Source organism: Argiope bruennichi, chromosome 8 (genome assembly GCF_947563725.1).
Source record: "Argiope bruennichi chromosome 8, qqArgBrue1.1, whole genome shotgun sequence".
Taxonomy (NCBI): Eukaryota; Metazoa; Arthropoda; class Arachnida; order Araneae; family Araneidae; genus Argiope; species Argiope bruennichi.
Genome location: NC_079158.1, coordinates 3,011,572 through 3,155,750, shown reverse-complemented (window position 1 = coordinate 3,155,750; position 144,179 = coordinate 3,011,572). Strand labels below are relative to the sequence as shown.

General features: G+C 29.4%; 2 protein-coding genes and 1 long non-coding RNA gene across 3 annotated transcripts; all 3 read right to left on the bottom strand.

Moving 5' to 3' along the window:
- Nucleotides 1-3,398: 3,398 nt before the first annotated feature.
- Nucleotides 3,399-10,523, bottom strand: LOC129981770 (sterol O-acyltransferase 1-like). Its single transcript, XM_056092768.1, has 4 exons — nucleotides 10,186-10,523; nucleotides 9,496-9,625; nucleotides 6,242-6,384; nucleotides 3,399-3,987 (listed from the first exon to the last, which is right to left on the bottom strand). Exons 1-4 carry the CDS (start codon nucleotides 10,192-10,194, stop codon nucleotides 3,922-3,924), a joined length of 348 nt encoding a protein of 115 aa, XP_055948743.1. The 5' UTR covers nucleotides 10,195-10,523; the 3' UTR covers nucleotides 3,399-3,921.
- A 1,763-nt stretch (nucleotides 10,524-12,286) lies between these two features.
- Nucleotides 12,287-31,979, bottom strand: LOC129981398 (sterol O-acyltransferase 1-like). The gene is made up of 10 exons (XM_056092230.1): nucleotides 31,875-31,979; nucleotides 30,705-30,835; nucleotides 28,113-28,175; nucleotides 26,361-26,468; nucleotides 24,128-24,279; nucleotides 20,813-20,940; nucleotides 17,684-17,759; nucleotides 15,374-15,473; nucleotides 12,800-12,975; nucleotides 12,287-12,402 (listed from the first exon to the last, which is right to left on the bottom strand). The coding sequence occupies exons 1-10, from the start codon at nucleotides 31,944-31,946 to the stop codon at nucleotides 12,287-12,289; spliced, it is 1,122 nt and encodes a 373-aa protein (XP_055948205.1). The 5' UTR covers nucleotides 31,947-31,979.
- A 5,109-nt stretch (nucleotides 31,980-37,088) lies between these two features.
- On the bottom strand, nucleotides 37,089-127,475 carry LOC129981494 (uncharacterized). The gene is made up of 3 exons (XR_008785318.1): nucleotides 127,206-127,475; nucleotides 119,356-119,423; nucleotides 37,089-37,861 (listed from the first exon to the last, which is right to left on the bottom strand). It is a non-coding gene; the product is annotated as an uncharacterized LOC129981494 (long non-coding RNA).
- Between the last annotated feature and the right edge of the window lie 16,704 nt (nucleotides 127,476-144,179).

Sequence of the window (144,179 nt, the reverse complement as noted above, 5' to 3'; positions counted from 1 at the left end):
ATTTCTATATTCAAGAGAAATTTTAAGAGTCAAGTTCAAGCACATGCGCAGAATTCATTCCTATTCAAAACATTCTGCTTTTAGACCAGATTGACACCATGTTAAAACTTTTAGTGGATAATCATAATGAGAGTCTTAGACCATTCAGACGCTATACATGTCCGAAACTTCGTGGCCAGATCGGCAGCAGGAGCCACCTAGTTTTGCTGGTCTTCAGTTCGAGTCTCGAAACTGAGAACTTTTTCAATATATTTTTCTTTTCTTTTTTTTAAATTTTATTTTAGATATTTTTATCTTTTATTCCCACACTTACTACGAACTTTTCCAAATCTTATACTACTAAAATAAAATTTTATGTCAAAATATTTCTATATTCAAGAGAAATTTTAGGAGTCGAGTTCACGCATATGCGCAGAATTCATTCCTATTCAAAACTTTGTGCTTTTAGACCAGAATGACACCACGTTAACTCTTTTAGTGGATAATCATAATGAGAGTCTTAGACCATTCAGACGCACTGCGGGTACGAAGCTACGTGGCCAGATCGGCAGCACGAGCCATCTAGTTTTTCTGGTCTTCAGTTCGAGTCTAGAAACTGAGAACTTTTTAAATATATTTTTCATTTCTTTTTTTTTACATTTTTTTAGATATATTTATCCTTTATTCCCACACTTACTACGAACTTTTCCAAATCTTATACTACTAAAATAAAATTTTATGTCAAAATATTTCTATATTCAAGAGAAATTTTAGGAGCCGAGTTCGCGCACATGCGTAGAATTCTTTCCTATTCAAATCATTGTGCTTTTAGACCAGAATGACACCACGTTAAAACTTTTAGTTGATAATCATAATGAGAGTCTTAGACCATTCAGACGCGCTGCGAGTACGAAGCTTCGTGGGCAGATCGGCAGCACGAGCCATCTAGTTTTGCTGGTCTTCAGTTCGAGTCTCGAAACTGAGAACTTTTTAAATATATTTTTCTTTTCTTTTTTTTACATTTTTTAAAAATATTTTTATCCTTTATTCCCACACTTACTATGAACTTTTCCAAATCTTATACTACTAAAATAAAATTTTATGTCAAAATATTTCTATATTCAAGAGAAATTTTAGGAGCCGAGTTCGCGCACATGCGCAGAATTCGTTCCTATTCAAATCATTGTGCTTTTAGACCAGAATGACACCACGTTAAAACTTTTCGTTGATAATCATAATGAGTCTTAGACCATTCAGACGCGCTGCGGGTACGAAGCTTCGTGGCCAGATCGGCAGCACGAGCCATCTAGTTTTGCTTGTCTTCAGTTCGAGTCTCGAAACTGAGAACTTTTTAAATATTTTTTTCTTTTCTTTTTTTTACATTTTTTAAAAATATTTTTATCCTTTATTCCCAAACTTAATACGAACTTTTCCAAATCTTATACTACTAAAATAAAATTTTATGTCAAAATATTTCTATATTCAAGAGAAATTTTAGGAGTCAAGTTCACGCACATGCGCAGAATTCATTCCTATTCAAAACATTGTTCTTTTAGACCAGAATGACAACACGTTAAAACTTTTAGTGGATAATCATAATGAGAGTCTTAGACCATTCAGACGCTCTATGTGTACGAAGCTTCGTTGCCAGATCAGCAGAACGAGCCACTTAGTTTTGCTGGTCTTCAGTTTGAGTCTCGAAAATGAGAACTTTTTAAATATATTTTTCTTTTCTTTTTTTTAAAAATTTATTTTAGTAATTTTTGTCCATTATTCCCACACTTACTATGAACTATTCCAAATATTATACTTCTAAAATAAAATTAAAGCATAAATTTACGGAAAATACAGAAATGTTGTAACCGAAAAATGTTAACCCTAGCCTCATTAGAGTGGGGGAAAAAACTTGGCGACCAACCGGTTCACCAATATTAATGCTCGTTAAAATTTTAATAGTTAAATATTTTATGTAACTCGTATTTTAATAGTTTCTTCATGGAAATATTTTAAAGTTACAAATTTTGATAGTCATATAATTCATTCATAATATTATAAAGACTTCAACTATAACGTAATATGTATCTTCCTAATGTTCTTTTAGCCCCCGTAGAATTTATGCTTTAAATTAAAGTGGAAATGGTTAAATTGCAATTTAAATAAGGAAATTTTTTACTGAAACAATGAATTTTTTTTCTTTTAAAATATGAGTACTGAAAACACAGTCGCTTTGCATTTAAGCTAAACCTTATGCAAAATTAAGAATATCTTTCTTAATTTATGTAATATCTTAAGAAGGTTTCTACAAAATTTTCTGAGATTCATCATGAACAGATCGATTAATTAACATTGTTTAGTTTTAAATGCATCAAACACTAAGAAAATAAACAGAATCCTTTGAAATAATCTGTCGAAAACATATTAAACCTTCAAAACGAAGTCCGTATCCATTGTCGACAATCAGAACACAATACGCATGCGTGAATTTTCAACGCCAATTATGGTAACGCAAATGCTTGAAATTTCTACGCCAGTTGGGGTAACGCTATGCCGATTAGAAAATTTTAATTTCCTTTAATCGGAGTTATTTTAATTCAAAAGTACTTCAGAATGAATCTGAAAGATCGATTAATTAATAATCTTTAATCTTAAATGCATAAAACATTAAGAAAATGAATAGAATCGTTTGAATTAATCGGCAGGAAAATGTTACGCCTAAGCCTCATTGCTGTTGGGAAAAAATGTTGAAGCCTTACTCATTTGGCGGTGGGGAAAGAAATAATTTGTTTGGCGGGAAAGTTAGTTTTTAATTAAAAGTTAAAATTCTAATTAAAAATTCAAAAAAAGGAACCCCAGGTGCACATTCCCGACCTCCAAGGTATACATGTACCAAATTTGGTAGGTGTAGGTGAAATGGTCTGGCCTGTAGAGCACCCACCCACCCACCCACACACACACACACACACACGCACACGCACACGCACACGCACGCACGCACGCACACACACACACATTGAGTTTTATATAAGTATAGATAATGATACATGTTAATTTTTTGCAAAATAATTTAAATCTAATAAAAAGCAAAAAAAGAAAAAAAGAAGGAAACTTGGTACTGCGAACAGGAAAATTATTCCATTTTCAATAAGCTTTGTGAATAATCAGAATAAAACCATTTAACACAAACCACAATTTTTAAAAATAAAAGTTTTTTCTCAAAAACTCAACTGAACACATAAATAAATTTCCACATACAAATCAGACAAATCTGCCTAGTATTAACAGAGACTAAGCATAATACAGTGAAAAAATATTCTCAAGAAAATAATCCATATATCCTAGAAAGAGAGGAAAGTGAGTTCAAAGAAAATATATTTTAATTTCAAGATTTTCAGAAAATTAATATCACAACAGCGGTACATTTTAGAATAAAGATTTTTTTGCTTAGAAATTCATCATATTGTAAAAAAAAGTGACAAATAAGTTTTTATCCAATAGCAAAAAATCGGTTCTAAAGAAAATGTATTTTTTAGTTGAATTATCTTTCTTTAATAATTATTAATCAGATATAACTGATTTAAAATATTTTAAAAAAGATTTAGTAAACCTGAAAGCTTCCATTTCTGTAAAAGTTTCTAGAATTCTACATCTACAGTAGTAAGACATACTTAATTTCATCGATTTAAAAGTTTGTTTATAATTAAAGAAAGTGAGATACACTCTTAATGATATTCAAATAAGTTTGGACATATTCGAAAATTTATAATTTACAATATTACTTAAATAAGTCTCCCAAAATTAGAGGCACTCTATTTCCAAATACATGTTAAACATATATCTAAAATTAAATTTTCAGTGGATTGTCCGGAATTCTATTTATTTAGAATACAGGTCGAGTTAGATTGTTATATTTTTACTAAAAAGCTTTTTAACTAAACTTTTACGCTAAACTGGGAAAGATATCACATTGCAATGGAGAAACCGAGGAACTGCATAGTCTAGCCAAGAATCCTGTAAAGGAAATTAAAAATAATAAATTATTCATTATTGAGGAACATGATATTGTATAAAGTAATCTATCACAATTAATCTTATTATATCCATCATTTTAGTTTGGAATCTTTGGAAATCAGAAATATATTTAATACAACTCAAAATTTTTTACGCATCTAAAGCAGAAAGTTTATGCTAATTAGTATATTACTACGAACCTACTGTCAATGCGAGCATGATTTTTTTTTAAATATAATTATTTCTAAATCTGAAATGAATTTCATCATAATATATATTTTAAAAAAAATTATATGTGATCCATTTTTAAAAGAACTCGTAGAAAGAAAAGAAGGGGAAAAAAAAAAATTGAAATCTGCTATCGCAAATTTCAAGTAATCATATGATAACATTATTTGTTTTAAATTAAGTGGTATCGATCCGATAGAAAAACATGTTCTCACATGACTCATATCTCGCAATCACCAACATTTAGGAAAGCGATGGTTTTTGACCATATTAAAATCAATAAATAAATCTTAAAATCAATAAAAAAATTTTCGCGAGGCCAGATTTTTTTCTTGCAAAGCCAGTTTAAACCGGTTTTAAACAATTACGTAAATATCAGATTACGCATATACGTCGATATTTAGAAAACGACTTTTTTTTAACTCTCAAAATCGTTCGAGCTCCAAAAATTTTTGCTAGCCAGGAAAATTGAAAACTAAGAAAAACAACAAAAAAAAACATATATTATATAGCTTTCGATACTTCTCTCACTGTTCCGCGTTCATTTCCCGTTTCTTCTGTGCGCTTTTCCGGACGATAACTTCCAACGTCCCTCAACTTTATTGGCCAGACCGGAGAATCGGGTGCATGGCAAACATTCGTGCTATTTTATACCTTTTGTTGGCTATAAGTCACCAAATGTGACAATCTTCTTTATCATTTTCTAACAACCCTAAAAGCAAAAAACTGGTGCCTCAAAGCAATAAATCGCCGATTTTCTGCCCGTGCATTTCGAGGCTTCAAACACCCCAAACCAAAACAACATAATTTTATCACAAGATAAAATGCTAAGTGATAAATTGAAAGTGATAGAAAGACATTGAGTGATAGTGAAAATAATCATGCTAAGTGATAAAAAAAACTCCATTTTTTCTAGATATTTATTTATAAAGGAAAAAAGTTACAAGGATGCAACAGTGCATGTCATTAACATTGAGGTCTGAGATGTGGATGCGTTATACCCCAACTTTCAAATAACGGAAGTATCATCTCAACAATCTAATATATTGCGTTCTGTGCTTAGTTCCGTCTCGTAAAGAAAAGAATCGAGCACTTCTTTTGCAAGTCAACTTCCAGTAGAGCAATTAGATTCTTTAATTTATACAGATTTGCAAGTTTGATCGCAAATTAGCTTAAAGCATTTATAAATTTTCGAATTCACATACGAGCAAACGGATACACCAACAAGCTTTTCATTCTTTGATAGATTTAATCTAAAAAATGTGATATAGATTTGTGATTATGATAATAAACCCATAAATCAAATTTCAGTCCTTCAGATTTTTGGGATTTTGAATTCTGTTTAAATGCAATTGGAAAGATAGAGAATAGATATTAGACAATGATTACGAAAGAGCATGCGATTTTTGGCGATTAATCGCCAGGATTTGGTTAGTACAAAGTACCAGAAAATCGAATGTATATACTTTTTTCCCGTCCAATTAAAAATGAAATTTGACATAAAACTTCAATGATAGTTTCAAAATCACATATCATATTTAAAATCTTTTAGTCATCACGTTAAAGTGTAGAAAAAAGTAAAGAAAAGCTTGTGAAAGATGGTTAAGCCCTGCACGGATTTGGTTCTAAATTAAATGCAGGTCTACACTTTAAATTTTAAATTTGGGTACCAAATTTTATCCATCCAGCTTTTTTGTTTGATATTTATCGTGTTAAGATATACTGGAACAATTGAAGGGACAGACCTTCGTTTGAAATGATCTTGTTCAAACTTTGACAGAAATCTTCAAATTTGTTGTAAAAACCATACAACAAATTTCGCTCGGCTAGCTCAAACCATTTTTTAGTTATCGTGTTCACAGACAGACAAGTATACTTCCAGAAACGTGTTTTTCGGATTCAGGCAGTTCTGAAACGTTGAGTTTCAACGAAGTCTCGACTTGCAATTTTTTGACGTGTATAATATTTTCTCTTTCTATACTTCGTGTGTAGGAAGTAAAACTAAATTAAAGGAGGAAAAACCTACTAAAATCCTCGGGCAGTTGATCCTGGCAGACATTTCCAAAGAGTAGAAAACTAGTAAAAGTCCATATCCTAGCAACAAAGTAAACCAAAGGAAAAAGTTCCAGAAGTTTGAGGTTCTTCTTCGAGTCATAAAAATGAATATAACTGAAAAAAAAATGTTGGATTTTTATTAATAGTTTGGTGCAAATTTAAAAAAAAATTAAGATCGAGACAGTTACAAAAGAATACAAAAATTGGAAAAATTTGAATAAATTAAAACTAGATATTTATGTAACTTTGATTTAGATATAACATGCCAAAATTTAATAAATTATGATTATTCATATAATAAGGGTTAAAAGAGAGGCTAAATCATTCTTATGCCTATAAAAAAGAGTATTTAATAATATGAGCTTAAATAAAGCATGCTGGAGCTAATATTTCTTAAATAGTAGAGCAATGTATCGGTTGATTATAATTAAAATTGCACTTTCAAAAGGCTGTTAATAAAGAACTACTGGTCAGAATGACACAATATTTCATATTGAAAAATTCGTTTTATGAATGAAAAAATTCAAAAGTTTACCGATATATGGGGCTGTATTCTTCACAGTATGTTGAAATCTGTTGCTTTAAAAGATGTGTTAATTTAAAGGTGCAAATTCAGAGACATGATATGCGCAGCTCACATTATTCTTGTGATAAAAATAAGGAACAAGCAGTTTCTGCGTTTCAGAAGATAGTCGTGTCTCTACTATGAATATTTTTACAAGAATGGTGACTATGCGAAAATTACCTTCAAGTAATCCCGGACGTTACCGGATTTTAGAAGCGGTTCCGGTAAAATAACAGCATTCGGTCTGAAGAAGATGATTGATAAAGCTGAAGAGACGGGCTCATTTGAAGTGAAATGTGGCATAGAGAGGAAAGCAATTGCTTCGACATCAGGGGAGGATGTGGCTACACCACTATAGAAAGTGCCAAGTACTGCTCTGGTAATGCGCAGTATATAGGGAATTTTCCAGACTTCAGACATATCTGTGTGCATGATTTTGTCATTCTTGCAATACTACCCATTCAAAATTACACATTTTCAGGAGTTACTTCCTATTGATCTGTCAAAACGAGGAGCTATTACTGAAGCCGGTTCTTTTTTTTTTTTTTTTTTGCTTCAAAGGAAATGGACAATGCATAGCCATAAATCATTTTGTAGACAAAAAAGCCCATTTAATTCTCCAAAGTTCTATCAACATTCACAATTCCAAAACACTGGTAAGAGAGAATATGTTCCAAATGCAACCATTACCTCTTCATTTTCAAAAGGGCACCGTGTGGTGAGAGTTTACGGCAACCTTTATTATTGATTGCTTAATTTTTGAACAGATTGATATTTTGAATCCTATAACCGGTACAGTCAATAGGATACGTTATGAATCTCTTTTGCGCAACAACTCATTTCAACACTGCAACAGAGTGGATGTGGACATCACAATTTTTATGCTGGGTAGCACTCCCCAGGACATTTCAACACAGCAAAGCAGATCTTGATTCTTCACTTTGGAAATGACAAAATTATCAGTCGCCATTTTCCAACAGCTTGGCCGTTACGATCAACATACTTGAACCCTGTGGAGTTACCTATAAATGTTGTGTACAGACGTCCGAATGCGGTCTTAGGTGAATTGCAAACATGCATTATGCAACACATTTATATTATCACCACTGAAACACTCCGATATGTTGTGAAACATGCAGTTTTGCTCCTTCAGCTGGCAGGAGGAAACGGTGGACAGTATACTGAAAATTTCTCAAGCAAATCATCCCCAAACTTCCTTTTCTTGAAGGTTTTACCAGTTTTGATTTAGAAACAGTTAAAAATCGATTTCATTTTTGCTTTTTTTACGGTTTTTAGTCTAAGGACAGCTAAAAATCGATTTTTCCCACCTTATCGGGAAGGTGTCACACCGGATAAGGAACAAAGAGTACCTCGACAACATGTCAGGATTTTTAATTAGCACTTTATGACGAATAGAAGGACTTTCAGGGCCGAATCAGTCAACTTTTGAACTTTATTTTTTATTTTTCAAAGTCAATTTTCATTGTCCTACTTATACTCAGATCTCACTGTAAAAATATCCCAAATTTAATATAGGAAATCTTTATTATAAATTTCCACTCCAAAGGAAAAAAGAAGTTTAATCCATATCTGTTATTATTCGATATGATATAAATGTTATTTTTCAATTTAATATTTCTACTGAATTTAGATAATTTAATATTTTTATTCATAAAGTTTAATGTTCAGTATTAATGTTTTTTAATTTAAATTAATTAAAATACTTTCAACTTTTATATTGATATTTTAAAATCCATTTTGAGGAATCCCAAAATAATTTCACTTATAAACGGTTTAAATAAGGCGTATTCAAAAATATTCAATTCTACAAAAAAAAGCATTCTTAGTTTTGTTAAAACAGGCCAAAGCAGTTTTAAATACTTGTATTAGCTTTATTTGATTCCTTCTATAAACGTGAAATTTATAATCACTTTTATACTCAGTTATACTTGTATACAATAGTTTTGACTCCATATGCATGGCTCAATTTATATATTGAATCTGGAAGAAAAAAGGATTTTCAGATTTCGTAATTGTCGTGGCTGGTTCGTGAGTGCTTTGAAAAAATTAGGCAAATAGAAAACTTAACAAATTTATTGCAGATTCGTTCGTGTTACTCTGCTCAGTAACTCCTTCTCCTCCAAGAGCAAATACTCGAATGACCTCACTCCTTTAATTACACTCGCGCAAGTGGTCTAGCGCCATCTATGAACGTTTATTTCCTAACGCTTCGAAATCCAATCACTACAGTAATATTTACAATAGCTAATTACAAAATATTTATTAAAAGGTTAATTAAAAATTTTCTAAATACGCTTTTATTAGTGTGTTGAAAATTTGAAAATAATTTTAAAATGTGAAGGTGAAAACAAAATCGTGTTATCATGAAGTAGTGAAAACAATACTATAAAGAAACTGAAGCAAAATTAAAATTATAAGAAAAAGAAATTGCAAATTAATATGAAGAAAATTTCTAGGTATTCATTAATGATTTAAAAAATTATGTATATGACATATAATCGGTTACGGTTATTATATCTTGTATTCTGATGTTCTTATAATAAAACGTGCTTTAAGCAGTACAGTACACAGATATAAACGTGCTTTAAATATGTTTTTATTTAGAATAATTAAAAAGTAATTCATGAAAGGATACTTACTACCAGCTATGTAAAATAATGTGAATAAAGGAGGGAATATAAATCTGAGAGAAATGGCTACGATATATTCGTGAACAATTGCAGATAGCATAAAAACTGACAACATAGCAACAGTTCTGCTTTTCAAAATCTAAACAAAAGAGAAGCAGCGAGAAATAATCAAATACCTTTAAAAAGCAAAATATTCTGATGCTTTTAAAAACGATTTAATACAATTAATTAGATTATATTAAAGATTTAATACAATCTAAAAATTATACAGCGTTATATTTTATGTAGAAAGAAATTAATATTTACTATTGTTTCTTCACTAAATTTTTTATTAATAGGGTTTTTTTTAATTATGAATTTGGATAGAAATATCCACTTCAATTCTTTTTTAACTTATAATATCTAAGATTTTTGTTAAGTTTATAAATAGAATAATATATGTGAATTTCAGCTTAAAACTTAACACTGAATTCTTAAAACGCTTATTAAAGATTTCTTTTCTTTTCTTTGATATAAATATCTAAATACCATCAGTGTGGTGCATATTAAATTTAGATGGATATTTTCCCTAAAATACAAACACAAACGCATCATTCAACTTGTCTTCCAAATGAACTAACGCTGTTCTCGAAACAGAGAACTTATAGCATTTTTGCATTATGTGGTTCATTTAAATATGCAAATAAATTTGTTACTTACAGCGTACATATCACAATAGATGTAGGAGTACAGCCAATCATGTACAAGTATATTCAAAGATCGGTAAAATTTTGTATAGGAAGTACAGTTCCACCAATCCTTTAAATAAAAATACACGAGGTATCATCTTTTCTGGGTGCAAGTGACTTTCAGAAATACATTATTTTTTCAGTTCTTTCAGTTATTAGTAGCAGAGTAAAATAGATAAAGACAAGCATCAAAGAAAACAAAATTTAATTTGAAAAAGCAAGTTCTTTTTCACAGGCATACACGCTTGTAGTTTACTGCCTCAATAAGAAACGTTCTCCTAAAGCAAACGTGCATTCATAAGATTTAACTTCATAGAAATGTTCCGAGCCAAACTTTGAAGATATCACTTTCAATTCCAGGAAAAATTGCACAATACTAGAATCTAGATTTCAAACAGTGTAGTTTTAATAGTCTTACATAAGTTCTGTTCATCATGTATGAGAACCTTTTTAATGGAGTTCAGCTCCATGACGTCAGAGCTCTATTATGTCCAGTTCATTCACCTTCTAAATAACGCGATTTTCATTTTTTATTCGTCTATAAACTACTCAGCTATTAATTAGAATCCTTCTTCTCTAGCATGAAACAATGAACGAAAATCATGCGATTACGTATTGGAAGAAACAATGAAACCGATTTCCGTTTCATTCACAGCAATGAAAATATTATTGTGAAATATTCTCCAAAATACATTTAAAACCTAATTATATATATATATAGGTCTAAAAATCTTACAGGAATTAAATTCTGAATCATTGAAAAGATGAAAAAGATAATTGTCTGGTTATTAAAACGATGCAAAAAAAATATTTTTCATATAAATAATTTCATTCATTTTCATATAAAAATATAAATATTTTTTCAGAAGTTACCTCAAAAATCTAAATTATTTTAATTAATTTAAATTTAAATTAAAATTTCATAGAAATCACTCTGAAATGCCCATTCATACTTCTCAAAATCTGAGCAAAATTTAGTAACTCGAGGTCATTTAGAGCGCGCCCACATTCATACATATCAATAGTAGAGATGGGATTCACATGAGAAATAAACCGAAATGACTAGGATATCACTGTGAAATACGATGTACATTAGAAGGTCCATTACACTAACAGCTCTGTTTTCAGCGAGGAAGCCTTGAGACTTTATTAGAAAATTTCACTTATACAACATACAAAAAACCTTGGAGGGGTATTAAAGAAAGCTTTAATATCTCTCACAATTTGAAGTTAACAAATTATTTTTGAGAAAATCATAAATATAATTATTATAAGATATTTAATTGAAGTTAAATACAACCAACATACTGAACGAAACATCTAATCGCCGAAGGCGGGTAATTGTCAATTAAATGAACACTCCAATCTATTATAATTTTAAAAATTGTAAACATTTATTGTAAATATATCAAAAAAATATTGGAAAAGAAAAGATATCTACATATAACAATTATAAATGAAATTATAAAATTTGTATGTATAAAAATAGTCCTTGCAATTAAATTTAATAAAAAAATTCGCTTAAATTTAATAAAGTAATCTTGTTTTTTAGAAGTTCTAACCACCACAACAAAAAAATGGAGTTTAATATTTAAGGAAATCAATCAAGTTATTCAGAATTTTATGGGAAAGAAATATACAATCAATATCTGTATTTGATTTCTAGCAATGAAAATTTTAAATTGTTCGCTAATATTAGGATGTATCTATAGAAAACGGTATTTAATCTTATACAATATCGATGTTTAAAACTAGGACAGCTAATGTAAGTAAGAATTTTTTTGTTCATCCTCAAAAATTCTATGAAGCTTCCAGTAAGATGGTTCTTTTTTTTTGTTTGTTTGTTTCATTTACTGCATTAGAATAAACTCAAAAAGGAAGCAAGTAACTAATTGTTTTCAGCTATATTACTTTTTTGGTGGTGAATCATAGACTAATTACTCTGACCCGTTCGAAGGCATACGGAAAAGAATGATTGGACTGCCGTGACAGCAACACTGCCGGGAACTGGGGTTGTTTCCTAAGGGCCATCACCGGCTACGGTACAACCCTTCCCTAAGAAGCACGTCCCATCATCGATGGGAACTAGCCACCCCAACATTTTGTATACCTACAAGGGTGGCGAGAACCAACCACCATGCCAAACGCTTCTCACTTTCAATTACGAGGTGCTCCCCCGTGGGACTTCCTGGTTATGAAAGCAGAAAATCTCGTTACATTAACAAAACTAATCATGATAAAACTGAATACTGAAATTCAAACAAAGGCATGAGAAATACCAGACTCATCTAACAAGTGAGATTGATTTTTTTTAAAGAATTTTGAAAATTACATTTATCACTCACATAAAGCAAAAAAAAAAAAAAGAAAAAAAAAACGTGTTTAAAATCTACATAACAAAAAATCTTAGAAAAGGTCACTCCATCAGCAGTTATTCTGAACATTTATAAACATATGAAATCAGCACGCAACTAGAAAGATACTTACGTCATAAAACAACCTGTCGCCAAACCTCAGCATTTCAGCAAAAGCATTCTGCAAACAGTGTAATATGCGATAAAACGTTAAGAACGAGATCATATTACCTGCGAAGATTGCAATAGCCAACAAACCCACAAAATGAGTGATGGGTATGGGTTCAATGCCCGACTTGTTGAAGCTATTCGCTAAAAAACAAATGTAGACAATATAGTCACCCAATACAATAAGAAATGATTGCAAAAGATTCCAGGCAACGAAACCCCAGCGAATACCAGATGTTCTGAAAATAAAAGAAAAAGTGAAACACTTTTACAAACTTTTATTTAACGTGACTTTTCCATATTTTTAACCAGAGGGAGTAGTCTTTCAAAAATTTTCACTCACAGTCCCTAATAAAGCTGTTAACCCAGAGAGCACCCTGCATGGTATTGACCTATTTTAATTATGATATATTCAACTTTGTCGTGAATTTACCATTTTTACTGAATGCATCGTGTCATTCTTGGCGAGTTTTTTTGGCGACCCATCTCTGACTTGTGTAAAAAGTATCCGAAAATCGAATTAGTATTTTTGACACGTTTTTCTCAACTGATTCAAACAAAAATTTGCTTAAAACTGCTTTTTGTAGTTACAAAATCCCATGCTAAATTTGATATTTTTAAGTCACTGCGTTTTTAAGTTTATCGCGTTTATTTGTTTCTGAAAATACAAACCAATAAGTAGTCAACCTCTTGTTGAATTTCTCTCTAAACTAGATACGTAATTACAATACAGTTGCTAAATTTATGTACTGAGTTTTATACATCTCTCTTCGTTTTGTAGTTGTCGTGTTAGCTTGTGCTCTAACAGCCGTACAGACAGACTTCCTCAGAACGGATTTTACAGAAAAGTTGACAGATGGCCAGATATTTTTTAATTGTATTAGTCGAACTAGAATTCTTCGAACGTATTTTGAAAAAAAAATCCGTTCGAAAAAATGCACAAATTTTGTGCAAACACTATATACTAAATTTCAACCCTTTAGCTCAAAGCTTTTTTGAGTTATATTTGTCACAGACAGACGTAATGTCAAAAATGTGTTTTCCAAACTCAAGAATTTAAGTTTAACATATATTCATTTAAATCTAGAGTAAAATTTTTTTTAACGATTGCAATACTTTTTCTACGTGAGGAAATAAAAATGGAACTTTATAATCAATTTTTAACGCACTATAGAGTTTTCAAATTAAGTATACTTGTAAATTAGTAAATTATGCAATATTTAAATATTTCAGAATATAATTATCATACTGCATTTTTTTTCTGCAATAGTATCACTATCTCATAGTGAATTTGAGAAAAAAATTTGTCTCAAAATTCACTGATGTTTGTGTTAATGAATTATAAAATAATTAAAATAAGAAAATTCCTTTTTTAGTACATTCACACAAGATCGCTTCTGAAATAATTTTTTTACTTAAATTTATTTTAAATCTAAGTTTGTTTGTTTTTAAAAAAAAGAAATCAATTTACATCGATGCTTCCTAAAAGAACTATTCACCACTGATGAACTTGACTCAATAGTTAAAGTTTTAACATCTCATTTGATATGCAGATGAATTTTATTTCAGTATCGAATGAATTTATGAATAATTAAAATATTTAGAATTTTAAAACATTTATCAAATTAAGGAAAGGATTTTTTAATACTATTTCTACTACGATTTCGTGTATTTTTATTTCTTATATTGAATAAAGGAAAATGAATGAATGTGTTCATGCTATTTTAAAATCTCATCTATGGAACAGAAAAATTCTCACAAATTCATATATATTGTTTGTAAACAACATACCATTGCATAGCAAGTAATATCGTCCTTTATTTCTGTTTTCCAAATATTAAAACTGGAGGAAATAATTGAATTTTTCGCAATTAGTAGCGAATATGGTATGATTTTTATTACATAGACATAGCATGTAGGTCTCATGTTCATACTAAATAGGAAAAGGGGAAAAAAAAAGAATCCCCCACAATCACTCATGTTTGCTTTTTTAATACTATTTCTACTACGATTTCGTGTATTTTTATTTCTTATATTGAATAAAGGAAAATGAATGAATGTGTTCATGCTATTTTAAAATCTCATCTATGGAACAGAAAAATTCTCACAAATTCATATATATTGTTTGTAAACAACATACCATTGCATAGCAAGTAATATCGTCCTTTATTTCTGTTTTCCAAATATTAAAACTGGAGGAAATAATTGAATTTTTCGCAATTAGTAGCGAATATGGTATGATTTTTATTACATAGACATAGCATGTAGGTCTCATGTTCATACTAAATAGGAAAAGGGGAAAAAAAAGAATCCCCCACAATCACTCATGTTTGCAAAAAATAAAAATCAGTTTTTTTATTCCATGATGAAATTTGGAAAACAGAGGTGTGTGGTTATTATCTTGTAAGTCGCAGTACATTGCACGTAAATTAACGAATGTAATTTTTTTTTCTATTATAGAGATGATATTTTAAAGCGACAGAAATATATTAAAGCATTTTTCAAGAATTTGTCTAATTTTATTGATGATATATATGTATATAAACATATGCATAACTGACTTGCAAAATTCGTAGCTGCAAATTCGTAAAATATCATAAATGAAAGAACGAATGCAAGAATTTTTCCTTCTTTTACCTTGGATAGCTATCCCTGTAAATTAATGTCGGTGCAAATAAAAAATATATCAGTTTTCCTACTTCTGGACAAGGAGGTGAGTTTGATTCCTCATCATCATCTGAAAAAAAATCTTAAACGTAGCTTTTTAATTTTTTAATATGAAAAAAAAACAGTACAAATAACAGTACTTATAAAAAGTAAAGAAAAAAGTAGAGATCATTAAAAGCTACCAAAATTGCGAAATTTCTTTAATAATTACTTTTAGGCATGATTATTTTAACTTCTTAACGTATATAAAACATTAAAAAATGATAAAATTAAAAAAAACTGGAAAGCTTTTCTAACATTAGGCATAATTGCTTGTTACGATTCATACGCAGTACTAAAGATTTAATTACTTTTAACCTGATAGTGATTGTTGGTTGCATATTCTCTGTATATTATTTGGTGCAGCATGCAAATTTAAAAATTATTCAAAACTCATGATAAGGCAAATTATTTGACCCTCAAAAATCAGATCTAGTATGTTTTTCGGTAGTACTCAGAAAGAGGTTTATCAAACTTTTAATTCTATTTTTAAATAAAAATTGATTAATAAATTTGTTTTTTTTTCCTAGGCAGCTTTGGCGCATGCTATAGCCAAAAAACCACTTTTACAATACTCTTAATTTCGAAAAGTTGATTTTTCAGTAATACCAATTTTAATTAACGAAGTAATTGCATAAAGTAAAGATGCTTAAAGTATTATCACAATACCATTGTTCGATTCTAGATTTATTTATTGTTTATTAATGGAAGGCTTTTTAATAAATCGCTATCAATATTTTAAATAAGTAAAAAAAAAAATTAACTGTCATATTCATACTGCGCATGATAAGAGCGGATTTACACTAAAGAAACTTTAACGTTTAGTTTGATTAAGTTGAATTTATTTTCTGTAGGTGTTTAAAATAAGTGCTTTTGCAGATTCTATCAAAAGAACATTATGTGCAATGACTACACTGAGAAAGGATCTCATTGTTTTGAATCGTAATTAGATGATTAGGAAAACCTCAGAGCCACACTCCACACTTTAATTCGAGAATGTCTTGAATATCGACGGCGAGTTTTACATAAAGCTAGCCAACACACACAGTGAATATTCAGAAAAATCGAGTCTCATATTTATAATCTTTTCTTCTCAAAGCCGAGATATCACAATAGGATTAAAAGTCTTGGGAATTCCTATAATCATCTTATTTGTAGTATTAAAATTTTCAGTGGGACACATTTTTGCTACTGAAATACTAAATAGTGCAATATTCGAACGCAATTAAGATTTGCGCACTGGGAAAGCAACTGAATGAATCATCGTCATCCTTGTAACCTGTAGTAAGTGAAATATTTTATCAAGATTTGACATTAAATATCAGCTATTGGTGTTCTAAGCAGATTTTTATCGAAAAACGCAGGTAGAAATGTGTAGCTAGTGTTACACATACATAAAGTAGAAATGACTGATTAAAAAGTGAAATCAAAATAGACATTGGTGATTCAATTCTTTATGATAAGTACTCTTAAAGGCAAGCATCAACAATATCAGAAGATTTATATTGCTTTGAATGAATTGATTCTGCTAGAGATCCTGAGCATTTCAAGCATATTTCCGGCAGCAACTGACATATTAGAAACTGGATTATCAATCTTGGATTAGACTGCGCTGGCTTGGGGAAAGGTTTAAGATCTGGATTCGTGGCAAAGAATTCCAGATGCAAGTGGACTTGGTTACGTTGAATCTGACATCGAGGACCGAACATCCTCCGAATACTATGGTGACATTTGGAGCAGGTAAGTACCAAATCTTTTAAGTATTCTGCATCCCAAATAACCCTCGTGATGCTCCTGTCAATACTCCTTCGTACAGTGGTTGGCGGGGTGGCCGGCTGTGTACACAAGAGGACCTCGTGATGCATTAAAAGAAAGCGTCAATATAACTTATTCAAACTAAATCTAACCAAACCTTATGTTATAAAAACTGAAATTTGAATTAATAATGCGAGACCTGTGGATTAGGAGAGGGCCACATTTTTTGCCAGTCTGTACTTTATTCTGATTTTCTTTTAAATCTTTTGATGTTAATGATGGTTGCACACGATAATTTATACATGAATTACAGTCGTATAGCTATTTTCTTATATCGTATATGCAATCTAACTTTATTAAAATTGTCATTCTAACGATAAACACCAGAAACGAAAATTTTCTTAATTTTTAACGGCATTGTATAATTTTATGGCTTTAGCAGGATTGAATCACGAAAAATACGAATCAATTGAGATTTCACAATACCTTCATGGAGCTTATACTTTAAAACTCTGGTAATGTTTTCTCGAACAAATGCATAACTCTTCATAAAAAGTCTAGACTGAAATGGAAGAAATACAAAACATATGTTAATATAGATATAAAGCGAAATAAAATATATATAAGTAAAAATTGATACAAAAAATGCTAATATTTTTCCTTTCCAATTTAATATCAATGACAATGAATGAAACGATGAAAATGAAATTTGCAGATAAAATATAAAAAAGATATTTCAAAACTATGAAAGATCAAATAATTTGAAAATCATAATTGTCTTAACTATATTTTTACTTGACAAAATGCTTTTTATCCAGGCATCAGTATGTTATAATAAGAAATAGATCTGTCTTATCAATCAATATCTGCTATCAACGCTGTAGTCTATGTTGCTCTATATTTTACGTCGTCATTATTGGCTTATCTTCATCAGATAGTTCCAAAATGTTGAATATTTCTTACTATACATCAAGGGATATAAACCATTTTTAATTGGACGTCAATAAACATTACGAGAATTAAAAATTTAGAGAGCATAAGGAAAATAAAGTTCGTTTTCCTTAGATTTCTAAAACATTTTTGAATGAATAAATGCATTATAAAAAGGCAGATGATATTATTAGCTTGTATTAAAAAACTGTGATGACTACGAATAATCTATCACTATATGTTCCAAAAAGACTTGTTTTGGATTAATTTGCATAACTTTTCCACTCTATTTCCAAGAATTTTTTTTTCGTCGTTCATGATTCTGCAAATTTTTTATCTAATTCAATTGCACAGACTTTCTCTTTTATTGAGCTAACGAAAATGAGAATTCGTTTTAAATTAAGAAAATATAAAACATTTTTCAACTCACTGGAATACAATCCCTTTCATCAAATGCTCTGTTTTGAAAATTATCTCTGCCAAAAGCATCTATTGTATTTCCAATACAATCTTTATTTTTATAAGACTTAGCATTCCTTTATAAATCAATGCTTTGTCATATATCATGTGCTGACTAACCACAGAATTTAGACCAATAAAAATGAAATGCCAACTTCTTTTACTTTCATTTTTCAACAGCTAAACAATACTGATGAAATCTTATATTTTTTCTTTTGGTTAAATTATTCTTTGCTTGTAGGCGAGAATTGGCCTTTGTCAAAAGTTTTGGCTCTATAATTTGCTTCCTACATATAAAACATAACTTTAAATCAAAGTCTTTGAAAAGCACTTTTTGATAGATATTACAGCTTGCATTCATTTTGCTCATATTGCTTCTTTTTCTATAACTTCTTACTTATGAAAGCATTTCCTTATTGAGTCTGTGCATTTTCAATCTTTTTTTATCTATCAATTGATAATCTATTAATAAAGTCATTAATACCTTGTTTATCAGGAGGTACATATTCACAGACACTAAGGAAATACTGATAATCTGGAAGCAAATCATCGAAAACTTCAGTGATGAGCATATGGTCACGTATATGTCCCGTAGATTGCTTTAGTTTTAAGTTCTAATTTCTTTTAAACTGGAAATACATTCCGGCATTTGTTTTCCATCGCAAGTAGCATTAAAAATCTTTTTGTAACATACACATACTCACTTTGGATTTGTGCTGATACAAAAAACATATTACTTTAGCAATATTACAGGTCCATTTTCATTCCAGCTAGCTGTGATATCTTATGAATTTAAATAACTTTTCTTGCATTCAGTTAGCTGTTTTATGTCTTCCTCTAAATCGTCATTTATTGCTGGAGCAGTTTTTTTAAATATTCTAAAATAATTCTTCGCTCTGTAAAATTACTTTTGCTTGGAATTTCCATAAATTTCAGTTCTGAGCTCCTTTAGAAAGCAATAATTCAGTACTATTACTTGATTCAATCTCACTATTGTTGTTTCAATCTTAAGTTCAACTATCTACTAAACCTAACGTTTTATTCCTCTGTTTAATTTCAACAAATTTATTTATAACTATAGCAGATATATGGTACCTGAATCCATTATCTGTTAAACTTTTAACCATTTTACTAGATAAGCGATTTTTACTGGATTTCAGATTTGTAAAAAAAACTACTTTCTTATAACCATAAATAATTAACTTGAAAAAGAAATTTATAATCTACAAACTATATACATAAATGTTTTTTTTTCTGATCTTGATATTTAAACTGGTTCCATGTAATAATTAATGACCCTTACAATTGAATATTGAACACTTGTAGTTTAGTTACCACATTATATTGCCTATTATGTACACTATCAGCGAAATAAAAATAAATAAGGCCTCCGAAGGCATAATTCAATTACTATCAAGTATCATATCAAGATACCACTGAGCTAAATAATACAGAAGCGAAAAAAGAATTCTTTAAAACCGCATAAAAATATGAAAAGAACTCGTATGCAATAATAATTCATTTACTCTCAATTGTTATTTTTATTGAATGGCAACACGTGGAACTCAAATATTGCGCGAAATGCTAATGCATAAGCCTGGTGTTTAATTAATAATTAAGTCCCGTAGGTCAACTTGGAAAAAAAAGTTTATTCAGTAAAATAAATAAATAGAAAACACACTAAAATTAGAAAAGTTGCACAGATCAATTTTCAGTTACAAACTTCAAGTTACGATAATTAGAAAGGTACTGAACTCTAGAATGATACAAAAATTATAGCTCTCCAATTGCAAACAAAATTATGATGATTCCTAAAATTTCCCAACTATTAATTCTAATTTATCATTTAGAATCAAGTTAATAAAAATTAATTCGAATTTTAAAATAGCTTTAAAAAAAATTCCATTTGGGATAATCCATCTGTGACCCATATTTCATCTCGATATACAATATAAAACGATCCAAGATTGCAAAGCGACGATTAAAACGAACATAAAGATAAACCAGATCTTTTATATATTTAGAATATCATCCCTAAATGGTTTTGCAATTTATTAATTAATAGATTTCTGATGTTTCACCGAATGAGAGAAGTATTAATTATAACATAACGTAAATGTAAGAGAAATAAAGACAACATTAAATTCTTATTTAACTTTTAACTTGTATACTCTATTAACTCTTATTTATGTATACTTGGTTTATAAAAAAGAATACAATACCGACCTGTTCCATTACTAACGCGCAAGATGATGCGGGTGGTATATTGCAGTCTATGATTATTTTTGGTGGAATTATCAGCAAAGCCGCTTCATACAAAACGAATAAAATGCAAAACATCAAATCATAAAGGCCTATAAAGAGATTAAAATATCCATTAATTTCATATCTACTCATGTTTATCCATTGTTTTTGTTTCATACGAAGTGAATAAAGTGCAAAATATTGAATCACAAAATCTATAAAGAGATTAAAGTATCCATCGTTATACATACAGAGCTCTAAATATTGAGCGATCATAAATTCTTTAATTCAGAAACGTTCTTTAATTTAATTTAAAATTAATTCTTTAATTTAAACGTAAGCCACTTTATACCAATTTTCCAGAAAAATGAAAAATAAAAATGGAAAAACTTTAATTCGTTGTTTGAGGATTTATATTCATATTAACCAGAATAAATTATAAAAAGTGTATTCTTAATAAATTTACCTAGTTATGACTTGATGTAATATCAGATTTTGTATACAAAATTGTTGTAACTGGAAAATCGTCTTTTTTAAATTACATTCCTTTGGTACTGAAAAGCAGAATTATAAAACACCTTTCAGGATTGAATAAAGGATGAGTAAATTATAGTACTGGTGTAAACTTGATATCTTCTTTGCGAAGAAATTGCGAGTTATTTCCTTTATATCAAATAATGAGTTTAAGAAAGTTAGATATGCGCTACATTGGTGATACGTAAAATATCCAATGGCTATTCAGTCTCAAATCTAGTGTTATGGGGCACGCATTTCAGACATTATTCCTCCAAGGATCTTGTAGCGAATGCCTATCATCTTTCCATATGAATCTGTAAACTACAGTCTCCGTCGAGGCTGTGTGTGACGTAATGGCGCGCTGCACATCATCCGGGTATTGACACGCACGATGCTTCTAAAAAGCTATTCTCTCCGTTTTCTTCGGAATGTTCGCGCACTCGCCTCGGTGAAGCTTGTAGTGAATCAAAATTATTTGTTTCATTTCTTAAGTTTAAAAGTAAATAAAATTATTTTTCTAACATGTTGCAATAATTGGAGTCAACCACAACTGCACGTAACCCTAATTACGACATCCTCAAAGCTTATTCATTTTTGGTCTTAAAAGAAATTCATAATTCAAGAGGTTATACTCTGAATTAGATGACACATTTTTTAGGAGGGAGGATATGGTCATTTCCATTCACATGACAACTGAGAAATTTAAAGTCACATTCAGGCGTTCTTTTTTAAATCTTTTAAATGAATTGCTATTTTAACTGAATCCTTTAACGACGTATCATGCATTAAATACAGAATTTACGTTCTTTAATTCTGTATACGCTTATTTAAAATTAATAAAAATATTAATTTAAAAAACAAAAATCAATTAAATTCTCTTAAGAATATGAGATGCTCTTTTCTTTTTTGAAGCAATAGCAATAGAAGTAAAAAATAAAACGTAGCATTTAATTGAAAGCTAGAATAAATTTATGGTTAAATACAGATTTAAAAATGAGAAATTCCCTAAGATTACTATGCTACCCTATCGGTTTAATTCCACCAGGAATTAAAACCGGTAGGGTAGCAAAAAACTGTTTATTCTATTCATTCATTAAAAACAAAATATTAAAAAAAATCTGCACTGTTATGTTTTTGCATTCAACTTTTAAATAATTTCAATAAAAGCGTTATCAAATTGCATGAGTACATAACCAATAACTGAGATTTTCAGCTTTTTTCAAAATAACGACCCGTTTTGAAACTATATTGGAGCTCTTTTAGGATTCAACTTTCAATTTAGAACGCGATTAAAAAATGCAGGTGAAAAGTGAACCACCATATCCTCTTCAAACCTCCGTCCAACTCTAGCAGGAGGATGCTCAATGGATTTGCCATACAACAGACCAGCGTTCAATCGAATCTCTATCCAGCAACCTTTTCAATCTTTAAGCCAAATATGACTCTTGCGCCAAATAAACTACAGAAAAACCACAACAATCAATCTTTAAACTGAACTCTTGGCCATAAACGACGATTCGGTATGAAGGAAATATTGGAATGTAATTTAGTTAGTTTTTCCAGAGTTTATTTATTTATTTTTATAATTTCAAAGAAAAATTTATTTTTGTCATGGAAAGTTCACACATAACAACAACAACAACAAAAAAATACACTAAAAAATCCAAGTAGAATTTAAAGGATTAAAAAAAATCCAATTAGAATTTTAGGGAATTAAAAAAAATTCAAATAGAATAGGGAAAGCTTTAGAGAGAAATACAGCGCATCTTGGCATACAAATCCTGTAAAGATGAATGAAGTAGCATAAGTATATTTGCTGAATCAAGTCCTAAAAATGATTTATTCAAATGATCATTTTTGGAAAGATGTACTTGAAGTCTGAGTCTGAATTTTGTAGTGCTAACATGGTCTTTTGCATTTCTTTATACACAAAGCGAGACTAACTGGAAGGAATAAGTTTTAGTTATGGTATTTGAGATCATTTTAAAGACCTGAATCTCATAACTAAAAATAAATATCTTAAGGTTCTCTAAAGTCTTATTTGATTAGTTAAAAATTACTTCCAAAAGCAAAATATAAAATGTAAATCACAGTTCAAAGAAATTAGTGCGTTTTAATATTAAAAATATGACACCAAAGTATCTGGAAATTTAAATTTCATATTTCATAAAAATTATGTCTAAATGTTCCGAGCAGAAAACACATTCAGCTCTCGATTCTACCAGTTTCACAAGCATATGAAAAATTCTATCATCATATGAAGCCTTTGTCTTTTGTGCACAACGTTCTCTTTCGTTATAGAAATTTTAAATATAAGATCTTAATCACAAAATAATTAAATTATATATTTTCTAAGGAACTATATAACAATCAGTTTTTCCATTTGCAACTTAACACTAAACTTTGAATTTGAAAGTCATAAAATATGCTGATTTTTTCCTTTTAAATGTAACATGCTTTGAAAAATGATCAAAGATCTAGCAAAGCAACACTGACTTCAAAATTAAATATGTTTATTTCAAAATGTTTTTGAACATTTTGGAAAATATTTCTTTTTAGAAAGCTTAAAAATATAAAATAATAACGAAAATACAAATTAACTTTTTATAAAGAGGATGAATAGTATCACTTGAATCATATGAATATTATCTTACTATCATCATATCTTTCACTTGAGACAACACAAATCATTTCATTTCTACTTTATCCCATATTTTTCTGGACTATTCATTATTTCAATGGCATATTTATTTAAGATACCCAAAAATACTTAATACTTACCCTTCTTCTTCGCAAATGCTCTAGAAGAAGCCCAGAATCGAAAGACAGGATGTAAAAAGAAAACAATCGATAAGTTGATGCCAATCCATACGGCAGTAACAATGTGAAACTGACCAAATGACCATGAAACCAATGCTAAATCTCTTGTTAACCTAAAATTTAAATCACAATAAAATAAAATAACGAATAGAATGCAACAATTATTCATAAAATCATTATTTAAATTAAAAAAAAACTTTATTTGAATTGGATTATGGACTTAAAAAACTAAGGGATATATTCGATCATGTTGCGTAAATAATTTTTAAGTATCAACTATTTTTAAAATATATTTTTGTATTAAGGTAGTTGGGTCGACCTAAAAGCCTCAATGGGAGTAAAGGTTTATATAAAAAAACAAATGAAAAATTAAAACATAGTTCAATTTAGCTTTGTTCGAATAATGTTACTATAAGAAATTATTTGGAACAGATTTCTCAATTTTTAGCAAATAAAAGAACAAATGAAAAATTAAAAAATAGTTCAATTTAGTTTTGTTCGCATAATGCTACTACAAGATATTATTTGGAACAGATTTCTCAATTTTGAACCATGATCAAATGAATAAAAAGGAGCAAAATATGTAATTTTAAAGGTGGAAATATGTTTAACTATAAACAATTTACTAACATATTTTTAAAATAAGATTAAATTTAATTATAATTATAAAAACTGCACCTGACTGGAACACAAATATCTTCTTGAAGTGGAATAGCACAGAAAATAGTTATAATGCAGTTATAATAAATAGTATTCCTCAAAAGCTAGACTGAGAAGAAGGCAAAACATGAACACACTATTTCAATTAAAAATTTCAAATGTTTATCCAAAGAGAACATAAAAAAATGTGGTTATGTGATTTTAGAAAATAATTCGAGAAAGAAATAAAAAAAATGATATAGAACATATGACATTGTATTAATGTAATATGTTTTATAAAAAGTTAATTATGTATATTATTGTGCTTAAATATAAATAATCAACAATAAAATCTGCGTTCAGTGAATTTATTTCGTCAACTCTGTACAGTTAAAATGTTTAGATTATCCAAATATCATAATAAAATTCACATAAAAATTTGCGTCACAAAAGTGTAAAAATCCATCACATATATGAAGACATAAAATAAAGTATATGTCATAAAGAGTGAAGAAATATGAGCGAATAGAAATTTTCATCAAATCAGTAAAAATAAAAAAGGGATTATTCCAAATATTTTAAATAAATGGAAGCAGAGTAATAAAAAAGAAGAAAAAAAAAACGATTAAAATTCAATTTATAAGAATTTATCGTCCAATTAATAATAGAAAAAATATTGTCAATGAACGAATAAAATAATGCAAATGATAATTTGCCCTGAACAAAAGGGAGGAAAATATGGATATCATGCTGTATAGTTTTCTTTAAATTGTTAATCAGTGAATACCTTTCAAAATTGAATTAGGTTTATAACAATATTAAAATTTTTACATGCGGATTATCATCATTAGGCTTTATATGATATTTAAAAGTAAAAACCTTTATTATAAATTGATCAGTGATCCAGTTTAAATTTGTGCATATCATAAATGATCAACTGGCGCATTTCTATATTCTGCGGCATGATTCAGATCACATTGTTTACTGATTTTCAACCCTCCTTTGTATGTTTTTTTTTGTGAAATAAATCAGGATAATTCCTGCTCTAGATTAAAGGAAATCTTCAATGTCCCTCTCTTCTAAATTCCTCCACTCATTATCGTATTTATTAGGAAAAAAGAAAAGAAAAGAAAAAGAAATCAGATGTGTTATAAAAAATATTCAAGAAATAGAAAGTTTCTTCCAACCACAACAAGCAGCGAAATGACAAATTCAAACCTCCTATAATGATTGTGACATTTAATTTCTTTGACAGCTACGTTCCTTATTACACAATAGTTGTGAAAAAAGTCAATAAATTTACAGTACACCTGTTTTCAGTACATTTTTTGTTCACTAGATGTTATGATGGAAATTTCTATCATCATGCAAAGAAGGGTTAAGTAATGGTATGCTTACGTATTGTGGTTAATAAACAAGTCTATGGTAGGCGAATAAAATAAAAGAATTGTATGTTTATATATACATTTTTTTCAAATGAAGATTACAGCATAGTAACTTCTAGAAACTGAATGCAAACGGAATCTAAGAAAGAAAAAAAAAATCTGGTACTTACCGTTCGACATTAAAGTAATAGAAGATAGCGATGTGCAGGTACAGGAATACAAAAAAAGCAAGAATTAAGTTGTATAAAGAGCGTACGTTAGGACTTCTCCAAAGATTTCTGAATAGAAACGGAAAATCAATAATAATAATAATAAAAACTTTTTTTAAATGCTTAATATTTTTAATTTTTGACATTTAAGCATAAAATCAGTTAGAGATTCTTAAGAATTTCTTGATACATTTTATTCGAAATCAAAATTATTTAAAATTGCATACTTTGAAAAAACCATGTTTAAATTTCAGGTGGTATCAACATGCTTGCAATTTTATTTCTTCGTATGCGCAAGTGCATATATAGACATTTTTATTAAAAATTAAACGACACTAAGATTCTCTAAAAATTTGCCATTTTAGATATCGCCGAATTCAAAATAAATCTAATGAAACTATTCATTGAAGCTACTTTTATTAATATGCTTAAACTCAGAATAACTTTAATTTTAATTTTTCTACTCTTTCAATTAATCTTTAATTTATAATTAAAATTATCGTGTAATACGGTAATTATTTTTCTGAAATTATTTACAACGCAAAATTAAATTTATCAAGCCACATACTCCGAATTTTAACACACATTTAAATTCTAGTCAAATTTAGTTAAATTGATTGATAAAATAATAAATTAAGTTTTGAAATATTAGAATATTGCTTTTTTATCGAAAGTACGCAGGTATAAAAATTTTCTAATTTCCAGCATATCAAATGCATGTTAAAATGGAATAACAATCGTCAGTCCTTCTGAACATGAAATAAATCAAATTTAAATTGAATAAAAATTCGTTTTTGAAACTATTTCTGCAGACATTTTCGTATTTGTAAAATAGCATATGTTTTATCGTGTACTATAAATGAGAATTAAGAAAATAATATAAACACAACGAAACTGCATGCATCCATAAAATATATATTATGATTTTGCAGGAATTTCGTAAAAGAAAAAAGTCCCTGTTTTGAAACCTGACTCAGTCTTCTTTACTCTGTTATGAAGTTAGGATAACTGAGCGATATTCACAATTTTTTTAAAATCTCTATTGACACTCACGTTAAATAAAAAACATCGCAAATATTTTCAATTATCGCAGTTAATTAGCTTCGAAATGACCTCGAATTCAGTAAAAAATGGGAAAAAAATTGCAAAGGAATACAGAATACAATTTAAAGATAAAATAAAACTTATTATTCTGGAGCATATCGTAACATACAAGAATAGAAAAACTGTCCACAACTTGTAGGGCATTTCAAAATTCTTCTATGTATTCGAAGAATATTTGAGAATAATTATTCAGAAATGTAAAGAAAGATCTATTATTCTTTAGAAACATAAATTAGTAATAAACAACATTTAAAATGAAACATTGAATCAAGCCACCATCAAAAAGATTTGAACCATGGTTAATCACATCGAGTTCAATATTCAACTAAGACAAGATGGCTGGTGACTTATAAACAAATCTAGGAATCGTGAGCTTTCATTTGAAATTATATATATTAAGTGGTTGTAGTCAAGGAACTATTCTTTGGTTTTCCTCGTAATTTTAAATATTTTGAAACAATAGTATTTATTAAACTTAAAAGTTATCAGAATTAATGATACTTTAGCAAAAATATTTAATGGCATGGCATCTAAAATAAAACATCATTTTCATGGTTATCTGAATGGAGAAAAATATATTTAAATTAAAGTAATAATCTTATGACTTACGTTAAAGTTGAATTTCTTAAAACAAATTCTTTTCTTCGTAATTCCCTCAGAGCTTCAGAATATCTGAAAAATATTTTAGATGAATAAATGTGGATGGAAAACTACAGGCTGAATATGGCGTCGTTCCCTGGTTATGAAAATTCATTCAGCAAAAAAATATATTTAAACAAACAACTATTTTTTGTAAATTATTAATAATTTTATAGGCTGATTGTCAGTTAATTGCAACATAATTTTTATTGCTAGTGTAAAAGTGAAACTCTGCCACATATCTTTCGTTACGCAATAAATTTCTTAGCGCTATATACTTTTATCTATGGAACTACCTATGGATTCTCTAATTCTCACACTCGACTTGCATTTTTACCCCTTCCGACGCCATGAAAGGATGATTTATAAGAACAAATCCAATTTAAGTGATTATTGTCGTCACTTATTCCACCGAGAATCTCAATTTCAAATTCTTGTCTCAGGAACAATGTTTGAAAAGTCTGAAAAGTTTGTTCTGTATAGGCATACAATTCAGGTCTCCTTGAAACGTTTCTGTCCTAGATGCCTGACATGTTTCCCTTGGTGCAATACGAATTCATTTTGCAGAAATGCGCTAAAAAATAATAAACGAGATACAGAAATGTATTACTTCTTTTAACCTGCCACTTGTTGGAAAGTCATCAACAGAACCAGATTTTTAAACTTATTTAATCAATTTTTGATATTAGCTGTTTAAAATAGAGTTCACGACTCATTCCAGTTCTATAGAAATGGCTAATTTCTTTCATGAAACCATATCGTGCTTTATGTCTCACTAATGAAATTTCTTGAAGAATTAATTTTCGATTTAATGCTTTTTGCTCGGCATTTCTATGAAGAGACATTGCCTACAGATGGCGCTACTAATTTATCGTTTTGTTTCCTAATTAAGACCTTCATATAGCGGTACTAGTTCACTGCTTGGTTTCTTACTTTTAATTAATTAATTTCGCCTCTCAGAGAATCACTTATCGTTGGAATTTTAGAACTTTTTATGTTTTTAAATCACATTTGTGTAATACAACTTATATTTATTCTTTTAACCTTTTGTATACTTTATATCCGCATTTTTACGACTTTAACTGCATGTTATGACCTGTAAATGCCTCTAAAAGAAAATGTAAATATGTGGTAAATATTAAAATATATTTTAAAATCAAGCTACATTATATTCATTGGATTTTACCAAACATGCAACAGCTTTAAAAATATTGCAGTATTCTGTTTGTATGACGGATTTGAATGTTTGAGGTACTTAGTTGGTTTTGAAATGATACCGATTCCCTTTACAGTATTATAATCCTCGTCAAATAAGGCAAAAGAGAACAATAGTGTATTTCACATATAGTATATTAATAAGAGATATAATTACTGTTTTGAGACATAGGAAAAAACCTTATCTGTGATTGAAAGATTTGATGCTGTAGAATTAATATGTATTGAATTTTTAAATAATTTTGTTGTCATCCTGTAACTCATTTATTTTGCCAAAAATATGCTAATTGAAATCATGTATTGTTTTTACTAAAAAATTTAATGCAGAAAATGTTAAGAAAAATTGACTTTTAATACTATTTACATTATGAATCTGACAGCAAGGCATTTAATTATATATTAAATGTCTATTAAAGTTTTAAAATTTAAGTTTGATCAGATTTTAAAGATTTACCTTAAGCTGAAATTAATCAGAGATAAAATATTTCATGAAAAGATAGAAATAGAATACAATTATAGACATTCATAGTTGTTAGTTATCGTTATCAATAATTTCTTTAAAGTTTTGCCAGAAAATATCTCTACATTTCTTGCATCCTTAAACTAAAAATAATAGTAAATATTCCTTAAAATTCACTAAATTGCATCAATTAGGTGCATCATTATAAATATACCCACATTAAATCTATCGAGTCAGAAAATTACAGCGTGAAGTTTGGCTTGCAATGATAAGGACTGTTATTGCTTTCGCCTGACCCTTGATAGAGTGGAGTTCGCTGAAGACACGGAACTATAATACTAAAACGTTTTTGAGACACTTTGTATACTAAAAAGATATTGAGAGGAAAAGCACGAAGGACATAAAAATTCACAAGGAAAAGCGATATAAATAGAAATAAAAATGCAAACAAAATATGATAAATGTAAAATTTATTTATTAATGGGAGATTTCTAGATTAACATTGTCTATTTCGTTCTTTGCATTTTAGAGGCATTTTTCTTCACTATTAATGAACTATAAAAATCCGGCATATTACAAGATATTAAATCAAAAAGAAAGTATCTAAACGCTCCATTGATATTATAAGTCACTAAAACATACATAATATTACATTATAACGAAATAATGTAGCAAAAAATGCTCCAATTTCTAATTACATTTTAAAATACATCTCCGCTTTTTTAAGAATTAACTTATTTCTTACATGTGTTTTGAAAATTTTTTCAAAATTCAGATGTATAAAAAGTTTTGATTTTCTTGGAGACAAAATTGTGTTGAATAAATATAAAAATAATTTTCTGTTTTAAGAGCCATAAAAAAAAACTAAAAATAATAAAAATGCTTACTTGGGTAACGATGGCTTATTTATAAAATCGTTTTGAGGTTTTTTATGTTTTAATTCAAGTTCCACGATTATTCTATTATGGCCTTTCTGGAGCTTGGCGTCGACATCATCCAAAATATCACTACTCGGATCCTAATAAAGCAATGTATATATTAAGAATATTCAAATGAAAAAAAAAAATCAATTTTTCATTCAATAAATGAAATTGACAGAATATCTCTCTCTATCTATCTCCTCGTCATCTGACCGCGGTTCAAAATGACGAGGTCCGACCCAAAGTAACCCTAGTGTTGCTTTACAACGGGACGTTAATATAACTAAACTAAGATCCGAACTAGAAGAGACAGCATTCCTTCAATGCATTATAATGGAACAGGAGACAGTGGAAGCGAACAGTAATGGCACCCATTTATTGACATTCAGTAGATGAGAATTAAAAAAATAAACGCAAACAACAAATCTGGATTTATCTCTTTTATACCAATGAGAAGCCAACCACGTAAATACTCTCCAGTTTGACTCGATGCCATTCGCATTCATGGAGCAAATGCAAGTAAAAAGAAGTTGCAAAAGAATTTTAAAAAGTTTTAGAATCACTAATGTATGCATATTCTGCAAATAAGACCGCTGGCCGGAATTAGTTTTTTCAAAAGAATATGAAACATCTCGGTACATTGAAAGTTTCGAACCATAAAAAGAGCATAGAAACAAAGATTTCAGAAAAACATCAGGAATAATTCAGTGTATTTTTTATTAATATAAAAAGGCCTTGAGAAACTAGCGCATTGTTGAAATATTTAATGATATTTAAAAGGAATTTATAGTGCAGGATATTATTTTACATATTTATTGATCATTATAAGGGAATATTATGTAAACAAAATTGAACTTATGCTACTTGCATGCCATCCAGTTTGTTGAAAGCACCAAAACTACTAACAAGATTTGTAAAGAATCTGAAAAATGACTATTGCCTAAAATTACTCTCCACCGATAGCTTCCGTATTTCCGAAACGGAAATTTTCAGATAAAACTTTTAATTCGAGTCATTCCACCTCAAACAGAAAAGATATATTTTTAAAGAATAAATTTGAAAATTTTTAATCAATTAGAAAACACTCATGAAATATTCCTCAGTCCAGAAAGTATAGTAATTAATTGATTCATTTACCTGCAGCATTTGCCTTAGTTCCCAAGGCTCTATATCTCGAGCCTTCTTTCCGATCTCCACCCTGCTAGACATGATCCTCAACCCTCTACTCTTGAACACCAACCCTGAATGTGATAAATTTCATACAGAACGATCAACATAAAAGCAAATACAAGAAGTGCACAACAGGTGCGAGCTCGACGGCAGTAAGCAAACAATTTTAGACAGAACACGTGTCCGGTTAAAATCCTTTTCACTACGAAACAATCGTCTGCTCCTAAATAGCAAATATCTGTGTTTAGTTTTACGTTTATTCCTTTCAGTAATTATAATAAAGCTAAGGTCCTATGTTTTGATTTTGTTATTTGCATTTTCAAATAAATATGCATTAAAAATTTATAAGGCATATTTTTTGCAACTTGAGCAATTTATTATTCAATGATAAAAGATTTTGAATAGATGATAATGGCAATTGCAAATATCACTGCATTCCCAGATTTTCAAAACTTTAAAGCTTAATATTAAAAGACCCCTTTAAATAAGCAATTTCAAAACAATCACATAGTTCTTATCTGGATATAAATGCCTTTTTGGCAATTAAGATGCGATGTTATTTCCAAACACTTTTGTGAACAAACTAAAATTAAATCAACGCCAAGGAAGAGAGATACAAATTTAACTACGAGATTGATGAAACAGAACAATACTTAAAAGATGCAAATCAACGTTCCCATTTATTTTTTTGATTTAAAAAAAAATTAGATTCTATGTGTGTGTGTGGGGGGGGGTATCTATCAAACAATACGTTTCGTAGTCTTTCGATCGGAATAATGTTATTAAAAGAAGATCCCATCACCTTCATCTCTTTTTTTTTTTTTTTAAGAAAGAAAGTTTTGATTACTTATTCATTTGCAAGCCTGCTTGCTTTTATGAATGTATGAAGCTACACTGAGGAAGTGTTTTCTACTCACCAACAAATCCTCTCAAGTTTTAGTATTTTTCTACAATGGAGAACAAAGAGAATGAATTATTGATTACAATTTATGGAAGCAAAACACAAAATTTGTGTTCTTATAAAGCTTACCATGTAATGAAATGCAATGCAATTTTGCTTTTTAAATGGAATAAATATATAAAATTTTGTTTTACAGATCAAATTTCTTTTAACATTGGAGATAATAATTTAGAAATCACTATATTAATATATTGTTATTCATAAGAACACAAAATTCTTTTCATAAATGCATAAAATTATAAATAATGGCGCTCATACCGATTTCGGGATTATTTTTATTTTAATCCATGGAAATTTCTATTCTAAGCTTTACAAGAGACTTAAATTTTTATGCTAATATATATATATATATATATATAAATATATATGTATGTATGTATGTAATGATATCTAGTTGAAACATGATTTCCTAATTTTATTTTCATTCAGCCCATCTTATTTTTCTTCCGAAACATTCTCTTGCATCCTGATTTAATTCTTACTTTTTGTTTTGTTTATTGAATTATAACACATTCGAAGTAAAACTGCCGATTCCATAACAACGAAGGGATAAAAATATTAAAATTCTTTTCAAAACACTCCTTTCCAAGTCTGCTCGTGTCCAAAAAATCCCTACCAAAATCTCATAGTAAAATCAATGAACAGAAAAATTTTGCTCTTATGTCGCGATGTAGATAGACGAATTTCTATCACATTTTCGATGTCCATAATACAACTCTCGTGGTAAAATAAATCAAAGTTAAAATTTCAAATATACGTATATATATTCTTATAATTAAATGAACGTAAATTGATATGTAGGAACCTGACCAAATGATAATTTTATCTTAACATTTTAGCTTTTGAAGTTGCAAAATAGTTACACACATATAAATATTCCAAAATTCGAAGTGAATACGGTACTGAAAATTAAATCGATCCCTCCCCCCCCCCCTACCGATCAAGACAGAACATAAAAATTAATGCAACATCAGAAATTACCTTTTTACATGATATATACCTAGCCTCTGTTTTTATCGACTCTGAATCAATTAACGAATAAATGATCGAGGAAAATTCAGCTGGAAGTAATGGAAGACATTTTCCATTTTATCACTTCAGGTTATTTAGCATTTAGATGGTAATAAAAGAGAAAATGCAGAACTCCAAAGAGCGAATTCTACGCTATGAACGGATGACTCAAACCTCGTATTGAATATTAACTTCGAACCTCCATTACATCTAACTTTAAATTAAATTATCTAAATGCAGTTTTAATGGTCATTCAAACTGTCCATAAAGAGAAATTATTCAATTCTCCAAGTTTTTAATTAATTGAATTACCAGCTTATCGCAGAAAAATCCACATAAATACGGAAGCCTGGTTAGCAAACTGGATGTCAACTGAAAGACGAATCGGCTCCAACAGAAATTCAAGAATGTGTTACAATTTAAATTAAAGTTCTAAATTATTCCTTTTTTTCCCCACCTTGCAGTTTTACTTGGAACGTATATTAATTTCGCGCGATAAGGAAAAGTAATGCACACAATTTCGAATTTCTGCCGATTCTTAACATTCCAGCGGGAGCGCGTATAACAGAATTTATAATAAAGTATAATTTCATTTAACTTTTAACCTTAGGGCAGTAAGAAATCACAATTTCGACTATTCTTCCTGCCTTTAATTGAAGTTTAGAATTCGAGAATTTAAAAAAAAGTTTTATATTACATATACACACGACCCTTAAATCAAGTTCGTGCTCAAGTAGTGCAGTAATTTTTTAAAAATTTACTTACAATCAATTGCCATATTATTCTAAAAGATCTGCGATTACTGCCAAGTGATTTTATAGATGGTATATTTTGAACTATTTATAAAATGACCTTAAACAGATTAATTAAAAAGAAAAGCACAACCAAGCTTCGAATAAGTAAACGATGTACCAGCAAAGAGAAAAAGTGCAAACCTCCAAAAATGACTCGAATAAAAAAGTTTAGCTACGAGTTTTCCCAGAATTTTATGTTTTGAGCATTCGAAACGCATTTACTTGAATTGCAATAAATTGAATACTGAAATCCAATCTTGACCCTTTATCATATCTAAATGTTAATCGTTTTCTTATTCCCATAGCCGTTATTTTGCTAATGAGAATATTTGAAATTTAGCAAACCCGAACTTTTTCTAAAAAAATTCTCCTTCTAATGATTTTTACTACAAGAGACCACATTCCGTTACTATACCGTCGGTCATTTAGGATATATGGAATATATTTGAAAATTCAAATATTTTCAGATTATTTTATTACATTGTTTCCGTCCTTTTTAATAAATTATTAAACTTAACCTTACTACAACCTACAGTTGATGATCAAACCAGTTAAATCTTACAAGTTTATGTGCCAAACGCTCCGCTCCTTTCTTGTTGGTATAGATGACGCCTAACTGAGAGAAAAAGTTACCATTTCATTTCTTAAGTCAAGAATCGAAAGATAAGTTGCTATAATATTATAATATATAACTTTAAACATCTTAATGAATATTATTTTTTATTATTGATCACTGTTTTTAGCGAAGCTTCTTTTATTTATGTCTCCCTTGCCACGAGCGAAGGAAGCGATTAGTTTTACCAATATTTTCGATGATATCGTAATTATTTTTTCAATTTAACAAACTAGTTAAAATTTAAATCGCTGAATTAAAGAAACTGCCTCTAATTCACGGGATATTATATAATTGAGTAGTAACTAATTAAAAGTTGAAATTTCATTTTTTCCCACTTGTTTGATGCTTGTCACGCATCTTATTCCTACCCAGTTCCAGTTATTCTAATAATTTAAAAGGCGACTGCTTTTAGCATACAGTTCCGGATTTTCTGATATTTACTGAGCAGGCTACAAGGTTGATAACGGCTCGAAAATTCGTCAACATTCAAAAACATTATTTTTTCGACTGTCATTTAAAGTAACGTTGCCCGAAATGTAGAGATCTTTGTGCATTATTGCTTTTAAAACTTTACCGGGAATTTTCGCAAAATAACAAAATTAAAATCTGGAAACGATCCTATTCGAGATCAAGGAGTCATATTTCTCATTTTATGGGAGCAAACTTGACGACATACGCGTAAAGTTTCGGTCATCAAATATTAAAACAATACAGGGATGTGAATAAAGAATTCGTCGTACACCAGAGAACATGCTTTAAAAGGGATAAAGAACAATTAAACTCGCTTTACGATATTTAAATATAAATCTATTACTTAAATCCATTTTAAACGACCATTTAAACTAACAAAAAAAGGCCTGATTTTATCAGCGCGGGGAGCTCACATTATTTGTATGATTTTAATAAGACTAAGTATTTGGGCCTTTCATACTACTTCATTGCGACTTTGGAGAGCTCAATTAAAAAAATTTACAGAAAACAAATTACGTTTTTTTGAAAAAGAGATTTCAATGATTTGATTTGCAAGAGGAGAGTCTTATTTAAAACGACACGCCCAATTAAGCATTAATATCAAAGATGCATAACTCTAGTCGCTTTGGCGCAGATAAAATTTTGAATTTCCACGAGAGAGATTAAACGTCAACCGGTTTGTACTTTCAGAAGCATGTAAAAGTGCTAATTCAAAAATGCAACCTTTTAAATATATTTAATTTTTCTACGTTTTAATTTTAACTGCAATTTTGATTTCAAGCGTTTGGCAAGAAGGCGAATATAAAAAACAAATGCACCATTATTAAGAGTTTGGGGTTAGTTTTTTAGAGATGGTTTCTATAACATTTTTTCACTTAACATATGTAAATTACCAACATCAGCGCAAATGCCTGTCTAAGCTACCTTTACTGACGATAGTTTTTAGAATACAGTTATGATATCGATGATATGAAATAAGTTTGTTGATAGCGAATCAAAAACTGTACATATCATATTTCCATTTTCGTTCAAACTAGGAATTTTGTGAAATAAAAAAACTATCCGAAAGTACCTGGTATAAATATTAAATACAACAATGCTCAAATAGCGAAGTGAAAATATTAATCGCATTTCACTTCTGTTCTTCAGGGATAATAATTAGAATTTATACTGTTTAAATTCAATTATTATGTTTAAATAAAATCCCTCTACTCCAATCTCATTTAAATGACAATTTAAAATAAGAATATAAGGCTTGATTTTGATAATTATTTAAATTTTTCTAAACTTAAGATAAAACCTATATATATTATATATATACTCCCTATATAAGATGGCAAATTTGTCTTAAAAGTCAACAAACTAATTTCTTTAAATGGGAAGAAGATAATTCGCTTGAAACAGGAAGTAGAAACTACAACTACAAATTTAGAATAATACCAGATTTCCATAATTGAAGGAGCTTTAGCGCAAATAAAAGAACACAACACAGACCTACTGACCACACAGCAGTCGCATGCCAGCTCATAAAACGGCGTCTGGATGCGAGCGATGCGGGTTTATGGGTGCCTTTTGGCGGCTGTCTATATCCCCTTTTCTTTTGTAGGAGAAAGATGAAGTTATATTTTTTTTTTCTTTCGTCACTTACTAAAAATAGATAATAGTTAAATTTAAATTACAAAATAATGTGGAAGCTCTTGCATGTTTTTACAAAAAGATATTCTTGCATATTGTGAAAGTCCAATGTCTATATCTGTGATAAGTCCTAATGATTTAAAGAATGAAGAAATCCAACACAAAAGATATTTCAACATAGTCTCATTCCGAAGAACAAGCAAAGGAAAAAGTCCAAGAAAGTGGAGAAGAAAGTGTGTTTAAGTCTTCTGAGAAAAAAAAATGTCCATTGTTCATGGATCAGTAACAAATTCAGCAGATTGTCCTTTCAAATGTCAACAGGTGTCCTTGATTAATACACTATCAATTCAGTCACTTGTAAAAGGTCCTTCATTGAGAGGAGTTTCAGACCTGCACTCCTGTCCGGTATGACCAGCAAAAGTTTCTTCAGCCCAGCTGAATGTTCTTCACTCTCGCTGAATGGTAACTCCAATTGTATGGATAAAGGAAGAAAAATATTAATAACAATGCATATAAAAGGTATCAAAAATATATTAAAACGACAAATAATGGACTAAAAGACCGCATTAGATTATTTTGACATGCGAATCATCTGTGTTAACCAAAGTTAATAATTTCAACGTCTGAAATTAACACTTAACAAGAAGTGAAAGTCACAACACGATAAGGATTGGCCAAATACCAGCTCGCGATCTATCTATGTGCTATGCGAGTATGGTTTAGATTTTTGTTAATTACTTTCTTAAATATTTACCTCATAAAACAGGAATACGTCTCATGAACGAGAATTCTACAATGATATTTCAGTAGCGGGTGCTGTCGACAAGAAGCAAGCCATAAACAAACTAAACTTTCATATCATTAATAAATATAGAGACAGAAACCGCACAACGGATTTATCTGCCTTTGTGGGAAAATAAGCGTGTTCACCGACTGATACTTATTTAAATGGAGAAAGTTTATAATCAGTTTGAACCAGACTTCAAAAATTTAGAGAGTCGTACTTACATTTGGACTACCAGAAAAATTCAATGTTAATTACTTACACAACTTCTGTTTTAATTATAATTGATATCCTATGGCAAAGTTATTTTCCTGTGAAGTTTAATTCCTTTCACAACTACGATAAATGCTTTCAAATCAATAAGCCTAAATATAATTCATCATATAGCAATGCAATGGATACACAATTTTTAATCGCATTATTACGGTAAACCGACAGCTAGCGAGTTCATAGAATAAAGTAGATTTGTGAAAATTCTATCAGATCAAGTTGTTTGCTCATAGTGAATAAAATTATTTTAAATAGAAACAATCACCGAGTCCTTTCGGTTTCGAGTTACCACATACAGCACATAATTATTCTTCGGTGATAAGTACACAATAAAAAATATATTTAAAATTTTAAAAAATGAAATAAATATTTACGGAAGTTAAAATGATTTTCCCCAAAACGACAGAAGCCAATTATAGTACAAAAACCTTAGCGCAAGGCTTTCAAAAAATTAGCTAGAATTTTTATTTAATTCTTTCTCCAATTTTAATAATTTAAGAAACATTTAGCATATTTAATTATACTTTTATATATATTTAAATATGTTTATTTCCTCAACTGTAGAAATAAGATGCATTTCTTTCCTGTTCGCGTGCATTATAGTTGCTACAATTAATAAAAAAAAAAATATACAAAAGATGAATTGAACTTCGAACACTATCGAGCTACCACTATTCGAACTAGAAGAAGGAACCTTTAAATAGAAATTAATAAATAATATTCTTTCATTCCAAACATGAACTGTATTTTTTATAGAGAATACAATGCGATCTTTTAAAATATACAGCTTAATTTTTAACACAATCTATTTTTAAAAATCTTGAAAAATTGATTACTTTTAAAATTTTATATTGTATTTTCATCAATATTTGTGAGATAAAACTATAAAGGAGAGAAAATAAAAGATTTCCAAGCAGATTTTATGAATTTATTCATCGGCATTTATTTTATTAAACTGCGATTGAGATTCGAAGAAATATCTCCAACATTCAGATATTATAGATAAAAAAAATGCCCATTAAAATAGAATTCAAAATTTTGTTACACATTTTACAAACTAAATTTATTCAAAACACTTCAAAATAAGAGTGATATTTTCTATTTTACTTAACGTTAGATTGAATATTAAAGATATAGATATGTATTAATGATATAGATATGAAATGTGTATCTTCAATAGAATAAAAACTTTTCTTCTAAATATTTATGCCATAATACTTAATTTAAGCACTAGCCATAGCTCAGAAGGTAATAAAACCTATGCAAGAAATGCATTCCCCAGTTCGTTCCAACTTTTAATCCAATTTTATTGAAGATTGTGGAAACATTTGACCTGTAATAACACTTGAATACAGCATCGCATTCCTTACCACACTGTAACAATAAAAGTGCGAATTTATTATAATTCTTAAATGAAATTTGACAAATTAACCCTTTGCATTTGGAAAAGTAACTACATGCATAAATATATATCTAATGTTTACCTTTGCGAAAAATAAACACAATTGTTTTGATAGAATATCCACGAAAAATTAATTCTACATCATTTTACTACTCTTGAATATTCAAGCAATCAAAAGTGAAAAATATCTATAGCAGGTAAAAGTTTCCGTACGGAAGACAAAAATAAAAATAAATTAGCATTATTTCTAAACCTTGTTTTTTATCTTTGTAAATTACTTATATATGGTAAATATTAAGAGGGAGTTTCATAATAAATTTATATTTTTACAAAACGCAGCAAGTTTTTCTGTGTGCAAGTTTTAAGATAACTGATGAAGTAACATGGAAAAAAAGTTTCCGCACGCAATATAATAATTCTTCCTGACGTATTCTATAACTGGCTAGCAGTAAATATTCGAAATTTGATGGTTTCTCAGAGTGAAGAATACGACATAGCAACAGTTGTTTAATTCCAATTTGTAGAAGATCGTCTTAAAATGGAAGTTCAGAAATCTATTCGAGAGTTAGTGATTCGGTTATTAAAAGATGGATTATTTATGAAAAAATTAGTGAAATCATTAACAAACCAAAATCTACATTGCAGTATATTATTAAAAAAATACCGTGAGCTGTAAACATTTAAAGATAGAGATCGATCTGGAAGCTCCTGTGTAGTTAAATTGCTTGCATAATAGAAATATGTGCAAGGGGCAATATAATCCCACCGATTAATGCAACTGATTTAATTATTGATTACAATATCAAAGTCGCACCTCAAATGGTGAGAAATGTCATTAAAAAAGGATTGTAATGGGCATGCGGCCAGTAAGAAGCCTGTTATAAGTCCCTGCAACAGAAAAGTGTCTCGAATTTACAAAGAAGCATATAAGTAAGCCTCTTATTTTTGGGAACCTGTAATTTTAAAAATGAATCAAAATTCCATATCCGTAGGTCAGATGGTCGAGTTATGGTCCGGAGGAATCAAAGCAATATATGTTAATTAGGAATTTATGTGGAACTGTTAAGCATGGTGATGGCGGGAACATGGTATGGGGGTGTATGAGTGCTGCTGGTGTCAGACATTTGTTTTCTAGTGATAAATATGGATAGATACATATATCTTGACATTTTAAAACAAAATGTTTTCACCGTTGCAGAAAATTGTCCTTTGGAACTAACTTTACTTTACAGCAGGACAACGATCCTGAGCACACCTCTAAGATATGTCAACAGTAATGTCTCGCATAATATTAAACAACAGCTTCATAGCTCTCCCTAGTCTCAAGATTTAAGGCCTATAGAACATTTATGGGAAAAAATCAGTCATGAACTAAAAGAATATGACACAAAGAACAAGGTTGAACTCAAAGCCATTTGGAACAGTATTTCTCCAGACACAACAACAACAAAAAACTTGTGGAGGTGAAGTCACAACGTTTGAGAGAATGATAAAGCTCAAAGGAAGGCCTACCGATTATTAAATGCAAGTTGGTCAGCACGAAAAAGACCTTAAATGTACTATGCAAATACCGTACGGAAACTTTTTTTGTTCCTTATTAGTGGCATTTTCTGATTCTTTCAATTTACGTATTTAATTTTCTCCGTAGTTTTTCCTTTATAAAATTCATAAATGATAAATAAAATTGTGTTAAACCAATTTTCAAATTTTCATTTTCATAACAAAATACTTAGTGTCAAAAATTAAACTTTCATTAATAGTCATAACTGCGTACGGAAACATTTTTAACCTCTGTATATATGAAACGTCAAAATGATGCAACGGTTTGATTTGTGCCAGAGAAGAGCCATCAGAGTGCAAAGGTTCAAAAAGCCTTAATCTATAACAAATTAAATACAAATTATTTCACGTTTAATCTTTTGCCTCACAAGTATAACTATATTTGTTAATCACTCTGATACATAGGAAAATTTAAGTCTAGTTTACATACATTTCAAATAGAAAAAAGACGAACGTAGTTTGTCATCCCATGTTAAACATTCCAGTTTTAAGCGACAGGTGGAATACACATAAAAACGAATTTTGCCCAAAAATATCTTTTTAAAAATATTTTCTCGTATTCATAATTACAAAAATACAGAACACTAGACACTTAAAAATATGCTTTCACGAAAAGTGATTTTGCAAATAGTGAAAAGTGATTTTACAAAAAATATTGCTTAGTCCTAGCATCAAACATATTCTCAAAAAGAAATAAAAAAGATACTGAATTCAAATAATTTTAGATTTCAGTTTCATATAGCCCTACAATAATTACAAGACTGAAAATAGTGTTTCACTGCTGGATTTTGAATCAGAAATAGTCATATTACTTTTAACCCTCTGACTGCGTAATTTTTTAAAATTACTATTTATTACTATTGCAAATAAGTTTAAATAATTTAAGTTTTAAATAAAGGGAATTGATACTTTATCTTTAAGATTACAGACCGTGTAACATAAACACTCTAAACTTCCAAAAGCACGGGACGCAATTGAAAATGGACTGACTGTCAATCCTCTGGAATCACGGGATAAGCAACTGGAGGGTTAAAATCAGATTTTGAAACATGGCATTTAATTATTGGTAGTTATAGGCAAGGTAAAAAGGTTTTGTAAAAAAAATAATAATAAAAGGAAACAACTTTTAAAGTTAGCAATTAAGATTACAAAAATAGATATTTTTTCTTTCGATAAAAGGCCGTTTTTGGGAGAACTATGGTGTAAAATTAAAACATTTACACAAAGATACAAAACTGCAGTAGCCAAAAACAAAGAAGAATGGGACTGTTCCTTTCTTATCCACGTGCTCTGTAATCTAATAATATATTAATCTCCCTTTATAAAATTACTGACCTTCGGTAACACCGCGATTCGCACGAGCATCTAGATTCTTATTTTCAGCAACTAGATTTTCTGCTTCATAGTACAGTAAAGAAAAACATCGGACATCTTTTTTTCTAACCGATTAAAATCCAGATTCTACCAAAGACAATTTTAGTCACAAGATCACATACCAAATTTCATTTAATTATAAACCTCTGCTATTGGGAGTCGTCCCATTTACCTGCATGTGAATGTACTGATTGATTGACGGTAAAAGCTTTGACAGATTTTGTTCAAATTTTGATACTAATTTATGCTTCAGATACAAATTCTGCATATTAAAATTTATCTATCGCTTTGTGTTTAGTTATTTTGTTCACCTGCATTAGGACAGTATAGATACATTAACGTCCAGTTTTAAAGCAATACCAGGACTATTTTGGAACGGACCTCGTCATTTTGAACCTCGGTCAGAAGACGACACCTGAGATGAAGACAGAAATTACGACGACACCTACCCTCTCCAAACTTCTCCACCACTCCCGTGGGAGAACGTTTGGTTCTGACGGATTTAACGTGCGCCAGACCCACTTACACGATGGTTCTTCGGTGGAATCGGCCTGAAACCTTCCGGTTCCGAAGCCGTGACATTACCACCTTTGCATTCAGAGAGACAACCAGCCAGAATTTCTGCGTCGATTTGGAGCAAAGTTCGGTAGAATTTTTTAAAAATTCGTATTAAGATCACACATAAAATTTAAACCATTAAAAACGCTTTTGTGTTATCGTGTTCAGTGACCGGCAAGCAGAGAGACGCCAGGTAGACGTCATTCCAACGTTGGAGGGAGGGGTGAGGGGAAGGAAATCTCATGTTCGATTTTCTTTGCATATATCATATACGAGAACGTAAAAATGGAACAGCTGTATACTGGAGTATTTACTATCGCTTCTTTACAAAAACTAGGATTATTTTTAAATTAATAAGTTGTTTAATTAAGTGGATTAACATAAAAAGTATTTCTAAATTCTCTATTATGCTCAACAATTTATTTCGTACAATCCAGCAACATGAAATAAGAAAATAAGAATAAGAAAAAAATAGGATATTATAATTCTTCACGTTTTGCTACTATTGCTCGCTTCTAATTGGGCAAACAAGCAAGCTTATTTTGTATTAATTTCATGATTGAAAATTAGTTAGAAATCTACAAATTTGGTTTAAAGATCTCACACCGCATTTAAGTACATTATAAATGGAATAAGAATTTTAATCGACTTGTATCTTTTCTATACTTACGTTTTGACAATTTTTGCTAAGATCCATATTTTGATTTACAAATATACTTTCAACTACGTAGCTTTCAACTTATAAAAGCAACTTTAAAACCTTTTGATTCTTATTATTTAATTCAAATTTCTTAATTTTAGAAGTCATTGCATTATTGAACGCAAAAGTAAATACTCTATTGAATTGTTAAAAATTCGAACATTAAAATTTATTACTTCATATTTCGACCAACCCGATTCCGAAAGAGGAATTTATAGAATTAAATATGTCAGTCTGATTCAAAAATGTAAACTAGCATATGGCTTTCACAGACATTACAGATCACTTAAATTTCGATCAAATCGGTCAAAATTAAATGCAATTGTGAAAGTGCAATTATCCTGTAAGTGCAATTATCCTGCAAGTATCCTGTAAGGATTTACAGGACAAAATTCTTAGCACCGAATTTAGGAAATATAAGACATTGTATTAGAGAGAGAGAAAGAAAAATTTAAGTAAAAGTAGTCATTTTACTTGAAAAATTTTTTAATTTTCAATATACAGTCAAAAGGTAAATGGTAATTTGTAATACTTTAATGACTTGTATGACATATGATTGCAATGGTAAATTCATTAAACGCTTTACTTTAAATTACTTACACGCTTACTGAAGAATTTAGTTTTTCGATGGGCGAACCCCACGTGTCAGGTATGTTTACTACAGCCGCAATCTTTAGATGTTTTATTACCAGTTTTTTTTATAGTTTCTTATAATTACATATTTAGCTTTAGACGAAATTCCTATCAAAGAAAAATCAGTCCCAGAAATAAAAGAAAAGTCCTAGATGGCCATAGCATCACCCGTCAAAATATTTATCAAAATTTTCAAGTCACCGAAAATATCTATACAAATAATTTATCAGAATAAACCAGGAGAATGCGTAAGATGGAATTAAGATATCTGAACTACAGGAAATAAAAGACGAAATCGTACTGTCTGACGCCCCAAGAAGAAACACCTGTATAAATTATTAAAAGCTTTCGTTCAAACTATTATAAGGATGAAAAAAGAATGAAGAGATTACAATTCTTTAAAATACCTGGAATTTATGGGCTTAGCTATTACAGAACAGAAATGCTATTATTTAATTTTTATTTCTTTGAGAAATTAAAAAAACATATATGATTATTTCAATATCTGCAATATCACAACTTCTGTAACAAAGGTACAAATCGAAACCTACAGAACTTCAATTATAACTGCAATGTGTTTTAAAAGTGCCAGTTTTTACCATAATAATTGGCATTGCAAATGCAATTCCCGCTGCATCAAATTCAATAGCAGGCATTCCACTATTCATTGACAAATTCAAGAAAAACAACAGAAAAGCATTTGTAAAAAGAAAAGCCAGTTAGTTTCGTGGTGGGTATAAACGCACTTATCATTCCCCTAGAAAATACACTTCCTCCTTGATAAACAAGAAAATTTGAGAGAATTTTGCTATTTTCCATATCAAAATATCACAAAACAAAAGACCAAGGTTGGAAATCAAACAGAAAGCTAAAAACTCGTAACCAGACGAAAAGAGTTTACTGGATATCAAATATAATAAAAAAATATTTGGAAGTATTTAAAGAAATGCAATCATAATGAAAAACAAATAAAGAAAAACTGATCGATACTCTGATTACGTAATTTTTTAAAATCAATATTTAGATGCGTTGTTCGCAAATAAGTTAAAAAATTTTTCAAACAAAGTGACTTGATACTATATATTACACGATAATAATATGACATAATAAAAATCGAATCGTAAAAAGACACACTAAACGGGATGCAACAACAACAATGGACTGATTGCTAACCCGCGGAAATATCGGGATAAGCAGCTGGAGGGTTAATTCACTAATGGAATAGTTCTTATAACTTTATACCTATCGTTAACTACTAGACCTGCTACGACTGGCCTCTCGGAAGCAATAGGAAATCCCCGAAAACTTACAATTTCAGAAAAATTATTTTCGTCTCCCTCTTCTATTCCTGAAGATGAAGCTCTCTTACCCCTCCTGCTTCATCAGAGCCTGTAATTCAGTTAACAATCCAGTTCATTTCTCCCACCACAAGTATAGCAAAAGCCCATGCCATCTGGAAGTGCAAAGCTTCCCACAATCAGCCCTCACAAGAGATACTTTTTCCGCAAGTAGATACTCTTTAAACGTCATCTAAGTGTAAAAAGATGAGCTGAAATTAACGTAAATTATCTACCCGCAGTTACCATTGCACTCTTACAAAACGTAGGTTCAGAACTGCTTCTTAATGAGTCTTCGTAATTGCTCTCCTGCAAATCAGTGTTTTCAGAAATATTGTTTTCAGAATATATTTTGATATTTATGCACAATGTAATCTTGAAATCAAGCAATTTACTTCTGATTTTTCCTACACATTACAGGGCATTGAATTATTCCCCAATATATATTAATATAACTATGAAAATATGTGTTAAATCAGATCATTGTTACGTAAGCATATTGCTCCGCCTCTCACTTATAACGCCCTCAAGCGGTATATGTGAAAAACAATCAGATTTCTAAATTGATAGATGTAGCAGCAACGCCGAAAGGCAAAGCTCAAAGGAACTCCCGAAAGAGGAGAAACAAAATCTTTAAAATTCTAAAAAGGTCCGTCATTGTTGAACCTCTCCATTCTGGCCCTAGCGAGACGGATTAGCGAAAATATGGATAAAAATAAAGCTGAAACAGCCAAAGAGTTAAATAGCATCCGTGGAAGAATAAAAGCCTAATTAACAAGTATTAAGAGGTTTGTTAAAAGTAGTTCAACGGTTGAAGAAGAAAAATTTATATTCAGCTGCCATCAGCTGGCAGTAATAAATGAATTAGAAATTTTATTCAAGGATTATTTAGAAATCAACGAAGAAGAAACACTAATCCAGAAGTGCGATCAAGAATTGTTGGATATCAAAGAAGAAAGAAACGAAATAGTGGTAAATTTGAAATGCTTATTCTCTAATTATAAAGTTAAGGAAAATGTAATGCATAATAAAAATGATCAAAATTCAAATTTGAAAGCTTATATCGATCATATTGAATTAAAATCGGAACTTCCGGAAATTCCCTTACCACTATTTTACGGGAAAAAAAGAAATGGAAGAATTCAATAATTTCAAAAATCAATTCATGTGTCTAATAAACGATAATACCGAATTAACGAATGATCAAAAGTTATTTTATTTAAAGGCTGCCCTCCGTGGTGAAGCTAAATTTATAGAAACAAGTGACGATGCATTTGAGTCACTATTTGCTGGTCTCAAAGAACGCTTTGAAAATAAGCGAGCAATTGTAGCATATTTTGAATGTGAATATCAACAACTAGAAAAATTAAATTTTGAGTCTGCAAAAGGCTTACAAAATATCAGATACAATAAACAAAAGTCAGAGCTTTAAAAAGTTTGAATATAGAATGCAATAACTTAAATGCTCTATTGGTAAATATAACATTAGAAAGACTTGACAAGAAATGTCCATACAATCAAAACAAATACCTTCATTGAAGGAGCTCTTGCAATTTTTAGAATCAAGCGCGATGGTACTCGATCAAATAGGGTAAACCCCTACAAATAACAATTTCCACAAAGAATTTCAAGGTGCAATAAAAATAAGCTAAAAAACTTTCTCCGTAATTTGAATAAACTAAGTAATGCAAAACCATGTATTTTATGCAAAATTCGATATCCTTTTCATAGATGCCCTGAATTTTTAAAATTGAGCGTTTCTAAAAAAATTGAACTTTTAGAAAAATATAACATTTGTAAGAACTGTTTGAAATTGCATAAGCCACCCTGCAAATCCACATTCATCTGCCGAAGCTGTCGAAAATCGGGCCATAATTCTTTGATCCATTTCGATACCAAACCCAGAAGTACGCTCCTTCCAGGCGGCGAGGAGCAACTTAATGTAAGCAATGAAACATCTGGCTCGTCAAGGTCGCCACAAAAAACAAACAAATTTACCCCAATCATCCCTCATAACAGGTGGTTTTAATTAGAAATATCACTGAGCATTTCATGCATTAACCCACTGTTATGTCATGGTATGTAAGAGCGCCACCTATAACAAATATGATCTTGGACATTGAAATGCTGTAATCCGTTGGGAGCAGTTGCACAAAATAAAGCCTTAATAACTATAACATCATCCGTATTTTCTTCTACTATACATCCGATAACACGCCCGCATTTTTAAAAAACTGTCGTGCCGTTAAAGATGTTATCAACCCCCCTCCCCTCCCCCAATAAGAATTATAAACCTTGGGCAAGACCGTCAAGATTACGAGAACTCAAGACTTCTATTTTTAGAATCCCATAAGCGTTTTGCACTTAACAGCGCACAGAAAAAAAAAATCGGTTATGCCATTTTTCCATCTGATCAAAAAAGAAATTAACAATTTTAAGTAGCAAAATGACATAATCAAATTCATTTATCTCAGTTTTGCATTTGGATTGTCGCGGTTACATGTATGCGATTATACAGACTGACAGATGGCCATCTGCTTGAAGAATTTGCTTCAGAATCCGATATTAATCTGCACTACAAGGTGAGTAATCTCTATCAAATTATAACTCTTTTCGTTTAGTTACTACGTTCATTTCTAATTGGACAAAAAAGCAAGGTTTCCCTTTATGAATTTCATTATTCAAAATGATAGAAACCTACAAATTAGGTTTAAATATACCGAATTTTAAGTACATTATACAATTTTTGGTAAGATTCATATTTTTAATTAACAAATATTACTTTCAACTACGTAGTGTGCTGATAAAAGCAAGCCTGAAAGCTTTTGATATTCATTATTTGATTAAATTTTCTTAATTTTGAAGTCAATCCCTTATATTAAATGCAAAAGTAAATATACTATTGCATTGCTAGAAATTCAAACCTCAAAATTGATTGCTTTATATTTCAAAACAATCCAATTTCGAAATAGGCATTTATAGAATTAAATATGTCAATCTGTTTCAAAGATGAGAACTGGCATTCACAGAAACTGGTGTTTCACAGGAATTGCAGACCAACCAAAATTTCGATCCAATCGATCTAAATTAAATGCATTTTGAAGGTTTACTTATCTTCATTATAGGACAAAGGGCCATGCTAAGGAAATCTAAGCGCCATACTAAGGAAACATAAGAGACTGTATATGAAATAGATAAATGAAATTTACTAAAACAAGTCATTTTACTAGGAAATATATTTCCAATATAAAGTCAAGAGGTAAATGATAATTTGGAAAACTTTAATGTCTTGTGTGATTTCTTGTGATTGCACAGGTAATTTCATTTTCACGATTTATTGAATTTATTTTTCGATGGGCGTGCCCTAAGTGTCATGTTTACTAAAGCCGCAATCTTCAGGGGATTTTTTTATTACTAGTTTTATTTTTTTTTTATTTATTTTTTTACAGTTTATATATTTAGCTTTAGATGAAATTCCTATCAAAGAAAACTCAGTCTCAGAAATAAACTTAATGTCTCAGACGACCATAACATCACGAACCAAAATATTTTTCGGAATCTTCAGGTCACCGAATATATTTATACAAATGATTCATCAGAATAAAACATGAAAACGCATAAGATAGTATTAAGATGACTGAAAAACAGGAAATAAAGAAAAGACGAATTCATACTGTCTGGTACCCCAGAAGAAACATCGCTGACAATTACTAAATTCTTTCTTTCAAACTATTGTAAAGATGAAATGAGAATGAAGGGATTACAATTATTTAAAATACTAAGAACTTTTTCGACTTAGAAATTGACAAGAATGCTATTATACAATCCTTGGAAAATTAAAAGAAAATGTACGATTATCCCAATATCAAAACCTCAGTATCAAAAGCACTAATCGAAACCTACAGAATTCCAACTATAGTTAGAACGTGTTTTAACCGTGTCAGGTTTTACCATACCAATTAGTATTGCAAATGCAATTCGCGTTGTATAAAATTCAAGGCAGACATTCTATCACCGACAAATTAAGGAAAAACACCTGAACATTAGCAAAGAGAAAGGCCATCTGGTTTTGTGAGATAAACGCTCATAACAATCCACTAAATAGCATACAACCTTCCTGATAAGAAAATAGAAGAGAATTTTATTCATTTTCCATATCAAAAAGTAACAGACCACATTTAGAATTTAAACTGGGTAAGCTAAACAACTCATATTCAGACGAAAATAGCTTAGTTGATGTCAAAAGATATTTAAAAAAAACTAATTGGAGGTATTTAAAGAAATCCATACCCCACCCCCCAAATGGATTCTCAGGTCTCAAAAGCAATCACAATTTAACAAATAATGAGAATAAAAAAATCGGATTAATGCATTAATGAAAGAGTTCTCATAACTTCACACCTATCGTTAATTACTAGACCCGTTGTGATTAGCAGTTCAGAAACAATGAAAAATTCCTGGAAACTTCCAAAATTTCAGAAAAATTACTTTCAATTCAATCGTACATTCCTGAAGATTAAGCTCTCACAGTGACTGAGTATTCACCTTTCCACTTACCCCTCCAGTTTCATCAGAGCCTGCAGTTCAGTTGAAGATTCACAGGTATAGTAAAAGTCCATGCTAACCACGAATTACATAGTTTTTAACAGTCGGCTCCTTGACAGAAGATACCCTATCTCGAAGCTGGTGCTCCTTAAACTCTGAATGAAAAAAGAAGCCAAGATGACCTGAAAGTAATGCAATCTATCCCCCTACTCTTAAAAAACGCAGGTTCCGAGTTGTTTCTTAAACGAGTATTTGTAATTGCACTGCACAAATAGCGTTTTCAGAAATATGCTTATATTATATGTAAATATTAAAATATCTTTTCATCAGGCATCGTTTAATTTATTGGAATTTTTCATTCATAAACATATTAAATTGAAAATATTTGCTAAAAAGACCACAAGCGCCACAATATCTTGCGACAGCACCGGCTAAATTACCTAGGACTGGAAGTTATCCGCTTAAGTATTGTTGCATTTTATTCCAAAAAATTATCTTTGGTTTCACGAAAAACGGCAAAAGATATAGAAACTATTAAGAATAAAAGGCATCGTGCCAGATTGGCATTAATTCACAACATATATCATTGGATTAGTCTGAATCTGTGGGAAAAATGTGAGCAGAATTCACAGATTAGAAAATGAGTAGTCTGGTTTTGATTCAACATTTGCATATAGACACGAGTCGAGTTCAGAAAAGAAAATTTGTCTGATTGTAGGATTAGATTCTTAAAATCTATAGAAATTTGTTGCTTATTTTAATATGCAAGCATTAATGAGTACTATGAATGGCGATAATACCGCCAATTGCAGTTTTGAGTAGTTTAGAATAAATATTAAATCATTCAATAGTAAATAAAATCACTAGTTAGACTTCAAAACTATATGCTTCAATGATTCAAGAAAATGAAACTGTTTTTAATATTCAAAAATTCAATTATATTTCTTGCCTTTTAACTAATGAAACAATTATATTAAAACATATTCTGAATTTCTGATAAAAAAACAAAAACAATTCCTTTAAGATAAGAAAGCTATCACAGTCCTTAGTTAAAACTACCATTGGTAAACCGGATATTATTCAATTTATTGCATCCAATTTCCGTATCATTGACGATGAGAGGTGAAATAATGCAGGTTTTAAATCCCTTAAAAAAAAGCCACCAACAGATAACCTCAGTTAATTTATATTTTATTATAAAATTTCAACTCTGAAATCCATCGCTCAAAGCCTTTGCCAATTGCCGATAAAAAGTTTACTTCATTTGAAGAAAAAAAAAATCTGGAAATCCTCAATAAAAAAGGCTTTTATCTTTAAGCTTGTGGCAGTAACCGTATTGCAAATACAAAATTTCTAAATCTGCTAAATTCATTCTTACACATTTGTCCAGTGGAGAGCAGCTGTAAAATCTATAAAGTTCCATCTCATGCGCGATAATCGTGAAATATATTTGATTTTTGAGAAATTCATCATCTTCACCATAGAAACAGAATCTTGTACCAAGCCTATATTTTTCATTGCTTTGAGTGACAACTCCAATAACTTTGTCTCACCTCTGCTAACGTCCTTATCGGATAGGTTCTTATCAGTCCTCTCAATGATTATATTCATTTCAATGTTTCGAGTTCTTGCTGGCAAGACTTACTGAAAAAGGTTTCATGATTTCAGGGAATCCAGGAATGCCTTGCCTATATATCATTCGTGCAATCGCGGAAAAAGTGTACAATGTAGACGTAAAAAATTCAACTGAATAACGCTGCGGTTATCAAAGATATTGCTTAGAATTAAAAAACGAGCAGGCAAAGTTATTGAGTCTAATCCTAAAGATTATGGATTAATTTACGTAATAACAATTTGGATGGCTAAGACTGATTGTGAAACTAATCCATCTCCCCTTCAATAATCCAATTCTTGAGAAGATAAATTTTATACAGAGATGTTCCGCATTTCTAAGTTTATTCATTTAGAAAGTGATGTCACTAGCTTACTCACAATTCTTTTTGGTTTATTTAGATTTCCTCCCATATGACTATCGCAAGTTATCTCTCATCTCACTTCTGCCAGACAAGTTATATTTTGCTCATAAACGAGTCTTTGTATCCGTACTCCCACGAGAAGTAATTTTCAGACATTTATACATATTATATGCAAATACTAAAATATAATCTTTAAATAGTTCATCGTTTTATTTTTTGGATTTTCCCACAACTAACGGCTTCTAAAAGATTCCAGACATGGTGAAGTTGTGATCCGATTTAACAAATATTTTCAATTACTATAACAACGCGAAAAAATAAACAATATGTGCTTATAAGAATGATGTAAAAATTCTGCTTATTATTACGTAAATAATAAGCAGAATTTACTGATTTACCATATATTAAAGTATAAAATTCAAAGCTTCAATATCCATATTAAGTTTAGTTGCAAAAATTGGAACTGAAAATATTATGGCAATATTTTATTTAATAGGGCAGTTTACGGAAATTTAAAAGATTATATTTTTGAAACTTATTTACCTGTACATATATTGACTAAAACTATGTTTTAAAAAAAATTGTTTACTTCAGGACAAGTATTTTTACAATTGAAGCGTGCACCCATTTCTAAATTAACCATTGAGTTAACCATCCAGTAAATTCTTCTAGAAAAGATTTCTAATCCATAACTGAAAACTTTGAAAATAATACGAAAGAGGAAAGAGTAAATATACGAAGAATTATTTTTTCCCTGACGAATCATGCTTTTCTGTTTTATATAAAGAAGCACAAATTGTGCAAGGTTTTCGAATTGATAAAATTCAATTTGAACTAATTTTATAGATTATATTTATTTTATGTAAAATAAAAATCAACTACCAGTATGCTGGGGTCACTTATGCCTTTAAAAAATTAATGAAAACTGATTTCTCCCGTATCTTCTGTTCATATTTTTAAAAACTTAATCTTAAGAGAAATCTGAAGTTTCCATTATAGATATTCTTTCACTTTAATATTAAATCCAGAAAAATAATCTAGCACAATTTTATATATAGTATATATATATATAATCTAGTATAATTATATATAATTACGCTTTTCTGTATTATATAATTTCAACAAACTTTGATCAAAATGGCAATATAACCACATATGGAGGTAGAGATGACAAAACGGGAGATTTTAGCTTCTTAGATTAGCACTGATACAAAAAAAAAGTACCAAAGTTACCAAAAAGTCTCAATTTTTTTTTTAAACTTAACAAATACGGCCTTAAAAATGAATATTTCAAAAAATTATCTAAATACTGTTTTTTTTATTAGACAGACTTCTAATACAAAAGGATATAAACATTCAATAAATCAGAAATATTTCTGTTGAGGCAACAAGAATCGAAACCGAACAGCCATTGAGAAAAAGCAAAAACACCGAGACAACGAAGACGAACTTTTGATGGAAATGGAGAGATGGGTACTTTTGATGGAAATGGAGAGATGGGTACTTTTGATGGAAATGGAGAGATCAATTGGTCTCGCTCCACGCTAGGTCTGATCTGATTACAGCTTTAATACCTCAATTCTAAGGGATAAAGAATTGCTTTTTTTTATTTTGATAAATAAATTAATTGTGGCAATCCATTCTATTTTACCTCCACCTTCTTTTGTCTTATTTGTTGATTCATTTTCTATCTAATATTTTCACTGCTTTCTTCCCATTTTCTTAGCTTATCTTAAGTCTCAAGCATGTAAAAAAAAAGCACAGAACTCGAACCCCTAGACTTGAAAGTAAGCAAATGAAATAAAAGAAAACACAACCGGTAAAAATTATTTAAGGGGATGCTGCAGCTCTGCTGCTCTAAGAGACGTCCTTGATCCCGGATCAACAAGTTAATGCATCGTATTCATTAATACATACCGACATAATTTACAAACTGCATGCTTTTGCTTATATAGACGGTTTGGACAGTTTACCAAATCAATATCAATGATATATTAGGATTCCGCATAATAAAAATCTTATTGAACTAGTTAAATACGTTTGATGTGTATAACCGTCAATACAAATCATTTTGGCACGGTCGAAATGTAATTTTTTTCTAATAAAATCATATTTTTGCATTACGTTCGACATGTATATGCGTCATTGCTTGGCTTGGTTTGACTTGAGGGACTTTAAATTCCGCAGTTAACTAGTTAAGCTAGTATTTTAACTTTAAGAAAACTCTTGCATTCACTAAAAGATCTAAAGGAAACCTATTCAGAAATTCATTTACACTTGAGACGAAACAATCATTTAAAAAAAAGTCGAACAAAAATCTGCAGCTTTCTTTTGAATTACGATACAAGCACCACTACCGTTAACTACACTTTGGTTACCAACTATTAGATGGAATTTCACCCAAATTAAAATTGTATATTCACTTCGCTAGCACATTCACACTCGAGATGAAACAAAAATCATTTTTAAAAAGGCTGCAGCCTTATTTTTGCAAGTTATTGGCAGAACGAACCGAAATGCACATGGGACAGATAAAAATCCACAAATCTTCAGTTACGTTTAACCAAAGGAACTGCAAACAGTTGAAACATTAAAAAGACTTTTTAAAAATTCTGTTCTGTTAAATTGTCAACCTCTAAAATTCTATAATAGATTTAAAATTTCACATATTTTCTGACTTTACAATAAATTTGTTCACAAACTACTGAAGTGTAGATTGCATCTACTCAGTTTCCAACAATTCTAAATGTTAAAACCTTAATCTCCTCAGTAATGTATTCTATTTTCAAATTCTTTTTATTTATTTCAGATTACAATTTTTGCTCATAAATAAATTATATGTACAAATTGTCCAATATGTCAATTCCTTCGTGATTTGGCTGTATTCTGCCAACAGTTTTTCAGACCAACAGAAACCAAACATTTTTCTATACATGTTTCTTTTTCAATGTTTTTAACCTGAAAATTCCTTGATTAAACGGAAAAAAACCAACTATAGCCTCTCAATGGAATAGTATCATCAGAATCTTAATTATCAATCCCAAATATTTCAGATACGACTTTTGAAAAAAAATTTTATCAAAGAATTTAGATTCCTGGATAATTCAAATTCATTAAATCTATTAAAATGCGAGCCATATTATACGAAAAACGGTGTTAAATTCTATTAAAATAGATTTTCTATTATATTTTCTTGCATTGGTTTATTACACTTTGCAATAAATTTATATTATTTAGAGTTTGAATAGGATACTTCCATCGAATTTCGAGAACTTATAACAAAAATCGTTCAAAAAATTAAATGGAGTAACAAGTATTATCTCCAGCTTCAAAGTTTTTTGAAAATTCTTTGGAAGCTGTGGTAATACAGCTGGATTCACTCCTCAACCCCCACTTATCCCCTTATTAATCGAAAGTACAAAGAAGAGACAAGAAATTGACACTGATACTGCATCAGTATCCATTCTTTTACATTTGCGGAACAGTCCGGGTAATACCAAGTCTCAAACTGGTTTTCTCTTCTTTCTTATAAAAACACATTTCGACTACATTTTTAAGGACTTTTACAGAACCCAACAAAAAAAATCAAGTACTTTTCTGGAACCCAAAATAGATCATAATGAAATAAAAGGAATTAAAGGATCTTGAGAAATACAGATTTAAATTAAGGTTTGAAATGCGCTGAAAATTCTTGAACACTTATAAATTAAGCACATACGAATGTAAAATAGGCATCATAATTAACAGTAAAATTTATTACGTTACTATGAACTGTATCTGCGGATACACCGGCGTCTATTAAAGCAAAACACATTGTAGGTCGTATATTTACTCTGTCTATGTATTTACATTTAATACGTCGTTTCAAAGATTGTATTTACATTTAATACGTCGTTTCAAAGATTGTATTTACATTTAATACGTCGTTTCAAAAATACACGATAAAAAATCCAACTAAAACAGCTGTATAACAAAAGCAAATGAAAAAAAAATTACCGACGAATTACCGACAACACTAGAAAACCGCGCGATTGATAAACGTAATAAAACTTAATACTTCAAATGAAAATAAAGGCAATATAAAATGTGCAACATTTAAAAAAAATCTGATTAGAGAAATGGTCTTTTAGAAAGGAAATTTATGTCACTATAAAGCTTAAATTTTAAGATTTTAGAAAATTTTCTACAAAGACTTCTTCAACATTTATGGTGGGAAAATTAAAATTTTTTTACCCTTATATCACCTCCTCCCCTTTAGAGGGTCGTAGAAACCTTTTGACAGAATAAAAAGTCCTCTCAGCTGCTAAGGAATACGTATACTAAATTTAGTTTTAATCCTTATAGTGGTGTTGCGATTCAAACATACATCTTGTTACAGCCAGGCTGTTACCATAGAGCTAAGCCGTATAAGCATTATTTGTCGTGACTGATTGTTATGCCACTCACTATCCAGCTTCACAAGCAGCCAATTCTCGAAACCTGAACACAGTCTTAAGTCCGGTCCGACCCATTCTTTCCCCTTCTCCTCTCTAGGGGCACACCATGTCGGAAAAATCATGTACCAACAGTCACTCTCCGGTTCACTCACATATTCACAATAGTACAAATATTAGAATTGTTTATCTAATTGCAAATCATTACATTAAACAATTAAAAGTTTCAGCACACTTTGACGCTTCACTTTTCCTGCCGATGCGTTCATTACTAATATAAAAGAATGCATGCCATTCTTGTAAAAATGAAAAGTCAAGCCTTGTTAAATATGAGGGATAATTTTTTGTCTACATAGAATTTGATATTCCAATTCATTTCACATATCGGGAATCGAATGGATGTTGAGGCATTGCATTAACCTGCTCAGAGTTCAAATCTCATTCAGAATTTCAATCCGCAGACACAATTGAAATATTTCAAAAAATAATTTGAATAATACACCGTTAAATTTTTAACTTCGTTTACTGATGCTTCATTTATTGCAATAAAAATTATATATTTAAAAATATGCATTATCTTTCAATATTCATAATCTCATACAATTCAGTACAATTTATTTGGAGATTAAAGCTTAAAATATATCAATTTTTAACAAATACGCCTTTATTATGCTTGCTTCGGGCAGAATTTAAAAAAAAAAAATTAGTTCGCTACAATGCCAGTCATTTTCAGAATATTGAATTCAGAATCTTTCAATTGAACGTTTTATAGAAATTGCCTTATTCACCCCGATTTTGAAACTATAAGAACTGTACTCTGTTATGCTTCGCATATGTGCAATTAAACTATTCATTTAATACAAACACATTTTTAAATATTCGAATCATTTACTTTTAATTTAATATAATAGTACATTAAATTAAAAAGAATCCTTAAATTTTGCACGCTTAAACATGCTATACAAAAGAAACCGAAAATTTTGGAATTTCGAAAGTTCATATTGAATACTTCAATTTTTTTTATCTAACGCGTATCATTACAGTCGCAACATTTGGCAGAGATAGACTGAAACACAGAGACAAAGGAAGATCAAAAGAAAGATCATTTGACAGTGGTGGCATTAGCACATGTCACAAATTGGATTATTCAGTTTATTATTGTTTTGAGAATAAACTAGAAAGAAGGCTTTCCCCAAGCGTTTTCGAATACAGTCTATTAAAGTGACAGAGAACAACCGAGAGTTCCAGGTCTCAATTTTTTCATATTAGAAGTAATACCATAGAAATGTTTTATTTTTCAGTTCGTAATATAGTGAAAAACCGTGTATGCATTTTGAACTTTTTTCTCTCCACAAGTTTGAAAGCAAAATTTGACACCTATATAACTAAATTAATAAATATCATATAAGTCGTTGCCTTTTTGATTTATCGCACTGGTGTACGTACGTAAGTATAGATCAATAAACTACCGAACCTTGAAGAAATTTAGTACAAATTCACAATAGAGATCTATACTTAAATACTAAATTTATGTACAACATTTTATTCATCTAGCTCATATTTTCCCAAAGTGGTCCAGGTGGACCCCCAGGGGTCCATAGGAGACCACACGGAGGTCCACATAGACGTGAAAAGAAAACAGGGGTTCACAAGTTGTAAGTGGCAGTCCACCAAAAATAATAAGAAAATAAGAAGCAATGCTTTGAATACTTATTTATTTGCACTATTGTGCGATGAAAATTTTCAACGACTACTCTTGCATACTGAAGTACGCTGATTATCGAAAGGTACATGCTTATCGAGATTTTACTCACTTTTCGAATCAGTGATAAAGTGTCGGGAAACTAAACACCAGATTTAAAAGAAAATCTGATCAAATATAAAGCGGACATTGCGTACTTAACAGATTTGTTCATAAAATTCAATGACGTTAACTTGCAGTTACAAGGGAACAGCCTTAATTTAATAAAAACAAAGGGTGTAATTTCGGCTTTTCTTGGTAAATTGAAATTAATGAAGCAGAATATTAGTCGGCGCGAATTCTTCCAGTTTCCGCACTTGTCACAGATAGAATGTCTTGATGAGGATATTCATACATACGCTCAACATTTAAATACCCTGCACGATGACTTCAAAAATAGATTTGAAGATATTCTGACGATGGAAATACCACCATGGATCCTAACCCCATTTGATGAGACGAAGAGGCGAATGTGGTATTACAAGAGGCGCTACTTGAGCTCAGCACCAACGAGGAACTGAAAGTGAAATTTAAAAAAGTCTATCAAACATTTTGGCTGCAAGCAGAAATCCCCGAAAAATATCCTGGGCTGTGGGAAATTGCGAGAAAATTTTTGATAGCGTTTCCCTCGTCATGTCTTGTCGAAAGAAGTTTTAGTGCCGTTACCAACCTGTTAACAAAAAAAAAAAAAAAAAAAGGAGCAGATTGAACATCACAGAACGGGGAGATTTGAGATTACTTCTTACGAAACTGAAGCCAAATATTGATTATTTGCTGTCAATTCATCAAGTACATCCGTCTCATTAAAAGTATGGCTAAAAGTATGTAAAAATATGAAAAGTAATTTTGTATAACCACAAGTATTTTAATAAATAGGACACAAGAAATTGTGCTACTTTTTTTCTTCTTAACACCCCCAATTTAAGGTGATATTTTTAGGAGTTTTGGGAATACAGTAGAAATGTAGCAGCAGGGGGTCTACCAAAAATAGTAAAACTTTGAAAGTGGTCCACGAGAAAAAAAGTTTGGGACCCTCTGATCTAGCTCTTTTGTTTTACTTAGTGTTTTACCTTATATTCGAACAATCGAACAAACAAAAACATATTTATTAAAAATTTAATACGAATCAATAAATGTAATGCTAAATGTACAAGCCAAACTTCATCAACCTACCTCAAAACATTTTTATTAGGTTCACATCCATAAGTAAAAAAAAATGTGTTTTTTCTGATTTAAAGATGTTTAAAATGCTGTCGATTCATCAAAATTTCAAAATTTGACAATTGCATCACTTTCTCTTTCAATATGCATTTCTTGACAAAAAAGTTCAAAATAAGTTAACAAGTTCATGAAAATAATCCAATTATCTATGGCAAATCTAGTACAACATAATTCATATGGCCCAGTTGCAAGAGAGTCGGAAAATCTCTCAGAAATTCGGGTAAAAAACGTGTAAACATTTCTTTCCGAATATGTTTGGTCCAGATATGAAATATGGGTCAACGAATTCATCATACTAGCGTTTAGGACACTATATAATACTTCCATATTTCAAGAAGGGCAAGGGCGATTCGCTTAACATTAGTGACAAAATGGGACTACATAATATTATTTTAAACAATCACATAACGATCTTCTTTACGATGATTTAAATTACTTTTATTATTATAAATCGAATTAATTTACCACTCCCATCCCTCATAACAGGTGGCTTTAATTAGAAATATCACTGAACATTTCATGCATTAAACCACAACGTTCTTAGTTTGTCTTTCGCGATTTTCAAAGATCTTCCTCTGCAGCATAATATTTAACTCTTTGTTTACTTAAAGTTCGTATTCCCGAAAAAAATTGTCTCACAATTCTACATTAAATATGGCTTAATCCTTTCTTCGAAAATTTGAATTTTTATTTATTTATTTATTTCCCAAATATTTATTTGATATGTCTCATCCCTCATATGTTATCCCTCATCCGCCACTTGAATATGAAATTTGATAACAATCCTCATATTTTTGTTTATTCTTATTCAAAAAACCTGAACCATCTTTTATTGAATTGCAATGTTCAGCCTTTGACTATTACATAACAGAATCGTAAAATAAAATAATAGCAGATTAGAAAGGAAATAAAAATAAGTTTGCTCAGATATTCAAATAATTTCCTTTGATAGTTTTAAATATTTAGATTCAATATTTAATTGCTATAAATCTAATTGTTCTTCTATGTTTCTTTAATCATTCTTTTTCAATTATCTTCATTTCCTTAACGATATTCCTTATTTACTAGCATCGATAACTGATTTCGGCAAAGGAATCAAGGTTAATCATTTCTACGTCATTCCATTCACAAGCTAAATAAAAAGGCCTGTTTTGGGAAAAATAATTTCTTTAACGAACTCGTAATTTAAGAAAATTTCTCTCTTCTTCTATTCCCTTTCTCCCAACTTTTTGCATACATTAGATTTTCTTGTTACTTCACATTAAAGTATGCATATTCAGCAACTTAATTCTTTAAAACTGGAAATATTTCCATAAATCCATCCTATAATTTCCTTATATTTTTCTCGTACCTCTACTGTTTTTTCTCCTATTTCTTCGTCAAGTCTTTTTTTAAATATTCGAAATTCATGGTTCTTCAGATGTTTGCTTATGATGGGGAACAATTTTAACAGTGGTCTTCACTCTTTATTGCTATTCTTTCCGTTATATCATTGGAATATGCATATTCATTACGACAAAACCTACTACTTCTGCAAATATAGTAAAGAACTCAAAGGAAAAAGGAATCTAATTATACTCTGTTATTCTAATAAGGATCCATAGAAAAAGTCTTTTGCGAACGTTATTTAATATGTTCCAGAACAACAGACGGTCTCAAAACATATTCAACAAGAACCAAAAATTTTAGAAATCGGACAAATAAGAACCAATTAAACATTTTTATTTCCATATCTATTTACCATCTGATTGAGAAATTGATGTAAGGTCAAACCAACAAATGGGAAAGTCAAAAATGATCACCCCATTAAATATTTAAGGATCATTCTCGATGGGCAGCTTTATTCATCAGGCGCCAAGTTATAAAATCCACACTCACTTGCGTAAGAGAATAGCAGGAACAAAAAAAAAAAAAAAAAAACCTTGATAAATATTACATTTCACTGAGGCAGAGAGGATGATTCTCCAAGTTTCAATTGAATAGGTTTCGAATATCCCCCGGTATAGAGGAGATTACCAGCCATTCAAAGAACATTTCTGCTATTCAATTATCGGGACCTATCGTACCGCCTCAACTATCCAGACGATATCCAAAATTTTACCTCTACGGAAGACAGAACAAAATATTTGTTACATTCGAATACTAGACTGGAAGGAAGATAGCACTTCCTTGCAGAAAATCATTTCTCACAGAACAGTGCGAGGCCAAAATTCCTATCTCAGATTAGAACTGGCTAAACATGATATCGGTAACATAATTAACCTGTTTACCAAAATTACAATCTCTGCAGGTCTTAATATATACACGATTTCAAAATGGAAAGAAGAGCAAATAATTTCTTCGTGGTTTTGTAGGTTAACAAATCTATATAAGCGGATAGATAAACTCCATCCTTTATAGTTTGCTCTTGGCAACACACGAAGAGGGCAAGATTATCCGATTCAAATTCTGATCTACTTAGCCAGATTTCTTCCAATATAGACATATAATGTTAAACAGGATCAAAGCGTAGACATTTCAGAAGAAAAATACGGACGAATTAGTGTATCGAGCCATGATTGAAGGAAACCAAGTTCACAACTAAATGCAGCGAGCTACTTGAAGAAATTGTTGTATGTCTAAAGAATCCGGACAAAGAATAGCAAAAATGGGAAACTAGTGGCCAGAGGATATCCAACACACAAGGTATCGCCAATTTCTAGTTAATAGTCTAGGAACTAATTTTATTTGTAACAGGGCATAGCCTATTTCCTACGTATTTCGAAAGTTTAATCTGAGTATAAAGAAGATATATAATCACCCTTCCATGTCACTTTATTCTAAAAAGCTTATTGAAACAGTGAATGAAATTTTTTTATTTGTATACATATTCCCTGATTTCTTCTCTCCCTTTGATGCTATACTAAATACTTCGTATAAAATCCCAACTACAATATCAAAGATCAAAATTATTAGATTAAGATATTCTTCCGCATATACTAAGTCGGAACCCTTAAAAAAAGGAGATGATTGCTAGTTTATTAACGATTTCGCTGTTAAAAGTTTCGGGACTCTTATACGGTAAAAAAAGGGTTCGAAATTTTATTTCATATAATTTCAGAGCCTTCTCTTATTATCTAATCTGAAAATTGGGGAAAAAATGTTTCATATCGTTTCACTTATCTCAAATGACCAGGAGTGTTCTACAATCTAGGAACGGGGATTATTAATAATTATGTATTCATAACAAAGCATGTGGATTTCGCTTATATATTGTATTACAAGATATAAATAAGTCGGTATTTAAAACTATTTCTACAGTACCTCAACGTGCAATGATATTAACAGGCTATTTCGTTGTGAATTACAAAAGACAATTTATGTGGAATGGACGTTATAACAAATTTTCAAACATTTCGCAACTTCTCATTCATTGAAATTCAAAAGAAATGAACTAACCAGATTATCGCGAAAACTGCAGCATATTAAAAGTATAAGAGCTGTTGAAGATAACGCATTAGAGGAGTCTGTGCTCCTCTAATTTGAAAGCAATATGATGGCATGTACTGTGGAATATAACATCTTGCAAAGCGTCATGAAATGCAATAAGGCTGTTACAATGGTTGATGAATACGATAATGGTTTATTAAAAAAAATTCGTTTTGATACTGTACGATGGGATATTACAGTTTAGATAACGTTACAAATATATTTTAATTTTCAAAAAAAAATGCAAATATATTTATGAAAGAAATGTGTTCTTATTAAAACAGACCTATATACCCATAGACTTTAGTAAAAGTAGAATATATGATATTGAGCAAAAAATTCGACACATGTTTAAAAGTACTTGTATTTAAAATATACAAGAGCGGATTAAATTTATTTAGAGGGAGAGGATATTCTATAAATATATACATCTTTAAATCATTAAATTAGAAGAATTAGAATATTTTTAACTATCAGAATTGCGTTTTTACCAGTAATAGCTAAAGATTTTACTAGCGTTGTTTGTTGACATTCAAGACTAATTCCAAAATTTCAGTTTCATACTGTTTTTAAAACAATTAATTGTAGCATGATAAATAGAATTGGTTCTTTCGCAGCGAAATTACGTGTTATCGATGAATAATTATCCTTCAGATAATATTAAATAAGCCATAAATCTCAGTTATGTTAAATCTAAATTTTGAAATAGAATAACGTATGAATGTCAAAAATGAAGTAGAATAATGTATGACTGATAAAAAATTAAATAGAATAATACATTAATGATAAAAATAAGATGTTTTTAGAAGTTTCACAAAATTTCTGGCACGCGCTTATGTTAATTTCAATTATTTTTACGCATGATCAATCGTATGCGAAACTATAGCAATTTAGCTACATAACTGTGCAAAGTAACTTTAAACTTTTCAATTATTTTCACTGTTCTGAAGTTAAAACGTGTCATATTGTTGAAGTATTTGAAAATGTCCAAGGAACGCTGGTTTTCTGTTAAAGCACAAGTAAGCTAAAATTTCGATATTTCACAGAATTCAAACTGATATTTTTAAATAAGGAGCTTTGGTGAATGGAAATTAAATCAGTTGAATTTTTGATTCGTTGTTTTATATCGGTTGACTTATTTTAAGTAGATTTTGTAACAGCATATTAAGAATGTGGATAAATATTAAATCTAAAAATTTTCTCTAACACTGACGTTAATTAGAAAATATTCCTTCTTTGCTGCGACTAAATGTATAGTATGTTAAGTATAACCTTAACTGTTTAAAAAATATCCGACATTTAATATGATTTTTTATTATCAGACATTAAAAATTATTTTTTACTTTCAATATCTGGTCACCAATTATTTTTAAAGAATTATCACACAATGAACTTATTGGTATTTGGGATCCTATTCTCGATATCTAAATTTTGGAGAAAATAATTCCCGTAAAAATTTTTAAATCTGTTTTTTTCACTGTCACTATTCTTACTGTTTTTTTAATCAATAATTTTACAAATCGGCTCAATCTAGTAAGTTGATGTAAGGGTAAAAATTTCAAGTAATTTAAACAAAACACTACTTTTAGTATTTTGTTACAGACAAGACTTAAGAAAAAGTAAACTGAGAAAAGCGGGTTTACGGATCCAAAAACATGAACATTATTAGATTTAATCATAATATTAATCAGATTATTCCCAATTATAACGTAATATGAGTAGCAATTTAATTAAGTTTTATTATTTTTCTAGTAATTAATAAAAGTTTAATTTAGGTATATTTGAAAAAAAAAAGAGTTATCATTTATTCATTGTTTTATAATTGATATATTTAGAGAACAATTCTTAATTGTTTTGACCGTATGCTTAATTATACTAAAAAATTGTTGCAAACTATTTAAATAAAAAATTTAAAACCGATTTCGAAAGAAGCAAAGTTAAAAAAAAAATGTATTTAAAAACATACTAACTTTTCAATCACTGTTCTTGTGATATGAAACAGAAATACACCATGAAAAGCAGCTTTAAATTTTGTATAGTTGAAACTAAAATGTTCTACTAAAAGAATTTAACCAAATTTAAAAAGTTTCATTTTGAAAATTTGATTTACGTGTCTCACATTTTCCATCATTTATAATAAAACAATATACGCTTTTGTTAACTCGTAGCGTTGCCAAATTCTATCAGAATTGAAAGTAATCAAAAAAATATGTTGAAGTCTTCAAAAGGCTTCTCTTTTTAAAAATGGTCCAAATCAGATAGGTAGAAATGAACAATGAAAGAATGGAGAGAGTATCAAAATGGCAAACAATAAGTGCGCAATAGCGCTTTTATAAAAGTGTGCTTTGCTTTACTTCCAGATGAAAAAATTGAAAGCCTACTTTCAAAACAAACAATCCAAATACTAAATGCGATATTTTATTCTAAGTAGAATTTAAGGCGGATTATGAAGACTACAATTGGAACATTACGAAAATGAAAACATCCAATAACTTTCTAATAACATTTATTCGATTACAATGTTTATTTAAATTGAAAGCTTTGTTTTTAAAATCAAAAATATTAAGGAATGTTTTAAGTAGTTTAAAATGTTGATTAATTTTTTTCAATAAAAATAGAAGTTATCCCAAATGATTTCTTATATTACCTTTAAGTTGAAATACACAGATATAAATACCACGAAACTTTGGTTTCGGAGAAATGCATTTTTCCATCAAAAACATGTTAACTGTTTTAGGCAATTATTTAAATAATTGCTTAAAACAGATATCATTTAAATGCAAAATGTTTTATTTTGCGTAATTTCTTTGTTAAGTTTATTTTATCAAATTATTAATTTCTTAAATCATTACATAACAAGAATTTAGGAGTAATTTATCAACTTTTACTAAATGAACGGATTTTTCATTGAATATCTATTTCCGACATTTTATTTTAAAATAATAAATCTTAGAGGTTTTGGATTCCTTTATGTTTTCTATTAATACGATTACAAGTGAACGGGAAAAGAAATTAAATTCATTCACTTACAAAGTGATTGATTCAGAAGGTAAAAATTTCTAATACTAGCTTCGCAATCATTACAATAGGGTTGTCAACTGAAATTTTGACACAGATCATTAAGATATTAACATGACAGTCGTCACTTAAATTGAACTCTCAAAACTTGAATTCAACTGATAATCACTAATCAATCGAGCAGCACTTTCAATTCGGTTTAAAATTATAGATTATTCTTAGTAAGTAAAACGGATATGAATTCATGCTTTAGTGAATATTTTAATTGCCTCCAACACTAAGAAATAATCAAAATTGAAACAATTTTTAGATGTTTTAAATATATTCAAGATATCCATCCTAACGAACTGAAAAATCGTTTGAGCTAGAGAGAAAAATAAGGTTAAAAAATGACTTTGGGAGAGATTCAGTTAAGCAGTAAAACCATCTAACATTTAATCGAATGTACATATTGAAGCGCAATAGCTTGCCAATGCAGAGAAAACGCAGTTTTCTAACTTTTGACTCCTTATATATTTGTTAACAAGATAAATACACAGCGCTGCCTGAGTATAAAACACTCATGATTTTTTAACGTAAAAACTGGCTTTCTACAAAAAATTGTCATTACAGTTCTAGCTTTTTGCGTATTGAATTTTTCTATTTGCAGTAATAATATCACAAAATTCTTTTTTCTGAAACGTTTCCTTAAAATATCTATAGCGCAGATGATTTAAAAACCATCAATAGGTTTTTTTCCCATTAGTTTGAAATATTTATTATATTAGTCCTGCACATTTTACTCATGAATGCTGAAATATAAAAAAGGTTTAAAGATCATTTTTATGGCATTAAATAATTTTCATTCATAAAGAACTTGAAAATAAATAAATTTTTTCTTATACTAAATTGTTAATCCCCTGCGTTTCTGAAGTTCTCTTGAAATATGGTTCACGAGGTTTAGCAATAACTATTAGTGCGTATTTCTGTTTATCAACGATAAAAAATTAATTTTATATTTTCACGAAATGTTTACTTTTGAAATTCTTCGTATGAATTGGAGCACTGCCCTTATGTTCTATTTTGATCATCATTAAATCACTACCTTACACCCTTATAAGGGTAGAAAAATGTTTTAGTACCCCCTTTAGAGGACCGTAGAAACCTTTTAATAGAACCAGAAGTCCTCTTAGGAATAAGTATACTAAATTTCGTTTTAATCCTTTTAATGTTGTGTAATTATATAAGGCTCAAACATGCATTTTGTTACAGCTAGGCTGTTACCACAGAGTTAAGCCGTATGAACAATATTTGTCGTGACTGATTGTAATTTTTTTGACTGATTTCTAGCTTCAAAAGCAGCGAATTCTCGAAACCTGAACAGTCTGGTTCGACCCCTCCCTCTTTTCTTTTCTTTAAGGGCACACTATGTCGGAATAATCATGCGCCCGTAGTCACTCACAGATTCACAATAGTACAATTATTAGAATTGTATACCTACTTGGAAATTATTACATTAAAAAATTTAAAGTATCTGCACACTTTCACGCTTCACTTTTCCTGCATATGCGTTAATCACTAATATAAAATGAAGTCAATTGCTATAATGACAGCTGGTAACAAAATATCAGTTCTTGAAATATTTCTGAAGAAATATATACCATTCTTGTAAAAATTAAATAAAATAAAAAGTCAAGCCTTATGAAATATGTGGGATATTTTTGTTCACGTAGAATAATATTCCAACTCATTTCACATATCGGGAATAGAATGGATGTTGAGGCAATGGCTTGACCTACTGAGAGTTCGAATCCCATTCAGAATTGCAATCCTCATATACAATTGAAATGTTTCAACAAATAGTTTGAATAATACTCCGTTAAACTTCGTTTACAGATGCTTAATTTATTGCAGTATCAATTATATATTTATGAACATGGAAAGGTACAGAATAGTTTTAATCTCATACAATTCAGTATAATTTATTTGGAGATTAAAGCTTAAAATATATCAATTTGTACCAAATATGCCTTCATTATGCTTGCTTTGGGCAGATTTTTTTAAAAAATAAGTTCGCTGCAATGCCATTAATTTTCAGAATTTTGAATCCAGAATTTTTCTATTGAACATTTTATAAAAATTGCCTTATTCACCCGGATTTTGAAATGATCAGAAAAGTGCTCTGCTATGCTTCGCATATCTGCATTTAAACTCTTAATTTAATAAAAACACATTTTTAAATATTCGAATCATTTACTTTTAATTTAATATAATAGTACATTAAATTAAATTCCTTAAATTTTGCATAATTAAGCAAGTTATAAGAAAAAAAATTTGGAATTTCGTAAGTTCATATCGAATACTTCAAATTGTTATGAAAATGCATATAAATAGTGCGCACAAGAAAGCAACTTTTTACAAGTCAGGATCAGTTTTCTGCTCAATGAAATGATCACGAATAATTTGTATCACTTTCTTGCCGATCCCATATATAATTTCGCGACCGGATCTAACAGAAAATCATGAGAAAAATACGATTTAAGCCATATCATTACAAACGCACCATTTGGCCGAGACAGACTGAAAGACGGAGACAAAAGAGAGACCGAAAGAAAGATCGTTTGATAGTGATGGCATCAGCGCATGTTACGAAATGGATTAATCAGTATATTATAGTTTTGAGAATAAACCAGAGAGAAGGCTTTCCCTAAGCGTTTTCGAATACAGTCTATTAAAAAAAGTGAGAGAAGTACCGGGAGCTCCAGCTCTGCTCAAATTTAATTTTAGAAGTAACACACATAAATGTTTTATTTTCTTCCGTTTGTAATATAGTGAAAAACCGTGTATGTATTTTGAACCCCCCCCCCCCCAACAAGATTGAAAACAAAATTTGACACCTACATAACTAAATCAAATAAATATCATAAGTCGTTACCTTTTTGATTTATCGCTCTGGTAAAAGAACCTAAGTATAGATCCATAAACGACCGAACCTTGATGAATTTGGTACAAATTTACAATAGATATCTATACTGAAATACTAAATTTATGTACAACATTTTATCCGTCCAGCTCTTTCGTTCTAGTTGGTGTTTTACCTTATATTCGAACAATCGAACAGACAGAACTAAACATATTTCGACAAAATTTAATACGAATAATAAATGTTAATGCTAAATGCACAAGACAAACTTCATCCACCTAGCTCAAAACATTTTTTAATTAGGTTCACAGCCATAAATAATTCCAAAAATGTATTTTTTCTGATTTAAAGATGTTTCAAAGGTAACGATTCATAAAAATTTCGAGTTTAAAATGAGCTTAGAAGTTCATGAAGATAATTCAATTTTCTATGGTCAAACCTAGAGCAACATAATTTGTAAGGCCGAATCTCAAGAATGATTCGGAAAATCTCCCCAAGAAATTCGGGTAAAAGCGTGTAAACATTTTTTTTACGAATATTTTTGGTCTAGATATGAAATATGGGTCAACGAATTCATCATTCTAACATTTAGGACACTGTATTATACTTCCTTATTTCGAGAAGGTAGGGGTGTCTCGCCTAAAATAAGGGATAAAATGAGACTACATAATCTTTCTGTTAAACAATCAATTAACGATATTTTTTAACGGCGATTTGAATTATTTTTACTATCGTTCATCATTAATTTGCCACTCGTCTTTCATAACAGGTGGCTTTAATTAGAAATATCACCGAACATTTCATGCATTAACCCACAACGTTCTTAGGTTGTCTTTCGCGATTTTCAAAGATCTTCCTCTGCAGCATAATATTTAACTCTTTGTTTTCTTCAAGTTCGTATTCTTGAAAAAAGTTTTTCTTACAATTCTACATTAAATATGGATTAATTCTTTCTTCCATAATTTGAATTTTTATTTATTTATTCAGTATTCAGCCTTTGACTATTAAATAACAGAATCGGAAAATAAAACAAATGATAGCAGATTAGAAAGGGAAAAAAATAAGTTTGCCCAAATGTTCAAATAATTTCCTTTGCATAGTGTTAAATATTTCGATTCAATATTTAATTGCTATAAATCTAATTCTTATTCTAGGTTTTTTAATCATTCTTTTTCAATTATCTCCATTTCCTTAACGATATTCCCTATTTACTCACTGATAATTGGTTTCGGCAAAGGAATGAAGGTAAATAATTTCTACGTCATGCCATTCGCAAGCTAAATAAAAGGCTGTTCTGGGAAAAAATTACTTCTTTAAGGAACTCATAATTTAAGAAACTTCCGCTCTCTTCTTCCACTCCCTTTTTCACAACCATTTGCATACATTAAATTTTCTTGCTACCTCACGATATTCAGCAATTTAATACTATAAAACTGGAATAATATTTGCATAAACACACCCCATAATTTCCATTAAATTTGTCCCGTTCCTCTACTATTTTCTCCTATTTCTTAGTTGTTTTTTTTATAAATATTCGAAAATCATGGCTCTTCAGATGTTTGCATATGATGGGGAGCAATTTTAACAGTGGTTTTCACTCTTTATTCTAATAATATAACGGAAGGAGTAAGAAACTTATTCCTTGAATAGAAAATTAAAATGATTCAATAGGTTTCTTTTCCACTGAGGAAAATATACTCGGTCATATTTGTAAGTTTAATTATTACCACAAAGGGCTATGAAAGTTTTAAACAATACAACTACGGAAAAATTCTAATTGTAATTCATTGCGTTATCGACCAAAATAACAAAATCCAAAATTTTCTACAAAATCCAAATTTTTTTAGGATTTTGTAGAACTTAAATAGCAGATATTAACGAAGATCACCTCCCCGGAGAAAACAGCCATCAAGCGTTCATAAAAGCAATTAAATGTCTTAAATAGAGAAGAAAACCGGGCCAGAAAAAATAGTGACAAAAATCAAACAAGAACGACAAAACCTACTACTTATGCAAATATAGAACAGAACTCAAAAGAATAAGCAACCTAACTATACTCTTTTATCCTTCTAAGGATTCATAGAAAAAAAAAGGCTTTTGCGAACGACTTCGTTATTTACGTATGTCCCAGAACTACAGATAGTCTCAAAATCTATATTAAACAAGCACTAAATGTTTTTTTAAAATTAGACAAATAAGAACCAATTAAACACTTCTATTTCAAAATCTATTTACCATCCGATTTGGAAACTGATATAAGGTCTAACCATCAAATGGAAAAGCCAAATAAGTCACACTTTTAAATATTTAGGAATCATTCTCGATAGGCAACTTTATTCATCCAACACCAAAGCAAAAAAGCCACAATCGCATAAGAGAAGCAGGTACAAAAAAAAACCTTGTAAGATATTACACAAGATATTTCATTCAGAATGATTTTCTAAGTTTCAACTACATAGGTTTCGAATATCTCTTCTAGGACAGAAGAAATTATCCACCCAAAGAAGATTTCTTTTATTTATCATCGCGACTTATCGTACCACCTCAACTGCAAGATATCCAAAATGTCACTTCTCTATTCACTTCAAAATTTCATTAGTTAGACAATATTAAATAGGCCATAAACCTCAACGAGTTATGTTATATAAAAATAATGAAATGCATTAATACATGAAAGGAAAACATAAGATAGTTGCAGAAAATTCTCAATTCAAAATCCCTGGCATGCGTTTATGTCAATTTCAATTATTTTCACATATAATCAATCGTAAGTCAAACGATAAAAATTCAATTATGTAACAACTTTCAGTTATTCAATTATCTCCCTATTCTACGAAATTAAGCATAACATGTATCGTATTGAAGTATTCGAAAATATCCAGGGAACAGTATTATCGCTAGTTTAGTTAAAGCATATTTACGTTAAAACTTTGTTAGTCCACCGAATTCAAACTGATGATATTTTATAAACGTCAGTGTTAAAGAAAAATTTTAAGGATGTGGATAAATATTAAATTTAAACAAACTGTAGCAAAATATACTGTTTAAGTAGAATCTACTACAATAAAACTTTTTAGTTAGTTTTTTTACAGATGCAAAAAATTGAACTAATATGGTTTCCATTCACCAAAGATTCCTATTTAAAAGGGACTTTCTACAATTTCTAAAAAAATTGCCGTTTCCTGTAGTGATTACATGTAAATTGCTCAGAATTTTAAATATTAAAAACCATTTTTTATGCTCAAATCTTTGAAATTAAAATTATTATTTTCCAATAATCACCAAATATTTTTAAAGAACATCAATGAACTTATTGGAACTTAGGATCCTATTCTCACGATTTAAATTAATTTCGAAGAAAATATATTCCCAAAAAAGTGGAGTTTGGTTTTGGAAAATTGTTTTTTGTTTCACTATCACCATTCTTCTATTTTTCTCAATTATAGCGAAGCATGTAATCGAGAAGTGATTATTTCATAGAATTTAATCGTTTCTCTAGTAATTAATATTGCTTTATTTTAATTATATTTGGAAAAAGTTAAAATTATTTATCAATGGTTTCATAATCGATAGATTTAGGAAATCATTCTTAATTTTCTCACTGGATGCTTATTAATACCAAGAAATAGATTTAAATATTTTATTTAAAATAGTTTACAACCGATTTTGAAACAAGAAAAGTTTTCAGAAAAACGGATTAAATAAAAACTTGTTTAAGAATATTTATATTAACTTTTCAATCACAATTCTTATACTATAAAAAGTTTTAAACTTTGTCTACTTGTCTACTAAAATGTCCTAATAAATATTCAGAATTATTTCTTTCACTTTAAATAAAGAATTCAACAACCTAAGTTAAATTTTTTCATTTTGAAAATTCCATTTACTCGCCTCACATTTTCCTTTATTCATAGCTAGCCGCCTTTGTCTACCAGCCGGTTCGTCCATCTTAATGCACGTTAAAATTTTAATGATTAAATATTTTATGGAACTCCCATTTTAATTGCTTCTTCATTAAAATATTTTAAAACTTCAAATTTTAATAACCATATAATTTACTCATAATATTATAAAGGCCTTCAACCATAACGTAATATGTATCTCTAATTTTCGGTTAGCTCCTGTAGAATTTAAATCCCTTTAAATTAAAGTGGAAATGATTAAATTGCAATAAATATATTTTTTTTTACTGAAACGAAGCATTTTTTTTAAATACGAGTACTGAAAACAGAGTCGCTGAGTATTTAAACCTTATGGGCACTAAAGAATATTTTACTCAATTTATATAATATCTGAAGAAGTTTTTCAACAAAATTTTCTCCGATTCATCATGAACAGATCGATTAATTAACAATGTTTAGTTTTAAATGCATCAATCACTTAAAAAATAAACGGAATTCTTTGAAATAATGTGCCGAAAATTTCTTAAGCCTATCCTTTTTAGCGTGAGAAAAAAAATTGAAGCTTTACTCATTTGGCGGTGGAGAAATGAAAAGATTTTTTTGGCGGGAAAGTTAGTTTTTAATTAATAATTAAAATTATAATTAAAAATTCAAAAAAGGGACACCAGTGGCATATTCCCGACCTCCATGGTATGCATGTGGCAAATTTGGTAGCTATAGGTCGAACGGTCTGGCCAGTAGAGCGCCAACACACACACACACATTGAGATTTATACGAGTATAGATGAGACAATGCCTTTTTATTAACTAGCAGCGTTTCCAAATTCTATCGGAATTAAAATATTCAATTATGCTGAAGTCTTGAAAAGGACGATTTTCTTTAAAAATGATCCAAATTAGATGGACAGAAATGAACAATAAAAGAATGGCGAGATTATTAAAATTGCAAAAAATGAATGAACAATAGCGCTTTCATAAAAGTGCGTTGCTTTACTTCAAGATGAAAAATTTGATGTCTACTTTTAAAACAAACGTTCGAAGTATTAACTATGATTAATATGATATTTTAATAAATTTTGTTTGAATATGATATTTTATTCATACGTAGAACTCCAGACGGTATATGAAAACTAGAATTCGATGAGTAAGAAAATGAAAACATCTAATAACATATATTCGATTACAATGTTTATTTGAAACGAAAGCTTTAGGTCTTAAGATTAAGAATTTATTCCGTTAAATTATTTTCAAATATATTAAAAAATTTGTTTTACAGTAGTCTCAAACCTTAATTTTTTTTTTCAATAAAGATAGGAGTTATCACAAATGATTTCTTATACTACTTTCTAGTTGAAATACACTGATAAATACACGAAACTTTGATCTCGGAATAATTTTCCATCAAAAATATACTAAATGTTTTATTAGTCACGATAAACAATAATTTAAATGCAAAATGCTTCATATTGCGTAGTTTCTACTGATAATTTATTTTTATATCAAATTATTAATTTCTTCAATTATTACACAACAAGAATTCAGGAGTAATTTAGCAAATCTTACGAAAGGCACAAATTTTTCTTTGAAACATCTATTCCCGACATTAAAAATAGATCTTAGCGGTAGCGGATTTCTTTGTCTTCTATTAATAAGGTTGCAAGTTAATGGGAAAAGGAAATTAAATTCATTCAGTTGCTAAATGATTTAATCAAAAATCTTTACAATTTCCAATAACAGCCTCGCTATCCTTACAACAAAACTGTCATCGGAAATTGACGCTGTTCAAAGATATTGGCATCACAGACGTCACTTAAATTGAACTCTCAAAACGTTAATTCAACTGATAATCACAATCCATCGAGCAGCACTTTCAATTCGGTTAAGAAATATAGATTATTCTTAGCAAGTAATACTGATATGAATTCAAGCTTTAGTTAATATTTTAATTGCCGTCAATACTAAAGAAATAATCAAAATTAAAACAATTTTTAAATGTTTAAAAAAACACCAGATATTCATCCTAACATATTGAAAAACACACAATCGTTTGGGATAGAGGAAAAGCTCAATTTAAAAAATGACAGATTCAGAATAGTAGTAAAACTATAACATTTCATCGAATGTAAAGCGCAATAGCTAGCCCATGCAGAGAAAACGCAGTCTTCAAACTTTTGACTGCTTATATACGAGTAAACAAGATAAATACACAACGCTGCCTGAGTATAAAACCCTCATGATTTTTTAACATAAAAATTGGCTTTCTAAAAAATATTTTTTTTATCATTACAGATATAGTTTTTCGCGTATTATTACTGCAAATAGAAAGATTTAATATCACAAATTTTTTTTCTGAAACGTTTCCTTAAAATATCTATAGAGCAGAGATTTAAAAACCATCAATAGGTAATTATCTCATCAGTTTGAAATATTTATTATATTTTTCCTGCAAATGTTATTGATGAATGCTCAAATATAAAAAAAAGTTTAAAGAACAGTGAGAGTATTGAATAATTTTCATTCATTACAAAACTTGAAAATATGTCAGTAGTTTTCCTGATGCCAATTAATAATTCCCTCTACTTTTCAGGTTCTCTTAAATGATAGCTGATGTAATCTGGCAACAGCTCTTTGTGCGTATTCTTGTTTATCAAAGATAAAAAAAAAATATTTCTTTTGCTCATAAAGATATATTTTTGCATTTATTCGCTTGAATTTGACCAGTGCACTTTTGTTCTTTTTCAGTTATCGTTAAATCACTACTTTAAAACAAACAAGAAACATTATAAACAGTTATGTATTAACGTGAGACATTAAAAAATGTATAGAAAAGCCTTTATATTTAGTGGCAAAGAAGTACCTCTAAATATCCATAGCCTCCGCTAAATGTTCTTAAAAATCAGTATCGATCAAAAAATTAAAAATAAAATTGACATGGTTGAAAAAAAGTAAAGTTTGAATTTTTAAATGCAAGTAAAAATATTTTCTGGTATAATTTTCTCGGAAGTTATTATAGACAAGACACTCAATTTTGGTTTTTCCTCATCGCTAGAAGCTGAAATTGACCGTTTATTAGCTTTTTCAATTACTGACGAAAGCTTTACTTTTCATGCCTCTGATTGAGAGAGTGAAGTACGTTTACGTTTTGGCAACGTTAAAGTATTTAAATTCCATTAAAAATGACTACATGTGAGTACAAAATAAAAGAATTCTTAAAACTAGTGGTATAATAATTTAATAAGTTGCCCAGAAATGTATCTACAAATATTCTTATGCCAAAATTCTCTGCGATAAAGTTTCTAAATAATTGAAAGAAAATCTATGCAAAAATAATGATATTTGTGAGGTTAAAAAAGTAACATTTCATGCTGCAATTTACTGTTAATTCTTCTGAAATTCTGTAGAAAAAAAAAAGGTCAAAACCTAAATAGCCTGCAGCTGTTGCTATCAGTGTGCATCTGTTTCATTTACTTACAAGATTGCAAATTATTTTTCTTGAATGTCTGACTCACGTTTGTATTGCTAAATCACTACACGCAAACAATTGAAAACAAGATGAAATGATATGCATTGAAATTTTAAAAATTAAAATGCTAAAATAATTTTTAAAAAAAATTTCAACTGAGAGAAATAGTGTGCAAAAATATAATTGATCTCATTAAAATAGTTAACTTTTTAATTTAAAAAAAATACCGTAATATTTTTTATAAAGTTTAATTCGAAATTATTGCATAAAAAGGTAAAATTTCAGTTAATTTCTAATTGAATATTTAATTAACTTCTGTACTTTAAAAAATATAGCATTTTTTCTCCTGTTTTGAGGAACAAATGTGTTAAATTTGATGAAAATTGGTTTAATCGTTTGGACACACAACACCTTAGATTAAGACTGTCGACTCTTTCAGCTACCAAACATCGCGGTCGGTAATCGTTAGTAACCGGAAAATAGATTTCATTCTTGAATGACTTTTCCAAATTAACAACTTAAAATTTTAATTTACGTTTAAATTTACACTAATAAATTAAATAAGTATAATTTAAATTGATGATAACAATTTAAAGTAATTCCAATAATCTGATTCTGATACTCAAACAGTGCCCATACTCAGATATTTCAACCATCTATGATATGTTAAAGTAGCCTTAGCAACCACTGCTCCAGCTATGTTTATGGGTTCTGTTTGCACGTACATAATATGTATAATTTCACGTCGTAAAACTTTTAAAATCGCATACTCAATCCTTTAAGACGTTTCAGAGTCCTCAATATTAATTTCATTAGCAATTAATATTAAAGATTTTGGATAAACATTTACACTGAGTCTTTCATTTGTCTTATGTAAAGCTTCCTTGGACTTCCCACTGTAGAACTCTTAAATACGTATTTCAATGTAAAAAGAAAAGACCTTTCTAATTTAGAAGTTAAGACGCGTAACAATACATACAAATCTCTAAATATTAAATGCAACTTAAATAGAATTCCGATAATTACAAAATTCAAATAAGTAAACAATTTTATGGAGCAAGGACCAACGCGCACTCAGCGGAATGCCAACACGAAACATGAAATTAATGTTTTTGTTTTTAAATAGCTGCGTTTATTCATAAATTTTTTTGTGGGAATATTCTGATTTCGCAGAAATTCCTTTATTTACATGCACACCTATATTGATTTAGGAAGAATGGTATTCAATTCTTTTAATTAAATATTCACATTCCAGTGTTTGAATCTTGAACTCTGATATTGGTTAACAGCGAGGGAAAATGCCTCAACCGAAAATATCACCAAATTAAAAAGAGGCCGGAACTTTGTAGTTTGTTAAAGCTGGAAAAAGTTGTCCGTTACATGTTTCTAAAATGGAAGACCTGTGTAAGAAATGTGAAACCGTTGCAATTAAATATAAAGTTAATGAGACGCAATATAACAAAAATTTATCGAGTGAAGTTCTTATTCATTGGGCTAAATTTAAAAAAAAAACAATCATGTAAAGGAATATGTCAAATAGGACATTAAAATTTTCAAAACACTAAAATATGGAAAAAAATGATGCAAACAATAAAAGAAAAATTCGGACAATTTTGAACAACAGTATTTAAAGATAGACTGCATTTTCTAAGAAACTAAAAGGCAGAAGAAAAAATAATTTTAAACATTGGCAAAAAGTACGTATGAGAGATGCGATTTATAAACTGTTAAAAGGACTCAATACCCCCAAAATTCTTTCCAGAATTTTCAATATACTTTTCAAATGTTGTAATTGATGTTAATTGTGCAGATATTAAAATTTCTAAAATAGTTTCCAGATTCAAAAGTTACAAATTTAAATATTTTGAATTAAAAAAAATATTTACCCTTTTTTAAAAAATACTTCTACGATTTTCAATATTTTTCCCCAAATTTTTTTCAAAGGGGCCTCACAATGTATTTAACAGAATTAGGGAGGAGATTTTTAATATCTATATTAGTTTTGGAGATAAGAAAAATTGCTCAAAATATTCTGAAATTTTTGGGGAAAAAAAAAATTCTAATCAAATTTTTTACAAACATATCCCTAATTCTATTAAGCATGCATTTAACAGCGAGCAGAAAAAATTCCTGCAATTGCAATAAAATGTGATTGACTTAACATTTTGCAACAGATAGAATTTTAGAAGAAAGCAAATTAAGATAAACAGCTTTAAAATTTTCAACACAATAAAAAAAAAAAAAGGAAAAGGAAAAAAAAGTTTTTTTCCCTCAGAGCAATAATGTGACAATTTTAAGTCCTAAGATATCAATTTCGTTAGTATATATATTATATTTTTTTAAGGACCATTATCGTATATAGGGATTATTAGAAAAAAATTCACTTTTTTTATTAGATAAAAATTTTTTCGTCAAAATATTTATTAAATTATCTGCAGTTCTGTTTATCAAATATCTTAATACACTGCGAAAACTCTAGACCATTTGATTAAAATTCAAATAAAAGTTCGGAATTTTGAAGATTATTATAACCAGCAAGAAATTCAATCGAAAAGAGAGCATTAAGACTATAAACAATGATTTAACCGTTACTGTATGAAACAACTGTCCTGCTTTTTATTTCATGTAAAAAATGAAGCGGCTTAGTTACTTGCACATGAAATATTTTTGACGTAAACACTCAAAGTGGTCGTGGCACAGGATATCGCGTTAGACAAAATAATTCCATACCTCACTAAATACTTGCCCAACGATTTTGAAATTTTTAAATTAATAAAGGTTCAAAGGCCATTTTTCACTCAAAATTGGAAAAATCGATATATTTATCGACTACCCGAAATCCACAGGGTACCGAGTACCCTTAATTAGGCTTATTATTTTAAAGAAAAAAGGCAGTGTTCTAAGTTGTGTGTAAATTAATACTGATAACTGCTTAAAGTAGAGAAATAGTTGTATAGAAGTAAATTTTATGTCACTAAATAATTAATGTTTTGAATTGCAAAAGGATGTGAAAATTTTTGTATTATGTCTAATAATTATGACGTTATAACGTAAAATTATATTTTCATTTAACCCACGGTAGAAATTTCAATAACGCAGTTAATGCCTCTGGTCTTATGAGTTTGTGTTTTATGGCAAAAATCTCTGGCTAATCCTCGCCATACACGAGATATTAAGGAATGTAAATGTGTGAAATTTGACTCCTTTCTGTATTATATATATAAATTATTCTGTATAGTCTTTGACGAGAATCCAAGGTGACATTCCAATCCAAGGAACTTGCACGTTTGCTCAAAGAATAGGAATTGGACAACTAGAGCAAAGTACAATTAAGGTGGCCTATTTTTTTTAATCCGGAATTCTACCAATACGTTCAGATAACAGTTCTTCGTTTGAATTTTTGTTTGAGATTTTTAATCTTCATATGCCATCTAAATGTTAAAATGTTTATGAAAATGCTTCACTTTCTTTGCCTTTTTCAAACCACCTGTCTACGCAATCCATAAAACTCGCTTTTTACTATTTCATTTCGATTATTCAAGTTTGTATTGTTTGTATTTAGTAAATTCTGAGCATTATAAATTATTAGAATGTATTAAAATTTAAAACTTAACAATTTTGAGATATTTATTTACATTATTTACCACCGTTCAAGATATTTAATTATTTTAGTTTAATTCCGATTAAAATTTAATATTTAAAGTGTTAGGAGAATGAGCATTTATTTTTCATAAATATTAAAATTAATTTATAAATAATTTTACTTCACTTGATAAGTTTCTCAAGATTCTTTAACATTGTGTATCAAGGACTGAACCCTGACATCCCGATTGTTAAGTGACAGAGCTGATGACCACGCTATTTCGAAGCCATGAGATGAAAACATTCCAAAATATAAAAGCAATGCCAGAAGCCCATTTCCTTGAAATGGACCGACTATTGTATTTGGAACATTTTAATGAACAAATCTAAATGTATATTATTATAATACTAATTTCCCACTATATTATATAAAGTATTTTTAACAGTGCAAACATATTTTATCAGATGCTAGTCCGAATAGAAGAATAAAATCTTGAACTTCGATTTATTCCATCCCGGGAGGCGCAATTTATGTACGAGAATAAATGGTAAAAAATGCATCAATCTACATCACGGCCCAAGAGCAGAAGAGCAAAAGATAGCGAAATGTTTCCTTCAGTGGTTTTTACAATGACAATTTAATAGGGATTTCTTCGACACGTGTCGATTTATGATAGGGAAATTTAGGTATCTTTAAAAGAATATGCTAAGGATTAAGGATTTTTATTCCTTCCCTCAGAGCGTGAGAAAATGCAGAAGCATTTATACAGAGTGCGTGTAGCATTAATTGAATAAAAAGTAAGAATTGGATTAGGAAATAAGAGATTTTAGAATGAAGTTAAATTAAGATAAAAATTTGGAAATTAAGATTTACATTAGATTTTAAAGCATTATTATATATTATTCCAATACATATTTTCTATTTGAGAATATTAATTCAGGCCGTCTTAACAATTTTGGGCACCGATCAAGATCGTAATGAGAAATGAATGAAAAAAAACCCATAATAACAGAGTAGAGAAAGAAAGAATCTTGATCAAGGCTTGTATATCTTTCAAATCGTTCTTTTCAAATTAAAATGACAAATTATTTTCTTCTCTATCTAAGATATAAATTTTGTTTGCTATATTTCAGAAAGTATTCTATAAATTATTTAATAATAATATTGAACAATATTTTTAATACTTAGAATATAATAAAACAAACACCTGGCATTTTACTTAACACTAATAAACTTACACGATTCAGAAGTATGCCTTTTAAATTATAGTATGAAAAAGTATCATTAAAACAAATTCCATATTAGCTAAATATATATAATAAGTATACAATTACATAAACATTCTACGAATACATAAAATAATACACCTACATAAAATATTTTATAAGTAATAAATAATAATAAGTAAAAAATACGATTACATAAAATATTCTACAATATTTATTTGTACAATCAATTTCAGAATCAATACAGTGAATTTTTAGGCGCTCTTACATCACTGGCACTCCTTGTTACCTACTTATTAATCTAATGCAATAGATTAACCTGGCATTAATGAATTTTCTTTATCAGTCTTCAACTTTTAAAATAAATGCGAAAACTTTCAAATTTAAAGTTTCTTAAACACAATTACTCTCAAAGAATTTTATGATTACCTCATGATTTTTGAATTTTTATGATATTATGATTAAGAGAAACACATGCAGATTTCAATACTTACCTCAAGCCGTAGAAATTTAAATATTAAAGCAAAATGTACCAATAAATTCACCTGTAAGCATTACTTACCTTCAAAAGAAATCAATTAACTCATTAAATATCAAAATTGTAATACAGAGATTTAATATGAAATCGCATGATTAAATATAAACATGCAAATGTGAATTTTTAACACAGTTATTGAACTGTACATGCGTAAGTAAAAGGAATTCTTCCTCTAATCAATGTGACGATTGTACCGGTGTCGCTCTGGTATTGTTCTCATTTCGTTGGAGCGATTCATACGACGAGACAGTCCTCGAGAAGGAACAAACCGATCTCGCAGTGTTGACCAAGCAAGAACTTTTGTTCCTGCAACACGTTTTATTGGTGGAAAGGGGTGAAAACGGATATTGCACAAAGGCGGAAAGGATTTGAAACCGTATTTTTGATGACAACGATTTATTTGTAATTATTCGTTCAGATAACATCTTGCTTTAGTAATTGTCAAAAATGAACACCCATCAGCGGCATGATTATAGTAGCGAGAGACAAGTGCAAAAGGAGATCAATGGGGAGGCACACCAAATGTCAAGCAGAGAGGGTTCCAAATAGGAAGAGAAGTTTTAACCCTATGCCCCCGGAAAAGTAATTTGATGCATTATTATTCACTAAATGCAGGGACTTGTAAGTTATTCAAAAAAAATTATTTTGAGTTGAGTTTTTCAGAAAAATTTATCTACATCATTTTACTACCCTGTAGGTATTGCTAATAATTAAAATAAAAATAAGATGCCTAAATGATACACTGTCTTGAATAGTGATTGAGAGAAGGCATTCAATTTTAGTTTAGTTATATTCAGGTCCCGTTCTAAAGCAACACCAGGGCTATTTTGAAACGGACATCGTAATGTTGAACCGCGATCATATGACGAAAGCGACACTTGAGCTGGCACCTTACTCGCCAAACTTCCACACCACACCAGTGAGAGGACTTTGGCTTCGACGAATTTAATCTGTACCAGACTCCCTCATACAACTGTTCTTCGGCGACATCGGATCTCGAACCTGAAACCCTCCGGTTCCGAAACCGAGACCTTACCACCAGGCCACCACGGTCCGAAGACATTGGACCGAAGTGCAAAGATTTAAATTTTTAAACAGTTGTAAATTCGGCGTTGGATTTTGGTGTGGGCACTTCTATATATTTCAGCATTGGGGAGGGGAACAGTTTCAACTTCTTAAAAAAAAATTCTGGAGTTGAGTGCGTTTAAGTTATGAAAATACATTTTCAACAATTTATAACTTTGACTTTTACGCAACCTCCCCTCTCTATATGAAACTTAACAATGCCGCTGACGGTATTGAAGGATATTAAATTTTGCGGGATGTTTGGCGATTCCCAAATAGAAACAATCTGCAAAATTTTACAGATGTTCGGCGACGAAGCGATGGTTTATACGTAGATAAACTAATGATGCAAACATCTTCAGTCTCACATTAGTGGAGAGAGAAGCTAGTTCTAGTAGGACTCCAATATTCAGGTCTGAGATCGTTACTGATCCAGTTTGGTTTCCATTGATGCAGAATCGATGAGTCGGTATCAGAAAACTTGGATACAAAAAATTAGCATTTGATCTAAAAATTCTCTTTTCATATAGGGTCAGCGTCAATCAATACATCTATCACGATAACGCAGCCATTTATCTCCCACCCCCATTTTATAAGTGTTTGGTCTAAACCAATATCCATACTTTGTCAAGATTCTTACTCATACGATATGAATCTTTCCACCAAGCATGAAAAATAATCAGTTAATTCACTTATGAATAAAAGTTGGGTATTATTTGAACAGTGGTTATAATTTCTTCAGTAAACATCGGAATCCTAAGCTAAATCGTTGAGAAAGATGCATTTAACATTTTTTTATCTAAGATTACAAAGATACTTTTCAAATTTTTACTTAAAACTGTTTTCAAAGTTTAGCCATTTCTCCACAATTAATTTTTTTGATTTGTTAAATAATTCAGCAATAATTTCCTCCAGATCATCCTGCTGACATCTAAAATTGTGCTAAAGTTGTAACTATTTCTAGCATGTATCTTTTGGTACTTTAAGGATTCCACCATGATTTTGTATGTAAAGTTACGGTTTCATTAGATGGACAAACGATGAATTGATAACAATAAAATTGGGGACGAGGGGTTAGCATTTGATCTGTTAATTCTCTTTTGTGATAGGTCATACACTAAAACTGAAAAAAATAACACCATTTTGTAGCACCATTAAATATAATTAGATTGGAAAATCCCTGTTTAAGTTGCAATGGACAATACAGAAATTGCTGTATAATTTTTATCTTTGCATCTCCGCCCGCAAAGTTGCATTTTAAGCTAGAACATTGTAGTGATTAATTCTAAAAAATGCAAAGATTTAGATTTTTTCCTCTAATTTTGGTAGCGAGTTCGCTATCTGAATTGTACTCCATGAATTGTGTTTTCACTCGTGAAAATTTGTAAAAACACAAAACACATCATTGAAATTAGTATTGCAGATATGCAAATAGTAGAAATAATACTGGTAATCGTATATTTTTGTCATATATTTTAAATTACTGCCTTATTCTTTTTAGTTCCGATTCTCCGGATGTTTCGCATTTCACGAAGGGAGAAGTTATTGTAAAAAATAAAAATTAAGAACATTCTGAAATGGATGAAAGCTTACAATCTGGAAGTGAAGAATTGAATAATTCTTTCAAAAATGTCGATGAATTCGATGTCTATTATGAACATTACTTGTCACTCACTAATAAAAAGGAGGAAAGTTTAAATACAAGTAGAATGGCAGAATAGAATGAGATTGTTGATAGATCTTGAAGAGGACACTGACGGAAGCAATGAAAAACAAGATATTGAAGCTACTATTGATAGAACAGATGGTGATATCCAGAAGAGGAGCATGAAACAACATGCTCTTCTGTAAGGCCATCTTTTCAAACTATTTTCAAACATGTATCTAATCAAACTGGATACACAAAATGAAACATTAAGCAACAAGGTGTGCACCGTATTTTATTTAATGCAAATATGTCAAAAGACATTTTCTGTTCGAAATAGGTATACATAAAACAATGACAGATACAATGGTAAGTAGAAATTGCACTTATTAAAAAAAAATTTAACATTTAAATGTTTTATCCTCAGTATTTATTACAAATTCATTCGTTTCCAATTACTCATAAAATGAAATAAAATTTAATTTTTGTTGCATGGTTAAAAGTCCAAACATGAAAACGCTAAAGAAATCCTTTGGAATATTTAGACAAAGAAAAATCCAACTCGTATTTGGATTTAAGGTTTAAGTTCGATTATATGATACATGGATAAAAATACAGAAAATTATGCCTCATCTGTCACACAATTTAGTTTTAAAGACTGGCGTCATTTCATGTCTCTAAAAAATTGAAGTTCTGAAGCGTCTCTTTAAATCACATCTGCAGTACACTAGATAAAATTCTAAAACTATATTAATTATTATTAGAATGGGTTTTAGCTTGTAATATTTCATAAATTTCTATATTCTTTTTAAAGTTATCAAAATTTTATATTCCAGGAAAAATATTTGATATTCAATAGAAATGGAGAGCTTTTATTTGTGAAAAAAAAACTTTATGATGTAGGCATGAAACCAGATTTACGCGTTTTTCAGGCAAACGCGAAAGAAATATTTTTCTACTCCTTGACATAATTCGTTTTGAATAGGTTCGGTTAAAATGGCAAATTATTTCGTCAATAAAACTTTGCAATATCTGTTGTCTTTTGAATACTATTCCGCGCATCACCAAATTAATTCTGTTTGAAACGAAAAAAATCTTTCTGAAATGTCTGTATTCAGAGGATTAAGGAGATAAAAGAAAATGGAATAATTAAATCACTGGCCTCTACCCGAAACGATTTTCGCATGAAAAATTTAAGATTCATCGCAGGAAAATTCTTTAAACTATTTACTTAAAAACGAAATTTTACAAAAATTCATATATCTGAGGACTTAAATGATGGCATACATTCTTTTCAAAAGTGAAATAAAAAAGAAAGCAACATTCAAAACTGGCAACGTTATAACAGTTTTACTTCAGTGAATGAAGAAACATTGATTTAACTTGAGAAAAAAAGTTCACTGCTTTATAATTTTGGATTTTTAATAATTTGAATACAATTAAATTATCTGAGCATTTGTAATTTCGAGAAAATGTATGCAAATGCGATCGAAGCAAATGTAACATCGGGAAAGAGCTATTAAGTCTTTTCAAGTGGGAAAAATTAAGTGTTGCATTTCTTTCAAATATATTAATGATGGAATAAAAATCGACAATCAGGAGAACTGCAGATCAAAGATTTAAACCATTACATCTTAAAAACATTTACTTGCTCCAAATGCTTTGCTGTTGAGCTTAATTGAACAGAAATTCATCAAAAGGAGGAAAGCACTTGAACTACAAAATAAGGAAGAGTTGGTTGCTCTCTCAAAAAGAAAGCACTTCTTAAAAGCAAGGCAAAGTGAAAAAAATATAGCTTCGACATTTTTAAAAGTAAAAAGAATTTAAGAAAGAAGTTGATTTTTTTTAAGGAAAAATGCAGAAACCATAAATCTTGAGCTCAAAAGTATTTTATTAGAGTCTATATACAACCCGCTTCCATTTAATGAAATTTTCTACAGGACTCCGACTTCAAACGGCATTTGCGTGTTATTTAAACTCGCCTTTGTGAAAGATATTCTCTATTCAACGAAGTTCAGCTCGACTCATTTTTATTCCAATATTTGGCGATTTTTCATTTGTCAATTCCTAATAGAACCAAACAAACCGACTGCTGTAAAAATAACGGCATTTTCTAATACGCAATAACTCTCATTATTTTCTTTACACTGATTGCAAACTCCTCTTCGATGCTAAGACAGACTGCGAAATGTTACGAAGTATAACGATACTACAGTGAGTTATGAAAATTGTAACGAAGTATTTATTTAAAAAATAAATGCCAGCGTCTCAATTTCGAAAGAGAATATTAGCATTATTCTTAACATAGTACAAGGTACGATTAAAATTTTTTCCATAATTAAGGATACGCGCTAAACGCTAAAAATTGCGCAACTAAGACTGATTTTTTTTTTTTAAATTCCTTTAATTTAATTCCTGTATAGCGAATTGGAAACCGGACGTTATTAATACATGTCATCCAGGATAAAGAACAGTTATAAAGAATAATTACTGAAGATCTAAATAGAATCTAATTTCATATTATTCTTTACACTACTTGAACGTAAATACTTAACTCCCAGACAGCAACATTATAAAAAGGAAGCCTAGGAATCTTTCTTCGTAATTTACTACAAGAGCGAAAGAATGCAATGACAATTTACAGTCGCTTATTTACTTTTCTACCGAACTTAAATTCAGAGACAGTGGCTCGCTTAAAATTATGTTCATTTTATTGCATTGACTCTCTAAATCTTGAATTTCACAAAATTTTCTTGACATTGATATTCGTAATCCTAAATATTTTAAAATGCCTTAGAATACTTGTAAAATTAGTTTTTAATATAATTTCAATGTTCTTAAACGCTTAGAACTTTCAAAACTTCTTTTTTATTATTATTTTGTGTCAAGCCGCACTGCAACTGATGATCTTGCAATGAAGAATATCTTAGAACAAATAAAAAGAGATATACTCAAACTTTTTGTCTCAACATGGTACGATCACCGAAATATAATGAAATTTTTATGTAATTTCGCATCTAACTTAAGACTAATTGCTTGACTAGATAAATATGCTTCACTTTATAAAAAGGAAATATAAAATTAGTACAGCTCATTCAATTCAGATTTCTTTATAAATTAACGTAAAGATATATTTTTCTTATTCTTTTTAGTAATATAAAAAATCAATAATTAATAAAGAGGATAACTTTTGTAGAATACGTCGAAATCGAATTGTAGAATTGTATTTGTAAAATTAAAATCGAATGAGCTTTGCTTATTTTCAAGGAGCTCTTCAGAATTGACACTATTGAGTTGCATGACCTGCATTTCTGTTTTGATAAATTATTCGAAGTGCCATTTTAACAGACAAGGAAGGAGTAACAGATTTATTACCTTAAAGAAACTTGACATTAAACGTGCAGGTAATTTGAATAAAAGCGAACATCCATATCAAAATATCAAGCTTCAATGCAATTTGATTCGCCGTTTTTAGTGTGCAAAGGAATAGTTTCTTTTCGAACAGTGGCGTTTCTTTTCGAAAGATTCTCATATTTATTAACAGAATATTGTCATTTGGGTCAATTTGGTTCAGAACTGTCTAGTGAAAAGTTCCATCTATTCTCATATAATATAAGAGAAACTTCAAAATTCTTTTGTATATGATTCGCTCTTTTTGAAGCGCTTCGTTAAGGACAGTAACCATTCCTTCTATACGGCTCTAATACCTATCTGCACGCCTAACTCACAAAATTGTTAAGGGACATTGCTATAATCTCTTCTCTCACTGCTAATATTTTCTAATAAAGAAATAATGACAAGTTACTGCACCATATATTTTTATATATTTATCACCGTTTTTGCGACTTTCCAGACTTTAACTAATACATTTTTCTATGAACAAAAAGCGAAACAAAATATGATTAGGAAAGAATTCAATGCATTGAAATGAGACAAAGAATCATTTCAATATCTCCAATTTAAAATAATTTGATTTCTTAGCAGTTTTGATTGTGCAATATTGAATAGTAAACATTACAATCGAATGAATTTTTTTAAAATTCATTTTAATTTCAAGATCAACAGGTTAATCGGCGAGTTATGTGGCGGGATACATTTATTGTTTATCATAATTTATTCTTCTCTCGAGTTATTACCTATTATGTAATGACTTCATGGATAAAATTAAAAATATCGATATAGCAAATAAATTCTGTTTTAATAGTATCAAAAATAGTACTTATAGTACTTTAAAAAATGGAATGTTGCCTTTTCTAGCCTCGGGGATTTATAGCTTTGTGGCGCAGATCTGAAACACAGACATCTAAATTTTTAACTCTTGACGTTAAAATCCTTTCAAAATTAAATACAAGTATTTTCTTTATTTCAACACGAAATAAATGCGCGACACTTCTATTATAACTCCATATCAGAAAGTATATACTATGTAACATAATGATAAAATCATGGGGTATATATTAATGATTACATTATTGCACCGCGTTGCTCATATCTGTACGTTTGGCTACCATTACCAGAATAAGCATTCTGCGTTGCTGCTGATCAGGATGTAAAAATCTTAAAAAATATAGCTTCACCGAAATGTGATAAAAATAGTATAAGGGGTATTACTTTTCCGAAAAACTATATCATAAAAAGAAAAATTAAAATAGAGTTTGAGATGTGCATGGTATACAAAATATTATCGTTTAGGAAAGAGTTGCATGCATATTATTCACTTGCTATGAAACTATTCATTTCACTTTCATATGAAAAAAGCGAGTTTTATTCATAACTGCTCCGAAACTCTTAGTGATGTTTAACCTCCAGAGTTAGAGGGAAATTATGCAGAAAATATTTTCCCCAGTAGATTTAATTTCGCGAATCTAATTTGTAAATTAATTATTGGATTAAATTTTAAATGAACTAAAAAAATTTCTGAACTGTAATCACGACTGTTCAGAAGATAACTGCTGAGATAAATCAGAACTCTAAAAGAGTTGAAATCTAAATTCTTTCTTAGCATACAGTAAAAAACCATGAAATATTTAGAAATAGTGTTTTGTTTTATGATTGCAAATGCTGCATATGATATTTACGAAAGGAAAAAAGAACTTTTCATTTTAAAATTATCATTTAGCCAAAGAAGGTAAGTATTTGAGAAAATTAAATTTTCAATCTTCATATTCCATTTCTGATGTTTCGATTTAACCGCATTTCAACATGCGCAGATTCAAAAAAAACCGTATGAAATTTCATTCATTGTATAAAAATATTTAAGGTAAGATCAATGGATAATTCAACTAAAGAAGAAAATTTTCTCAAGTTCAAATAAAAATAATTATCCAAGTAACGTGATGTGGTCTAATCAAAATGTAATGCTAATCATCTGCCTATGAATCACTAACCTGTCGATCATTTTTTTTTTCACATTGTGGTAATAATTTCTATTTTTAATTACTTCTTTAGAGAATGAAATTTAGTTTAATTTCCCATTAAGAAGATATAGAAATTGTGAACTGCAGTCAGATGAAAAGGATGAGACGCGAGCTGGAATCTCTGCCAGCGCCAATGGGAGAAACTAAAGATTTAGCGAGTACTAGACCAACTAATACTACGGCTCTTCGGTTGAATCCAATCTCGAAATTGAAACATTCACGCTCCGATGGCGAAATCCTACCACTAGAACGTCGCTGTCTTTCACAAAATAAAGAAACTGGTTAAAGTTTTCAGGTTTCTTTTCACCAGAAGTCAAAAAATTTATTAAAGTGAATGAGATGTTTCTACCAGAAATTAAATATTAAAAAAATGCCCGACATTATTAATATGATACAGACATATTGCAAAGAATCAGAATCTTATAAAAATAGAAGCATATATTAAATTTCCAATTTGAAAATAAAAAAAAATTCAGAACAGTATTATTTATTGACCATGTATTAATAATCTATTATAACACTTAAATAAAGAAGAGACCATAATAAAGGGCTTTATTTTAGTGTTATATATCAAGCTAAATGTCGAATTCGTGACCTATCAAACGAAAGGCCAGCATTTCATTTTGATAAACTTTTGTAGAAAATGAATCAAATTTTTTTTAAGAATATTTTTGTTGATGATTCAGAACTATGCATAATTTTAATTGATGGATTATTCTCACTTCCCTCAAAATTCAAAATTATTTTCAATGTTCTACAACTTCCCATGAAAAACTAACTTTACTTCGGTTTATAATGAACTGAACAAAATTCGTAGCTTTAGACAAATGAAACTAGTTTTAAACAAGGCAATTTTAAATGAAGGGTTTGGGGGCAATTTTAAATGAAGGATTTGGGGGCACCTTTAATGCACTGAGAAACATAACACGAAGCATTAGTAAAATCAAGGGGCGTAAGGCGGTATTAAATGGTTATTAATCTTATTTTTACAAACTTTTATAAAAACTTTAATTCGAAGTGACCTTATTTTTTGCAAATTTCAGTTAAATATATTTGCCCAGTCTTGTAGTGAACTGAATAAGCAATAAATGGAAACGGAAAGTCTTAAGAGGAATTTAAATTTTGTGGATGCACGATCAGTTCATATTCCTGTATTCACAGGATATTTCATGCTCTTAGGAAGGGAAAAAAATCTCAGAAATAACTGAAAACAATATCAAAAAATTAGAAACATTTCTTCGGACAAAAAGGCTTTCTTAGTTATATACGGAATTACTGTATCGTCATCACACACGGCAAAACCTCAATATAAGATGAAGTTTGTGAAATATTAATTTACGTTTACAGCATTTCAGAGAAAATACAAACAGATGCCTTTACAAGTCTATATACTAAATAAATAATTTATTTAGTATGCCTTATAATACTACATTAAAACAAAAATCATACTTTAGTATAGAAAGAGTACAGGTTGCTCAAATGCTCTGTCGTAATGACAGACTAAAGTTACGAAGACTAACTACTTTAAAAAGTTTAATATTGTAACAAAAAACATTGGTATTTAAATAAAAATTGATAAAAAGTATTTCTCAATTCAATCTTTAATATATGCATTTTTCAACTCACAAAAACTAACTATCTACTTATCTTCATAGAAGTGCGAATGAATCTCTTAAATGCATAATATAAAACAGTTTAAAATGTGCTTTTTATCAAGCTTCTTACAAAATTTTAAATACAATTTAAATGTACTCAAATAGAGCATAATGTCAAATTTGCTTATCTCTATCCGCCTAATTGTTTAAGGATTATTTTTAAAGAACCACTGACATACGATTCCAAAATTTTTTCCAATAAAAATGCACTAAAATTCAAACAAAGCAATATTAGAATATTCCTTGTATATAATATACAAGAGAATGAAATACAATACGCATAACCAATTATAAATTATTCATGATAAATTATTATAATGAATTATTACCATGAAATAATGTTGGTAAATGTAATTTGATTTCAATTTTTAAGCACAAAGTACAGATTATTACATCTTAAAAAACTTTACAAACATTTCTTAAGTTCTAACAAGTGTTAAGAATTCAATTTCTTAAAATTTCTTCCAATTCATTGGTAAAAAATGATTTTAACAGGCACTTTGTTACACTACGTGTTTTCTCTGAATCTTAAAAAATTCTTTTAATCAGATTTTTAAATTATAAATGTAAAATTTCAATATGCAAAATACACATTTACTCATTTATAATTTCATACATGTTGAAAATTCAAATTTTAAATTTAAAAATTTCACAATTAAGTACATACATATCATTTGCACAAAAGCATTTGTAATGAGATTTCATAAAAATTTCTACATTATTTTCAAGTGTCTCTTTGGGGAGCAGGGATTTTTTTTTCTTCTTCTTTTCCCTCCTTCCTTCTGGTTTTTTTTATTTCAAGAGACAAGAACAGCAGTGAAATATACAATATTCATTAATTGCATAAAAATAATAGATATTTTTCATTTTAAAGGCTTAGGAGAAGTATAGATCAAACAGCTCTAAAAGCAACCATTTAAAACATTACCAATCTCTGAATGGGATCCAGTTTTAGATTTGGTATATGCACGATTTGAGAAATTTCACACCGGATATTAAAACATTTTTTTTTTTAATATTTCTTAAGAGTTTAACAAAATACAAACTTGGACATTATAGGAGCCACGACAGAAAGGAGGCATTCTATAAATTTCAGGTTATACAGAGGATTTCATAACTGATATTCATAAAAGGTTTTCGAAATTTCAATGGTATCCGAGCTTGCCCAGAAAATTGCTTGGAAGAGCTACGTTCTGGACAGATCGGCCCGTGCAATCTATTTCAATGAATTATATTCAAATTTCACTAAATAATTTATGGAATAAAACAAAATATAGCAAACTGAGATGTCAAAACGCCATCATTACACAACTTGTGAGCAATACAGAAGAGAATATTTAGTGAAATCGAATTTTTAATTTGTATAGACAAATTTTAATTAATGCAGCAATCCTCGAATGCAGTTTTTTTTTTATTTACTGACCTCCATTTTATGTAAATTTAAATAAAATTGGAACTTTATTTTATCCGTTAATAAAAAAAATTGAAAGATCAAAATTATTAGGTAACATTCACAGATTTATTTACGATATTTCATTTACCAAATATGAAAGTATAAATACTATTAAATTTTGCGCCAGTACTTAGTATTGCATATTTAAAAAGTATGTGAGCATTAGTATTGCATTGTTGAACAAATATATAATTTAATCTTATTTAGTGAGTTTACTCTTTTCGAATAAACAATTATAAAGTTTTTTTTCCAACTAATTAGATTATAAATATTGTAATCAATACTTTGACATTCATTTGTGAAAAATACTATTTTTGAAAACTGCAGCATCATATAAACATACAACATGATTTGTTATACATTTCAATTATTTTATTCATCACCATCTTCTAAACACATTTCCATCTGCAGCATCAATTTATAAATACCAACACAAAACCAAAAGTTTTTTTTTTTTGAGCTGGCTGTTTATCAAATTGAATGAATAGATTTCCACATAAGAGTTCTAATTAAAGTTCATTCGTATTAGTTTTTAATTGGTTTCAAAGGTGCTTGATAAATTTTCGAAATCACCTTCAAAACACATGGCAGATGAATATACTGAATGCAGGAAGATAGTCTTCAGTTCGGTTTTTTTTAAATGTTAGCAGTGTTTATGTGTCCAACTTTTCCTGCTATTGAATATTGTTTCATAGAACATACGCATTAGAACCGTCTCGCACTTCGATCAAGCCAGTTATGCTGCGCTCTTCCCTTAAGTTCGCAGGCACCATTATGATGAGGAAAGGTAATTATTGGCGACGAAGTACATTGGGCAAATCCAGTATAGTCAATTCAAGAGTGAAGGCCATTCTTTGCCCAGCTGGAATATCAGGCTTTAAGTTTAACTATTCTCAAGGCAGGCACTGGCTTAGTAGGTAGGCACACGCTGTAGATCAAATGTTTAGTTTGCACACACAGATCATATCATTGGCAGTCAATCATTTGAAGACAGACTGTTCGCTTTAATTTGGCTGGCAAATAGGCTATTTCGTCCATTTCTTTGAATGGAGAAGACTTCTGATCCAATGAAGTCGACACCACTGATATCCCGAACTATAATTGCCAAAAACTGTAGATGGAAATCTTTGTCTGCACATACTGACCATATCACTGTCAGAATGGTTTGAAGACAAATTATTTACTTTAGTGGGTTGGCAAATAGACAGTTTTATCGGACTTCCTCAGTGGAAACTATTTGATACATTTAATGCAGACAATGTTGGATCCTTAATATGAAAATGACATATCCCTGTGTGGAGCCCATATAAATTGTACTCGATGACGAACAAGCAAGACTGATAAGCAGGCTGGAATATGGTCCTGGATGGCAAGTTTGTCTATGCAGATTAGTAATTCCTTGAGCTTGCATGGCTGAATTCATTTATCCAAAAGATGTCCAGTACTTGCCATGAGCTTAAGCGATTAAAAAGACTTCTGCACCACAGAAGTTTCCTACATATTTCTGCAGATTCGAAAGTAAGGACACTGCTGGATACCAACAGATATGGCGTTATCGGAAAAATGGCAGTTTTGTAAACACTTTTTTTTTTGTACTTGGAACACGAACATTGGACTGACTGCTTAAAACTTTGAAAGTTATTTTTGATCAGTTACACATATATAAGGCTATCCAATAAAGATCCCAGCATTGGGAGTTTGATGACAAACAAGTTCAAAGGATGCAAAGTTCCAGATGTTGTTTTCAAGTGACAGTGCATACAATGTAAATCTAATACTGTTCACAAGCTACAAATATCTAATAAATTGCAATGAAAAGGCATTTTGGCAAAGTAAATAATATCCATCAGCAGTAACAGTGCTGTAAATTTCATACTTTTGAAATGCTCAAATAATTTATGAGGCTACAGTTTTTGAAAAACAGTACATTTCATACATAACTAACTATATGCAAGTTTAAAATTTTGGAAGACATTCTAACAAAGTCAATAAAGAAATGCTTTTTATACATGCATCTCTTAAATAACTCATGTTATTTTTAAATACAGAACTCAAAATATTATTTAAAGGTTTACAAATATAATTCAAAACACTTTTTAACATATTAACGACAGTACTTCAAATATGAAACGAAATATTTACAGATATGGTTTCTGCATTCATAGCTGAATATCTAACGATACGTATAACACTTTAAAAATAGTGATATATATATATTCTATTTAGAATTTTTAATACGTACAATACAATATTGCATACGATATTTTTATGACTCAAAGGCACTGCAAATATATATTAAAGCATACAAATATATATATTAATTATTTTCTATTTGCATTTCAGAATAAAATAAATGCATGTATACAAGCAACCAAAATGAGCGTTTCTGTGAGGTATTTTAAGATAAAGTTAAGAAAAAAATTACGAAACAGCTCAGCAACATTTTCTGAAGTAATGTTACTTTGCTTTCTTTTTAAATTCGCACTTTAAAATTTCAAAACAGGCTATTTTAAGGCTTCCAAGTTTCATTCGATTTTAAACTATTCAGTTTCAAGCCTTTTCTTTTAATTTCGAGCTATTTTTTAACTTTAAATTATATATAATTTTAATTTTTCATCCAGCTTTATTTCAATTAACAGCCATTTTAATTTCCGGCTGTTTTTTTTTTTCCAGCTGATTTTTTTTTTTTTTCCAGCTGATTTTTTTTTTCCAGCTGATTTTTTTTTTTAATTTCCAGCTGATTTTTTTTTTCCAGCTGATTTTTTTTTTCCAGCTGATTTTTTTTTTAATTTCCAGCTGATTTTTTTTTTTTAATTTCCAGCTGATTTTTTTTTTTTAATTTCCAGCTGATTTTTTTTTAATTTCCAGCTGATTTTTTTTTTTTTTAGTTTCCAGCTGATTTTTTTTTTATTTCCAGCTGAGTTTTTTATTTATTTCCAGCTGAGTTTTTTTTTATTTCCAGCTGAGTTTTTTTTTAAGTTTGCATACAGTTTTACTCGATTTTTAAACTTTTATTTGAATTTAAGTATCTTTTTTAATTTCAAGATACCGATTAAAAGTTTTTCGGTATCTTGAAATTAAAAAATTTCAAGATACCGAAAATCGATCGAAATCGATTTTCCAGTTTACGCCTTTACAGATTACTTCGAGTTTAACAAGCAAATTATATAATATATATATTCAAAACTTCACAGAAACGCTCAATTCATTGACATAAATGATAAAGAAACCAATTTCCAAATTTGCAACCTAGGCACTAACGCAAAAAGTTCTATTCTCAAAATCTAACGTACTGCATTTTGACATCTCAGTTTCTTCAGAATATTTATACAGACATAATATCAATGAATTCTTTAGTGACATTCCAGATGCCTATATAAATATTACAACATTCAATATTAATAAGCTTAACAAAAACTTTGGAATCATTTTCTTCGTAGAGACATTTAGGTTTTAAATAGTTTTTAAAAACCTGTTTACTTTGCAACTTTCTAATTAAATTTCTAAATGGTAATCTTTAAGAAAGCACATGCATTTTTTTTTAATTTAAAAAAAATTAAAATCTGCGGTTAAAAGATATTATCAACAGTTTAATGTCAGCAATTCTTAATATTAAAAGAACCAGACATTGACAAAAAAAATCTTTATTTAAAATTTAACAAAGATTTTAACTGAATTATTCAACAGCATATATTTTAAGCAAATGAGTACCATTTTCTTTACACACGCCGTCAAATGATTTAGGAAATTAAGTGAGGAACCATAATTATGCATTTATTTAATCAAATGAGTCTTCGTCAAAATAATATTCATAATGTAACATACTAATAGTATAACCGTTGTATATGCTGTAAACGTAAATAAGTCAATTTTATAGAAAGTAGGTTTAAATACAATTATTGACTGTATTTTGAAAAATAAAAGTTTATTTCGTAACAATTCCGTTCATTTTAACAAGATTTGTAACAGCAAATCACTTCATTTTAATTCAGCATATTTCGGCGAAATGCATTCGCTCATCTTACTGTATAGAATTTGTAATCAAAGGAAGTGAAGGGTCTTAAATGGAAATGAATATTAAATTATCAAACATCTGCAATGTATACATGCATTCGTAAGATATTTGATGATCTTATGAATAAAAGAAGTTGCTATAAATAAATTTCAACCAATCCCAAATCAACAATAAGCGTTTTTACCAACGAAAAAAGTTCCTCAGTTGTGACCATAAAGTAATTCCAGATAAATCTCACAAGGTGACTAACCAATACAAGACGAAATTGCTGCAGAAAAGTGATTTTTTTATATTTCAGCTTTGATAGCTATTTAAATTCGATTTATTTATTCTAATTATGAGCTTTTTACAGGTGTAATGCCACATTTGGCATATACCTAATCATCAGAATATTTCAGCACTCGTGATGCAAGACCTGCATCTTATTTACAGTTAGTGGTTAATATACGAAATACGTTACAATAGGGAATATTGTAATCTAGTTCAGCATAACTTGTATTATAGAATAAAGTAAAACTTTCGTATATACGTTAGTGGTGCATACGAAAGTTAAAATTTAGCATACAAAAATTTCAGGTTGCTCAAATAGGTAGTCGTATCTCTACAATGGAAATTCCGTAAAAATTAAGTACTTTATTAAGTTATTCATTAGCTTTAAAATTTCTAAAATTCGATTTAATTTTAAAATTTATCGGAAATACTTCTCAACCCAATTTACTTTTGACTCAGATTTGTGCATCTTTTCATTGCTCATCTCCATAAATTTTTGGATTTTCAAGAATATAAGGAATATTAAGCAACTATGAAAATTTATCTTTTATCATGTTTAGAAGAAATTACTTAAAATCGAATACAAATAGCCTCATTAATATAATAATATTTATTCCATTATATATATATTTTGAAAATAATCACTAGTGGGATTCCAAAATTTTTTACACAATGTAAAAATTGACTGCCATTACACTGGAATTCGAGACAATACACTGAAGTAGTACATTTAATTCTCATAATTATATTATTGGAAGTACATACCATATATTAAAACTATTATTAATACAAGAATTTATAACCAAGAAATATTATTGGTATGAATAATTTCAATTATATATTTAAACATAATGCACAGAAAGGCTACACTTAACTATGACTGAAACCTTCAACTTCTAACATTATTATAGTTGGTTATTTACAAAATAAACTTCAGTTTTCATTATTATTATTATTATTTGCTAATAAGCACTATTACTTCAATTTGTAACGTGCAATCTTTTGGGATGTAATGAAAATTTGTGGCAGTCAAAGTTTTTAAAAAGTTACAAATTTACAATTTATATATGGAAAATATATATTAACATATTCATAATTTTGCAGTATTCCAAATACAGTTCATATATTCAAAAATGTAAAAAGCCATCAAAATAATTTTTATTAAAAGTTAATGAAACTTAAAGAAATGCTCTGTATTTATCATTGTTTTTTTTCCTTTTATTCGGAAAGGGAGATTTTTTTTTCTGTTCTCGCCACTCCTTATTTCCATTTTTTTAAATCTTCAGCAATAAAAATAAATATCTGAATAAAATAATTGAAACAAAATTTATTTAGTCCAGTAAAAAAATTAAACTGTCCTAGTTACATTAATTTGGCTAAATACTAGTAGTTATTTTTTTTCATCTTTCATTTTTAAACGCAGAGCAGTTATAAATCTTACAGTTCCATTTACAACCCTTTGAAATGTTACGAGTCCCAAAATGGGATTCGTTTTTCCAATTGACATACAAAATTGATATTTTCTTGTAAATACTTTAATAATTTAAAAAAATACAAATATGGAAACAGGACTATGATAGAAATAAAGCATTTTATAAATCCAGACACAGTGGTATTTTTTGAAGGAAATGTACGAGAAGTTTCCGAAATTTTACTGTGGCAATTAGCTCAGAAAATGACCCATAATCCATTTTCCGGAAAAACTCTTGCAGTTCATTTCAATAAATTAAATAAAATTATAAGCAATAGGTTTATGCATTACTATATATGAATTATGGACTGAGACATCAAAATGCAATCACAATTCGTTTAAACAATTTGTAAATAGTTTAGACTAATAAGAATCTTAAGACGGATTTTTTTTATATATAGAGTCGGATTTTTTTTTCTTTCTATTTCTAAAACAATATGATGTACATTCTCCGACAGCCAAGGAAGTTTAAATAAAATTACAGCATTTCTATACATTTAAGAATCAGAGCTATTAAGAAGAGTACACTGAAATTTACCTGGTAAAATATCGGGATTGCTTTAGATAGCTTGTTAAATAAATTTTGCGCCAATACTTAGAGAGACTGAATATTTTAAGATATCGAAGTTTACCAAGAAAGTGAATAAATTTTAAATCCATTTAGGTAATTTCTTTTCATGAATACTTTTTGAATTTAATTCTTCTTATAAACATTATATTTAATATACGCCATTTATTTTGTGGAAAAACTGCCTCTTTGAAAACTGCATCACCATAGAGAAATTGTACAATAGATACTGAATAACAAGTCATTTTCATTCACTGTTTGGAAATTTCATATTAATCAGTTCTGCATCTTCTGATCACATTACAGTCTTCAATGACAACTGCTGGATATTGCAGAAGAGAAAGGTTACCACGTGTTCAAGAGAAGCTGTTCATCTTGTGGGAAATCCATTCGTCCAATTTTAAAGTTCCGAGAAAAGTTCGTTTGTACCAAGTTTTTAGATTGCATGAGAGACGTTCAGTAGATAATCGAACTTTTAAATTTTCTTTTCAAACGGCATAGCAACGAATACACAGAATGCAAGAGAATGATATTTGTTCAATTTTCAACTCGACTTTTTTTTTTTTTTTTTTTTTATTGAAGGTAACAAAGTTTTTCAGAAATTCCCAGAGTTGATTTAGGAGATATTTTTTGCTGTAGATTACGTAGTATCTTAGGGCATATGATTTTGAATAGTCTCGCACCTCGATCTTTCCAGTCATTCTATGCTCGCTCTCTTTAACCCCATATGTATCAGAATGGTGGAGGAAGCGGGTCTTGGGTCAAGCGGAGAAGGTCATCGGATATGGTATAACAGTCAGCCAAAGTGTGAAGTCCATTCTATATCAGCGGATGTGCCAGGTGCTTAGGTCCAACTATTCCCAGAGTCTCAGAGCTGCCATCAGTGTATTTTATTAGTCAAAAGTATTTGGTTTGCACATTTTGACCTCATCGTTAGCAGATTATCATTTGAAGACAGACTATATGCTTCGACTTGGTCAGCAAAGACATGTTTCATCGAAGTCACGGAATGATTCAGTACAGCTTGCCGGACGCCATTTCTCAAATATGAGATTAACTGCATCTCTTTGCCTTTCTGAATCCAAGAGCTTTTTCTTGGAAAATTTTTGAAGTTGCCAGCTTATGGTTTTTGGTGGACACGGGAGATTGTCTATAAAATGGTTGTAATTTGATAATTACGCAAGTAGATTCATTTAACCAAAAGGTATCCCGTATCATGCAAAGGCCTCCACGGCTTCCGAAACTTCAATTTTACAGGAATCCTCGTAATTAGCGCTAAGAAGCTAGTCCATAAAAATTTGTCTTGCTTTTGACTGCAGATTTTCCTAAGGATGAACACACCTAAACAGTAACTGCACCATTTTTTTTTTTTTTTTTTTAGCACTGGAACAAGAATCTTGGACCGATTGGAACGTTGTGTCATCTAGCGAGACTTATTACTATAGCATTAAGTTTATATATAGGTTGATGAGGTTATCCAGGTCCTTGAAAGGGAGTCGTTTTAATTTTCTTGTGGAAAATAGTAAGTCTCGATGCATAGGTTCCAACATAAGCTTTCACGTGAGAGTACATACGATGTTATGCAGATGAGCGATTGTTATTCACAAGTTGCAAACAGATCTAGCATCAATGAAAGTTTGAAAATGTCTTGGCACAGGTACATAGAACTACCAGTGACTGTATAGGCACACAGAACTTCATGAGTCATTTGAACATTTTAAAATGATGTTGCAGTTTTCGAAAAACAGTATATATTTCATTATCAAATTTTTAAAGTTAAGGCAAGTGTTCTACCAAATGCTGTGTTAATTAATGGAAAAATAGCTTTATATTTACATCTGACCAAATTACTAGCGTAGTTTTAACACAGAATAAATATAAAATATATACAAAATTCAGTATTTGAAATAAATTAAAAGAATATTTTCGGATTTATAGCGAACTTTGAATACATGTAACTTACATAACATTACATAGTACATCTTGCCCTTTTAAAATTTCAAGCGATTTTTTTTTTTTAATTTCAAGCGTGCGCTTTATTTTTTTTTAATTTCAAGCGCGCGCTTTATTATTTATTATTATTTTTTTTTTAATTTCAAGCGCGCGCTTTATTATTTATTATTATTTTTTAAATTTCAAGCGCGCGCTTTATTATTTATTATTATTTTTTAAATTTCAAGCGCGCGCTTTATTTTTTATTCTTTTTTTTTAATTTCAAGCGCGCGCTTTATTATTATTTTTTTTAATTTCAAGCGCGCGCTTTATTATTATTTTATTATTATTATTATTATTATTTTCAAGCGCTCGTTTTTAACTTCATGTGAGCACTCTGTTTTTAAACAGGAAGCGATCTCTAATTCAAATTATTTAAAAATTTATAAAAATCATTTAAAATTGAACTAAACTTTATACGAAATTTTTCATTAATTTTTTTTTTAAATTTCATAGATAGTCTCAGTTCGCTCATGCAAAAGATAAAATAATAAAATTTTCTATCTATGCACTGGCGCAAAAATTAGACATTTTCAGAATCTAAAATATTACAATTTGAAGTCTCAGTTTTTTCAAAAAATAATCATACAGACATAATATCAATACTCTTCAGTAAAATTCGAGAAAAATGTTGCGATACTTGATATATCATTAATATATATATTATAAACATACGTACATATACATACATATTATATACACACATAACTTAAAATTTTGGAATCATGCTATACAATTAGGTGATTTTTGTTTTAAAAAGATTTTTTTTTAAATGCAATTTAACTAGCAATTTTTAACTCAATTTTAAATGAGAATGATAAAGATGCAAAATGCGTTTCATCGCATTTTTTTACTGAAAATAAAGTTATATGTTTGCTTTTAAAAGATTATGGTAAATAATTAAATGACAAAAATGTACACGTTGATAGGAGAGATATTAATAATTTTAAAAATATCCTTCACATTATCTTCAATTTATCAGAAGGTTGGAAGATTTTAACCGAACTTTTGCAAACTGATCCAATTTTATTTGAATGAAATGCCATTTTTTTACTCCCACTGTTAAATCAGCTGCGGAGTTAAAAGAACAACAGTTGTATATATTTTATATAAATGAGTAACCGTCAATTTTATAAAGAACGTAAATTTTAAAAACAAATAGTACTAATTATATTTAAAAATATAAGGATTCCTTGCTAAAATTATATTTTTTTGGCAATCTTTATTCAGTTACCAGTTTATTGTATGAGAAATTATCCGTCCAATGACAAATAAGAAATCCTTTTAGTGTATTCTTATTGGATGCTTATTAATTGATAGGGGGTGGGAATTTTCACTAGAATATTTTTCATTGCTTTATGTTGCAAAGCCACATTCATATTTCAAAATTCAGGATCGCTATATAGCATATTTTGCCATAATTATTAGCCTTTCTGGTCTTAAAATTTGAAAGCAGGCATTTATTTGCAGCTAAAGTATTTCATCTTGCATAGAAAACATTTTTAAATTTCTTGCTGGCTAGTATTAATGACAAATATTTTCCTTTGGAAACAAATTAAAAATGGAACATAAGACTGAGTAACTTGCAACTCTCTGAGAGTGTGAAAACGGTAGTGACCGAATTATTCAAACGCCTTGATCTTGAGAAAATTAAATTCAAGATACAGTTCACTACAAAACTGTTCAAAGTACGGTGAACTAAAAATAATTTAAACTTATGCATCTATTTTCAAGAAATAAGTTCGACGAAATAGTAAGATAATCTGCAGAACACGAAGTTATAAATTTTGCTTTACGACTACAAGCGGAATACAGGAGTTTATTTAAGCATGAGAAAAAATTCTTTAAACAATTAACGAAGTCAATGATCTATCTTAGCTTTAAAATACTAGTTCTTCCCGAATAAAATGTTGCACAAAAATGAGTAAAATCAGATTCAGTAACAAATTTCGAAAAAGAAATATAGACTGATTCACCTCTCTTTAATGACATTGGATATTCATTCACAACAAATTCAATAAATCAAACACAAAAAGTGTTCTTTTTTATTTAGGTACGTCTCAAGTTATGATGCAAAACAGCATCAAGATTTAAAATACAACTTGCGCAAAGCAGAAAACAAGAATGCAGTATATTAAATAGAATTTTAGCAGATATGTATTTGCTAAAAGGTACCCTATAAATTCATCTCAGACCACTTATTTTTGGAGGAAAGTGAGAATAATACATTGCCATTTGGAAACTCCATCAGTAACGATCGAGTCCAATAAAATTTCTAATTTACATAATTTATAATTAAATATTTAATATAAATTAATGTATTTTATTTTCTTGAGTATCTAATTTGTATTTACTTATATAAGGTTTTGAAACTTTTTACCTACTATTGTTTTAAACAAAATAAATAGATTGCATTATTAATTAGTAGCAATTGAAAAGCAGGGCATCTGTTAAGATGATACAGAACTGTCCGATTTTCTTCATATTGATGAAGATACAGCGATTACTATAATCAATGATCACTAAGAAAACATGCATATTGAAAATCTTACGAAAAAGAATGAAAACAAAGATGTTAATAAAGAGATTTAAAAAATCTTCACAAGAAATCCAAAGGAATTTTTATACAATACAAGGGAACTAATTTCTAGAAAACGTTGAAAGTAACTATTTCAGTCTTTACAAGATTGGAAGAATTTATGAAAAGAATAGATTTATTTAAATTTGTATTTACTTTTCAAAAATTTTTATGCGGAGCGATAACATTATATTTTGTGATAATAAAGACTGAGACCTTTTCAAATAATCAAAGTAAATATCCAAAAGCCAATGTGATACACCTGCATTTAAAAAGATTTGATAAGTTTCAATAGTCAAATAAAATATGAACACATATTTGCCCCTTCGGGATACTGTTGATAAACACATTCATCAGAAGACTTTCTGAAACTCGATGAAAATTAAAAATAATATTCAAAAGTGAATTGAAGTGAAAAGTGAATTGTTTCTTATATAATTATGATTCGTAGGCAGATGATTCACTCTTGACCGACAAAAATTGCCGGTTCGAAATTAATAAAAAATTTATGAAAGCATTTGTAGTCAAGTGGAGTTGCATGTCTAACTATCAACCGAACCACAACCTATCCCAATCAGTTCACCAGCCTTCTTTGAAGTAAAACCGTGCTAATAAAACTACACATTTTATCAAATGCATTGACTGCTTTCAAGAAAGTTCGGAAACACGAAATATAGAACATTTATGCTACAGGTTAAAATCTAAAAAGTTTCCGACATGGAATATAAAGAATCAAGATATTCAGTTAAGTGTCTAAATTGTTGGAATCTGAAATAATTCTTACACGAATTTCTTTTTCATTACACTAAAAATGTCTTATTATTTCAGTGTTCTTTTCTGAAAACCTATCTCAAAACTGGATTTTGTTAAGGGTTTTTCCTGTCGTAATAAGCGTTTGAAATCGTTTTGTTTTCAGCTGGAGAAGATTGTTTCATTTGAAAGGCACTATTTTCCCATAATTTTTATTTATTGGATAGGCATATGCAAGCATTTTGGTATTCTTTTCTAGAAAATCTATTCAGCTTTTTAATCGATGTTTTCCCCTCAAAATATTACTTTATATTTCCAAATTATTTTTTAAATGTTTTTGTCGAATTTTATTTAGAAATACATTATAGGAAACTATACATGAATTGCAAGTACATCTTGAATAGAGTAAAAGCCTTCGCATTTATTAAACATGAAAATGTAACAATCCTTAACATGGAGAAAATTACATTTCAATTGTCACTATCGAATGCACTTCCTTTATCATCGTAAATTAAAATTAAGTAACTATTTAAATACTAAAGAAGAGATTGTTAATGATATAATAAAAAGAATAACGAAATAGGCTTTCAAAATAATTCGTCTAATTTTCAGGCACTGATTTTTAAATTCTTGAAGAGAAATCAAACTTGAATCAACTTTTTAAGCCGATTCTTTTACAACATTAATTTTTAAAAATAATACATGGATTAGATTATTTTTTGTCTTGTTAATTTATACCGAATACAATTTACAGATTTGGAAATGAAACATCGTTTAAAATCATCTTAAAAGAATACCAGCAAATCAATATTTAATACAAATTATTTATCAATAATTTAATATTCACTTTTTAGTACATTTAAGATATCTAGAAATTCTAAACGAATTTTCTTTGGATAAATGACGAATACGCTAAGGATTTTTTTTTTTAAGTTGCATCTTTTACATTTTTGTATGAAATATTTTGTTCTCTCGGCAGGCCTTTAATTATTTCAAGAAGTTGTTTTTAATTTTAAACGCTATTTGTAAATATAACAAATTTCCATTTTTTTTTTGTTGTTGTTAAATAAAAAAAAAAAATGTTTCAAATTCATTTTAATTTAATTTTTCAAATTTTTTAGACAGTATTTCGAATTTGTTAAAGAAACATTCTTTGAGTTAATTAGTGAGAATTTTTTCCAAGTACAGATATCGAAAGAAAATCTAAATCGCAAACAGCACTTTCTAGTTAAACTTGAGAAATAAGAGGGAAAATGTGATCTCAAATTTTGCTAAAGACACTCCACTATTTTTAGTAATATTTGTATGCAACACTCTTAACCACTATCAAGATTTGAAGATAAAGCAATAAATCGTTTGATTCGGGCGTAAATCGATATGTATTCATGCATTCCTATGAATCAAATTGTTCATTCGGTAAGTTTGAAATTATTTCAAAGAATATATTCCACTTGTCGAGAAGATACATGCCAAAGGCTATAAAAACTTTTAACGTTCAGACATTTTTTATATTCTTAAATTTTTATATAATAAAATATACCTACATTAAATCTCTATAGATAAGAGGAATGTTGAAACGGTACGTTTATTAGATGAACTTTACAGAAACAAAGCGTCTCATCCTCAACTTAAATACAGGGGTAAACTGAATTTCAGGTGTCTGCTTAGTCTTTTTTTCCAAAAGAAAAGCTATATTATGCAAGACTAGAAATATTTTTCTGTAAAAATTAAACTATTTATAGCCAATGAAGACAAAAAAAAAGCTTTCCTATGAATAGCTCGATTTCCATCCCCCCCCCAAAGATACACTTTTCTCCTAACACGCAAAGAGTATTACATTAAAAATAAAAAAAAATCAATATTTTCAACCCATTTAAAAAATATCCCTCTAAACAACCAAAATCTATCTTCCTCTTCTAAGAAAAGCATAAACAATTTTAGTTACATTAACGTTATGTTTAAAAGCAACTTTAGGGCTATTTTGTTACGGTTCTGGTAATTTTGAATTACGGTCAGATGACGAGGCCGAACCTGAGGTGGCACCCCCTCCCCCTCTCTCTCCAAACCTCAACAGCTGGAGGACGGATTTAACGTGCGCCAGACCCGCTTACACGACTGTTCTTCGATGGAATCGGGTCTTGAACCTGAAACCATCCGGTTCCGAAGTTGACACCTTATCACAAGGCCACCGTGGCCCATAAAGGCATAACCAGAAACCTACTTTTGAGCTCAAGACTATATTGTAGAAAGGAGATGACAACAAGTCGAATAAGAAAATTTCTATCAAATTATCTATGTTTAAAATATTATAAATTACAGCGATAATTCATAATATTGAAAAATCTTACGAAGTTACTTTCCTTTGAAATTCATAATTACTTAAACATGCAAGTTGCCAATTAATCAAGAGGCTGGATAACATGGCAAAAATAAAAATTTTCGATAAGAAATACAGTACAAAATATGCCACAATTTAAAACAAAGCACCTAAAAATATCGATCGACGCATAACTGATTATTTGACAATGTTTGGATTCATTAGATCAATCTGTTCAATTTATGAACATTCAACAAATAATTTGGTATTTTTATATTGAAAATGAGAACTGCTTAAATAGTGTCTCAAATCCATCCAATTGAAAGTAAACTAGTGGATTATATTGAAACATCACGAAGGATTGTTTGCTAACATCTCCCGTGTTAGCAAGCGAGCATGTAAAGAATCCGAAAATAACCGCATCACAAGAAACGAGTTTCTTTTTACCTTATAAGAAAAACTTCCGTTGAAGAACTTCGAATAAATTTTTACTTCATTTAAAAAAATCGCAGGGAAGAGGTTTTACTACATTTTACTACTTATTTAAATAATCAGAAACATATGCGTGTCTCTACTTTTCAACCATTCACCCGTTGTGCATATACTCCATTTCATCATGAATTTAAAATATTTCAAGTTTCTTTTATTTCTACTGAACTTTTCTTCACGATACCAAACTTGCTTAAAGCTTGTTGATATGTGATGGCAAGCAAATATTTAGGACAAATTTATTTTCTTTAAAATGTTTCAATGTTTTAATATCAATACGATTTAAAAATATTAATACCTGTCACTGTATTTACTTCCAATATGCGAGCTGAAAAATCCCGATTTGCTTTATAATTAAGTAAAGTATAATTTCCAACTATTCTCTACAATGTTAATTGTATAGATTTCAGTATTTAATTATATATATTCCATTATTTGTCATAATTTTAGGGTTAAATGAGACCCACTACATTTCGTTTGAAGTCCAAATGATGTATGTTGAAAGAGAAGAAATATTCAGCATTCCCGATAAGAATGAAATTCAAAAAATGATGAAATTCTTATAAGCTGTCAATGGTACTTTAAAATCGCTTATTATGACTTTCTATACTTTTAAAGGTCATCTGAAATACTTCCCCGAAGTTAGAAATATGGAAACTACATAATATTAGTATTATCTTATTCAAATTTCTTTTTGAACCAGAAAGAGAAACAAAACCAAACTTTTATGTAGTCTTCAAAGTCTTTCGAGTCTTAAACTCACATTTTATGAAAAATTTCATCTTCAAGGACAAAACTTAAATATTGCAGGCAGCGTGTACAATTCTAATATTAAATAAAGGAAATGAATATGCCATCTATTGTAAACTTCTATATCATCTACAGAAGCCAATGGCGAGACTTAATATTTTGTCGAAAAACATACGAGACCTTCAAATTCGGAAAAAGCAACTTTAGGGATTTGCAACAAAAATATTAATCGAAATTCTTCGAATAAAAACTAACCAACTGGATTAATAATGTATTTTCTATTTAAGCAAAATAATTCAAACCAAGATAGAAGAATACTTGGGAATTCGGTTTCATAAAGAGTCCGAATGAACTCCATTGTTTGAATTAGCATTTCCAGAAGAGCGCATGCATCGGCATCAATCATTGGTTTTAGTAAAATTATTCCCCAAAATACTTGATTAAATGAAAAACTACCAGAGCTGGCCAGAAATTTTTCAGTACAAAAAACAAAAATCAAATGTCAGTTGTACAGTCACTAAAGCAAACAGTGTGTATGAACTACAGTCTTGATCAGAATACACCTATCATCCCTGAATCAAACGAGTCTTTAGGCTTTTAAAACGCTACAGGGACGACATAATCGGAATTTTTGAAAAAAGTTTTGCTACTTTTTTTTGCTTTTGCAAAGAACATCAAAGACTTACGATTCAGTGTTCGATTTTTTTGTATTTACATTTTTAACTTGCCAGGCATTTTTCAAATTTTCTTTCAAAATCATTGATTTTTTTTATTAGCAGATTGGTTATTTATGATTTTGTTTCGTTTTGGTCTTTAAAATTAGTTCTAAATTTGGTTTTCTTTCAGTTTGAATTCGTAAACAGGCCTTCACTGTGACAATATTCAGCATAATATTACATAGTGAATGTTCAGACAGAATTTTATTGTACTATAGCCATAATTTCTCTTCATCACAATTTTTTACGGTTTACGACATATTCTTTTAGATCCAAATATTCTTAAGAACTTCATCTCATGTCAGTTGCTGCCTGTACGGAACTCATCTAAGATTTAAACTGGACAGATTTATAATTCGATATACATTTAAAAAATTTGCACCACACAACTGCCTATTTTCGCCAAATAAATCCATCATTTCTCTTGGCTTCAATAATTGGATCTTGTTAACTATTTTAATAAGCAACTATTAACTTAATTATTAAATGTGCTAACTTTTGATTTTTAGATGTAAATTTATTCTAAGCGATGCAATACATCTTCAAAATCTTGTATCTGAATGTTTAGACATCAGTGAATGAACTGATGACATCAGTTGCAATGAACTGATGTAATGGAAAGATTACATTTTTTCAATTCTTATGTAAGAAATGTACGTCATTCAAAGAAAGAATTCATCAGCTTTGGAATAATTTTTTGGATGCTACAGAGAGCTGGGGTAAGAATTGAGGTAAAATTTTCAAATACCAGATGTTTCTTAGGAATGAACAACTCGCATGAAACTGTAAAAGAAATTCCAATTTTAACTCATTCACTGCTACTGTTGGATTTTGCAAAGTTTTTACTTCTGCTTTTCACGAACCAAAAGTACACATACAAAAGGTTCATAGAGTGTCGAAAAAAAATAATCTTAATTATTCTTTTTATTTTTATAACTGAACCAAACGATGTACTGAACCAAACTTCAGAATGATTGAGCAATGTGTTTTCCTAAATGGGAAAATAAGATCTTCCGAAAAAAGGATAGGTAAAAGGTTTTGCTGTTTTATGCTTCATAATTGTACTCGTCAAACTTCAGTTTCAACGTGTCTTTAGTTTCTCATGTATATAAAGCAGAAGGAATGCATTGAACGAACCATTATTTCAGTCTATATTTCGTTTTCTCAGATGCAATAAATATTTGTATTTCAATATTTTTTCATCCAGAAAATTACCAGAAACAAAATTGCGTTGTTTTCTTCCTTTTCTTTAAGGACCGATGTGCCTCCTTAACATTACCTTTCCAGTCGATCATGGTTGCTATGCAAAAAATGCGTCTTCAAATTAGACATCTTCACGCAAATCGCCACATCGCTGTGGCTTCCGTTGAGTTTATTCCCATTGTATTATTTTTTGTTTACATTAATCACATGATTTAAAAGTGGGTGTCGAGCATGAGAATGAATGCACAATAAAAAATTTATGAAGTGAAACCTTTTTACGATTGATACATTTACCAAAGACGTTGCATCCTATGATAATAGTGTTGCAAGGTAATTTTGTTTACATAACACTTTTAGATCTTCCTGCGACTGTATGGTATTTTTTTTTATTTTGAAATAGTCAATATTATTTAAGTACTAAATATATACATGAATAACACTGGGATCATAAGAATCGAAAATTCGTCAGCTTTTGTGGGTTTCTCAAAACCATCGCAAACCTTTCTTGTGAGTTCGAGAGAGAGTTTCCTCTCTAGAGTTAATTTTTTCCAATAATAATTCCCATAAATTTCTTCAAATTGTGCTTTTGAATTCTCAGTTTTTAATTAAGATATTCGAATACTTTTTCAAATAGTTATTCCTTTAATTACATGAATTCAGATAAATTTATTACTAGAACTACTAATACCGCTGCTAAACGTCGTAGACAAAAAAACAGCAGAGAAAAATTAACATATATATATATCGGTTTTTAAATTCAAATCCCTGCCATGTTAAATTGTTCAAACCCGAGTTCTGTTCAGTTAGATTTGCTTTATTTTTAAACTGAATAGGAAAAGAAGAAAAAAATACGCTGGTGATATAAGAAACAAGATCTCTATAAACAGTTGCAGAAAGAATAACACGTCTCTTCCTAAGCAACTCTAAAGTTACTTTAAGAGATGCTACTTTGCGTATTGCATATATACATTAATATTATAAAATTCAAAATAAAATAGAGTATTATGTATCAATTGTATAAGAAAAATAATTACATTAAGCTGTTATATTCATTCGATTCCTTCCTAAATTTTGAGTGTTGGAGAGAAGACGTTTGATCCTAAACCGCGAGTTAAATTCACGGCTATTTGTTAATAAGGCATCGTATTCATTTTTCAATACAAAATAATTTAAAAATATTTTAAATATCAATTTTTTTTAATATAAATATTTTAAACGATCAAAAAATTTACATGCAGCGTAACTATAACATGAAATTCATTAAAGGATCAACACTTTACAGGCTAATTTTTCCCCCCAATAGAAAGCAAATTTATCCTCCCAATGAAATTAAATGAGAAAAGTTCACATTTTCAATTCAACCAAGGCGAAATTCAAGTCAAGTGAGGGTTCCGCAGAATGCATTATTTTCGATAATTCTCAGGTGACTGGACATTAGAAAAACATTCTTAACATATCTAGCAGTGAATGAGTTAAAAATGGTTCCAAATTCTGATCCAAGACTGTAGCCCAACGTCTTGTAAAAATACGAGATTCAAATTCGTTCTACCTTTGTGTCATCTCAAATTTTCAGCCCTTCCCACTAGATAAAACGCGTTGCAGAAACAGAAGTTCATGCTTGACCAACACTTAGAAATCGATTTGTTCCTTCTCGAGGACTGTCGCGTCGAATGAATCGCTCCAACGGAACGAGAACAACAACAGAGCGACACGGGTAGGAGCGTCACACCGATTAGAGAAAGAATTTCCTTTTACTTACTCATGCGTAGTTAAATAACTGCGTTAAAAATACAAACTGCATTACATATCTTTTTAAATGAGATTCCACTACAAATAAATGTATTGACACTATTACAAAATAAACCTTTTGCATTCCGATGGCCACTGGGAAAAAATGCGAATACTAAAGCTACAGAAATGGAGCAAATCATTTTCGGAAATTTTTTTATACAATCATTTCCCGTGGATAGACATTTACAATCTTTTCCCTGTTTCTGATCAACTAGTCTTAAATCGAAAAATTTTAGGTCTGCTTGTACAATTACTAATTATACAAATGTAGTATAATAATTATTCAATTAATTTGGGTAGACTTTATGTTGTGTTTGAGTGTCTGTAAATTTACTATAGGTTTTTTTCCCCTCATTTGTGCATTTTTGTTATTTTCTGCTGAATTACTGCTTATTTTGAAGCTACATTCCCTAAATGTTAGCTGATAATTCTGAGTAGGATTTTCATCGTGCACAAAAATATAACTTCAGATTTACATTAATTAATTTCTGACTTTACTGTCGTAACAAAATCCTACAATAAGAGTCGTTTTGATAAGAGGGTTAATTAACCGTTCTTCATTCATTTAAGGATTCATTCGATTAAGCCATGCAAAACATTTTTGAAATCAAATTATTTCTTCACTAGCGAATCAAGTTCTTTATTTTTGCGAATTTTCCCATATTTATTAACATATTATTGTGATATTTTCCTTCTACGTATAGAGAGACATCTCAGTCATTTCTTTAAATCATGTTTATTTCCCCCCTTTCATAGCTTATACAAATAATTTAACGATAAAATTGCCAGCAAAAAATTATATACCGTTTACATTAGATAATAATAGTTGAGATTTCTTAGTATTCTATTTAGATTACAGAGTTAAAAATTTGAGTTTAAGTGAGTAAGCCTTGGAAAATTTGAATATTTTTTAACGAAGTTTAACATCTACAAATGATTTATTTGCTGTTTATAAATTTTATTTTATAAGCTCAAAATATCATTCAGGCACAAGTGGCACTTGAGAAAATGATTAATTCTACTGTTTTAATTCGGTTTACTAAAAAAACTCGCAACTTCTTTGAAATAACTAATGCATGGCATTTTCTTAGCCTGCACTCCGATCAAAAGGATAACTTTTGAAACTTGCAAAATTTTACAAACAAGGAAAATAAGAGATTTCCTAAAGCTTATGCAAAACGGATCTACATTTTTCAAAAAGAATATGTTGAAAAGAATTTTAAACAGTTCTCAAACTCGACTATTATTTTCAGTAATAGAGATTTAAACATGAAATTTTTACATTTAAATTTCTTTTTTCATTTTAACAAAAGAGAAAGGATTCAGTCATTTAAAAGGCAAAGCAGATTAAGATACATTCATTCGTTCGTTTTTTGAAGAAAACAGGGTCCAAAAATTAAAAGCAAGCGCTGATATATTTATAATTCAAAATATTATTTACAGATTAAAATTTTTAAATTGTTAAGGTCATCTGTATGGAACTTGATATCCTAAAAACCGTTGGAATGAAAATTTTCAAACCATTTCTAAACTTTTGATTAAATCTTCGAAAAATTCGAAAAAATATTTAGTCAGTGATGCAATTGTTTTGGTAGGTGTTATCGTCGCTCCTTATTTGGGATAATTTTACAAAACAAAAACAGCTAGCATTTTTAAGGTATCAACACAATTCCTTTATTACTTAAATTTCGAAAAGGTTTGAAAATGTTCTTTTAATTAATGAAATATCAATTAAAAGATTTTCAATGAAAAAATTTTATGTGAAATGTCAAGACAAAGACGATAAATCGGATGTTTCAAATAAATCAATTTATAAGAGATTTCAAAATCTGAGAGTCAAATTCGTTAATTAAATCAAAATTAAAGACACTGCGGATACAACTAAAAATTTCAAAGTCAATATTTGGAATAGCTCTTTACATTACAGCACTGTTTCCAGCAAAAAATTTTGCGATTAAAATTTTTGCAGTGTTTTTTTTTTATTCCATGTCTTTCTGAAAACAGCCGACCTGTTTCAAGACTTTCGTTATTTTTTTTAATAGCTTACAATTATTTCACTGCTTTTAAAAGAATAAATTTAATATAAAGGAGAATGACTTTGTAAATTCGTCGACTAGAAAAATGTTATCAAATAAAAAGTTTTTAATTTTTGCTTAACAATTACTAATTATATTGATATAGTAACAATTATTAAATTGCTACTTTCCGATTTAAACATGCTTGTTTATTATAGAGAAAAACATTTTATATAAACCGGTTTTATAAAATTTGTGTTTAAACCTTTAAAGTTCTCAATTTCAATTTTTCGAAATCGTCTCCACTAAAATGTCAAAAATCGTAGCAGTAAAAAGTTTTAAGAATAAAAATGGAGCATTCGAATTTTGACCGATTGAAATTTTACAAAAAAAATAAATTCTCGGCTTCCAAAATCAAATCTAATTTTAATAAAGATTTTATAAGAATTTTAAAAAAATGTACAGCAAAATTAAATATTAACGGAAATTTTTCTAAAAAGGACTATTTTTTTAAAAGTTCTTAATCTTAATTTTCTAAATATGAAAAATATTTGAAAATATTAGTTATTGCACAATTTAGATGCAATTATTGCAAAACAAAGCAAATTTGATCCAAACTATCATCCAAAAGAATTTTTTCCTTTAACGAGGTAACATTGTAGTTTTCACCTAATTTAAGAGCTAAATATTTTTAAAAGCATCAAATCCGTATACGCAGTCTTTTAAACCGCAACTATCTATTCCTGATGCGAAAGTATGGTAAACGTTTTGATCTTGAAACTTCGGCTAAACATACAGCCTAGAAAGTGCTTTAAATTAATGATTTTACTATCTTTGTAGATTGATACATATCACCTTGTAATTATTTTAATAAAGCCAACTTTTATGAAAAATCAATGAATATAACTGAGTGTAACTATGAATTTGACAATAATGAATACTCATTTACGAATTGAGGACTAAATTTTTCCTACATATGCAAAGGAAAGAGACAATAACTGAATAGGATTAATAACAATTAAAAATATTGTATATAACTCTTTTTGAAAAAAAATATTGAAGAATACGATAGGATAAACAGTTTTCATTTTAGTATTCCATTGGTCATTTTAAACAAACATAAAACAATTCAAACGGCAAAATATTTTTTCCAGCTAACATTCAGCAGCAATTCATCGTTAAATACAACTGAAAAAGTACTCAAGTGAATGGTTTATATTGATACAAGTATATATGCGTTTAAAGAAATTTTTGGATGTTTCATCTTTGCTGATGGCATAGAGCAATTAAATATCGATAAAAATGTACGACTTCATTCTATTACATTTCTGATCAAATTAGCTCAATTTTCACGAAAGAGGCTAAACAAAAACTAGGAAAAACGCTTGGGATCTTGGTAAGCTCAACAGCAAAATTATTACCAACTAAAACTCTTGAACCTTCAATGATAAAATAGTTACTTAATGGACTTTCTAGGTTATTTAAATAGAAAAAAAAGGAAAGCAGCAATTCAATCACAGCAATTAAACAGTCCTCAAAGAAATGACCGAAAAAAAAAATTCGTACCGATTGCCGATAACCGAGTTGTTTATTGCTCGAAAGATATTTTTGAAAAATATAAATTGGGACAATTTAGAGAGAAGACGCCTATGATTGTCCTGAATTCTATCTCAAGATTGTATATGCATCTATTATTTGTTCCTATATTTAATAAGAACCCTGAATTGTCCTTTTATTATAAAATAGTGCTCATTATCCAAAAATGACCAGGCGTAATTGTTTTTTTTAAAGTTAATTTAGAAAATCCTCTTTTCAAGTTTCTCCAGTTGAATAATCACTGTAAATGAATATTAAAAAAATTTTACGCAAAATGCATCTTATTTTTAAGTAGAAACTAGTTTATTTTTATGTGATCTTTTTATTATTAACAGGAGATTCCTCAAACAGCAAATTCACTCATTCATTAGTGTTTAGAAAATGTGATTTTAACGATGTCCTTTATATATGATCTTCACATATAAATTAATTTTAAAATTTAATATCTGAAACTTTTTAATATGACTCATTATTCCAGTGACGAATTTAAGCTTTTGTATCCCTACGCATGGGCGTTCTAACTCAATAAATTACCTTTATCTCATATTTTTAGCTTAGAATATTAATGCTTTATTTTAGCTTACATTTTTATTTTAGCAGCTTTGTGAAGGTATCCTTATTTTTAATTATTTATAGTAAACCACGACTGCGCGGTCTTGACGTTTGTATTATTTAAGCGGAGGCTCAGTTTTAGTAAATTTATCCAAGATTTATGTGAACGTAAGGAAACGGATAAGAATTGACTATTTGTATTTGATACACTATCAATATATTTTAATAGTTCATGGAATTTCTATCAAATTCGTAAAAAAAAAAAAGAACGTTTCTAATTGATCAGCTTACAGTCTAATGCAATAGTTTAACCTCTATTCAAAAAATAGAAATAAATTATTCCAAAATATACCAATTTTAATAATGCACTATTATTCAACCCAATATCAAAAGACCGAGACTCGAAGGAAACTTAATCAATTCGAACCGAAATTAAACAGAATACCGAGAAATACCCGACTTCACAAAAGAAAATATGTGTGAAATCTATGAATGTCTTGGTAAAGAATATAAATGCTTAAATAGCATGAATTTGCTTTATCACCAATGACGGTTAAGGGGAAAAAAATGCGCCAGATGAAAGGCAATCCGGGAATTCAACAATATAAAGAAAAATAATGAATATAATGTATTTTAGAGGACTGGGTTTGGTAGATAGTATTTTTACTTTAGTAGATAGTATTTTTTTTAAACTAAGGGAATTCTAATCTGAAGGACGCTTATTTATCACAATGGCCATAGAAATGCAAAAGGCATATATCCACAATTAAAGCTGTAATTCAAAATACTCACATGACGGTATAAACTGCTTTCATACAGTCTAGGAAGCTTACACAGTATGCAACTACTTACCTTCATCAATGTTCTTTTACATAAAATTTTGTAATTATTCACACTTCATGATTAAAATTCACTGTCAAATAAAAGCATATTTACAACAGGACAATTGAAAATAATTGGTACATTATAACTAGTACCGAAATTTTGCGAGACTAAAATCATACTAAGAAACGATCAAGTTATGTAAAAAACTATGTTGCGTCATTATGTCTCCTTAAACTTTTGAAAATAAATTTGTCGAAGATTAGATTTAAATTGATTATTCTATCTTAAAATAACGCATAATTACAGAAAGTGATAGAGAACAGTCTAGAATAAATATTATCATTTGAAACTAGTGATCTAATGACATTTTTGAATCGTCTAATCAAAAATTTTAGAAATACAAAATTACAAAATACACTAATAAACAAAAACCTATTGTTTTCAGTAAAATATCATCTAAGAATCTTGGCTAAAATAAATATAGAAACAATAGGAAAAGAATTAAAACTATTAAATAAGCAAATATAAATTATATTTAATATTTATATGATAATGTAAAAAAACAATAAAATTTTCATAATTAAAACAGAAGTAACAATGTTTTGAATATTTAGATGGATCATCCGCCATTTATTTCATATTCTCCGAAATTCCATTTAATAATAAATTCAGAAAGAATTTTGAAAAATGGGACACAATGATTTGCATTAAACAAGAGGAAAATTGTTACAAGTTTTACCAGGAAGCAAAATTTAAAAATATGCGTATATATTTTTGCTTATGCTTTTATTTCGTCTTTAGGTTCTAACAAAATCCGTCAATTTTTCCATGTGTCAGTTTAATCTATTGTAATCCAAAATAATGTTATTCTCCGTTTCGGAGTCAGATACTTTGATATTGTCTGACAACGACTTTCATAAATAGTAGAAATGGTTTCAAGCCAAGTAATCACTAAATGCTTATAAATTGGAACCAAATATCAAATTGATTTAAAAAATTCCACAAATTATCGAATTTTAAAAATATTATGTAGTTAACAGCAACAAAAATCGTACCAATCATTTTTTTACATTCTTGAATAAGAAGTAAGCAAAGAGAATTTATTGCAATCATTAAAAAGTTCATGCTCGAAATTCTGACGAATCCCCCACATTTCATCCTTCTAGTCCGATGAAATCCTTTTTGAACTCGTATAACTCAAAAATACTTAGAGCCAGATGAAAAAAAAAAAAAAAAATCGCGTGAAGTTTGTAAATCAAGTTTATTAATTTACATCAATTTCTATTCAAAATCCGTTAACGGAAGTTTGAGTACAAAGAAACAATTATAGAATTTAGAGAGTTCCATGTATCGAATCTGATACATGATTGGCGCCCTTACAGTGCAGATCCGTACTGGATTTCGACTGAACCCTGTTTAATGCTTGACCGTCTTTTGGTACATTCATTCTCACGCAAGAACTCAAAAACGCAATCTATATAAATTAAATTTGGTATATGACCTTGTAATTCTGTGTCAAAGTTTAGTTTAAAAAATTTAAATAAAAGCCATCTAAAATGCATACTCGGGTTTCTTCATTTTACGACGAAGCATAAAACGCCCTTAAACGAATCCTGGGAATAAAGACATTAAACACACATGGCATTTCTAACCTGTCCCAACGTCTAGTATTAATGCGGTTTAAGGAGAGAAATCACCGCCACATATTACAGAATATGTGAAAATTTCAAGCACATAAGCCAATTAATCTATTGCATTCTTAATTCATTGTTAAATCATCCGATGATTATTGCAATTGGACCACATAATTATGACCCTAGAAAATCAATTAAAAATTTTGCACGCTACATAAACAAGACAATTTTATATTTAATAATAGAATACACCATATAAGGCCTTTTATAAGGCCATATTTCTAAATTTACAAATAACTTTCTGTCGGAATTGGACCTCCAACATGTTATCCTCCTATCCAAAGCTTTTTAGTGCAATTAGACAACAATTTCAGCAGACTCTTGCGTAAGAAAATTCCCCAAAAACAAAACCGATACCACCTTCTCATTTCTGTAGATACTAGTAAATGTTTTTTTATATAGTAACTACTTGAAATAATTTTTTTTTTTATTAGTCAAGTGCACTTATATATTTGGCCAATCCTTCACAAAAAAAAATTGAAATTTGAATGAAACTTACATTGATGAAGAGATGAATGGATGAAATGATGAGTCGACAAAATGACGAGTCAAAATGATACCACTTGCCTGAAAGAATAAGTTTTATTAATAAAAAACACAAATGCAGTGACTGGGTATAAGTATTAAAAAAACATTTATAAAAATAAAAATAAAACACATTAATAAAACTAAAGACATTTAAGAAGTGGCAGCTACTTTCAATACAATACTGAAGAAAAAATAACGAAGAAAAATGGATACAAATTGCTATGGATTAAGACATTTTTAACAACATGCAGTGGGCATATTTAGGCTTCTCGTTTCACAGTTTTAGACAAAAACAAATGATCAATTTAGTTTAACATTTTAACACTTATTTTTGCTTCACATTCTATGAAAATATAATTTTATGTTTATTTTAATTATGAAAACATTTGCAAATAAACGTTATTCAAGCAGATGCCCAGTTCTTTTCGAATATTAGAAAAACAAATTGAGCATAATGAAGCAAATAGAAAACACAGCAATTCTATTTGTGAAGGAATTAATAATTGTCATTTATGTTCTAAAGAATTCGTAATATTTAACTAATTTAGCAGCTAGGCAAATAAAATCGTTTTAATAAACCCCTTCAATGACGCATCTTATTTTCGCGTCGAATTACTGAATTTTAAATCCATAGATTTAAAATACAAAAATCGCCTAAAAATGCTTATGCAAAGTTTCTTATATTATTATAGGAATTAAAATAATTACTGTCCGAAGAAGGATATGCCTCATCTAATTAGTTAAATAAATTCGTACGCCAAGGGGCTAAATCTCATCTCAGTCCACCGGCCTAGATTGCTGCCTAATCCGGAATTCTACCACTAAATAGTGGATATTGGTTGGAATAGCATTTCGAACCTGCAGTCTTCCAGTCACATACTTAAAAATCATCCATAAATTGATTAATCTACTTTTACAAAACTATTCTATTTTCATTAAGTTTCAATTGCAGTCCTTTTCTTACCTTTTGCATTTACTTTAATGTAACATTTAAAACGATGGTAAATTTCAGTGTGATATTTTATCAAATTCCTTTACCATAAACCGGAATTAAAAAAAAAGAAAGTTTGGTAGTTATTATAAAATAACTGAAAAAGAACAAAAAAATGTCAACCTATAAAAGAAATAAAATAAAGCATGACAAACAGGGTACAGGTTAGCTGCATGTCTAAGTTTTTAAAAATGATAAATTTCACGCTAACATAAAATCAAAAGTGGTAAACGGCACGTCGCACAAAAAAAAAAAAAAAAAATCAAAAACTATATATATTATGCGTTTAATGATGCATCTAATTTTGTTTTTTTTCTATACTTAAAAGTAGTTTTTTTCAAATAACAGATTTTTATTTTCAAAAATGTAGGTTATTTAAATTGACACAGATGTATTGTGATTTTTTTTAACATTTTATATAAATACTTCCATAAATACTTAAAAACTTTCCAAAAACGTCCTTCTGTTTTAAAAAAAATTAAGTTAAACAAAATATTGACAAAAATTAAACAAAATATTGAAAAATATAATTAATTTTTAAAAGAATAAATTACCTAATGCAATCGCTTACAGGCGATTTTCTATTTTCGATAAAATTTCAGTCTTCTCTTTGCACAGAGGATTTCGGAGAATTTTTTAAAAATTATTTTTCGGATTTAGCCCAAACCTCATCTCTGAATAACGTTACTTGATCCAAGAATTATCCATATACTTACAGAAATCTGGTCTAAAATAATGCACATCAATTGTTACATACTGTGACAATACATGCTAAGACGAATAAAACACAATATCGGAGAATTTTATACGAATGTATCCATTTTAAGTACGAATATGAACGCTCGCGACTTGAAAGCGAAATAAACGTCAAAGATTTCACACTGCTCTTCAGATAAAGATTAAAATCTGCTGTTCCGAATAAAAAAAAGTGGAAGAACATAGCAGGCAGTCAGCAAGCTTCAAGTGCCAGCCACTCCAATGAAATTGCATAACATATGAAAGGCAAAACAATTCCTAGCTAGACTGAAAAATTATCAGGGTAAAGTTCAACCTTGACTTCTGTATGACGCCCCTAAGCAATATCTAGTCATACCATCCCGTATACTTACAGAATACAGAATTCTGGATTGGGCAAAAGTAATGTATAAATACTCTTTTTAATACATAGTTTCGTTTGTATTTTTATGACTTAATCGTCCCCTATTTTGATTCATCTGAGAGAGGTTTGTATAAAGTAAATATAATTTTATGAAACTAATAATCGGCAGATCCCATCGCTATTTATCTCAGGCCGACTTCTTTTAAAAACAATTCGACAGGTGCAGATGAAAAAAAAAGGGGTTCCATTTGCAGAAGTTTTGCCTATTATTATTCATGAGATTCAAGCCAAACTTCCCGTCAAGAAATGTTACGATTAGTAGGCGTTGGTATTACTTTTGCCAATGCAGCTGCTGGAAGAGATTACAGAAAAGACTAAATAAATGAGGCAACTGCAGACTATTATTCTAAATAATTTCAACCATTTGGTCTTTTACATTAAACATCTATTTTGGAAATCTTCAAAGTTTTTAAGAAAATGTACAAACAGAATATTTCAGCTGATAGTAATGATTAAAAAAATTTACCGAATGAATCGAAATTTGATTTCAACCCTTAACTGGGGAGGTGAAATTTTAGGACTTAACTGGGGAGGTGCGGTCTATGAGACCGCATTTCATTTACACTAAAATTAAATTTTTTAATGAATGTATTAGTATGAAAAACTGCCAATATATTTTGCAGATATTTTTCTTGATATAAAGACATATTTTAGAAATTTTCCGAAATATATTATCAAAAACAGCAAATGCGTTGGAACATACATTTCCTTCTCAAATTACATGTTACAATAAATAATATTCTTGAAAAAGCATATAACTTTTCACTTTTTAAATTATATTTATTTTTACAGTATATGGAAGAAGACAATATAATGCAAAATTCAACAATTATATGAAAAATAAAAATGACAATGGGTAAAATTGGCCCTTTTTTTTTATCGGCTTGTATGACTTTCATAACACGGTTTTCTAGGGCATTTTAAATATACAGGTTAAGAACTAGTATAAAAATCAACCTATAAATTCTGTATATATATCTCTTGGTATATTTTATAAATTTTGAAAATACATTACCACTAGAAAATTTAATTATGTTTGAACATACATATCAAAATCAGTTCAATGCAAACTTTTATCGAAAAACTCTTCTGTACAATTATCCTTATCACTAAAATCACTTTATTCTTCATTTAAAAGTGTCTGGAGTACTGCTTCATAATAAGATCAGTAAACTGGATGATATTTCGGGGCCCAAGTTTTAGCGCCAACTGCTAAGCCTTGTTTATCACTGGGACACTAACAGGGAGATGCGGTCTTAGAGACCACGCTCGAAGAAATAAATAACTGAATTATTTTAAAAAGCATCTGCTGAAATCGGTTCAAAAAGTGTACGTGTATTCAAGGTCATAAAACAGGAAGCTACAGGGTCAATACATTCAACTGAGCTAAAAATAGAATAGGGGTGACAGAAAATCCATCGCTAGCGGTCTCACAGACCGCACTTCCCCATTTAAGGGTTAAAAAAACGCAGTTATTTACTGAAGTATTTAATCTCAATTGCATTGGTAAATAGGCAATCATACTCTGTGTATAATGAAAATTGAGAAAGGGAATTCATTAAACTTAATGCTTTAAATGCGACATTTCAATAAATTGCTTACTTATAATGTATGCGAATAAGGGGTAATATTCAAATGTAGGACAAAAAGAAAGTTGTAATGCAATAAATAAAATCAAGTTATTGAGCTTTTATTTTTAAATTTTAATTCGAAACGAAGTAATTTTACCTATAATATTTATGAATTAATAAAATCTGCTTATACAACAAATGCCTTTATTTAATCAAATTTGTGGGGCTGTTTACATGTCTCATTTCATCTACATCTAAATTCTACTTGACATATTTCGATGCACTACTCCACTAAAACGAAGCTTTTTAGAAGTCCACTGAGAAATTACTTTCAAAAACAAATATTGTAAAAAAAATTTGAATAATTTGCTCCAGAAAACAAGTCGCTGTAAAAGTGAATTTTAGTGTGTCCCTTGCTGCCCCAACAATACCAAGTCGCCAATAAATATGGCGAACAAAATAAACAAATACTTCCGCGGAACAGTTATGGTTACCATTTTCCGCCATATAATTAGGACTTTTTACTGATAAGTATCTTTTCCAGACTGCCCGGTGCCTTCCACAGATCTGTAGAAGGCATCGGGCAAAATTTTAACTTAAAAAACATCCTACGGCTTCCGCTAGCAGCGGGAGCGGGAACCTAGTAAGCTTCACTAGCACATTGAACATAAGGACTGTGAGGATAACAGGAACAGTACATAACCAAAAGAAAAGAATGGAGAAAAAAGCAATCGGAACATTCTCCTAACAAAATTTCAAACAAACATCCTTTTCCCAACTTCATCAACTCGTAAAAATATATTCCACTCACCCTTCATCCATTCTGCCTGTTCGATATCAAACCATTCTCCATATAAAATTTCAAACAAGCATCCTTTCCGAACTTCATCAAATCTTAATTATATATATATATCTCTCCCCTTCATGCATTCTGCAGGTTCGAAATACTGTCTTCCATCCCATTTACTTGACATCCATTCTTGCACAATTGCCATCATAAATTATGAAGGGAACCAACCGTTAGAACACCAAAAGAATTACTAGAATTGCGAAGTATTCCATTGCAGCTGTCTTTTAAAGTGAGAATGCAGACGATTTCATAAAATAGGAATTCAGACGATTTTTTAAAGCGCATACTGACAATTAAAAATTGCAAAAGAATAAATATTTTCTATTCGTATTCACATTAAAAAAAGAATATAACTTAATTATAAGCTTAACTTTATTAAACTTTTAATTATAATAAAAAACAAAATTAAAATCGCTAATCTATATTTTTTTAATATTTTTAATTTAACATTTTTCAAAATATAGTAGTTCATGTACAACTCAACCATTGCAAAAAGTAATAAAAACAGCATTAGGGTTGCGAGAAGAGCTTTCCAATGGGTTGTCATATGGGCGACAAACTCAGGGGCACACTATTCTTCACTACATCCCATGTCGCAAAATTGCAAGAATATTAAAGGTTCAAATATCATTTCTAGTGACAACGTAAAACTCGCGTACAACATCCTTTTAAGATTCTGAATAAAAACTTTAAAATAAAGTCATTCAGTTTCATATGAATCATTTCATTACAGATTGTTTTAAAAATCTAGTCATTTAAAGAGGTCAAGTATAAACATGCATTTGATTCATTCATATCAATCAATAGTAGAAGTTGATTCTAAAAGCTAAGTAAGTTTCAAGTCATTTTTGTAACTTGTAAATCGAAATAAAAGTAAATTACTAAAACGACTATCTACTTAAGTTGTAAAATTTACATCACTATCCAATAAAATAATTTTTCGTAAGAGACGTTGTATGCAATAGATTTTGCAGTTAATGGTCGTTGGTTTATATAGCCACGAAAAATGGTATTCTAACCCTTAATATTTTTCAATTTTGCGACCTACAGATATTTGACTAAAAGTGATCCCATTAACAGAGAAGAAAAATGAGATGTTCTTGTCATAAAATATCTGTATAAGGTAAAACAGCAAATATCAATAAATTGTCGGCATGCAAAAAATGTTACAAATTTACAAGAACATTTTATACTGTAATAGAGATGGCCTTTTCCCTTCTACAATTATTTTAGCTGTATACCGATGACACGAGTAAAGTTTGTTATGCAAATATATAGTTTATTCATCACGAATATGTTATCTTTTTTGGTGGAAATTCTTAGAAACCTTTGAATTGTAATTGACATATAATTATATGCTACATTTGCACATATATATATGCAAGCGATTGCTTTAGACATACTGATTATCTTTCATATCATTACACTTTAATTACTCATTTTTATTAACCAACAGAAAAATGATTCATCCAGCCGATTGTACTGAAATCTACAGAAATGTATTTTGAGAAATTCTAATGAATTACAAATCTTTAGTGAATAATTTCATAATGTTCTAAATTAAACTACTTAGCCTACCTACTACTTTTTGGTATTCCATCTCACTGCAAATTTTTCAATTCAATATACTTACATAACAATCTAAACAAATATGTTTTTGGTATTCTAAAGGTGCTATAAAACTCAATTTCAATTCCATTCCAAAATACAATAAGGGCGGGGGGGGACAGAAAAAGAAAATGTATAATTCACCAAGTTCAAATACATATACAGATTAATTGGTCTGTATATTTTTATACACTGACATTACACAGGCAAAAACTAAAAAAAAAAAATCATAGGATATTGAGATCTGGCAACAAATACTAAGAAATAAAATAAGTATGACTAATTGAACAATAAAACGAATGATAAACAAAATATTTTGAATTATTATATAAAAGAAAAAAAACATTACGAAAAAGAAATTCGCGAATTCCATTCAAATGTGCCGTCAGAGACCAAAATGCATTTCACAACGCCAAAATTTAATTTTTAATAAAATATATCATATTTTATCATTTAACACACTAATATACGAGTATAAATATTAAATGCACTAATATTTGCCGTAAGAGAAACTCCAATGCGAATCATCCGAGTGCTTTTTTTTTCCAAAAAAATAACAATAGTCTGACGCACAATTTTCAGGTTATTTTAATTTCGTAGGACAAATTACACAAACCTTAAAAGTGTAATTGTATCCCGATGGCATATATTTTTTTTTAAAAACTAAACAGCAAAAAGTTTAACTCATTTTTATAAAATAAGAAAAACGATAACCAAGAAATCACATCTGAAAATAATTGATAAAAACAGCCATTCACTCATTATTGAATTGTACTCGTTTTATTTTTCATCTGATGTACTCGGATACGAAAATTTGCATTAAATGAAATTTAATGATTATCGTCAATAACAAGAGCAATCCGTTTTAATCATAGCATGCTCTCGAATATGAAAGTATAATGCGTATCAGAAAAGGTGACAAAGTAAAACCACACATCACGACTTCAGGATTTTTCACAATTGATAAATTAACAGAAAATTATGTGACAATTTAATGAAAAATAAATGACAATACATTTCACTATCTTTGAAGATTCAAAGAGTACCATTTAAAAAAAATTCCATATTTTTATTTTTCAAAACATAAGTGAGAAATTTTAAAAGAGCTTAACACGATTCTTGGTACATTAATTTTATATAAATCGCAAATAATCAGCACATCATGTCAAGACTTTAAAATTAATTACTAATGTCATGCATATAAATACAATAAAATAAATGCATGAATAAAATTGGATAATTTTCTTCCCTAACGATAAACATTTCATTTCAAATTCCGATTATTTCCAATGATTATAAAATTACTACATTTAAATTAATTTTGTTACATTTAATTTTTAATAATCAAAGTAATCAAACATGGGTTTTAAACACAATAAACTTAATGTCTTTCCTTGAAAGACGTACAGTCGTTCTTTACTGTCCATGCAAGAATAACTTCAATTTTCTCCAATACCTATTAATTACACATTTTTAGTCTTAAATTACATCTAGCAATAAAAATTGCATTCAGTTATAAAAATTATTAAATAATCAATACATCAAACACTTCTGTATCCGATACTTATTAAAAAAATCGCAAAATTAAGAAGCGTTATAGCAACCATCAAAGAACTAAGACAAGAAAAATGTTAAAACTTACCAAATACGCATGCAAGAGAACGTCAAGATGGCCGGTAATTTAGAAGTTCGAAGATGCCATTTTTTCTTTTCTTTGTCCAATATTTTAGCAAATCCACAGAAGATTAAATTAATCTTGATGTCTCTTGATTGTTTCAATTGATAATTAAAGACCTATTTCTTGCATTCCTTGGGAGATCAAAAAAACTTGAACAGAAAAAAATTGCATAGCATTTCCAAATTTGAAATTGAATCGGAATACACGAAACGAACAGAATATCTGCGACATTTCTCCCACCACCACAACATAACAAAATGATTAAAAATGCGAAAGCAAAGTGTAATGCGCAGACAATATGTTAATCAGAATTTTGACGTCATAGTTTCCAGAAACTTCTCTCAAATTCAGCAAATGGTTTTCAAAGATGATAAAGCATAATGAAATCTGCATCACATATTATCCAATCGGGAACGAGTGATGTTTTCAAAGAATATTTTCTAATATCCGTCTGGTTTTTTTGCATAAATGTTTTTTTAATCAAATTAAATGTTTATCACCTATTTGAATGTAGAACAAACTTCTGAGCTACATTCTCGTCGGTTTGGCGAAATTTGTTTTCAAAAACGTGGCCAAAATATCTTTCTGCATTTCATTTTATGAAGAATTTTTGTGTTTGATAAAAAATCGTTTTCAAGTTCACGATATTTTAAACTTAATTAGGAAATATAATGCAATCTAATAATTATTAAAATTTAATAAAAACACAACATTTTAGTTCAGATCAAATTCATATGCTAGACAAAAAAATAAAGAAAGAAAGGAAATTCGGGATTAATAGCTGAATTTTTTTTTTCTTGACTACGCAATAGAATTTTGTATAACAAGAATTTGCTATATTTCTTATTAAAATAAGGGAGTTTATCTTTGTATCACTTAATTACTAATCATCTTTCAACTTTACATAAAATTCATTGAATTTTCAGATGTGAATAAATATCAAAATAATATATCAGACCGATTGAGCCTAATTTAATATTTTAACCTTGCCTCGTAGTTTGCGATTGCATATGCTAATCTTATAAATAGCTCAGTTATGAAATTAATTCGGGATGTGAAAGCAAAGAAAGTCGATACGAGGGGTGCTTTTTTAACTTGTGGCGGATTGGTATGAGTGACGGATTAGTATGAGAACCTGGGACCTTGTGGTTCGCAGTCTGTTGAAATCACGTCCGGGTCACCAATGTGGCGGATTGGTATGAGTGAGGGTAGAACCTGGAACCTTGTGGTTCGCAGTCCAGTAACATGACCATGATACAAAAGCAATTGCTCATGCAACGTAGTTGTTAACTGGCTTATAAACTTTCACCACAAACTGAGATCGGTTAATAAGAATAACACCTATACAAATAATCCTTCCAAATCATAACAATGTTAAAACAACAGTCCGATTTTCCATGTTGAAAAATGCGATTTAAAAATAATTTTCATACGAGTTTGGGCCACATTATATATATTAACAGGAGTCAGATGTCTGAAAGCTTTAAAGAGTGCGTGAGATGCACAGAATGGATTATTATGAATATTTTCAATTTAACTTACTATGCAATTTCTTTTTTTACTTTCTCATATAAGGCGCATAAAAAAAGGAATGCTGAAATATTGCCAAAAAATTCGCCTACGAGATTTTGACGAATCACCACCACATTTTCAATCTAACCGAGTTTGAGTTCAGTTCAGCTCAGTTATATTAACGTCCCGTTTAAAGCAACGCTAGGGCTATTTTGGGACGGACCTCGTAAATTTGAGCCTCAGTCAGATGACGAGGACGACACTTGAGCTAGCACCCCCTTCTCCACACCATGCCACACCAGCGGGAGGACGTTTGGTCATGACGAATTTAACGTGCAACAGATCCCCTTACACGACGGTTCTTCGGTGGAATCGGGACACAAACCTGAAACCCTCCGGTTCCGAAGCCGAGACCTTACTACCAGGCCACCGTGCCCCTTCCCCGAGTTTGAAAAACATAAATTCGAAATTATGTTTGTCTGTATATCTACAAATACAATAATTAAAAAACATTTTAAACTAGATGGATGAAATTTGTTATTTGGTCTTTACACTAAATTTGTAGATTATTTTTTATCAAATTTTAAGCGAAATACATTTTTAGGGAATTTTTCTGCCTACTTGCCTGCATATTTAAAAAACGCAGCGAGTGGGAAAAGTAAAATTGGTATACAATCTCACAAATTTATACACAAGCTGAACTGTAAATTGATATAAAATTTAGAAACAAATCTGAACAAGTTTGACCGTCTGTAGACCAGCAAATCCGCATGCATGTAAACACGATGACTGAGAAACGCAACAACGTAGATAAACTGAAGAGAGTTTATGATTCTGCTACTAAAACTGTAGTTTTGTGTCCAATTTTGTTGTCAATCTGTCGACAAAGAAAAACACAGAATGGACACTTAGGTGCAGGATTCTAAATATATACTTGTGTCTCCTTGATCTAATTTTTATGTGCAAGGGGATGAGGATAATATAAAATCGTTATTTGGGCGTATACGAGATGTTTCGGAGAAACCACACCGCTGATTGTTTGGTTAGCTTCTGAGGGTAAAGACTCCTTAGCACCCGAGGGCAGAAGTCTGACTTCTAGCTCAAACAAAGATAGCACACACACACACTTGCTTGCAGAACCCCTTTTTACGGGGAGGGGGGGGGGCTCATTCACGCACCTCGCTGAGAAAACACAAGGAAGAGAACAACCATGCCCGAACTAGGACTCAAACCCGGAAAGCCTAGATCGAGGGGAAGACGCGCTACCCCTAGGCCAGGACGCCGGCTTGTAGTCCTTTTTATAAACAGATTACATTTCATTTCTGTGGTTAAACTGAACTCGTTTTGTTGTGTCTTTTTCGATTTATATAAGAAGTTAATAAGTTTTTTGAAGATTCTGAACCGGTATATGCCACCAAACAAAAAAAGTGTTTTTTATGGTTCTATAAAAATAATTTTTTCTTTGAATAATTTTTCGATAATTTTACAACTTTTTTTTAAGTGACCGTAAGATTGTTTGCGTTTGATATGCTTATATGTAACAACTTACATGCAAAAAAAATCTCTTGCAAACGAAATATTTTTATCTCCTTCATCTTAGTAAATGATAGCCACTATTGTTACACATAACTACGTGCACATTTCACATCTCCACCTATATAACCGGGCCTAATTAAACCAAACATCTACATTTAATACTTATGACAAAATTGGCATCAATTTTTCTAAGCGCAAACAATGACTAAACATCCAATTAAATGGAAATTAACCAAATATCGTCGTTTTTACTGCATCGACTTCGAAACAAATACCACAAGAAATATTTTTCTGCAATCGCAAAATCAAAAGTTTTGTCTTTTCAATAAAACCAATTCCTTCCAATGAAGTTTTGCTTAAATTTTTATTCGTTCTATAACATTTCATAAATGATTTGATAGATGCAAACGGTTTTGATATAAAGAAATTTGTATGTATTTGTTTGTACTATTGGTAAACAACAATGAGAATTAGAAATATCCATAATTTTAATACTACTATTTTACTTTTTAAATACTTTGGCAATTTTTTTATAGATTTTAAAAGACAATATATACAATACTTGTAAAAAACTTTTTTTTGTTGATGAAGAACAAGAATAACACGAAAAACTATTGCTAGAACTCATTGGCAAAATTCTGGAAGAACATAAGAAAAAGAAAAAAAATTAAAGTAGATTATTAACATTTTAAATCAAAAACAAACTGTTAGTCTGATTTATTAATATGGAGCAAATTAATTTTTGGCATTTTAAAAAAGTCATCTGATTAAATTAATATTGTCATTTTAATTTAAAAAAAACTTTCAATCGATGAAAAAATTACTTTTTTATAAAGTTTGTACACAAAAATAGTTTTTAAAGTTAAAAAAACACATGAAAATTATTTTTATCCTAATCAAAACTGAATGTGTTAATTAGTTTCATTTAAAAATGTAATTATTTAACGACGATTTCTAATTTTTTACAGCCGTTTCTGTTTCTAAATACAAATTTGTAATAAGGGAGAAAAAAATTAGTGAGTAGGATGCGAGAGAGAAAAGCTTATATCTGCGTATTAATTCCCTTTTTTCAAGGTTATAAAAACACGAATCCAGCTGTTCGGCTGCGAGAGGCTGTGATTGCACTAGCTCTTTTATCTCTATATTACTTGCATGGGGTCGAATCAAACCAGTTTTGCTTATCTTTATGAGATGTCACAAAATTTATATGTATTTCATCTCGCAGTGAATTGTTACATCAATTGCCTTTCTTTTGGAAACACGGAGTCAATTTAACTTCTAATATACAGTCACTCAAAAAAGTATTGGGACACTTGGCGTGAATAACTACAAAGCTATTTATAAAACTATTTATCATATTAAAATATAAACAAAGTAAATCAATAAATATTTTAACATTTGGTGTACAATTTGTAAGGAAAATTTATTTGGTATTTTAGAATTATAATTTGATATAACTTTCCAAATATAATTCAAAGGCAAATAAGAGTCAAAAAAAGTATTGGGACACTTTTAAATTGAGAAACTCAGCAAATATATAGCACATCAATAAAATTGAATTTAATACCACTTTTTTTAGACTGTAATTTTAAACTTAGAAATTTCAAGGAATAAGAATGCTTATAGAAAAAAAGTGGAGAAACAAAGATATATCGGTTGATGTGCGAAATCTTGTAATAGATCACTGAAAAACTGGAAAATCAGTTCTCTGTATAGGACATATCTTGAAATGGAGTAAGTCTACTGTTTCTAACCTTAGTCACAGGTTCAAGAAAACAAAAGGTATTCAAAACAAGGAAAGATCAGGGAGTCCAAGGACATTTAATGAAAGTGAAAAGAGGTAGATTGTGATATAAATTCACTTTAATTCAAAAACTAGAGCAGTAAAATTGACTCTGCAATGAAAAAGTAAGTTTGGAAAATCTATAAATCTTGAAACTGTCAGAAATATCTTAAGAAAACAAAAATATCATGGCAGAATACCTCAAAGAAAGTCTTACATCAGCAAAGCAAATCGACAAGCTAGGCTGGCCTTTGCTAAAAGTATGTAAAGCAGACAAAAGAATTTTGAGAAAATGTAATTTTTGTTGATGAAAGCAAATAAAACAATTTCGAATCGGACGGCAAGCAAAAAGTTTGGCGGAAAACAAATGCAGCAATGCATATCAAAAATTTATGGCCAAATTTAAATCAAATATGGAGGTGGCAATCAAATAGTCTAGGGTTGTATGACAAGCACTGTTGCCGGGTAATTACATTTTTTTTTGATGGAATGATGAATAAATATGTCTCCCTTGACATTCTCAAGTGAAATTTAAAGCAGAGTGCAAGCGAGTTGGGAATCTGAAGACATTTTAAGATAGACCAAAATAATTATCCGAAACATATTTATAAGTTATGCTGATATTTACAAGTTATGGGTCCTCTACCACTGTCCCCACTTAGTGTTATTAGGAGCCCTGCACAAAATCCAGACCTGAACCCAATTGAGCATGTGTGGGATTATTTGCAGCAAAAACTGTATGAACATCAAATTTCTAACAAGCAGGATTTAAGAAAACATTTGGTCGAAGAGTGGGCCAAAATCGATGGATCATTTTGCAAAAAACTGTTCCAATCCAAGCCAAATAGTCTACGGGAGATCATAAAACCAAGGGCGGCCTAAAAAAATCTTTACCAAATTGTGTGAAGATTAAAATGCCTGAAACATTACTACGCATAAAACCTTTTCATGTCAAGCTAATAAATTTTTATTCTTTGCCTTATAATTAGAATGTGTATTAGAATTTAATCTTAAAAGTTGTTCTCCCAGCTTATAAAACAGGTCAATATATATTTTAAAGTCGATTCTTCTAAATGGTTGTATGCAAATTTTATTTGGCTTTGCTTGTTTGCGTTTTTTTATACCAGAGCGATATCTGTATAAACAAACTGAGTAACTTTTTATATACTAACTCTTGTTTATAAGATATGATATTAATATTATTTTCATTAATACATTAAACTAAACTTAGGTTAGGAACCTTAAATTTTCTTTATAAATTTTAGAAAGCATTTTAATTTGTCGAAAAATAAACACCTGTTTGATTTTTCATTTATTTAAATTTATTATGTAGTTTATCCAATGCCCAATTCTCTCTCAGGATTTTAGCTTTACAACTTCCTTATTAAGATTTTTAAAAATCTCGAGATTCAGTTTACAATTAGTCTAATAATTTTTAACATTTTGCATGGAATTTAATTTAAATTGTTGCATGAAATAAAAATTGTTCATAAATACTTTATGAACAATTTTAATATTTTATATAATTGAATAAATCATGAAAATACAATTTTTGTTTCTTATCCATGAAGTATTCATTCTACATTTGACTATTCTCCTGATAAGAAAGCCGCCTTTCCTATTCTAACATGAAAGAAAAATTTCAACAGTAATAGATAAATCATATTTTTGAAATTCCCCTCGCTTGCTTTTGCCTGCCATACAGAATTGTATATACCTCCGAATCAGCATATTTAAGAAATGTTTATTGATTCTCTTCCCACATTCAGATGCAGATGGTTGTGACTCACACACATCACAGCTGCTTCTCATTAATTATTTTTTTGATTCGGACAGATGAAAAAATGTTACTGAGTGCTAATTCAACAGTTTATAATTACTCGAAAATTGTAAACTGATAATGTAAGAATCTTTATTTCAGCTAATGCTGTGTTTTCCAAAATTCCTCGAACTATGCATATATTTTATCGTATATTTTTTGATTAGCTTATTTTTTATCCCTTTGGTGGCTAATTGGTAAATACTCCAAAATTTCCATACTACACACACAAATACTCCACACACACACACACACACACACACACACATATATATATATATATATATATATATATATATATATATATATATATATATATATATATATATATATATATATATATACATAAATCAACAAATAATTTCTGTTTAATTTGTAAATATTATTATAAAGAACTTTTAATTAATGAATATAACTCTAATGCAACTTATATGTTAAAGAACACCGGGAAAAAGGAATTAGATAAAAGAATGCTAGCTTTCGCAAAAAAAAAACCACCAAAACTAAGACTTGCTCTCTTAACTATATTCCCAACAGTTAAATTTCATAAAAATCCATTAAAATTCAGATTCGTAACCTGTAGCACTGGCAATTATAATTACTATATGGGTAAACATTTCTTTAAATACTTAAAAATTATCCTGGACAAAATAAAAAATGAAGACAACTTTATTATTTCTAGTAACAAAGAAGTATTGGATTTCTTAAAGATAACAACATTAATAAACTTAATACTTTTGATTTCGAAAATTTATACACTAATCTACCTCATGAAAAATTAATAAAGGTCTGTACTTTTATATATGACGAATATTTAAATGAAAATATCATTCCTAAAAATAACTGGCTTGAGTTATGTAATTTTAATATTACTGAAAATTACGTGTTCAATGGTATTAATTTTTATAAACAAGTCAAGGACATTCCAATGGGAACATCTTTCTCAAGTGCTTTAGCTAATATTTTCCTGCATTACTATGAGAAAAAAATAATTAAATATAATTTAATAAACGGGTGGAGATATATTGATGACCTACTTTTGATTAACTTCGACAATACTAATATTATTACTAATTGCTATCCAAAAGATTTAATTTTAAAAGATACAAATAAAAATCAACTTGAGGCTACCTTTCTGGATTTAAAAATCGAAATTGCTAATGATAAAACAATAGTTGGTATATACGATAAAAGGGATGATTTCAACTTTAAAATAACAAAACTATGTAACTACCATTCCAATCTAAACTCTAAAATTTTCAAAATTCTAATTTCCTCACAAGTTAACAGGATCAAAATGGTTTGCAATAATAAAAATTCTTATATTGAAACATCAAACAACCTCCTTAAAAATTTAATTAAAAATGAATTTCCTAGAAATTACTGTAATGTCAATTTTTTAATTAAACAAGGTGTGGTTTGGGATTAATCCTTTGGCTTAAATAAAAATAGAACTTTCCTTGCATATTGGATCACTCAATAGATAGCGCTGGGAGCCTACATCTGTTTACATAATTTACCGTTAGTTTTTTTAAAAACAGGGAATCACAATCGATGTTTAAAGTTTCCTTGACTGTTGATGGTATGTCCTGGCCTTTTCGTTTTTAATTTTAATTTTAGTGATATTTTTTGTTTTTATTGTTATTTTTGTTATTGTATTTTTACTTTGTTGTGGTTATTTTCTTCTAATTTGTTGTTTTGTATTTCTTTCTGTTAAAATGGTATATCTCTTGAGCATAATTTCAGGGGATTTTCGGGTCACGAGGAATCATTATTAGACAATGTCTGTATGTCCTCACAGAAAAAAATCCCTTTCTTTGAATCCCTGCCTGAGGGTGACCCTTGAAAAAGTCTTCAGGCCGGATTCTTTTTTTATATTTTTAATAATTTTTTTGGTTTAATATTTATTTGATTTTTTGTTTTTCCTATTAACTTGATTCTAATACTTATATATATATATATATATATATATATATATATATATATATATATATATATATATATATATATATATATATATATATATATATATATATATATATATATATTTACGTACATTTAGCTACTGTATGATTCGAAGGAGTCTTGAAAGTTTATAAGAATAGTGATGCCATATTTAAGTTAATTGTTATCAATAATTACATAAAATTATGTTTGCGATTGTTACTAATATAGGATGTAAGTAATATTTTCTCTGTCACTTAGATAGCAACTAATCTAAATAATATGTAAATCTATCCTTAATCCTACGTTATAAACACTTGAATTAAAATAATTTCAAATCTAAGTAATGGAATATTTTTACCGAATTAAGATACCTCTTTTGCCAATTTGTATCCAGTTTTACACCTTTTTGGTAAACTCTGAAAAAAAAAAACAACTACGATTTCTAGGCAGAAAAAACGAAGACAAAGTTTAGCCACTTCTGTTGAAATTATTTACTGAAGCTCTAATCGTATTCCTACGGTTAAATGTTGCAATTATATTCTGCGAGTTTAGAAAGAGAATTCTTCAGAAACTATTTTTTCTCTTACAAATAAATCTAACTGTTCAAAATTTTTAATGTTTACGATTACGGAAAACAGTATATATCATTCAAATTCGAACTCGCTCAAAGAAACTGAATCTATTTTGGCTTATCCGAGCAATTCGACACTTCATGCATGATTTATCATAGGAAAATAAATATTTCAAAATAAAAATAATCAGTTTGCATTACTCATTCATCGTCTAGTTCAGATATATAGTATATTAAAAGTGACTATTTTGCAAAAATGAATTCAATTTATTTTACATATATCAAAAATTGAGAATTCATCAAAAGATATTTTTTAATTAAAAATAATTAAATTCCTTTGTATTTTTATCACGAATTAATTTTTTAATATGGGATTGTAGGAATATATATATATATATATATTAATATGAGAATAATTTAGTTAGAAAAATTTGAGCCAATACAGGAAATAACATTCATGGACAGTAATTAAAACAAAATGTTGAAGAAGTCAAATTTAACTTTAACCTTTTTTACCTTCTCTTACACGAAAAAAATATAAAATATGTGTCAAAAGATATGTATTGAAAATCAAATATTATATATATAAAAAAATTATTTTGTCAAAAAATTAGAACTTAAGATGTTGACGAATTTTCATGCTTCTGAATCTGAAAAACCTATTATTGTAATCCTGTCTCTATAGGTACACGATAACTCAAGAATGTTTTGAGCTAGATGGATGAAATTTGGATGGTATATATTTTTTGTATATTTTTGCATTTGTATTTTTTGTATTACAAATTTGTATACTTTTATTAAATTTTGACAGAAGTTCATCCACAGGAAGTCTGTCTGTGCGGCTTCCGAATAAAAGTGAACTTGATAATTGCAGAAAGTAAATAGATGAATATAATTTGGAACAAAGTTTTAGTAATAAAACATATATACTTATTAAATTTTGATCCAATGTTAAAGAATCGACCGTCTGACCAGTAAATTCTCATGCCCTGCATCTAAACACAATAAATCAAAATTACTTTAACGGAGATAAATTAAATTTGGTATATAAGCTTGTCATTTATATTGTAGTTTAGTGCCAAATTTTGATTTCATTCCGTGGATTAAATGACTTACAAATGCACACTCAATTTTCTTCGCTGTACTTTGAAGCACAGAACGCTTATGTGTGGGGCACTTAGAAACAAAAATCTGAGCAGACGTGGCTCTCAAAAAACCACTCCTGCCTAATTTCCATTGTATTTAAACCATATATTATTTGAAATTGTTGAACAATATTTTTATAGTAAGATTTTTATTCTTTTAGACGACTTCAGACAGATTTAAGAGCATTTAAAAACATTTTTCGACAAATTTGTTTTCTTAGATAAAACTGAATTTAAAAAAAAAATCATTTAAATATTGATCTGTGAAAATTTTTGTCAGTTTATCCCTTCCATATGACACCTGTAATTTAAAAATCATAAAAATTTTGCTCACATTATAGAAAAACATACTTTTTTTAAGAAAAAGGGGAAAATATCTTTATTTTTGTTTATGCTAATCATTTAATACTTTATCAAAATCAACAACGCAAATTAAAATTAGATCACAAAAGAAAGTTCCTTGAGAATTAAATAAAGGAAAAATTGCGCACTTTGTGGACGGATTTTTCGCTTTCTTTTCATCTTTTACATTTTAAATTTAAACTGATGTTCATTTTTATTGTAACTGTTAGGATATTTGTTAGCATTTATAAGTAAAATTGTTATAATATTTGACTATATATTTGGGATTGCTAAAAAAAAGCATTACCTATATTTTCAGCCTTTGTATTGGTTTTTAAGGAAGATCCAATGTTCTCGTAAGACAGAATTTCTTGATTTTATTATATACCTCTGAACAAAGGATTCCCAAACTTACGATCTTCTTTTTGAAATCGGATCTCTTAAGATCCCCTTTATCTTCGGCGTGTTGAAACTTTGTAAAGACGAATAGCACGAGTTCTTTTAAAAGTTTTTTTGGGGGGCGGGGAAGGGAGGAACATACTTTAAAAAAAACTGACTTCCGACCCACAATTTGAGAGCCCCGCTTAAAGCAAAAATATAGCTCAAATTCAGCATACGATGTGTACTGATGCATATATGTTTCATTTTGCAACTTAGTCTTTGTGAAATTAATTCTGAAAAATGTTTAACGAACAAAATGTTTTAAATTGAAAATTCATAATTTCATTTGGTTTTTCCTATCGTCTGAAATCTTGAAAAACACGTTCTTTTACATTTTTCCTGAAGATTCCTAGTATTATTGTATTATAATATTGCACGGATGATGTGTATATACATGACAATGGCCAAATTAAAGTAATCTTTGTCAAACTGTCTGGTATACTTTTTTAATCAAGCATTATCTCTCTTCGCCTGCACATAAGATTATGCACCAAGACTGTGAACACCATGAGTGTTCAGATTTTTATATACAGAGTCCGATACTTAAGAGTTGCGTGCGTCGTCGTAAAGTAAAAGTATTATAGTAAACAAAGTATGCACTTGAGCATTAATTATATGGCTTAAACGAACAATAATTACAGAATATCGATCTTTATCGTGAATCTAGTGTGCGATCTTTGGCATTTTTTGACGATAAATCACTGTCATGCTTTTTATACACAATCGACATTTAACTGTCTGGTATATATTTTGCATGTCTTTTTTCTGACCGAATGAAAACAAAATTTTACAAATACTTATAATTGCAGTCACAAGATCGCATGCCGAATGCTATTGATTTAAACTACTACGTTTTTGGACTATTGCGTTTACATGAATTTGAAAATATAGACCAACAGACGGTCGATCCTTTCTTAGATTTTATTCGAAACATCTCTAATATTCAGAGTTTATTCCTGTGTTCAAAAACTATTAAGCGGGTGTATATATGGGGAAGAGATGAGTCGTTCCCCTCCTGCTGCTCATTTAAAAGTCTAATTTTCTAAATAATATGGTTGTGAGATTCTCTATAATGTACAATTTGCATCATTAATAATATTAGAATCATGAACAAACAATAATGGTGTTTCCTTTTTAGAAAAAAATTCATATTGAAGAAGATTTTATTCTGACAATCTACTCTGGTTCTATCGATTTACCTTCCATTCAAAATTCTGCTATATATAATACAAATATTGAAGATGCAGTCTTCTTTATTTTGTTCCATATCGTACATGGAAATGGGAAAATAATAAAAAGAGAATGGATAAATTAACAGTTAAAATAATGTAAAAACTTTCTTCATGAAAAAATTCTAGCTTCTTAAAAATTATATAATTTCCAGTCAGGCAATACCTAATTCATTGGTTCCATTACAAATGTCGGCGTCCTGGCCTAGGGGTAGCACGTCATTCCCGCGATCTGGGCGTCCCGGGTTCGAGTCGAGGTTCGTCTATTCTTCGCCCTGTGTTCTATCTATGAGGTGTGTGAAACAGTCCCTCTGTGAAAAGGGTTTGTGCAAGTGAATGTCACCTTCATACGAGATAGATGTCAGACTTCTGCCCTCGGGTGCGCAAGGGATCTTTGCCTTCAGAAACTACTGCGTCCCCTTTACGTGGTAACGCGAACACGACATCATCATCCAATACCAATCATTTGCTGATACACGTTGCTTTTTCCTTTTACATTGTTTTAAATCGTGAAATAATCAAACTCTTTCAATTATTTAGATTTAATTTGAATTTAGAGTTGAATGAGGAAGAAACAAAGAGAAAATGCAAAATGTAACTTTAATAGTATATTAAATAAATAAAATCCTAGAAAAAAATTCCAGAAATCTTTCTTTGATTCAAAATAATATTTCATATGAACTTACCCTTTTTTATTTTTTGCTAGTTAAAAAATGAAGATAAAAAATGTCGTTTGCAACAAAATAGCTGAAATGAAACGAATTATTTTGTCATTAATATTAAATTTATTAATTGTATATTTATTTTGCATTTTAAACCGTTAGGTATCTCTGGCCTTGCTGACGTGAATAATTATTTATAATCATTGGACAAAGTATAGATTTACACAACAATTAAATGAAAGTCGCAATTTACCGCAACATTTCTGTTGGTCATACTTCCTTCTTCAAATAGAAATGCCGCTTTCATTGAGCAAATTTTCACTTTTGTGTTTATTTAAATGTAGTCCTAATAATTTGTCATTAGTCTTATATTTTCTATTTCAAACAATGCCGTCTCACTTATATTATATGTCCTGCATTTGTGAAAAGAGACTTTCAACACCTGGAAACGTGATTTGTTTCGAAATAAATGGAGTCTAGACATTTCTGAAATTAAAGGGAGAAATCTCTTTCGAAATATATTGTCTTGGTGTCGAAAATGCAATTTTAAATTCCTAACGCTTTTAGCTAAGGTAGACGAGTAACGCTATTTTTAGCTCGTAATTGCAAAAGAATATTCTGATTGCCGAAATATCTGATTAAAACATTTAAGTGATGCGAAAAACGAATACGAATTTTTATCGAACTTGAAAAAATATTCAAACAGTTCTTATTATAAATAATAATAATTAAATAATAAATATAATATAATAAAATATCCAAAATAAAAGAGATATACATAAATATCGGGAGATAGAACTCTCAAAATTAGAAAATTAACTGTATTTTGTAAATGCTTAAATCGAATATCGGCCTTTAGTAATTTTTTTTTCAAACTGAGAGTTCTATAATCATAGAAAGGGGAAAATAATCAAATAGAACAAAGAATATAAAAAAAAGAAAAGAATTCAAGAATGCAGCTGCACATCCAGTCATTCTGGAAAGCATTAGAATTTGCCCCTTACTTATAGTTGTGGAATACGTTGAAAGGCAAAATTGCAAGTTTTCTCTTAAAATTTTTAAAAACTCATATCTAGCGGTCAGTCAAAGCTATTTTGCTCCTCCGTCTATCCTAAAACTTGCTTTCTTTACTTGCCTTTCTTGTTTCTGCTTTTATCTTTCTGTATCCGTAATTTTTGTTTTGTTTTACCGTTTATGTTACTCAGATTGCAACACAGTTCATTTTTGCTAGAACTTTTATTTTTAATAAGATCTAGATTTTTTTATTTTTGCTAGAAACATTTAATCGTTAAATGATCAATTTCTAATTCTTAATACAAATTGAGGTTGTTAAAAATGTTAACAACTTAAAGATTTAAAGAAAAAAATTCTTTGGATAATTTTTTTATTACTTGATTTTAAATAGTCATATCACCTCCGATTGATTTTGAAACTGTTTTCAGCAGGGAAATAAGATATTTCATTGTCTACGATAAAGATCAATCATTCATTTGCTATGCTCTTTGGTGTTTCATGCTAAAGCAGTAAACACCAAGTGAAGTTTTGCTTTGACAGATCTGGAATTTTGTCAAATTTAAGCTGCCACTTAAAATACAGACGAATAAAAGTCGAATATCTCAAATTCAATCTTCTTAATTCTAAAGTACCCAATAGAACTTTCTGCGAAATGATATAAAAGTTTTCTTGACCAGCATGGGTCAAATGTTCGGTCGAAAGCTTTAGAATAAGTTGGCGGATGTATAAATAGAACTTTAGGATCCATTTTAGAATATAAATATAAATATTAGCTTTTTAAAAATATATAGAGAGATGCAATATAAAGTATCTGAAAATAATACGTTCAGAGCTACTAAAAAGGCCATTTAGCATTTTAAACCTTTATTTAATCTCTTTTAAAAATATCTATGCCATCTTGAAAGGAAAGCTAAAAAGATGTTAACGCAGCTAACAGTTCTCGGCTAAGCTTTGATATACAATCAGTCATTATGCGCTTTGCGAGGCTACCAATTTTTCGGTAGCGCTTTGTTTGGAGTTACATTGCTGCCATTTTTTTACTACTTTTTGTTCTTTGCCGTTTTTTTTTTTTTTTTTTTTTTTGGGTACATTCTATTTTACTACATTTATTTATCTTTGTTTTCACTTTTGTGTTTATTTAAATGTAGTCCTAATAATTTGTCATTAGTCTTATATTTTCTATTTCAAACAATGCCGTCTCACTTATATTATATGTCCTGCATTTGTGAAAAGAGACTTTCAACACCTGGAAACGTGATTTGTTTCGAAATAAATGGAGTCTAGACATTTCTGAAATTAAAGGGAGAAATCTCTTTCGAAATATATTGTCTTGGTGTCGAAAATGCAATTTTAAATTCCTAACGCTTTTAGCTAAGGTAGACGAGTAACGCTATTTTTAGCTCGTAATTGCAAAAGAATATTCTGATTGCCGAAATATCTGATTAAAACATTTAAGTGATGCGAAAAACGAATACGAATTTTTATCGAACTTGAAAAAATATTCAAACAGTTCTTATTATAAATAATAATAATTAAATAATAAATATAATATAATAAAATATCCAAAATAAAAGAGATATACATAAATATCGGGAGATAGAACTCTCAAAATTAGAAAATTAACTGTATTTTGTAAATGCTTAAATCGAATATCGGCCTTTAGTAATTTTTTTTTCAAACTGAGAGTTCTATAATCATAGAAAGGGGAAAATAATCAAATAGAACAAAGAATATAAAAAAAGAAAAGAATTCAAGAATGCAGCTGCACATCCAGTCATTCTGGAAAGCATTAGAATTTGCCCCTTACTTATAGTTGTGGAATACGTTGAAAGGCAAAATTGCAAGTTTTCTCTTAAAATTTTTAAAAACTCATATCTAGCGGTCAGTCAAAGCTATTTTGCTCCTCCGTCTATCCTAAAACTTGCTTTCTTTACTTGCCTTTCTTGTTTCTGCTTTTATCTTTCTGTATCCGTAATTTTTGTTTTGTTTTACCGTTTATGTTACTCAGATTGCAACACAGTTCATTTTTGCTAGAACTTTTATTTTTAATAAGATCTAGATTTTTTTATTTTTGCTAGAAACATTTAATCGTTAAATGATCAATTTCTAATTCTTAATACAAATTGAGGTTGTTAAAAATGTTAACAACTTAAAGATTTAAAGAAAAAAATTCTTTGGATAATTTTTTTATTACTTGATTTTAAATAGTCATATCACCTCCGATTGATTTTGAAACTGTTTTCAGCAGGGAAATAAGATATTTCATTGTCTACGATAAAGATCAATCATTCATTTGCTATGCTCTTTGGTGTTTCATGCTAAAGCAGTAAACACCAAGTGAAGTTTTGCTTTGACAGATCTGGAATTTTGTCAAATTTAAGCTGCCACTTAAAATACAGACGAATAAAAGTCGAATATCTCAAATTCAATCTTCTTAATTCTAAAGTACCCAATAGCACTTTCTGCGAAATGATATAAAAGTTTTCTTGACCAGCATGGGTCAAATGTTCGGTCGAAAGCTTTAGAATAAGTTGGCGGATGTATAAATAGAACTTTAGGATCCATTTTAGAATATAAATATAAATATTAGCTTTTTAAAAATATATAGAGAGATGCAATATAAAGTATCTGAAAATAATACGTTCAGAGCTACTAAAAAGGCCATTTAGCATTTTAAACCTTTATTTAATCTCTTTTAAAAATATCTATGCCATCTTGAAAGGAAAGCTAAAAAGATGTTAAAGCAGCTAACAGTTCTCGGCTAAGCTTTGATATACAATCAGTCATTATGCGCTTTGCGAGGCTACCAATTTTTCGGTAGCGCTTTGTTTGGAGTTACATTGCTGCCATTTTTTTACTACTTTTTGTTCTTTGCCGTTTTTTTTTTGTTTTTTTTTTGGGTACATTCTATTTTACTACATTTATTTATCTATTTTT

Coding starts and splice junctions, on each gene's coding strand:
- LOC129981770 (XM_056092768.1), bottom strand. Junction 6,385..9,495: donor ATTATTTTACATAGCTGGTA/GTAAGTATCCTT, acceptor TTTTTTTTTCAG/TTATATTCATTTTTATGACT. Junction 3,988..6,241: donor TCAACTGCCCGAGGATTTTA/GTAGGTTTTTCC, acceptor TTTCCTTTACAG/GATTCTTGGCTAGACTATGC.
- LOC129981398 (XM_056092230.1), bottom strand. CDS start 31,946: ATGTCTAGCAGGGTGGAGATCGGAAAGAAGGCTCGAGATATAGAGCCT. Junction 20,941..24,127: donor AGCATTTGCGAAGAAGAAGG/GTAAGTATTAAG, acceptor ATCTCTTTATAG/GCCTTTATGATTTGATGTTT. Junction 12,976..15,373: donor TACAGGGATAGCTATCCAAG/GTAAAAGAAGGA, acceptor TTTTATTTTCAG/AACATCTGGTATTCGCTGGG.